Consider the following 104,056-nt stretch of genomic DNA (forward strand, 5'->3'; position numbering starts at 1 on the left):
TGATCAATTATAATCCCCTGGTCCTTTTCTGCAGTACTTACACCTAGCCAGTAGTTCCCCATTTTGTACTTGTGTGTGTAATTGTTGCATCCTAAGAGGCAGGACCCTGCATTCATACTTATTGAATCTCATTTGATTAATTTTAATCCATTTTTTCCAGTTTATCCAAGTCATTGTGAGCCCTGTCCTCCAAGGTAGATAAAAGTCCATCCAGCCTGGTGCCACCTGCAAGTTTGCTAACTGTGCACTCAAGCCTATCCTCAAAAGCATTAATGAAAATACTAAATGGTACCAGACCCAGAAGCTGATGGGGAACCCCCACTCAACACTTCCTCCCAACTAGACATTGAGCCATTAATGGCTAGTCTTTGAGTACGTATGTTATCGCAGTTATGTATCCATCTTACAGAGTTTCCTCTAATGTGGTGGTTCTCAACAGGGGTATCTGTGGTAATAAGCCCCTTCCAAGGATGTTGCAATGTAGGAGGCACATCAGAAAGTAGGTGCAGCTGGAACCCACTCTTTTCCTGCAGCCCTTCCTAGTCTGATTCCATATGCTCCTCCCAGGAATAAATGTGTTCCAGGCTGCCCTGCACATAGTTCCATGAGAAGCAGGCAGGGTTGAAGCAGAAAGAACTGTGGCTGTGGCAAGATCACAGGTTCTGGCTGCAGCCCTTTATGCTGCCTGTCTGGAGGAGCAGCCCTTTGCATGGCTTGCTTGGAGAATCTGGGGACACCCAGGGTTGATAAGACCACCCTCCTTCCCCTTGCCCTCCCCCCACCTGCCTAGGGAAGTTTTGCCCAGGGCACAAAACTCAGTTATGCTTCTGCTGTTTCCTGCTTTAGGCTTATCAGAAAACCCTAATGCATTGAAGCATGTGGCAGTAATTTGGTTGAGAACTACTGAGGTAAGCAGAGGCAGCACAACTGTGGTTCTCAACCAGGGATACTACCACATTTAAATAGAGCTGTGGAGGGTGTACTGCTTTTAAAAAGACTAAGCACCACTGCTCTAGCCTGTATTTCCTTAGCTGACTGATGAGAATGGCTTGGAAGACAAAGCCCCTTTCATTGTAGAAGAAAAATCAGGTTGGTTAGGTATAACTTATCTTGACAAGCTGACTTTATCTTGTCAGCTTTCCAAATATCCCTGCTAGCCTCTAACTTTTTAAAAAACCAATATCTTGATGCTCCATAATCCATCTGGATATCAAGGCCCATCCTCCTCCTTCACATTTTTGGTTTGTTTTTTAAGATGGGCACTATATTTGCGCTTTTCCAGTCTTCTGGGATCCCACCTGACCTCCATGAATCCACAAGGAAGATAGGACATGAGTAGACGAAGTGGGGGCCCTAAATTGAAGCAGTGAGTTTAAAAAAAAACACTGCTTCAATTTAGAGCTGATTAAACCCCAGTGTCATGCACACACCCCGCTGACTCATCTGCCTCTCCAGAAGGGAGGGGAGGGCGAGCTGCCAGCAGGCAGAGCAGTCCCTGGGCCGTGTGGCAGCTCTTCCCCACCAGGAGGCCCCCATCTGCAGGCACCCAGCTCAGGCGGTCCCAGGGGGCACTGCAGCCACAGAGAGAAGCACTGGACCTCTGCACAGTTCAGGCAGGCTCCGGAGAGGGGTGGAGAGGTGGGAAATGATCAGGCTCACTGCTTTTCTTGGGTGCAGCCTGCCTTCCTGGGCTGCTGCCAGGCTGCCTGCAGGGCTTCCTGCAGAGCCATGGAGCTGCACAGAGCCTGGTGCTTCACTCTACGGCTGTAGGGACAGCAAACTAAAACTCCTTGAAGGACTTCTAGTTTGCTGCGCCCCAAGTCATTTAAGACACATTACGCCACTGGATTTCCTACAGCAGCTGGAATTAATGCGCAACACGCCGCCAAGGTGTACAAACACTGACACCATTAAAGCAGTGCAAAAGCATTTAGCCCACTTTAAAGCATTGTACGCACGCACGCACCCCCCTCATTTTGTCTACACACAGCTATAGGCTATGGCTCTGCAATAGCCTATAGCTTACTTCAGCCAAATCCTTGAGTACTTATCCTGCCCTGCAGACTTAAAACCCCCTAAATAATCCTTAACTTCTTCTTTTCTTTCTCTAGACCAGGCTGCTTACATCCTCCCCCTATCCTTGCTGGCAACTCCTTGCTCACCGATTGCCAGGATCATGTCTAAATCTTGTTTTAGTGGTGTCTTATGTTAATTTTTTCTGACTTTAGCCATATGATAAGAAGAGTCCCTGTTTTATCACACTTCTACTGAAATGTTAACAATCGCAAAATAATGTGGAAGGTTGATTTTAGCATATTTTGTAAACTGTCTTGATTCGAGGTCACCATGGACCTGATTTATGAAACAACAGATCAACATGGGATGTCTTTGCCCAAGGCTGCTAGACAAGCACATCTGTTCTCACTTTGAAAAATGTTCTATTCTTTGTGGACATCCTATTTTCTTCATGGTCATTGACCCTCTATGGTAATTCCTTAAGTGCAAGGTTACCACTTACATGATACTTTAAACCTCTGGGGCACTTTACAAGCTTATTAATTAACTGAATTTCCAATTGTTTTGTATAAGTCCATCTGAATGAAAGAAGTATTATACACATATACATACATACATATTTATGAAAGGGGGGGAAAAGAAAACCAACTACAGGCTTGGGAAATTACTTTTTACCAATGATAACGCAGTCTGTGATGCAGATACTTCACACCACTGAAGATAATGCTCCCGAGAATAGTATATCAATTACAGTCTGTAAGTTGTTTGTTCAAGGTGCTCAATATGAATATTTTGTACATCATCTTGTACTCAGTACTCTTCATGTTGAAATTGGTTATTCTTATTTCTTCCATACTTTTTCATATTTTTGTTAGTGTGAATAGAATACAAAAATTTTCACTCTAACAAAGTGCTTCTATTTATCAATTAAAGTAGTTCTATAACTATTAACTTTGCTTCTGAGAAACATCTATTTATCAGTAGTATTTGTATTACCATCCATATTTAATGTTTCTGAAGATCTCAAGCATCCCCAGGAAGAACAAAGAGTCTTTCTACTATATACTATAAAAACACATGCAAGGAGTATTCAGATCTAGATTTATTCGGATCTAGATTTATTTCTTTTTTAGGATTACCTTGCACAGCCAGGTGACACAAAGGAATATTCATAATGGCATAGCTGGTCACAGGAGGGGTCATCTCAGTACAAACGTACTCTTGATACAATGCAAGTGCTCTTCTCACAGACTTCACATGGCGGGATACTGCGGTTGTGACCTGGGCTCCCCAGCATTCTGTCAAAGCCTGGCTACTGTTACCTCCCAGCAGCCACTTAGGTGTCATTATTTAAACCCAGTCTTATGCATACCCCTTGTGATTTATACTATGCATTGTTTGGCTGCAGCAAAGGGTCAGGCCCTCACTTCTCTATGGGGAAAGAGGAATTCTATCTTCCGAGTCACAGAAGTTCTTTTTGTTTTAATAGGCTATTAAAATTGATAACAATGGATAAGAAGACTGTAATTCTATTTCAGAGAGAAACATGAAACTTCAAAAGGAACTAGATGCATTCAGGTTTCAGTTCTCAAAACTGTGCACCCAGCACAGTGAAGTACAATATAACTGCTATTTCTCAAGTAATATCTTCTTTTGTTTCCCTTTGTTCTGTTTGAAATACTTAAAACACATTGGGATCTTTCCAACCATCACTCATATTTCTACTCATTCTGCAAGCTATGGTTGAGTGCCAGCTTCCCTTATTAGAATAATTCCATAAATTGTTCCTTTTCCCCCCTCTTTGTATGTATGCAGGAGATTGTAAAGTGCATTTCTACTCTGAAGAGTGATTCTAGAAAAACAGCCTGTTCATGTTTCAGAGTTACTCATCTTACAAATCAAAAGATATTTTTGCTAATTTTCAACCCTACTAATTCTCTCTGGCTGTCAGGGCCAAGGTGGGTTTTTCCTTCTTGTCTCTCACTGGCATTAATAAAGGTTCCACAGACCCAATTATGCTCTCAGTTACCTGCATGCAATTCCCACTGAAGTCTAACAAGGTTGCATAGGTGTAACTGAGAGCATAATTTAGTCTGGGAAATTTTTATAGCTAGGAATTACATGGCAGAAGCAAAGAATCTATTTTATACTAGAAACAACAACATTGAGGGAAACAAGGTGTTCAGCACTGATTGCTTTTTTGCATTCTATTTACCTTCTATTTCTTGAAGCACTATTTCTGAAATATGCTCTAGTTAATGAGACAGTAACTTTCCAAAGCTATAAAATATTAGCTCAAGTAACCAACAAAGAACCAAATTCAGCTGACAAAAGCAGGCAGAATTTCACAGGGGCCCTGGAGCTGTCTCTGCTTATGATGAAACTGAATTAGCCACTCAGCTGTAGGCAATGATCCATACCACTGGAAGAGAGGTAGCCCCCTGGGGAATGAAAATTGACTACTGGTTCATTTCTTTGATTGCCATACCAATGTGCCCACTCATCTCGTAACCTTCTTCTATTTGCTCACCATTTAAATGATTTAGCCATCTTACCTTGCAGTGCTCTGTATTTCCTGGTTGTCTCCCACCATACCAAGCAATGATGTCCTTTTTGGGTACATAGTCTCCACAAGCACAGGGGAAATGACATGGAGCTCATCAGAGAACGAACAAAAAGATGTCAAGGATGGAACTATCTAATTCCAAGCATAGTCAGCATGACTGACCTCTGTATTTTGTCAGGTGTCATGGAAACCAGGGGCTGTATCAATCAATCAATCAGTTTATGTTTATGACTATAAGGAAAAAGAAGCTGGAAAAAGATTAAGGCATTTTCAAGTATTACTACTGTCAAACTCTTAAATACAGGAAGATTAAGAGCAGGTCTGGCCAATGTCCATGTGACAGGGGGCCTCCTGGGGCCGAACTCTGTGGCCCACCCGCCTGTCACTGGGACAGCAGGCCTACTCAGGGCCGAGTTCTTCGTGGCCTGCCCACCTGCCTCTGGGCAACCGCCCACTTATCTCGCCCGCCACGCCTTTGATGATAATTGATCCATATGTTGATGTCAATTAAGCGGGAGGCTGCCCATTGTAATGCCCCGATGCCAAGGGGCGCTCTGCGGCTCCGACCTCCCCTAATACCGCAGCCCAAGCCTTGCAGATGTCATCATGGTGTTCTTCCTCACCAGCCCCACACTGGGCCCCAGAATCTTCTACGCAAGACCCCGCTATGGTCTTCTCCTCTCAGGCGGCCACTCCGCCGTCAACTGGGCTACCTCACCCCCCGAAGCTATCTTCCCCTCTCGGGTGTGGTTCCCCCGGAACCTTTGGCTACCTGGCCCTGGCCCACCTCAAGGCCAGTCGGGACCCCAGGCCCCCGGCTCTTGGGCATCCCTCGCGGTGGGCCCCCGGCCCTTTTGACTACTGTAGTCCTGGCCCCAGCTTGGGCCAGTCGAGGGTACTCTCCCCTTCGGGCTGGGTCTCTCTAGCCGCTCACTCTGTCACTGGGCCTCACCGTGCCACTACTCCCCGTCCTCTCGGGGGCAACCGCAGCAGTCCAGAATGAACAGGAAATCCAATATCAAATCTCTGTTATGAACCAAGTATGAAATACTTCAGGGACTCAAATGTCCTGTCCATTTCGTCAACACCGCTGTATTGCTGTATCACAGGTTTTAAAAATTTCACCCTTAGCTCCCCAACTCATTCTTCTTTGCCTTTGATATGGGGAAAATAATAATAATAATTATTATTATTATTCAACACAAACTCAGAGGAGTGTTTCCACATACAGAAAGGATATTGGGTCCTGACTCAGGACACCAAAAAAAAAGGGAAAAAATAATACTTGAGTCGAGAGACCATCTCAACAAATCAGACAACTAGAAAAGCAACCAAAGGAAAATCTAAAGGCATAAGGAATGAAGTAGAGTGAACTCAAGGTTTTGCTATATTTTCATTCCAATTACCAAAATATTTAAGTAGGACTAGGAATCAAATAAAATTTATTATGTCAGCACAAATGTGCCTATAGTTTAACAAGACACATTTAATTCATACAAGGGTTAGGTCCACTAACAGAAGAATATAAATCAAAAACTGTGTTGTCTTCATATACTTCGTTTAAAAATTACCTTAGGGTACACATGGGAGTTCTAGAAGGAAAACTTTGGAGTGCTGAAATGATTAATAGTTTAGTACACAATCCATACCATTACTCAAGTGTGCTTAGGGAGACAGCAATTTTGTACATATTCAATTTCTAAAAATCTTTTTTAGGCTTTTGCCTAATCAAGTGACCTTTAAGCTTCATCCTTCCAAAGCTAACGTGCAGAAAAATGAAAAACAGACTACAAGTCTGAAACGGCAGTTGAATGCCTCACTAAAATCACTCTCTAGCTGCTCGCTATGCCAAAGAACAATTCTATGTATTATCACACTTGCATAAAATGTTTTATATGGTGTGCCTATCCAGAAAAAGACGAGACAGAGGTGTGCATTCTCAGCCCAATAAGAAAGATGATTCATTGTTAGATCTGCAAGACAAAGTCCTACACATACAGATTTCCTCAATTCTTCACAAAAAGGCATACTAATTCCTCTCTTCCCTCTCAAGAGGGAAGAATTGCCTGTAGAGTCTGAAGGTGATGCAGGGAGAAAGGGGGAACGTTAACACAGACCAAAGTAAACAGGATACATCACACCATCTCTGTCACTATGAACATGGAGAGTTATGGAGCAAGCTGTGTAGGCTTTAATGCCAAACAAAGATTTTCATACAAAGAGGAAAGCTTTAGAGCAGCTACCCAGTCACTAACCCTTACCTGTTCAACAAAGCAGCTTTATACACAGCTGAAGAAGAAGTCCCAAATAGAGCATCTCAGATTAAAGCTAGAGAGAGACCCAACCATAAGAACTAGGAGTAGACCAAGGGTGTCAAACATGCAACTCACAGAACCATTCCTTCTGGTTGCTGAAAGTCTGGTGGGCTACCAAAAGTCAGGGACCCCCTGCAGAATTCAGGGGCTTTCAACCCAATGGACATGGCCATCTGCAGCTAGCTCTAAGACTCATGGCAGCACCCGCCCCCAGACCCATGGATCTGGTCCAGGAGCCCCCTGTGGTCTGGATCTGGCCCAAGGTAAGTTTGATACCCCTGGTATAGACAAATGTAAAAACTGTATAAATATCACAAGATACCAACACAAGATGGTAGGATTTCCACCCCCCCCTCCCTCCCCCATGCCGTGAATTGCTTTAACATTAAGGTATTAATGCAAATTGATCCATACTTTCTCTATACACAGCAGCTTCAGCTTTAAGAGCAACTGATAGCAGCTCTGGCCCACAATGTCACATCAATCTGTTCATGCAGCTCCTCAAGCTTGTATCACTATAGTTCTAGTCAACAGGTAAGTATATGAGAAGGGCCTGGAGACTAAGGAAAAGTGCACTGGCCTTCTGTTGTTTATTTGAACAACATAGGCTAGGGCAATGCATCCCTTCTGTATTGCTAATGTGAAAGGAACCCTTCAACCAACGTTAAAACTCCTACTGAACCGCCAGTGAGGCAGGTTAGTGACTTGGGCTGCTACTGATATACCATACAGCTGATATACCATTCAGGGCAATCTACCATTCAGTAGCAGCTCTTTGGAAGGATCCTTTCACAAGTTTTTTTCCTGCATGCCACACTACCCAGACCTCTAATGCAAGTTGGAAAGGTAAGCTGGCAGTGCTAAAAAAACCCACTGATTGGAATGCTTATAACATTAGATACATCAATATGTTTTGAAGACCCAAGGAAAAAGAGCATTACTGACAAGTAAATTGTACACGTACAAGTTAAACAGTCACATCTGAAGAGATGAGATACATCACAGATTAAACTTTTATTCATGATATTGCACATGCGAGTACTTAGAAGAATCTCTTACATAATGCAAACAGCAAAATTCTTCTTCCGGTTGTACATCATGGTCAGTACATTGCATGTTACCTTTTTCCCCGAAGTGACCCATAAAGAAACAGCACAGTCAGTTAACTAGTTAGTGCAGATTTATGTTATCCATTTTATCCACAGGGGTACTATGACGTAAAGATTTATAAACAGTTTTGTAAAAAAAAAAAAAAAAAAAAAAAAAAAAAAATCACAGAATTACCTGAGTGCTTGGCTGAGAACAGCACTACCTGGCACCATGTTTCCCACTGCAGAATTTATCTGATAGTGTTTTTGCAAAACATACAGGGGATGTTCATGAAGTAAAGACAGTGGGGTTTCTTTTTCTTATGGTTCAATTACTTGTTTTCTAAGGATGACAGAATTAAATAAAAAGTCTGATGGTAGTCTCTATACCAGTGGCAGAGACAGGGATGGCAGAGAGGAATTAACTAAGAACATTCTGCAGCTTATGTAGATCCACATACTATGTAAGTTAGACTCTACATATGCATATAAGCTTTACAGATATCACATCATCATCCCACTGACAGCATTCTCCACCATTTTATTCTTAATAAAAAGATATTTTAAATCCAACTAGTTATGAGTTCTTTGTGTATGAAAAACCAAAGCCATTTGAAATACTACTATAAGACAAACACAAGACTGTGGGTTAAAAAAAGGCACGTGCATGAACATACACACACACACAGTTTAGATGGTCATTTAAGGCTCAAGGTTTTATATGAAAGTCACATAAAGCCTAAAGCATTAAAAGAAGAAAGGTTACAAATTTCAGGCTGGTACATACATAATGTAAGTGTTCTTTAACACAAATCAGTACAGTAATCTTAAAAGTGATTCATTAGAGAATAAAATTGTTATACAAAAGAGAAAGACTACCTTTATTACTTTAAAAAGTTTAAATAAAATGGCAGTGTGAAGGAAAAAGTGTGCAGAAGAATAGTTTTGGTTTTCTGAAATAGTTGCATTTTAAAATTTTCTGTTGTCATCAGGCTCTTCTGTTATCAGAAATGCAGTGGGTTAAGATGGTTTCTGTTTTCCCCCCAGATCAGTCTCTCCCTTCATTACTTCTCAGGAAGGTTTACTCCGATGAGTAGAAACGATACATTAGGGCCACAATTATTGCTGCTATTGCTGGGATCACCCAGTTGGTCCACGAACTAGAAGAAATCATAAGAATTATTTCTGTGTCACATCCAACAGCTGATAAATTTTAAAATTTTGACAGACTGGAAGAATCTGCTTCTGTTGAATGAAGAAGAAAGATTACCAAGCAATATTGCAGAGCATTTGGGTTGGTCTAATATCAATGCGAGTGATATGCATGTGCCAGCCAATGTAAGATTCTTCAAAGCTAAACTCTGAAGTCTGCTGACTTGAAGACAAGATTCCAGTCAAGGTTAAAGCCATGGTATTGCCCAGAATGCCTATCAGCTGAAAAGCAGATAGACTGGGTAAGTCTTACCCAAAATAAGTTGCAGAAGGTTCCTTAACTAAAAAGATTCCCTTTTAGATTCTCCTACTATACATAAATGATATTCTTCTATAAATTTATGATTGTGCTGGAATACTAAAATATCTGTACAAACTAGTTATAATATATTAACTACTATAGCTCAGCATCCTCCATTTTATATCTGAGCTGCTGCATGTCAGTAAGCCAGACAAAACAGTTAGCTACCTCTTATTAGAGTAAAATCACTGAATATATTTTAAATTAGTAGTACTTCTTGTGGTAAGCAGTGACACCAGCTCCCCACCCCCTGCCCGCCTACTACAAAACCTCTCATACTGTGAAAGATTCAGACGCAAACATAGATTTTAATTATAAGCACAACAATAGTTTGTCACCTTCTCAGGTCCAACTTCTCAACAGTTGCACATAAAAATACCACCCGATTCACTGACTAGGCAAGGGCATCATGAAAAAGGATATTTTATTTTAATTACAACAGAAGCCATGAGCAGAGAGATGCAGTTAGCCATGTTAGTCTGATGTCAAGCAGAAGGCAGGATAGATTTGCATCTTATAGACTAATTAAATTAGAGAGATCTATACAGCACAACCTTTTGTGAACTAGAGCTGACTTCAGCAGATGCTGTAAAAACACGTGCACACAGCCATACCATACCTGGAATTAGACTGCACTGTAGTAATAAGTGTGTCCTGAAAAACAAAGTCATAACAGATACTTAATTCAAGATGCCACTTTTCCTTTGTTTCTCCCAGAAGCCTAGCTAATAAAATGGGTCTGACATAAGGGCTCAGCTTGCCCCTTTTTCCAATATGTAGCCAAGGGAAGAATATGTATTTAGCTCTCAGACTAGCAAAGTCAAATTTATGGTTACAAGTTTCTGTAGTCACTTTCCAATCAGATATTATTCCGAGTGCATGCTTCCCTGCTACAATTTGGACCATACTTGTAACACAGATATTACATTAAAAAGCTACTTGGCATTAGTTTCTTATTAGTCAGAGATTTCCTGTAGTCAAGGTTACATCAGACTCTTTATAAACTGTTTTTGATATGTGAAATATCTGTTGGTACTTAAATTTTTCCATGCTTCATTTCTAACTCAGATAAATTATTTTAAAAGTGTTTCAACTACTTGAAGTAGAAAACATCACACATTTTAAAGATCAGGATGCCTTGCCTGCCAATAATTCTATCTAGATATAATTTCAAACTTATATATACACATATTAATGGATAATCCAGGTGGAATAATTTAAGTCACTGATTTACATGAAGTTAAAGTTCTAAAAATAATTTGAAAGCTTCTGCTAATGCAACTTTAGAAAAACTTGTACTGTGAACTCAAATCAGACAGATTTTTAGATATAATCTATTGTTAGGGCTTCTTGTAACAAGCAAGAACTAGATCAATGATTCTTAACTAGGGTACTAGCTGGGGTTGGGATTCCCTTTCAGATCCATTCAAGGGAGCCATGGGGTGACCACACAATGTTTACACTGCTAGCTATGCAAGGATGATTCACAAGATGAACCCAGCGATTTTAAAAAGAAAACCATAGCTGTGATGAGTTCTTTGTAACAGAAAAATAGCTCTATTGTTTTTCTGTAGTCAAGAAAAGAGAGATGGTGAAAACCAAGATCTGGCATTTTCCAAGGGGTGACTCAAATCTATCCAAGGGTGCTCTGAGTCTAAAAGACACTGAAAATACCACTGACAGAAGATATGGCAGGACTGAGTCTCTAATTAACAAATACTTAAGAATATTATTTTTTCCATAGTTCATATTGTGGTTTCAAGCTAAGAATGTACATACGTATTTTAAAACATTGAGATTATGTATCATGTTTATAATACTATTATTTAAAATATATTGGATACTACAGCAATTTTGTTTGGACTTCCAAAACATGCAAATTACTGTGAAATGCCCCAGCCCTTAAATCAGTCTCTCAGGCCAAAGTTAGGAGTTCAAGGGCCTTGTCACATTACACTAAAGATGTTTTTTTATTTAGATTGTAGTATGCATTATTATGAGTTAGAAAGTTTTCTGAGAAGGGATACAGTAATGCTTACTACATTCTCAGCCCTCTGGACAGCACTGGAGCCACTTGTGCAGTTGACAAACAGCTAACTATTGGACCAAGAACCTCATCTCTTTCCCAATACCACACCTGAATCTTGAACAAGCGCCACTGAAGTTGGGGGGGGGGGAGGCTACATCTGATAAACAGCTATTTTTTGATGCCAGTCCCAACACCACACTGGTACCGGTGAAGACTAATAGTATTATCTCTGTGGAGCAGTCCCATGATAGCAAAGCATGTATTACTTAACACCACCTGGATATACGCCTCGCCCAAAAAATACTAACTTTAAGACCATACGATAGCTCTTGGAACACTTTTTCCTGAACACATGGATGCTTTTGGTTTAAGTGTAGTTAACACTTCCTAAGTGTAACATGAATCAAGGCCTAAGTGAGACAATTTTTACATACTATAAACTTGCAAGAAAAATCCATATCAAATTTGAAATTCTACTAATAAGCAGCAAGAGCAGAACTCCAACATGAATCTTAAGACTCAACAGGAAGAGCAAACTAACTCATAAAAACTATTTTAGAGATTTAAAAATAATACTGTAATTCTTACCAGTCTCACAGTAATCCCTCAAAGAGCACAGAGTCTGATTAGTGCAACAAGACGTGCATTATGTAACAAGTTTTTTAAAAACTAGGGTTTGTCTTACTGGAGAGGAGCACATCAAGGCCATGTACAAATGTCCAAATCTAGAGGTGGAAATTTTCCACTGCTAGAAATTATTCTGAGAGGAAACAGTCCAGATGTTCAGTCTGCAACCACTCGTTTTCTCCTGCTCCTTGTGCCTTCCCAAGGCTAGAGTGATTCCAGTCTGGGTACAGTGTGGGCTGCTCTAGTCCTCCCATTCTCCCCAGGGAGTTGAGCAGCAGGGCAAAGCCTCCTGCCTGATCCTCATACCAGGGACTCTGGTGTAAGAAACAGTTAACAACTAGCTGGCAACTGCTTCTTCCCTCACCTCCTAGTCTATATGACAGGTGGGAGCCATTACCTTCTCCACACCTTCTCCAGGCTGGGGTGACCCCCATCTCAGGAAAACAGGGGAGGCTTTTCCCTGGCTCTGCTTCTCCTGGATCCCTGGGGGAAGTTAAGCCAGGGAAAAGTATGCAGAGAGTTAGTTTCCCAGGAGTGATTTCTACCTTGCTGTAAACAAGTTATTTTTCTCCCGGAGCAGCCATTTTTGCTCCAAGACGAAAAAACTGGAATGTCTTGTGCTAGTGGTTTCTACCACAAGAGCAGCAATTCTCTGAACTCCTACCCATGGTCTATGATGCAATACCACACCATATAAACAATGGCTTCCTGATCATTTTAAGACAGCAACAGGACTATAGGTGTTGAAATTTAAACAAGTGGCACCAGTAATTCACTGCTTCCAACTTGCTGGTACCACATGAGCAACTCATTATAAACTTCTTTATAAACTAGCAGTACTTCCAAAGATTATGGGTGCATGTCCTACCATGGTAGATTTAAAACTTTAAAAGCAAAATCCAGGTAGGATGATGAATATAACAAATTCTTTATGAATAGTAACAGGTGAGTGGTACATGATCTCCCATCTGATGGTTTAGATTTAGACTCCAGGTACCCCTCAAAAAACCCCCAAAAGCTAGTTCCTAGTTTTCACTCCATTTTTGACTACAGAAAAATAACAGCAGTTCGTCTGTTCCAAAGAATTCAGAAAGATCACCGAAGGTTTTTACCACTACGGACTCCTATTTGAAATCCTCAGGTTTACTTTGTGAGTCATGCTTGCACACCTAACAGTGGCACCCTTGAAAGGAATTCAAGGCACTTGATCAAGAATCACTTGTTTAGACTATGATCTCGCATCTAATGGTTTAGACAGGGCTGTGCTTGCCTTGAGCTGGGAGCTTGAGCTTAATGACTGGAGATGCATTTCAGCCATTCTTTGATGATTCTATCCTAACTTCATTCCTACTCTATCCATACTACTTAAGTGTGCTAAACATTTCATGCTTGTTATAGTATTTGAGAAGTATTCCTAAGCACCACAATGCAGATGTCAAGGCACTTGGAAAACCTTTAGCTATGCTCAGCTCTTGACATCAACTTTAGCAAGAAATTTAAAATCACTTCTACCTGAAAAATTGTATTTGTATCCAAGACTTTGATTAAGTGACCACAAAACAGGTTAGTTTGTGTACTTGACAGCACTTTCTCCATAGCAAAACTAGGGCTGAAGTATCTTTTGGGCTGTCTGAGAAGCCCCAAAGAAGGCCAACCTGAAACACTGATCATAAAGCCACAAATACCGACATACCACATGTCCATGCTGCATATGAGTATCTACACGTGTCTCTCAAAAGCAGCTCCCTGTAAATGTGATTTAATAACTGGTACCCGCAGAGCCAGGACTCAGCATGGTGCCATCTTGACCAAAACAGAGGAAGTTAGGGGATCTTAAGACAAGTAAATGACCTAAAGTACTAAGTTTAAGTAGTATTAACCACTCCAGCCTGGTGGCAGGAGGTTTTTGGCACACTATGCAAAGACATGTTGGCATTCAGAAGAAATACTGGATTTGAAGGTTCAAAAGAAATAGCACTTACCGTTGGTTTCTGAACCTTGTCTCTGTCATCCTGAAAGAAAATAAATGACAGTTAGATAAAAACGTACAACAGAAAAGTCATAAGGTTATTCATTTCAGTTACGTGGTCCTCCCATACTGTACATATCTGTTTGATTCTGGGGGAGTGGGCCAGGAAGTTTGCTGCAAGAGTAGTTTAACTATAACTGAAGAGATCTGTACAACTAAGTTACTTTAATAGATGGGATCTATCAAGATTTACTTGCTTGCTTACAAAATTCCTATCATGTTTCTTTATTCAACGAAATGTAGCTCTCCAATGTAGGCCAAGGTTCCCTAAGCCAACATATTTGCATTCTCTTTGCCCCTAGAAGACACAGGCTCCTAGTCTATGCATAGAAATACATATGGGGCAGCATAAGAAAGAAGATCTAACACGCACGTTCATTCTAAGTGTGCATGGAAACTAGCAACATAGTCTGGACACAGGCATCAACATCTCAGTAGGAAGTGAGAATTATGTTAAGATGGAGAGAAGCCATACAGTGCCTTGAAACCAAAGCGAAATTCTCTTTTGTATCAAACATAGGGTAAGGGGAGCCACAAAACAGATGGGAAATGAAGAAAAACTGGTAAAAAAAAGCAGATTAGGAAAATTCTCTCTGCTGTGGCATTTTGGACAGCTAAAAGGTGCAAGATCATACGAGTTAACTCTTTGAATAAACAGAAAAGCTAATATCCACTGCCTTTGTAGCTAATATCCTAGATGCTACACAGAAAGGTTCAGAGAGATTTAGACGACCTGTGCTGGTAACACCCCAGTTACCAGCACAAAGGCAGTGATGTTTTCAACAATCCTTAAAAAGTGGTCAGGGAAAAAGTCACAAATAGCGTTTTTATCCACACTGCGGTTATTACAGGAATCCTTAATAACCACAATCCCAGAAACCTTTTAAGGAATGAAGCATAAATTCTCAAGTACATTTCTATTCCAAGGACTGAATGGCACAGATATAGAACCGTAGAATAGTAGGGCTAGAAGGGACCTCAGGAGGTCACCTAGTCCAACTCTTTGTTTGAGGAAGGAGCATTTGTCTAAAATATCCTAGACAACTTTGTCTAACTGCTCTTAAAAACTTCATGGATGGAGATTCTACAGTTTTCCTGATCCAGTGCTTGACCGCCCCCAAATGAAAAAGGTCTAATACCCCATCTAAATTTCCCTTGCTGCAATTTAAAACCATAGCTCCTTGCTCTGTCCTCTGAAGCCACAGAATACCCTATCTCCATCCTTTTTATAGCCACCATTCAGGTATTAGAGGGTTTTTATCAATTCCCCCTTATCCTTCGATTCTCCAGATTAAATAATCCTAGTTCTTTCAGCATTTCCTTGTAAATCGTGTTTCCCAGACTTCTAAATCATTTTTGTGACTTTGCTGGACTCTGACTTGTCCACATTCTTCCTGAAGTATGATGCTCAAAACTGGACACAGTACTCCAGTGAGGCCTGAGTGGCTGAATAGAGCAGAATCACTTCCCTTGTACTGTGACACGTCTATTAATATAGCCCAGTCTGTTGTTGACCTTTTTTTGCAACAAGAACACGCTGTTGTCTCATTTAGTTTAAGATTCACTGTAACAATCAGGTCCTTCTCTGCAGTGCTGCAGCAAAGCCAAAGATTCCCCAGCCTATATTTCTATAGGCAATTGCTCCATCCCAGGTGAAGGATTTTTTACCTGTCCTTGTTGAATTACATTGGATTGTTTTCAGACAATTTCTCTGGTTTATCCAGGTCATTCGGGAACCTAGCTCCATTCTTCTGAGTATCTGCAACTCCAACTAACTTGGTGTATAACATGCATTTATTCTCATCCTCTGAACCATTAATGAAAACACTAAATAATACCAAACCCAGGATAGGCCTCTGAGTAATTCCACTTGATTCCTCCTTCCAGCTAGATGTTGAGCCACTGATGACTATCTGAGAACAATGATCCAAATAGTTATATCCACCTTTTAGTAATTTTCATCAACTATATTTTCTTATCTTACTAAACTCCAGGTCTATCACTTTTACTGCTCTCCCTCCCCTTCCCCCGCCAATCCATGAACCTGTTACCTTTTCATACAAAGAAATCAAGTTGGGCAAGCACAGTTTGTTCTTGATAAACCCAGGCTAGCTGTTCTGATCACCTTGGTCTCTTCCACAATCTTTCCAGGTATTGAGTCAAACCCACTAGTGTGCAATACCCAGATCCTCCTCCTTCCCTTTAATTATGTTATAATTAGTTATCAAGGGTCTCACCTGACCACCTTAATTTCTCAAAGGGACTTGCCAATGGTTCTTAAGTTACCTTAGCAAATTCCTTCAGTACTGTAGCATGCATTCTGTAACCTCACTTCTCTTCATTAATTCTAACCTGTTTTTCTACTTACTTTAGGCTGGGTGTCTTCATCCCTATTCTTGCTGCCAACTGTGTCATCTCGTACTGTAGGTCCCCTTCATTGACTAAGGGCCCTACACATACCTTGGTCTTCCTCTTACTCCTGACCTACCTGGAGGGTCTCCTTCTATTGCCTTTTATGTCCTTGGCTAGTTACACATGAAATCATGCCTTAGTCTTCCTGACCTTCTCCCAGCAAGCCTGTACAGCACTCTAACCTAACATTATGGCCAAGTCTCCACTTTTTGTAGGATTCCATTTTTAATTTCAACCCACTGAAGAGCTCACTGTTTAACCCAGCCAGTCCCCTGCTGCACTTCCTTTTCTTTCTTCACATCAGGATAACTTGTCCCTGCATATCTAATAAGATCTTTTCAAAGCATAACCAGCTCTTCTAGATTCTTTTCTCACCGGACTTGCCTCCCAGGGGTCTTTCCCAGCTCCTTCAGTTTGTTAAAATCTGCTTTTCCAAAATGCAGTGTCTTTTTTTTCTGCAGCTCTTCTTCCTTCCTCTTTTCTTAGGATCTTGAACTGTATCATTTCGTGGTCATTGTCACCCAAGGTATTTTTCACCTTCACATTCTCATACTTCCCTGTTTGTGAGCAGCAAGTCAAGAAGAGTTTCCCTTGTGCCCCTTCCACACACCAAATTATCCCTAACACACTCCAAGAACTTACTGGACTTTCTCTGCACTGCTGTGTTTTCTTTCTGGCAGGTGTCACGGTAATTAGAGATACCCTGAAATTTGCTGTTTAAAGAAGAACTCATTCACCTCTTCCTCCAGGTCTGGTGGTTTAGAGAGGTGATAGCATGATGGGTATGTGCTCCTGTTCTCCCCTCTGACCTTAACCCAGAAACTCTGAACAGCTCTACCTCCCTCCTTGCATGGAACCTCAGAACAAACACATCTGTTATGAAGCAACACCGCCGTCCTTCACTCCCCTTCCTTGACCTTCCTAAGCAAGATACACCCATCCATGACAGTACTCCAGACAAGAGCAGGTCTCCCCCATCACCCAAAGAGCCATGAACCTGTATCATTCCAACTTTCCCAAGCCATACTCTAACCACCAGTCCACAGATTAGGCTTTTTTTCCTTGGATTATACAGGGTCCTTTCCAGTTTCATTGTGCAGAGAGGCTGATATCATGAACCAAACACAGGCATCACACTTTGAACAATGAAACTGGAAAGCACCCTGTACAGTTTGTATCCATAGCAATCCCTTCTCGGAATATGGACATACTTCAGAACATGTGCTTAATTATGAATAGATTTCTAGGACTGCCGTTGCTAAAGGTTACAACCAGAGTGCAGATAAGCAACTGCTGGTTAGCTGGTTTCTTCAAAACCTTACAGAAGATTTAGGTAAATTCACAAGTGTACTGGCTTCAAGGATCAGACATCATATTTATGCATCTCCTGTTACACAGACTGGGGAAAGCAAAACATCACATTCCTTATGAAATATGAGGAAAAGCGTCAACCCAAGGGTCTCCAATCTCTTCTTCTGCTGGACCAGGAAAGATTGTTCTAGTTTCATCTACAGGTGGCCAGTGCTGGGAAAAGATATGACTAGAACCAGCTACTTACCACTCACGCTATTTTTACGGACAATTACAGAAGTTTCTGAACCCCAGAAGGGATGATCTGTGTGTAGTGGTGAGCGTCTATACTCTGTTAAAATGATGTACTCACAGGATGAAGCTCCCCAATAATGAACGACTCTGACAGTGTTCTAGCATCTGTGGAATGACCAACATCCTCAAAGCTTTCACTGGCATCTCCTCCACCTTGTTCTCTTAGGACTTCCTCACCACCTGGATGCTGTAGGAAAAATGTTTAGAAGTCAGTTTTTGATCCTGGAAATCCAATCGCATGATTTTCTAAAAGTCAAATAAGATTGTGGGTGGGTTTGGTTTGTGCCTTTCAGAGGATATTCTATTATAAAAAACCCATAACTTACACATTCTCAAAAAATCAGAATGTGAGGGATGTTGTTTTAAATTCACCCTCACCTTTGATTTCTTTCCTATGTTTTAACTACAGTTTCTTCGAAGTCTCCAACTGGGTGACTATAGTTGCTACAAACAGCATCATATACTCTTGTCAGAACTATATGAGTCATGGCAAAGAAAATTAGTTTTTAAATAATGCAGGTATTACTAACATGTGGGCATTATTTATACTTCTGGCAACAGCCCAAACAAATCCTAATGCACTGGACAGTGGGGACTTTTACAACAGTTAGGACACATAAGGACTTTTACTTAATTTTATGAAAAGCTTTACATATCTAGAGTTTCCTTAGCATCTGTAATCTAAACCAAAAGGCCAACTATGTGAAAACTTGCAATGAATAGAATTTCAGTTCTTTTGCAAGTTTGTATTTTAACTCTTACTGCAACTCATTAAGGTAACTTAAAGGTACACTGAATATTTAATACCTACTTAATTTTTCCCATGCTGTAGTTTTCAACCACAATTTAACAAGTCCATTATAGCCGACTGAATGCCATACAATGATTTTAAAAAATTCAATAACATACTGTGCTTCAGTTATTTCTTCCAACTATAACAAGTAAAATAATCAAACAAGTAACATTTAAAGCTGCCAGCACCTATGAACAGCCAGGAGTTTGCTTGAAGCAAAGATTGGCTGCCTGTTCTTAAAGGAAAGGGAGCACTAGGTCACTGAGAATGACACCAGAGAAAAAAAACAATACCTTACCCCATACCCCCCTCCTCCGCCCAACATACATTTAAACTCTCTGGGGGCATGATCCGCAGAGGACAAGGAGGAGCGTTACCTTAAAAGGTATTTGCTACATAACTGCTTTGCAAAATGACATTGAATCTAGGTGGCCTCCTCTCCGCTCCGCTAACCCAGCCAAATGACTACTCCTTTTCCTCAAGACAAACTTGTAAGGATTTACCAAGTTTCTTCAAGCTTGGTACTTTCCAAGTAGTGGCAACGAGTCCCCACCATCCTGTAGAACATGTATGATGGAACTCAGCAACAGTGAAGCCGAAAGTATAAAGAGATCCAACATTTTCTAGTTCACAAGGATTATATTCTCTAGTACCAAGAAGTCACACATGGCAATACAAGTCAGACAGGAATATGCCAAAAAAGCCTCTCACTCTAGATTTGGAAATGGGATACCATACTTCTAATGGGATACCATACCAGACATTGGATCCTAATGCACTTTAATTATATTTGCTTAATGAATGCCTTGGGTCAGAGTTATGAAAACAAATATTGTCCAAAAAGGCAAGGTTTACCACATTCAATCACTGGAACAGAAACAAGATGTCATGTACCATGTGCATCAATATAACGTGCACTACATTCAAAGAACTAAAAATCAAGCACTCACAAATAAGAAATTTTTTAATACAGACTACCTTAGCAACATAAGGTAATGTTTCCTCACTTCCAAATTTTCCACTTTGCAACCTTAATGAGCTTTTAACATTTGGGAGAGAATTCTGCATTTGAGAGGGGGGAAAAACACTAGGTACTGAATCAATTATTAGAGAAAGCTTCCTGCTGTTAGCCAAATACAGCCAATGTTATGCAACATGGAACGCAAGGCCTTCTTTATGCTGTGTCTGAAACAGAGGAATCACTGCTTTCAGAAACATCAGCTACTTCTGTGAAGTTTAGAGAGTTCTCACTCCCACTTTCTCATAACTGTTTTACTGCCTATATCCCTTCCCAAACTATAAATCAAATATTCCTGGTCATGGAAATCAAAAGGAAGCCACTGTTGCAAGTTTCAAATGGTGTCTACAAAATAAAAAAAATGCCTAACAGCTGGACTCATTTCTTATTTTGTAAACAAGTGTTTACACATGCAATTTTAAAAGGTTGGGTTTTTTGGTCTTTTTTAAGTTACAGCTTCCCAGAACGAATAGCCCAGAGCATATCCACGGTGACTAAGCAAAAAGAGGGAGCTTTTTAAAAAGTGCAAGTACTAAAGATTAGACAGAGTAACTGTGCCAAAAAAAGTTGAGAGAGTGCGTGCAGGGGAGAGATTATGCAAACTGACGTGCAAGTATGGCACTTGTACCAAATCCTGCCCTTGAATCAGTTCTGATAACTATTCAGAGAAGAGACAGGACAAAGGTCTAGAAATGAGCAGCGCTAAACGTCACTGCCATGAGATTTATAGCATACTTAACTGACTGAACTTTGCTGTCCATGAGACTGTGCTAGTTGTGTGCATAACTCATGCTAAGAAAGGGTTAGTCCAGTTCAAAAAAGTTAATTTTTACTTGTATGTTTATATCACAACACACACATCAAATAGCCACAGTGGCTCCCAGAGCCACGAACAGTTTATCAGCTATTAACTGCAGTACTACACTGATAAATACCCTATTTACTGTCATATCATACCTACACACCTTGCCCCTCTCCCTCCTCCTCCCCCCCCCCCAAAAAAAAATCAGTCCTGCAAAAATAGGGGTATGTACCTTAAGTATGGAACCTTATTTTCTTCACCAGGGCAGAAGCATGGAGAACCAGCATTCGAGACACTATGCTTCAAAAAGGTTGCCAACTTCTCCCACCCTGCTAGCAAGCAAGAGGGGCACAGTAAAAAACTGCTTCCAATTTGAGAGAGGCAGTGAGCACCTCCCCTTCTTGCTAGGAGGAAAAGAGAAACAGATAGGCATTTTGAAGCAGGATGTCTTCATGAAAAGCCGGCTGTATGCTACGACTCCAGGAAACCAACAAAAAAACAAATTCTCTACATTCCACCTTCCAAAATCAAGCAGGTTTCTTATGTGGGAGTGTGTGGTATGCAAGCAAATAGGGTACTCCTTAAACCATTAGTCAGCAATGGTTTCTGGTGACAGGCTGACGCTAGGACCCCAACCACTGCCACTACTCTCTGCCCACTCACAGAGCAAGCAAAGCCCTCTCCTACCAAAGGATCCAGGTCCAGCCTGCAGATGATGAGGTGCTGACCCCCGATCTAGGCCATAACTTCCTAAGAAGGAAATGGAAACATTTTTTATGGAAGTGATTTTCTAATGAAAATTACATAAACAACAAAAGGGAAGTGAATTTATGCTGCTCTTCATTCACCTGACTAGACCACATGTTTATATGCACATACTAGGTAGGGCCTGGTCCAAAGTCCGCTCCAGTTAATGCAAAGACTGACAGTTATTTCGGCGTGCTGTCAGACCAGGTCCAAAACAGACACTCCCGGCCTAAAGCAAGTAAATTAGGTTTTGTGCACGCTTCACTGTTTGCCAAGACTGACAGTAAAAGTTACTATGGCAATCTATGTCTAACCACAAATACAGCTTATGCCTGCTTTTTTTGCTTCAAGCTAAACCCATTTCTCAAATGGAACAAATCTCAAGGGTTCTTCTAATGTAACTGTATGTCAAAGGAAACATTTTTTCTACCTATATGTTAGCAAAGCTACATGGCAGAACAAGCCTTAGACAACGACACTGACCTTCCAGCCAATCACTGGGCCATACAGCCAGGAGAGCATGCACGCACGCGCACAAACCCCCCCACCCACACCAGTTAAACATGTTTAAGTGTTCCAAATTTTTCCCTATTAGTAAGAGTATGTCATCAGCATCATTAACTAGAGAGAAAGGTAATGGCACCTTTGTCAAAGTGTTCAGGACCCTGTGAAAAATAATTAAACTAATCATAAAACTCTACCCCCATTCATGGAATAGAGAAGACTCAGGGGCGGGGCGGGGGCTTGGCAGCCAAGTACATAAGGGGCGAACATCAAGGACTAGGAGAACATCTGTTCACCAAGGCACCCCAGGTGAAGACTAGGAATAACGGTCACAAACCGATAGAAGATCGCTTCAGATTAGACATAAGGAAAAACTTCTTTACAGTTTGCGTGTTCGGAGTCTGGAACAGACTCCCCACAAAGGTGGTAGTCACCTTCCCTGGAGATCTTCAAAAGACGACTGGACGCATACCTTGCTGGGGTCATCTGACTTCAGCAGTCTTTCCTGCCTTAGAGCAGGGGGCTGGACCTGATTATCTTGTGCGGTCCCTTCTAGCCCCTAACTTCTATGAATCTATGAAATGAAAGAGACATCATTGCTGCCGCTAACCAAACGTTAAAAGTTACTTTTTCATTAGAAAGCATCAAAAATCAAGTTCCCAAGTTCTATTTTAAGCCCCTTTTCAAGTTCTGTATTTTGTTTAGATTATACCAGATATTTGTTTATACTTTGTTAGAACATTTTACTACCAAAACTTCCTCTCTAATGAAGATGTTAGTATCTCTTGATCCTAGGAATCTTTGACCAGGCCTACAGTAAAGTGAATAAACCCATCTACTTACACCAGGACACCTCAGCATGTAAACACAGCTTATACAAGCAAAAATGTGCTTTCTACACTTATAATGGCGTTAAGTAAAATAAGCTTTACTAGCAAAAACATCTTCACAATTATCTATTTTAGAACTTCTGCCACTACTAAAACACCAAACCCAAGATCACACACGTCACCAATTAACAGGGAAGTTTCTACTGTGGAATAAGCCTTAAGTTACAACAATTCACAATATTTCTAACAGGAGCGAACAGTCATTATAGCTTCAGATAAAATAACTGAGCACAAGTTTGAGAAACTTCAGAAACCATCGTTTTCAGCTTGGCTGAATGCCTACAGTTACTTATTTCTGAACCCCTCCAAAAGGTACAAGTCACTAATCTTTTTCTGTGTCAGAGTTCAATGCTCTATTCATTTAACCACCTTGATATGCCAAGTTTTTCTTACAGGGTAAAGTAAGGCAAAATCCATAAATCTGCATATCTAGGCTCAGAGATAGAAGTGGGCTTTCAGCCTTGAAAAATCTGGATCCAGCAGAAGGTCACTGCTACGGAACATTTTATTCACTAAGGGAATAAGAAATGGAAAACTTCAGGGGCAAAGAGCCAGAACATCTTGGGAGCTTTGATTTGTTGCAGGCTCTTTGGTTGGGATAATTTCAGCTTTATCTACTACTGCCTACCTCAGCCATAGGCTCCCAGAACTGCCTTTTTTATTCTGGGGAGTTTTCTGAAATAAAGTGTGTGATAGCAAAACCATGAGAAAAAGAGTTGTGCACTGAGCCAAGTTTGGAAAAGCATGTACAAAGAGAAACATAAACTAAAGAGCTGTGTTAGGGGAGTATATTTTAGAAATCCCTGATTAACTCTGTAAACTTGTATAAGTCACTTCCGCCTCAGGCCCATTTTCCATAATCAGGGGAGCAAAGAGAATAGCACTTGCTCTTATGTTTAAAGCTTTACCTAGTAAGTAAGATAGCTATCTATGTAGATAGATAGATCTCTCTCTAGAGTGAGCAAGCAAGCTATACATGTAATTACTGCCTTTCTCAAAACCTGAACAAGTTTGTCAGCCCCACTAACCACTACTTTAACGCTCCTCTACTACTGTTATTAGAAATGTTTCCAAACTCTCCCTAGACTTCATCAATATTTTAGTATAGCAGAGAATACTGTTCCTTATCTTAAAATGTAGAGGTTCTGAACTCAAACTTGTATGTCATGATGACAAACCTGAAGTTGAGTAAACACAATGTGCCCTAATGGACCACTGTTTGATCTTTCCTGCCCAGAAGAGGATTAAAACACAGAACTGTAGCCTGATGAAAATGTACATTACATGAATTCACTTTTTCTACCCAGAACAAATCAATGAAGTGACACATAGGACAGTGACACAACCATACAGTGATCTGATACCTAGATGTCATAAAGTCACATTCCTGCGCTCCACTAACATTTTTCTTCTGAAATTTTCTCTAAACTTTTGAGGCAGCTGTTCAGCCTCTGGTTCAGCTGCACTGGCCCCAAAGTATAACCTTACAGCAAGTGCAAAACCAAGTGGAATCAGCAGTCAGAGTCGCCATTTACTTTTGAAAACTGTATTTCTAAAACTAAGCTATTGCTGAATATTTTTTATTAAGCAGAAAAATCTCTCTAAAACAAGAGATTTAAATTAGACACACTTCATTAAAAATACTGTGTTAGTGTATTTCTTGAACAGATCATATCCAAAATCTTAGACATACATATTTATTTCTGCTCTGCAATTTCTCTACTAAATCTGACTGATCAGTGTCTGATCCAGTTCCTAGTGAAATCAACAGCAAAGCTCTGTTTTAAACTTCAAAGGGAGCTACATTAGGCTTTCTATAGGCAGGCTCAAGTACTTCCATTTATTTCACTGCTGCCATAAAAAAAACTGATCGTCTTTGGGCTCCGGTGACATGGGTCAGCAACAAAGCAAGAACACTTAACCTACCACTGATCGTTTACCATATCGATGGTGTTTATGCTGCTCCCTTTATTTGTGTATGGAGTCACTACAAATGTGTTAGCCACTTAAAAGGGCCTGAGTGACAACCACAACTCATGAGTTTCATCCTTCTCCTTACAGAAAGCAGGACCAAAATTGTTCAATTTCCTCCAATATGAGCAAATACAACATTATGCCAGACAAAAAGTTTATGTAGCTATCAAAGCGTGCAACATTAAATATTCCTAAAACTGCAGTCGTGGGGTCACCAGTCTTTCACCCCTCAAAAGAAATACAAATCCTGTAATCTACCCTAATACTAATATTAGCAGGAACTCTGAAGGATTTAACAGTGTACATGTAGATCCATGATCAAACTCTATTTTTAGTATATGGTCAAATGAGTTTACATCTAAAAAGGGTTGTAGCATCTTAGTAATAGACAATTTCTTTACGTGGGCTAGATACCTGATCTCTCTCATATTGATAACGATATAAATATATGGATATATCTATAAATATGAACTAATTACTTAAAAAATTAAAAGCATAAGAGAAATAGCAAAAAGCCTGATTTCTGTAGAGAAGATGTAATGGTATTAAAGCCAATATTTTTGCTGGTAAAAAAAATAATTCTTAAACACTTTCCTTTATTAAGATACAATGATGTGCTGTATTCAAGTTTGTCCATTTAAAAGGATATTCTTAAGGAATAAATGTATCAAACCTCCTTTTGTTCTAAGCATGTTATGTAGTAAGCCAAAATTAGCTCATTAACACCAGAGTTAAGATCACTATTTGACCAATACATACTAAACGACTTGAGGTCTTCTGCTAGTGCCTAACCAGTATTTGTAACTTATGTTAAAAAATGTTTACACAAAATGTATTTATTGCTTTTTATACAAGCTTCTTCTCTGAGACTTAGTCCTCAGTCATATAAAGATCAGAAACGATGCAATTTAACCACAAACTGAAAAGCTGATCTGTCTTGGGAATGGCTGCACACAAAGCTGTGCTCTTCAGTATTTACTAACTGCATTTCCCTCCTCCCACCCCACAAGCAAATCCTTTAAGCTTTTTGTTTCTGAGCAACCATTCCACTGGTAGCCACAAGTTCACTGGCTTTATCTGACAAGAATTTCTGACACTGTTGCATGTCAAATTGACCTAGTCTGAAACAACTGACACCGATTTCATGTTCTGCATGCAAAGCTCCTTCCACCCCCAGGATTTCAATATCAGTTAGCTGCATCTTGTTTGTAGGAGCATGAGTAAATATGCCACAGGTAGCACACAGCAAGAGCAGAAAGCACCATATAGAAGAAAGCACTTTGGATGTTAGCATTGCCACAACATCCAACCCTACTCAAGGGATTTACAAAATACCCCGATCCAGAACAAGGCAAAAACATCTGCAGTGTCAAAGCCCTGTTAACCTTTGAACCGTCCAGCTTAAAGGCCAATAAGTCATTTTCCTCCTTTTAATGTTTAGGTTTTAATAAGTTTTATGTAACTTATGTGGCAGGGTGATCACAAAGCAAAGACAAACATATTCACAATTTTACATCTAAATGTTGCAGCCAGCTGACTGCCTCAGGTGCAGTACTGGAACCTTGGAAGTTTTTCTCAACGACAGCAGGTGAAACTATTTTTTCAGGCAGAGCTCCTACACGGACCGTGTCCACCGGAGAGCACAGAGGCACGTGGAACTGCAACACTACATGCTTTTGACTTAAATGCCTCTGCAGCGTACACTCACCACTTTGACAGGTGGGCCTGTATGTCTGGAGAAGTGCAGCAGATGTAAGGACAAAGAAAGAGCCCATGGACACCCAAACAAGGTGTTTCAAATCACGGGTGACCAAAGCAGCCTATTCCATCTGCACCACCACACCAACTTTCAGGTGACGGGAGTCTGGCCAAAGCCCCTGTGCTGGGGATCTCGAAGGGAGCTCTTTCGGTCTGGAAGGGCTGCATCACGGCTGGATTAGCCACGCCACATTGTGCAGGACCCCACACGCCCCCTAGAGCAGTGGCTCTCAACCTTTTTTGTACCAGGACGCATTTGTTAACACCGATGGCCAGTCCTGAACCACTGCCCCTCACTCCCAACCCACTGCCCCCAGGCCTCCCAGTGTGTGGGGCAAAGGAGTACATGGAGGGTTCCAAGCAGCCCCCGCAGGCTGGAACTCTGCCAGCCTGAGAGGAAAAACCCATGGGTGCTGTTTCTCACCTTTAAAAACCCCGGCGAGATTTGCCTGCAAACCCCGCTTCCCTCGCAAGACGCCACTGAGGGTGCTACTACCCAAGTGCTGCCAGCCTGCAGCTGCCACTAGGGCAGCATTTTTCAACCCCATGGGCCGCGACCGAAAAGCAGGTGGCGAGAAAGTAGGAAAGGGTCGTGAACAAGCTTTAAAAATGGGGCAACAAACTTTAAAACTGGATTGTCTTTTAAAGGGAGATCACTTTCTTATAAAGTATATATAAATCAATACATATGATATATTAAATATTTATATAAAATAAATAAATAACCGCCTGAAAGCTGGGCTGGGCAGTGCCAGGTGCCTGGTGGCAGGGAGCAGTGCCGGACACAAGGGCGCGCGCAGCCCCCGTCACCTCACCTCCTCGAGGAACTTGGTGACGTCATAGATGCGGTGGTGCAGCAGGATCCAGGTGCTCTGGCTATGATTGTGCTGCTGCACCTCCTCCAGCCGGTAGTAGCGGCCCCGCCAGGCCTTGCACTGCTCCTCCGTCTCTTCCATCACTCCTACTCCCGCTTCCGCCGATCAGCCGGCCCGGGCAGATTCTTACCACCTCGCGCGCGCGCCCATTGGCTGCGAGCAGCCGCCGTCCCGCCCCTCTGTGCCGCAACAGCCTATCGACACCCGGCACCTCTTTCTTTTCCCCGCCTCTGCCGGCTCCTCATTGGTGGAGCGGGAGATCTCCCCACCCCACCCCTCCGCGTGGCCTTTAGTTCTAAGAATCTGGCGTCACGAGCCGCGTAGTGTTGCTGCGCGGGGTCTCGTGCTAGTCCCCCCCTCCCCCCGGCCCGGCGGCGCTCGGAGACGTCACCGTGCTCGAGCCCCGCCCCCAGCGCTCTCGCAGCCCCTCCCCCCTGTGGGGGTGGTCCCAGGTCAACAAGGGAGGGGGCAATGTGTACGGGCACCCAGCTGCAAACCTGAGCAGAGGGGGGGCAGTCACCTACATTAATCATAAATCAACATTAACATAAATTAACCTTATTTAATTACATGGTTTGTTTTTTTTAAAGCCCCTGAGCCCTTTATTTCTGGAGGTCATCTGTTCGCCCCCTGGGCGGAAAGGAGCCTGAGCCTTGGCCACAGCCCAGTACAATAATTACCGTATTTGTACAATAATTGCAACCCGTCTAGGATGTATGATCAATCATAGTAAAATGGTTCAACCTGTAGGGTCATTTCTGAGGCAGCTAATTGAGGCAGCATATGCAAAACCCAAATCACACTGGGGGAGTCTTGACTTTTTTCCTTTTTTTTGGAAAATGTTTCATATGCCAGGTCAAATCAGCCAAATCAGTTCCAAATCTTCTCAACTGAGCAAAACTCAATCATTCAAGCACCATATGTGATGCTAGAATGGGCAAGTATCCTCCACACAGGGCTTTTGAGCTTGGGGCTTCAGATGCTCCCAAATCAATTGGCAGGCATCCTTGTGAAGGCCCAAGCCCAGAGGTCTTGGGGTTCAGATGCCCCCGGGTCTCATTTGCCCTTAGGCAACCGTCACAGGCAGGGCCAACCCTGAAGGGGCAAATCAGGGTGACCGCCCCAGGCCCCATGCTTTCGGGGACCCTGTGGACAGTGCCATACAGGCCCCGCCACGGCCCCACCACTGCCGCCATCAGCTTGTGTGGATGGTTGTCACCCCCACCCCCCAGCCCTGCACAGGCTGATATGCCCTGAACCCCGCACACCCCTAGGGACAGCTCCAGTCACAGAAGCAAGCTAGGGAGGAGTCCCCCATTTCCATAAAGTCAGCATGTAGCGGAGATCCTCCCACTGGAAACTGACCACTGGGAAGCTAATTACAAGACACTCTAGGGTGTTGTGTCCGCAGTGCACCACATGGGTGCACCTTCTACTACACAGTGCTATTCAAATCCATCTCGGTCTGGGCAACAGACCAGCATGGCAACTACACTTGATCTTTGCCCACAAGAGGCCAACTTTTGGGCTTGCTGTCAGCACTTTCTTATGACTGTTTTTTCATAGACATAAGGGGTGGAAGGGGCCTTGTAAGATCATAGGGTCCAGCCCCCTAATTTGGGGTCCAGCCCCCTATTTGCTTGACTCGAAATAAATGCTTCAGCTTTGATGGCCCCGTTCTCACTCACTGGCTACTTAGAGTGAACAATATAAAGTAAATAAGAAGATGACTTACTTGCATACTTAGTTGCATGATTATTTCCATATTTTTTCAGCATACGATAGTTTTTCAGCAAATACGATAATTTTGAGCTTCCAATACGATCATTTAATATTTAAGGCCAGGCAATACTGCCATATCCTCTCCCTTTTTTCCTCATGCACTGACCAAGGGAGTTAGCCCTGGTCACCTGCCCTTTGGGTCCTCCTCAGTTAACGGTGCTTCAGAAACTGCCCTATGCTGTGCTCCAGGAGCAGATTCGGGCGGAGGGGTGTGCCGTGGCATATTTGCAATCCCTCTCCCCTTTTGATTCCTGCTCCACCCAGACTTCAAAACCAGCTGTCTGGCAGGGGCAGCTGCATTTCCAGTCACTCACCCACAGAGTCAGTTGACTTCATGGCAGTGGAAGAAGGAAATTGTAGTCCTGAAGGTCAAGAAAGTGCACCAGAGATGTTATGTGAGATAAATGATGCCAGAGAATTATACCTCTGGCATAACTGACTTCATGGCTCCTTATCAGCTTCCTGATTCCTGCTAATCTCTCTCCACTCCATCTGTGTTAGCTATCCTCTCTCCTTTTTAATGGTCTTGATGTTCCACCTCTTCAAACTAGCCCTTCTCCTGCAATGTTGCCCTTCCTGGGAACGTCTCTTCCATTTTGCAGCCTTGCTCACTTGGTTTCATCTCTAGCTCAAAACCTGAACTCGGGTCTGGTCATATGAACTCAGGCATCAAAATGAGTGATGCTGACATATTGGAGGCTCTGTCAAGACCTTCCAGAAGGCTAGGTTTGGGGGTTTGAATCCAAATGAGAGATGCACATTTAACTAAAATGACTCTAGCAGTAATAGCACAACATATTTTGGCTATTTTTTATCCAGTTTGTTGTGAATTTTTAGACTTTCTATAGCATCTAGCACATTAGTGCACATTCCCATAATTATGTTTGTTTTTATCCTTTGATCTAAAACAGAATAACGTAGTGCTCGCCCCCTACAGGATCCTCCTTTAAACCACCTCAACCCACCTCTGCTGTGGGTTGAGGCGGTGGGCAGGGAATCAAGGTGTATGCTCCTGCCAGCACATACATAGGGAGATTCCCAGCTTTCTGCCAGCTGCTGCAGGGCCTTCAGATTTTGTTGCCTTTGCCCCCTGATGGCACATCAGAGCTGCACATAGATATGAAGTTGCTGGGTTGGGACAACTGCTATCTCTCACCAAAACTTCTTGCAGCCAAGGCAGGCAAGTATGGACAAGGCCTCTGGCCTCGATCCTATGAATTGCAACACCAAAGTTTGATAGTTGCAGCTTCTTTGAAATCAAAGTGCTTCAGTTTCAACAAAGTCAGGGTAGAGATGTACCTTGCAGACTAACTAAATCAGAGATGCATAAGTTTTTGTGAGCTCGAGCTCACTTCATCAGATTCTGTGCGTCTAATAGATGCAGTGTATCTGGTAGAATGATTTGAATACAAAACCTGAAATTGCAGAACAAGAAATCATCCACGAACTGGATTGTGTTAAGTATGAACTACTGAATCTGAATGGGATAAGAATCTGTACAGAGACTACAGATTCTTATCCCATTACTTGGATTAGCTTCAGTGACCCTTTGGGCCCCATGGGTTTGTTACTGGTTTGTGTCTCCCCCTGTTTCCTGTCTTTTGTATTCAGAAAAGCAAGGATTTCTTAGGGTGATATCTTTTATTGAACTGACTAAGTAGTTGGGATAAAGTTAAGTTAGCTTTTGGATGCAAGACATCTTTGTGAGGTACAATAAAAGGTATCACCCTGAGAAATCCTTGCCTCATGCATAATTTCTGGACTGCCACAGCTACATCACTCTTACACTTTTGTATTCACATCACTCTCTTTAGTTAATAGACTGTTCTGTACATGCTGTTTCACAGCATCTGATGAAGGGAGCTGGGACTTAAGCATCTCTGATTTAGTGAATCTATAAGGCACATCTCTACCCTGCCTTCTCCCTGACTTTAGACTAACAGGGCTAACACCCTCTCTCTGTTCAAGTAACAGAAAACAAACCTTTCCAAGAGGAATACAATGGTATTCAACACATTTACAGTACCAGTGCAGACCAGGCCTTCAGTTGCAACACTTCAGTTTTCCAAAACGAGTGCACAGTCATTGTAGACCTTCAGATAGAATAACTGAGTGCAAGTTAAATGAAGTTCAAAAATTATTTAGCTGGACATCTTGTGGATATAGGTGAACTGGCTTTGTTCTTGCCCAGACGGAGCTTTTGTTTAATGAAAAAATGCAAGCTCTAACTCAGCCCCATGCATGCCCAGCCCTGAGGATGCAGGGCACTTGTTCCAGTCAATCTGTAACATCACCTTTATCTCCTCCTACTCCTCAGTGACTCACAGCAGCAGCAAGCAGCAACTTGGGGAGGCAGGAAGCCACTTCATTGGGCTTTCACAAGGTTTCTGCTAGGGCTTTAGCCTGACACCAAGGGACATGCCCCAGCATGTGCTCTGTATTGCATAGGCACAGCTAGCTCTAGTTCTCCTGCACCCAAGCACAATGAATTCTGGAGCTGCAGCAGCTTTTCCAACCTGCCACCTCCTTCACACCTATACCTTTGGCAGGTCTCAGGTCTCCCATTCAGGTAGAGAACTAAGCAGCACCTGCTTAGCTAATGCAAGCAGCTGAGCCCCCTGCACAGGTGTCACAGCCCTGCTGTGGGGCTAAGGGACGGTGGGGGCAGGGTGTCCAGGGGCTGAGGGCAGCAGCCACAGGCCGATGCTGTCCCCACAGGGTGGGTGCGTGTGTGGGTGGGGTGGGGTGGGGGGCGAGGTAGCCACCTCGTGGATGGCACCACCTGCTGAGGCGGCCTCTGGGCAGAGGGGGCACTGTGAATAAAACATCGGGGGCTTTCCTTTCTTCCAACTCTAAGCCAGACCCTCCTGGCTAGAGCACAGGTCTCTGAGGGAAATGTGCCCTTGAACTGTCCACTAGGGGGCTTCATGCTTTTGGGGTTGTTTTTTTTCTGTGGTGTTTGGTGCAAGACGGGGAACTAAGGGTGCGTAGACCAGAGTGTCCACCCATTCGGGCCTGTAGGCCGAATCCAGACAGCAGGGCGTCCCCAGGGCCAGGTAAGCTGCCAATGGAAGTGGTGTTCATCTCCATGGCTGTCTGGAGCAGCTGTGTCAGTGCAGGCCTGGCAAGAATTGCGAGTGTATTTGTATCAGGGAGGTGATGACTGCTCTCTGGCTCCTTTCTCCTCATTCCAGTCATGAGATCGCAATGCTGGTGCATTGGGAGGGGAGGGCAATGCGGGTACTGTCCACACTGCAACAGCCAACGAAGGAGTGCAAAGGTCACATTTCTGGGCCTTTCTAAGCTGTCTCTGAGGTCCCTGTGGTGTGCCATATCAGAGTATCCGAATTTTTGATGGCTGAGAAGGATTTAATTTACAGTTGAATACAGCTGTTTCTAGGCAGTTGTGTCAACCAGGGATTGCTGAACCTCCCTAAATCAGGGACAGTGCCCTTAGCACACTCTTCCTATGCAGGCTATATGTCATCTTTGCTTGGGAAAATCCCAACTGGCCACTGCGTACCACAACAAGCCTTATGAGAGCTGAGGATCTGGCCCTTTATTTTCTCTTATGTAGGATGATGATGCATCTTCCACTACTTGATGTTTTTCTTAAAGGCCATAGTTCTTGGTATCGTATGGTTAGGTAACTATCGCAGCTTTCATGTTTTAAGAATATTTCTTACCCTGATGCTTGCAAAGGGTTTACAATGTGAAGTGAATATATCTTACAGACACCAGTGATAAATAAAAAGAAGGCAAATTTTAACTCTCACAGCTTAAGATTGTCTTGTGGCTTCAGAGAAGGCGATTCAGGTAATGTGAACGCTTGGACGGGCTATGTACTTTGTTCTGGATTCTTGTGACTTGACTTCAGTTTTGTTTTATAACATTTGCAGGACCACATCTCATTCTGCTCTCATTTTACATAGGATTGCTTTTGGCCATGGATTCTCTTACTCTTAAAACTTAAATATATGTGCTCTTATTGTAAGCAAGACAAACCAAGACTGCTGTAGTAACATTCATCTTTGATGTTTGTTCCCTGGTAAATATTCGTCCAGATTTACCATCATTTACAAAATTGTCTTTTAAGATGAATGAGTAGTGCCTGCACATTTTGAGCAAGGATGCTGCATTATTTTGGTTACTATTTTCACTGCTCTGGTGAAAATGCCAGATTTCATATTATATCTATTCATGCGAGCGAGGAGAGGAGAGTGAGAATAAGCTTTTTTTTGTTAAGTAGTGTTTGGGCTTGGGGCTTAAATTCAAGCAGACTTTTTATTTCTGCTCTCTGGAATATTTATATTAAATGAGGATATGGAGTTTGTTATAAGACTGGAATAAGTTTTCTCGGAGCAGTAAAAAAGCTATTCATTAACTTTTTGTGCCATAAGTGGTCTAGTTTCAAGCAGGCTATACACTACCCTTCTCAATTAGCTGAGCTGCATTGGAAGAAATAAGGGCATAAGATTTTCTGCTTGTGTAAACTGTCATAGGTTTTTGTTATAATCTGTGGCTATATTGGAGCCATTATAACAAGTAAGATCAGCTGTGGACCTGGCCCTTAACTCTCTACTCCTGTGAGAAAACTAGCAGGAATAAGCTTAAAAAGAAAGAATTTTCATCATGAAACTCTTTGATTCGATGTGGCTTCCAGCACCTGGGAAACTCAAACTAGTACAGAATGCTACAATTTCTCCTCAGTAATGCAGCCTACAGTGAATTCATCGGTGCTGACCTCTACTTTCTATACTGACTTTCAATAGCATATCAAGTTCTATGTCTTAGTTGTTATCTTGATGGTGTTCAATGGCCTGACCCTAAGATATCCAAGTGAAGGCATAAAGCACCAGGATGAAAATGATGGTTAGTCATTTTGCTTCTCTATAAATGGGATTTTCTACAATAGGGGTAGAGACTGTGTGGGGGTGAGAGCTTTTTGGGTGGCCTGAAACCATCACAAAACTCATCCCACTCCAATTGCTAGTCATAGTTTGTTCAGTTTTGTGACAAGGCATGCGTCATAGCAAATATATTTTAAAAAATTCAGCCCCCTGCCCCCACACAAAATACACAGTTGCATAAACTTCTTGCTCTGAGGAGAGGATGATAGAACAAATTATATGTAATAGAAGTTAGGTATGTTGCTTAACTGCTGGAAAACACTCAGATAATAGGGCAATGAGGATGTCTGAGAACCTATATAGAATACAGTGTTCCATACAGGTTGAGACAAATCTGGTGAAGAGGACAGAAGTGTAGTACAGAAGGTATGCCACAGGGGTGCAGGATGGGGATCTAAGTGTTTTCCATGGCTTGTATTGTCCTCCACAATTTGCCCACTACCCTTGCCTCACTGGAGAAATTCCTACTGAGATTTTGGTGTAAGGAGAAGGGGCAATGCACAGGTAGCTAAATCTCATTTTCATATAGGAGGAGAGGATGATGCAAAATGTGGTTCCTAGTGGATTACATGATCAGACCCATTTTAAGCATAAGAGAATAATTTATGGAGAGTGTCATCCTTGACTTAAACCTGAATTTTCTTTTATTTGTTAATATAAGATGAGGCCCAGAACGTTACTTTAACATTGCTTTTGGAGATTTATGCATTGCAGTAGCTATAAATATGACAAATTATCTATAATAGCTGACCAAGCTATTAAAAGTTATAAAAGCCTACCTAACATTAACCAAAATACATTTGTATTGATTAATTTGGTTGCATACTTTCATATTTTTATGTAACACCCACCTTGTTTAGATAATTAAGAATATTTTTCTATTAAAGCCTAGGTTGCTGTGTTGGAATAATCAACAGAAGATGATGAATGACACTAGAGACCAGTCTCTGTTCTTTGTCAGTCTGCCTGATCTACAAAAACTCTATGCCATTAAAATTACACTGAGTTCTGCTGTGTCAGAAACTCAAATTAGAAATACACAGTTGAAGATTTGCAGGTAAAGGCAAATAATTTTGAGAGCTGCTATTTTCAGAAGTAATTGTTCTGATAAAAATAATTTATAAGTAGTAATGTTATTACAAATAAGAAGATCAATGAAATTCTTAATCACCTTGGGATACTATGTATTTTTTTCCTGGACCTTCTCTGTTGAGGTAGGCAATAGCTGCTTAAAAAACAGCAAAATGTTCCATTTGTTTTAAAAGTGTTCAGTAAATTGTCGTTAGGCTGGCCCTGATTGTGGATTTTGTTTTATTTCACAACAGCTATTTTTACTACGGATAGCAAGTAACTGCTTTTGACTCTGACCAATCTGGATGAAATATAAATTAGTAACCTGAGCTATCCAGCATTTACTACCAAAATACTAGAAACTTAATGTAAAATGTACTAACGCTTTAGTAGAAATAATTAAAATGAATGTAATGTAGTGCTGAGATAAGATCAATTTAAAGGAAATTCTTTTTATACTTAATTTTGAAAGTTTTATCTTCATAGGCAATTGCTGTTTCTGCATCAAGACGTCCTGTCCTCACCTGTACCTGGAACTCTGAATGAAGTTTTAGCTGTAATGGAGGTCAGTAGTAACATCACATATATAGAGAGTTAATATGTAGCTCTTTTTAGAGGCTTATTTATCAAAACTAATATCAGAAACTTCATATGTGATACAATTTAAGTATAAGTGTGCTCACATGAAACAAACAACTGAACACTAACAGTATATATGGCATATTATTCCTCTGTTGAAGAAATAGCTCTTTGAAAGGATAGTGATGATGACATAATGACATAGTTTCCACATGCACTTAAATACAAAATACAGGGACATTTCCCTTAAGTGATGAGATGGAGCAGAATTGTATTGAACGTACCTGTGGACATACCGAAATCAAAGAACTTAAGATTTCATGTAAAATGCTGGGGCAACCTTTGTCTGATATGGCTGATCTCTTAAATAGCTTTTACAGGGCATGTTTGCACATTCATTAATACTCCTTAGACACTGCACGTTTAGCTTAGTACTCGCTTAATAAAGTACCAAATGCGCAGTACCTAGAATTACTGCGCAGAAGTGCCAACGTATAGTTATTTAGTGATGCTTACTGTGCATTAGCCTAATAATAATAATAATAATAATAATAATAATAATAATAAGCACAGTAAGCTAATAGCACAGTTTGTGCTGTAACGTGCTACTATGCTATTATTAGACTAATCTGCAGTAACCATCTCGGGTAGACATGCCCATAGTAAACTAAATTTCCAGGTTATTTAATATAACATATAACTATACATTTTATACTCTGTGCATGTGTGTGGTATCAACTCACTGTGTCTCAAAGCAGGTAGGATATAACCTAGCACAATAATAAGCAGGGGCAGAGTGAAGAGGAGAATGGTTTGGACCATTTACAGATGAGAACCTACATTTCATACATTTTTTAAGACTGTACAAAACATAAAATAAGCTTGTCAATAAAATATTTCCATACAACTGCATTAATGATATATTTAGCTTTGGTGATTAGTTAAGGACATAGAATAAAATCATTCTTCCTGACTCACTTGAAAATGGACTTGTCAGCCCAGGTAACAGACTGACAGCAATTATCCTTTGTCCTCTGGGGTTTTTTTTGAGTACCATCTGTACTTTAGAACCAGCATGTCAATTGCCCATGCACCAGATCCAGCCTGCAGACCTGCTTTATCTGGCTTTCTGGGCTTCGGGTAGGGCAGTGAATTTTGAGGTTGGGCTGCCAGGGGGACATAGAATCCAGGGATATAGGTCCCCACTGGGCATGACCATCAGTGGCAGACAGGTAGGCTGATATAGCTCACATGACACACAGCTGCTTAATTTGTGGCCGCTTAGCACACCTCCATTTGCCCTCTGGCCACCACTGCGTGCTCTGCTGCAGCTGCTGGCCTCACCACCTCTGCCGCTTGCCCTGCAGATCTAGCTCGCAAGGAGCCTCATGTTCCAGATCTGGCCCAGGGCACAGGGTGAGTTTAACACCACTGCTTTAGGACATTTAGGTCCTGAGCAGTTTTATTTGATGCCTCTGCCACAAATGGCATCCTAGTCCATAATTAATGGACTTTTATAGCAATAAAAGTAAATAGTAATCATAAATTAAGACTGTTATCAAAGACTTTGCTCCAGAGGAGTGGTTAATACAGGATAGAAATGCAAGGTTATGCTATCAGGTGCTTCTTATATACTCCTTATATGTTCAGACGTTGAAAGAATTTTCTTTTCTTATTGATTTAGATATCTCTTTACAAAACAGGAAAATGTCAAGCTTATATAGAGAAACATGAAGCTACAGTAAGTGATTAAATATGTCATGATTTTTGATGCTGTTATACTTACATTTCTTGTTGTCAAAACTTGCAAGTTATAAAATTCATGTTTCTATGACTCCAGGCAGATGTTACACTTAAAACATGCTGCAGGGGTGTAGGTTGTAGCCGTGTTGGTTTAAGGACATAGGCAGACAAGGTTCCTTGGGTGAATTTGATATCTTTTATTAGACCAACCCAAATAGTTGGAGAATAGTTATTAAGCAAGCTTTTGGGTTCAAAAACCCTTCATCAGGCTAAGGAAGCTTCAGCAGTTGGTGTGTGCTCTTCTTGGATGGAATGAATTTAAGAAGAGCACACACCAATTGCTGAAGCTTCCTTAGCCTGACGAAGGGTTTTTGAACTCAAAAGCTTGCTTAATAACTATTCTACAACTATTTGGGTTGGTCTAATAAAAGATATTAAATTCACCCAAGGAACCTTGTCTACACTTAAAACATGTTTTGTTTTTTTTTCACATCCCTGGTGCATGAGGATCCTGGATTCTGGGAACCTGCCCCCAATCCTGGAGCCTCAGCAAGTGGCATAACAAGCAGAGCTGGTGTCCAGGGCAGATCCTGCAGGAGAGTGGGAGATGCACATTTCTGAGAGTGGGGGGACAAGCAAGTTCCAAGAGCGGAAGGAAGCAGGCTTATCCAGGCTGGGAACTCCTAAACAGTTCCTGGATGAGCAGCTGCTGCCACTCTGCCTGATCCAGCTGTTCCTCTTAAAGCAGCAGCAGCTGGGGACTGTTTTGGAGTTTCTGGCATGAGTATGCTGCTGCGATGCAGACTCTTCAGTGGAACAATTCTGGTGCCCCTCCTAACTTCATGCCTGGGGCAGGTGCTCCTCTTGCCTACCCCTACTGATGTGATTGGCCCCAGTGCATTGAGACTTGGATCTGGATTTGGGTGTCAGTAGCAGACTGGTTAAGTTCACAGATGACACCAAATTATGGGGAAGTGCAGTCACACTGGAGGATAGGCTGGCGATTCAAGCCAACCTGGACAGGCACACAAGGTGGGCAAATCAAAGCCTGATGACATTCAACATAGAGAAATTCAAGGTGCTCCACCTCAGGAGAAAGAACCTACATCATACTTATAGGCTCAGCAGTGCTACACTCACTGGCACCATAACCAAAAGAGACTTGGGGGGTCATGATTGATCACAAGATGAACATGAGCCACCAATGTGATGCTGCAGCTGGCAAAGCAAACAAAACTCTGGCTTACATCTACCGATGCATTTCAAACAAGACCCAGGAAGTCATCCTCCCGCTTTACTCGACCTTGGTGAAGCTGCAGGCAGAGTACTGCATCCAGTTCTGAGCTTCACACTTTAGAAAGGATGTGGAGAAGCTTGAGAGAGAGTCCAGAGAAGAGCCACACACATGATTAGAGGTCAAGAGAGCAGGCCTTATGAGGAGGGGCTGAGACATGGAGCCTAGACATTCAGCCTGGAGAAGAGAAGGCTCAGGGGGAACTTGGTGACAGCCTATAAGTATATAAGGGGTGTGCATCAGGAACTGGGAGAACATCTGTTCACCAGAACACCCCAAAGGAAGACAAGGTCTTATGATCACAAACTGCTGGACGACCGTTTTAGACTGGACATAAGGAAAAACTTTACCATCCGAGTCTCCAGTATCTGGAATAGACTCCCTCCAGAACTGGTGCAAGCACCTAGTCTGGATATGTTCAAGAAATGCCTGGATGCTCACCTTGCTGCAGTCATCTGACCCCAGCTGACTTCCTGCTCTTTGGGCAGGGGCTGGACCCAATGAGCTCACAAGGTCCCTTCCAGCCTTAATGTCTATGAAATCTATGACCTTTAAAAAATGTGTGTGCAACTGGTCTTCATACAAGATTTTCTGATTTCCCCTCTTTGTTCATATTAATTAGATGGAAGCTCCACAAAGAGTTAGTCCAAACATTCTTCAGCTCTGCCTCTCCTACACTCTTATAGCCAGACTTGCCCCAAGCTGGAATAAGGCTGGTCATCTTCTGGTACAAGGTATCTGACTCTACTAAATCAGAGACTGACCCTTTGATTTTCAGTGTTTTATCTATGTATGTGCTGTCTATTTTTTTATTATTCATATTCTTTTAATATGTTTGCATATCTCTGTTCCTTTATCCCCATTTAATGAATAATGTAAAAGGACTAGTAATTATTTTTTTCTATCTTCCTTCTACTTTGTGAATTGATTTAATATATAGTTAAATTGACCATCGCATACACTTTAATATGTAGTACAGTAAATATCTTCTTCAAACACTGGATCTTTTTCAAAATTGGAATTTCATAATGAACATATTTTTATACAGTAGTAGCACATTTCTGTCCTGGGTATAATGTTAAATTGCATCCAACAGTCCTGGGTATGACATAACACAGCATCCGGCAGTAGGACAGTTTGACTGTCAGGATAATAGTTGTTGGTTAGAATCAATGTAGGGGGCTTACTGTTTGGACAAAGTTTGGGACAAGATTCCACTTCCAGCCACTTATGTGATTTGGTGGGGTGGATTAATGACCTACATATAATGTACAGCATCTATCATCTGCACCCTATAGGTACTCTGAGTGGAGATCAGAGATAATTAAGTGATAAAAATCTCAACAAACTCAAGATAACAGTTAATGAATTAAACAGTTTATTAAAACAACTTCTAAATTCAGCAATTATAATTACTACAATGGCTATATAATTGCCTATACAACTATACTATACTTAGCCTACACTAATCCTAAGAGAACATACATATATACAAATTATAACAACAACACAAGACATACCTACGCACACAAAACACTTGCAAAGGGTGATATTTAACTCAGGCGTTGTGAACCAATACCATCAGAGGGAAAGTAAGTATATTCTGGGACTGGCTCAAACAGTATCCTGTTGCAGTATCTTCAATGAACTTCTCCTATTGTTAGATCTGACAGCGTCAGGTAAGTGGAATCCACAATTTAATTGGAATACTCATTCACTAACCAACAAACATTCCACTCTTCACCATTCAGCCAGACAACCAGGATTCCCATTACTCAATTAAGCATCAAACTCCTCAGATACCAGGGGCTGCGCACCGTGGCTACCCTCAAAAACCTCCACCCGAACACTCTTAAAAAAAAAAAAATCCCAGTCTCTCTCAGGAGCTGCATACAACCCACCATGACAAACTGACACTTCCCACGGTACCAAAATCTGCACACCACCCTCTCTGCATCTGAGCAGACTCAGCCTTAGAGAGCTAGATCTGGAACTTTTCCACTGTCTGCAAGCTGCAGGGTCACCAAGAGGTCACTGAATACAGTGGCCTACATAGTGAAACAAGTACTCTCTAGCTACTGCAGCCTCTGGGTTGCTCCTTAGGCAAGGCGTGCACCCATCACCCTCCTTTACCAGGGTTACAGTTGAAGCCACTGGGGGCGCAGGATGGTGGATCATTTCATCTGGTGGCTGCCTGGTACAACTGGGACAACAATAGAGGAGACTTGCTCAAGTTAGCTGAGCACTGAGAACTGCAACAAGAAGTGGCAAACTATTGAAGAAGGTGTGGCAGTCATTTACTCAGGAGGCCAGATGCACAAAAGAGGATTTGGGTTGATTTTGGATGAAGAAACCTCAAAATGTTTGCATGGTTTTTGGGCAATATCTGATAAAGTGATGCTTGTGAAAATAAAGGTTAAACCTTTCAATATTGCAGTAATACAAGTCTACACACCAACAACTGAAAGTGGGGAAGAGGACACTGATCATTTTTATGAAGACCTTGATAAAGTGAAAAACCAATGCAAACCTCAAGAAGTGGTCATAGTGATGTGAGTTCTAAATGCAAAAGTTGGTTGTGATTGAGCGGATAATGTTGTTGGACCTCACAGACATGGAGAGAAAACTGAAAGAGGAGTGAGATGGATTGATTGGTGTGTTGCAAATGATCAAGTCATTATGAACACATGGTTTGAACACCACCCAAGAAGAAGGTATACATGGAAAAGTCCTGGTGAGAATGATAGAAACCAAATTGATTACATCATCACCATCAACAAAAGATTCAGGAATGCAGTTCAACTATCAAAAACTTACCCAGGGACTGACTGTGGAAGTGATCACGTACCTGTAGTACAAGATAAGGTTGAGGAAACCTAAGAAACCAAAAGTGACAAAGAAGCTTGATTATTCAATTCTAATGGAAAAAGATCTGATTAAAGAACGGTACACAGTTGCAGTCAAAAACCATTTTCAAGAACTTGAAGGTGAATGAAATAGGTCACACTGGGACATTTTCCAAGAAACACTAATTGAAACAGCCAAGGAGGTTATTCAATCAAAGTAACAGAAATGGATGACTGAAGAAATCCTTGAACTTAAGCAAGAAAAAAGGAAGATGAAAACCTGTAGTTTGGCAGAGTATAAGAAACTGGATAAAAGAATTTAATCAACATGCAACAGAGAAAAGGCTTAATGAAAAATGTACAGAGATAGAAAAACAAAAGGATAAAGATGGTATGTTGATGTATAGGAATATCAAAGACATCACAGGCAAAGAAGGATGCACTGCTGGGAGATCTATAAGAGCCAAGAATGGTGATGTAATCATGGAACAAGAACAATTATTGGAAAGATGGACAAAGTATATTGAAGATTTGTTCCATGACAATTGAGAAGTGCCATCTATTAAGAAGAACATGAAAAGTTTGAAAATTCTTAAGTCAGAAGTACGAACAGTTATCAGCTGAATGAAAAACAATAAAGCTACAGGACCAGAGGAGATTACAGTAGAACAAATAAAATGTTTGGAAGAATTTGGTATAGAAAAGTTAACAAATGTTAGCAATGAGATTTACAAAAGTGGAGAAATACCTGAGGATCTCAGTAAATCAATCTTTATTGTGCTCCCCAAAAGACCTGGAGCCATTGAACGTGAACTCCATCAAGCCATCAGTTTAATGAGCGATGTGACAAAGATCCTATCACAGGTGCTGATGATGAGAGCTAGAAGTAGAATAGACTGGAGATTGCAAAAGTTCAATGTAGTTTTGTTGAAGATCAAGGTACAAGAAATGCTATCTTTATGGTATGAATGCTTTTGGAGAGGGCAATAGAAATGAAGAAAGACATTTTCTTATTCTTTATTGAGTATACCAAAGCTTCTGATAGAGTCAAGCATGAGGCGTTAATGAAAATGCTAGAAGAAGTGGATATTGATGATAAAGATTTGAGCATTTTAAGAAAACTTTATTGGGAGCAAACTGCAGCAGTGAAGATAGAAAATGAACTAAGTGATTTTGTCCAAATTTAGAGGCGTGAGGCAAGGCTGTGTCTTTTCACCTGACTTGTTCAACAAGTATAGTGAGTAAATACTGATGAAGATTGAGGATTTATCAGGGCTGATCACTGGTGGACAGAATTTGAACAACTTGCGTTATGCTAATGACACAGTTTTAATAGCTGATTCAGAAAAGAAGCTTCAAGAAATTTTAGATAAAATTGCTAGTAAAAGCAAGAAGAAGGGGCTAAGTATCAACTGCAGAAAAACAGAATGTACAGTAATAACAAAGAAGAAGATTGTCCCTGTGTGTAATATTAAATTAGATAAGGAACAGATAGGACAAGTCAATAAATTTAACTACTTGGAAAGCTGGATAACATCGGATGGTAAATGGGATCATGACATAAAATAGTGAATAGGGATTGAAAAAGATGCATTTCTGAAAATGAAAAAGATATTGACATTTCTGTGGGGACAAAGCTAAGAGTTCAGGATTGCTATGTTATACCAGTCCTCATGTATGCGTCAGAATGCTGGACAGTATTGTCAAGTATGGAAAAGAGAATTGAAGCAACTCCGATGTGGTTCTTAAGGTGCGTCTTGAAGGTATGTTGGACAAGTCACATCTCCAATGAAGATATTTTGTTAAGAGCAGGCTGTAGGAGAAAGCTGCTGATTAACCTTAGAAAGAGACAGTTGGAGTTTCTCAGACATGTTATTAGGAAAGAGGAAACTGAAAGTCTGGTTGCAACTGGAAAGACTGAAGGAAGGAGAAATCGTGGAAGACACAGGTTGACTTATATCAAGAGTCTATCTAAATAGATTAATGTATTGACACTGGAAATTTCGTATGCCTCAAAGAGAAGAGAACTGTGGAAGACCATGGTTGTGTGGAAGAACTCAAATTTCGCTTGTGGTTGTATCAGAATTGGCAGAGCCATCTTAGTTTATTTAAAGATATACAAGTGATCACAAGGAGGGTTCTCAAAGGAACTCTGACCTCTACAAGTTTACAAGCGTATTTATACTTTAGGCAGCGAGAAAAGATGCAGGATTCAGACAAAGCAACCTTGAGAGAAACAAAAAGATGTTGATCATTTGTGTTGTCATATGTAAGCAGTTTACTTATTCAGGAAAAAAACACTGTGTTTTGGGAACAGTTATCAGCTTCTGGTTTGGGGGAAAAGAGGAGGTTAACATCTGCACACAGAGCTTAATATATCAAGACAAAACAAGGCATGAAGGTTTTTTCTTATCTTAGAACATTTTGAAACACATAGCATCAACATGTTTTCTCTTCTCTTTGTCAAGTAAGAGGCCTGGTTAAACTTATTTCCACATTCCCCCTTTTTGGGCCCAACATATTAGATATTTATAGCCATGAGCCTTTTAACTTCTAATTTTTCTTCCTCTTTACCTTCCGTTAGTTTAACATACATATTATACACTTCATTTCTTTGCACAGAGGTTAACAAGCTATTTTGCATTTGCTTAGTGGCACAACTTAAGCAGCATCGTATTAGCATAAGTACTAGGCATACTCCAAAAAAAAATAACAAACAGTATTAACAGACCATGAATAATTGTAGAGCCCAAGGAGCTAAAGATGGAGCTGAACCAAGAACTTAAATTCCAACTGTCTGACTTGTGCAATTTAGCTGTTTCTTTCCGAATATGTGCAGTCAAATCCTGAATTTCTTCTGAGTTATTGGGAATATAAGTACAACATTTTACCTATTAAAGCACAGACTCCTCCTTTACTGGCTAAAGTGAAGTCTAGAGCCACGCGATTTTGCTAAACCATGGTTCGCAGCACTACCATCTCTCAGGACAGTTCAACAGTAATAGCAGCTGCAGCTACAACACAAAGACATGGAGGAAGTCTGGCTGCAATTGGGTCAAGAGCAAAGCTATAATAAGCAGTGGGACGGTGCTTGTCTCCATGTGCTTGAGCGAGCACAGCAAATGTAAATCCGTCTTTTTCATGACAAAAAAGAATAAAGGGTTTAGTATAATCTGGAAGGCCTAGGGCAGGAGCTTGCGACAGAGCTTGTTTAATAGAGGCAAAGTGGCTTCAGCTTCTGAAGTCCAGGGCAAAGGCTCAGGGGTGTTAACAAGAGTCAGGTTTTGCAGTGGCTTGACTATAGAGGCATAGCCAAGTATCTACTGGCAGCAGTAGCCTGGAAGAAGAAAGCAGTCGTTCTCCAGCGGAAATATCATGACCCAAATAGTGGACGCGAGGGAGACAAAAGTTGTAGCTTTTCTTTAGATGCCTTATGGCCTTTTAGGGCAAGAGAGGTGAGGAGAGTTAAAGAATCAGTTTTACAGGCTTTAAGGGAGGTAGATGCTAATTGCAGATCATCAATGTACTGTACAAGCACAGAACTTTCTTTAAATATTATGGCATCTAAATCCTTCTTCAGAATTTGAGAAAAGAGAAGGGGATTCAGTATAGCCTTGGGGCAATCGAGTCCAGGTATACTGAAGTCTTTGATAGGTGAATGCAAAGAGAAACTGGCTATTAGGGTGTATAGGGATAGAGAAAAATGCAGAACACAAGTCAACAACAGTAAAATAACAGGCATTGGGAGGAATACAGGACAAGATAGTGGCTGGATTTGATACAACAGGAAAAGTAGGTAAAACTGCAGAATTTACTGCACAGAGGTCTTGTACAAAGCGATAGGTATTCTTTCCAGGTTTCAAGGGCTCTTAGTTGGGACAATGATACCTTGCTTCAAAAGACCTGTTATAACAGGGCATATCCCTTCTTCGGCTTCTGGGTGTAAAGGGTATTGAACAACTTTAGGTAATGGCTTAGCTGGGTTTAATCTAATTTTTACAGGCTGGGCACTATGGATTTGCCCTACTTCATTAGCATGTTGGGACCAGAGAAACGGAGGGACAGTCTTTATGATTTCTTCTTGTAACACAGAAAGATTGGGGGACTCAGGCTCAGGAGGTGAGCTAGCTAGGGTAGCAAGTACAGCCATTTCATTAACACAGGGAACTTCTAAATAAACGCCATTAGGAGAACAATAAATAGTACAGCCAAGTTTACAAAGCAAATCTCTGCCTAACAAATTAACAGGAGAACAAGGACTAAGGAGAAAGACATGTTGATCAGAAACAGGGCCAAGAGAAACATATAAGGATTGGGAAACAGGATGAGGAACTATCTGATTTGAAATTCCTACAGTGTTTACAACAGCAGAGGAGAGGGGAGTTGTAGAAAATTCTTTAGCTCGGAGAGTAGAGCGACTTGTGCCAGTATCTACTAAACATTTTGTAGGAGTGCCACTTATTAAACAGGAAATGAAGGGATCCTCTTGATTAAGTGAGAGAAGCGGGGCTGTGATGATGTTATCATTCCTCAGGCTGTCCTAACAGGACGCTTCTTGATTCGGGACGGAAAACTGAGTGAGAGGAGGTGGTGCCTGATTAAACGTCATCCCTGGCTGGCCAGGCCGTTGAGGACATTGAGCCTTCCAATGTCCTGGTTGGCCATAATAATAACAACTGTCATTATTTTGGGACTGAAATTCTCCTCGTCCCATCCCACGACCACGTCCCTTGCCTCCGAATTGTCCTCAATAGAAACCTCGGCTTCTACCTCTTCCTAAAGTTTGTATTTGTAAAGACATTAGCTTAGTTTCCGTGGATTCCTTTTTCTGTTCTTGGCAGGCTGTACAGTGATTAGCAATGGTGACTAATTCTGTAAGTGTCTTAGTTTACCAACCTACAGCAATTGTACACAGCTGTTCCTGGACTTTAGAAAGAAGTCCTTGGACAAAAGCAGCAGCAACTGCTTCTGGGGCAGTTTCAGCTGCATCTTCAATGCCAGAATGTCTTTCAAATACGAGTTTCAAGCGATCCATGTAGTCTGCTGGGGATTCTCCTTTGCTTTGCTTACAGTTATTTATTTTGGCCCAGTCAGTTTTCTTGGGGTAGATTTTAAGCACGGCCTCAAGAAGGCGTTCTCGGGCACCTACCAAGTGACCTCCCATTCCGGGGTCTTGAGGAGGCCAATTAGCCTGTGCGATGAGGAGGTTACGGACCTCGGAGGGCAGAACACTTCTCATTAATTGGTTTAAATCTGCCCATGTCGGCTCATAGCAATTGATTACAGTTTCCAATTCATCTCTAAACTTCTGGGGTTCTTCCTTGATATTGGCGAACTGCTTAACAAGGTTTAGGAGATCTCCTGGGGTCCAGGGGGCATGTACTGTGACTGTAGTTTCCCCATTTGGACCCTGCCCTGGGAGTTGGCGTAAAGGCATAAGACAAGTCTTTTTCATTTTTAAAGGTGGGACTGGACCATATTGGGTGCCGGACCTTAAATAAGAGGAGGTTGAGGCTTCAGGAGACAGATGCCATGTCTCCGGTGGCTGCGGGCATGCCCCAGGGGCAGGTGATGGTTCTTGAGTGATGGTTTCCTGATGGGGTGGGCTGATTCCGCAAGAAGAATCTATTTGGTTACTTCGAGCTTCCTCGGGTTCAGATTGTGCCTGGAGTGGCACACTGAAAAAATTAATTAGGCCTTCTACAGATTCATTCTCAGTCAATTGTGGATAAAGTTGTGTTGGTGCTGATAATGCTGTTGATGGGGGATCCTCTATTGGTGCATTTTTCTGTTTTAATTCCTTTATCTGAGATTTTAGTTTTTCTTGGGAGTCCTTAAGGCTCCGAACTTGAGATTCTTGACATCTTTTGGAAGCTTCTGCATGCCAATGAAAAAATGTGTTCCACTGAGTCTGTGGTGTTTTACTGCCTCTTGACTCAAGGGCTCCGTGGAGATGAAGGATTTTACTGAAATCAAATGTTCCCTCCAGGGGAAACTGCAAGCTAGAATCACCTCTGGTATACCAATTCCATGTGTCTAGAAACTTACTTTTGTGGCCATAGTGTGTGTACATGTACAATGCTGGAGTCCCTTTTGGTGGTGCTGGTACGTCTTTAGACCCTCCGCTCCCCATGTCTTTAAGCTCAATTCACACAGGTCTTTCACGCAGGAGAGGCTTATTGAGAGTGTCCAGTCAGGTCGTGAGATTTGCTAGTGGCACAGGAATGTTGTGGCTAATGTCCAAAGACAAGATGCCGTAGCACCGGCACACAATGCAGTTACTCACTGTTACACACGGCTCATTCATGAGAGTGGGGGTAGGGAAAATTCGTCACACAACCCTGATCTCCTTCAGTCTAAGAGTTTCCACCTTGCACCCTTGCTTTCGAAAAGCATGCAGAACAAGTCTGGCGTCCTTGGGGCGGCTGCACAAGGTTTCCACTCCTAGCTTCAGAAAGACCTCATAGTTCTTTACAGAACTTAATTCACATGGGGAAACACATTCACTGACAACAGCAACACAGTGTCAAACTCTTTTCTACTCACAGTTCCTACTTACATAGTGGGTCTGACAATTCTGGCAGCAAAAGGGTCGGATAGGGTAAGCCTCAAGCAGCAAACAGGAAGACACACAGGCAGTCTCTCACCGAAAAGCCCCAATAGAGATTTCAAAAGGTCTCTTACCTTAGTTTGGCACCGGGGTGTCAGTGAGGAGACGGTTTGTATCTCAACCAATCACTCTGGGCGTCTCTATCCGAGTCATGGCACCAAATTGTGGAAGAAATCAAACTTCATGTTGTGGTTGTATCAGAATTGGCAGAGCCATCTTAGTTTATTTAAAGCTATACAAGTGATCACAAGGAGGGTTCTCAAAGGAACTCTGACCTCTACAAGTTTACAAGCGTATTTATACTTTAGCGAGAAAAGATGCAGGGTTCAGACAAAGCAACCTTGAGAGAAACAGAAAGTTGTTGATCATTCGTTTGTCATATGTAAGCAGTTTACTTATTCAGGAAAAAAACACTGTGTTTTGGGAACAGTTATCAGCTTCTGGTTCGGGGGAAAGGAAGAGGTTAACATCTGCACACACAGCTTAATATATCAAGACAAAACAAGGCATGAAGGTTTTTTCTTATCTTAGAACATTTTGAAACACATAGCATCAGCATCTTTTTCTCTTCTCTTTCTCTCTCTTTGTCTCGCCTCTTAGTCAAGTAAGAGGCCTGGTTAAACTTATTTCCACTAAGAACACGTTTCTCTTATCCAAACTGAAAGGGACATGCTTTATAATAATCTCATTCCACTAAGTTTCATCAAGGTAATTGGTAGTATTCTAGTCATCTACCATAGTAGCAAAGTACAGTCAGATTCAGTTGGTTAATGTTTCTAACACAGCTGCACACTGTTCACATTCTCACTGAAGAAATGTATAGAATATTATACCGTTTAAACTGAGATAAAACTGGTGTTTTATATTTTAAGGTACAATATTATCAGAATCTTTAATATGAATCACTTTTTCTTTATTTTTATTTTTTTAGTTCCAGATTTAAAACCCAGCAAGAAAAACTGTAAAAGAAAGAACTAGTTTCATTTAAGCAAACATTTAACACTAACAAACGGCTATAGATATACATCTACAGAAGGTCTTTTACAATTTAAGGGCTAAATTGTAGCTTGTTCTGTCCTTCCACTAACTGCACTGCACATGCCCCACACATGGTATTAGCAAAAAATCTTGTGGACCCAAAGAGAAATATTACACACTAGCCTAATTAGCTCCGCAGTAAAGTCTCAGTGTCTACACATGTGGCTGTATTAGACCACAGGAAACTAATTAACTTTGCCATAGGTTAGTACTTGTAAACACAAGTACAGTCCTACAGCAGCTTTCTTTCATGCTCTGCAACACATGTGGAAACTCTGACAGGGCTGGCTGGGACACAAGGGTGCTTCAGTGAGGGGCTGCCTCCCAGCTAGCCCCGCAATGGAGCACCCTTGTGCCCCAGCCAGCCCCTCTGCAGCTCGTTGAACTGGGTTGAAGCAGCCCCAGGCTGGCAGGCTGACCCCCACAAGGCCTCCTGCCAGCCAGGGCTCCTCCAACCCAGCTCAACATGCTTCAGTCCAAGCACACGTGTAAACACAGTGTCCAGGAGCAATAAACTCCAGCGAGATATGTACTGGAGTTTATTGTGTTCCATTCGTTTCACAGGTAGATGTGCCCACTGTGGAGCATTTTGCTCCAAAGACATGGTGTTTTCTTATGTATTCTGCATGTTTCTGCTTTGTGCTCCCTTATGCAAATAAAGTAACAAATTTGTTCTTAATTCTCATAGTATCATCTAAAATCAAATTTATTCTTAAAATTTTGTTTCTACCAGTGGGTTTATATGGATGATTGAATCTAGAGTAATATTTCATTCCAACTCCTCTTTTGGGCTTGAGGAATTTGTTAAGGGTTATAAAATAAAAATAATTCCATATACAAATTTCTCATTGCAAAAACCATTCATGTAAACAGTAGTCCATAATATGTTTTCATACATATTTCAGTGTTTGTTTATATGCTATTTTATTTGTAGTTCAATGAAAAATTAATTGATACGCATTTTTTCTTTTTATATAACGAATAAAAAATCTGACACGCAAAACAAACTATGCACTCTCTCCTTCCCTACTACATAAAGACATTTTTAAATAAAGGCTTTGGACATATATTTTATAAAAATAATGTACATTTCTTTTATTTATGAAGGGAGAGATTTCCTGTCTCATAAGGGAAAACAAAATGCTGTTGGTAAGTACAATATTTTGTTAAAATATTAAGTATGCTTGCATTTAAGCAAAAATACATTATTTCTAGAGGTGCTATGATTTTATTTTGAAATATGAGAATAGCTTCAATCACATAATCCCTATGTTGTATGTCTCTGTGGCCCCCTCTACTCATTATAGCTATAGTGCAATTAACTGATTAACTGGGACATAACCAGTTAATTAACTGATTGACTAATTACCTTAAGACCAGCTACACATGCAAAGTACTTATCACACAATAGAAAACTCCAACCAGCTGTAAAGTCAGATCTCAAAAACATGTACTAACTCTATAACTGGTTGCTATTGAGCTTTCATTTGCAGGTGTAGTAGGGTCTTCCCTGGGCTGAGAATCCCAACCTCAGGGGTGCACTATGTCCAGCATGAAACCCCTGGGCCCTGGGGACTGAGACAGCTACAATCCCTAGAGTTCAGGAGTGTGTGAAACCCCTGGGCCCCGAGGCAGCCACAATCCCCAGGGTGTGGGGGTTTCATGCACCCCCAAGCACCGTGGCTACCACAGCTGGGAGCCCCCTCAGCTTGCCCAGCTTGCTTCCTGCCAGTGCAGGGTGAGCCCATGATCAGGCTCCCTCTGCACTGGCAGTAAGGAATGACGGGATCTAATGTGTGATCCCACAATCACGCCTCCTGCCATGCATATGTGGCAGGGCAGAAAGTGCAATTGGGTGGATCGTGTATTAGATACCATTGTGCCTTTATCTGCACATGTAGGGGGGGAGTTTTCATATCAAGAGGGAAACAGAGGGGAGCCTTTTTACTGTTCACCTTTACCTGTATCCCTACTTTGGAACCCATTCATTTAAATTTACAGTACTCAAAACATCAGGCCATATGGGGCTCTTAATTAACCTGTTATGAAGATATATATAGGAATAAAATATTTTATAGCAAAACCTCCCATATATTTCAAAACTTCACTAAAGACTACATTTGCAAATGCTGCCACCTAAATTTGCAAGTGGGAATTATGTTCAGAAGTGGAAGTTGCTTGTACAAGTAGACGTTTGTATCCAAGCACCAACATGTACACAAAACCAAGTTACTGACAGTATTTGTGTGTGTGTACATAATTTTATGGATGCAGTTTAGTCATTGATATTAGAAAATAGAGACCAAAGTTTGTTTTAATTTTTAAGAATTGAAATGCAATTAGTTGTTTTTTCAGTGTTAAGGAATTCTTACCTTGTAGATTTTCAAACCACTCCAATGAGCAGAATCACAAGCGGTTCCTTTAATATAAGCACATTGGCTTTGCATTTGAGAAAATTACTTTTTATACAGTTTACTTTACTTTTAATACAGTTATGGACCTCAGTGTAACAGAAACCCAAGTTTGCATCAGTTTGGAGGCTTTTACAATTCGACTACCACCACCTGAGGTACAGAACTTTTATCAATCATTTCATTCATCCTGCAAGCTTCTTTATGGTCTTATTTTATCTACAATGCTTTATTTAAGAATAACCAACAGGGAAAATGTGTTTATTCCCTGTTGCTTTTGGACATTATTCAAACTAGTTTCTTATCATAGGAAAGTAGGGCTGGAAGGGACCTCAGGAGGTCATTTAGTCTTCTAGGGCTCCCTGCTTAAGTTAGGAGCACCCCTGACTAGACCATCCCAGCAAAGTGTCTGTCTAACATGCTGTTCAAAGTTTCCAAGGATAGAGATTCCACAACTTCTAGGTAGTCTGTTCCAATGTCTGACCATCTTCATAGTCAGAAAGTTCCTCCTAATCTCCAAACTAAATTTCCCATGCTGAAGCTTGAGGCCGTTGCTCCTAGTCTTGTCCCAAATGGTCACGTTATTCTCATCTTCTACTAAATAAATATACCATGTATTAGTATGATGGAAGTGCTACAGTCATGCCAATCAGATCTTTCTGGGAGGAAGATTCCCTTCGAGCTATTGTTTAAAGAAGCCTTCAGAAAAAAATAGTCTGACCATGATTATCAGGCACAGGTATTTTTACACGACTATTTCCCAGGAGATAATCTCTCCTTCACTTTCATCCATTAACAGCATGAAGTAACATCTTATCCTCAGTTATTAAGAACAACCAAAGAGGTCCTGTTTTCCCCAAAATGGGAGCAGTGTGGGCTGTGCTCTGAATATGGTTAACAACAATCTTGCTTCAGAATAAAAAAAATAGTATTGGTTCTGACAAAGATATCACCTTTGCTGAATGCATCTTGGCATACTTAATCATCTGGTGCACTGATTAGTAGACTGCAATTGAAACTTCTGTCTTCTCAAATAGTCTTGGTTCTCAGAAGAAAGGGGTTCCACTTTTTTTTCTTGTTGAGCAACATACAATTTGACCTTGAAAATGACAGAAGCAATAATGATGGAAATTGTCTGGGTATGGTTTCATCATTAACTATGGATGCAGTACAAAAGTGTGGGAAAATATTTCAGTGCTTGGGACAGAGTTAGGGAGACAGGGAATTATGCTGACCACTGGGGAGCCCAGGCAGTGAGCTTAGACTGTTGCAGCTGAGAAATGGGCTCACAGCATGCTGGTGTAGCATCCTGGCTAGCACAGACTTCATGGGACCACTCCTGGTACCCCATTTGTTGCCCCTCTCTGCCTGAATATACCTCTGGTGCAGGGCTGCCTCTCATGGCAAAGTCTTACTTGGGGGAGAGGGAGGTTGCATTCCACTCATCTTGTTCTCTCCCCTATCCCATAGATACACTACAAAGCATGGGAATGTGCCTGCCTGGCTCCTATGGCTGTGCTGCCCCTGCCGTGGAAAAGATATCTGAGGAGTCTTGGTGCCCCCTCCAAGTCACTGACCAGGGCTAGTGTCCTGCTTATCCCACCCTACTTACACTACTAGCTCAGTACAATCCTAGCATGGGACGTTTTTTTTTCCTTACAGACTGAAGATACCATGCTCATAGCAAGGGCTTCCTTGTTCCTGGATGGCTACAAGCCATGACAGGCAGTGCAGTGACTCTCAATGACTCTCCTTATTTAAAAAAGTGTTTAACTTTAGCTTGACCTTTAGCAAGACTTTTGGGTGTTGATTTTCCTGAGGAGCAAAGCCGCATAGTTGCTGGGTACTTTTGCTTGGCTTTTACGCTTATCTGTTTCAGTCTCTAGGTAGCCTAAGGCTAGAACATGTTATTTTCTGAGTTGCATTTAAAAGAACTGATGAAATAATGGGGGATTGCTCTTTATCTGGGGAACTTTATACAGAGTCCCATATCTTTACATATTAATTTCTATAAGACTTGCCCCTCAACTTTTAACATTTAGAATTCCTGGAAGTGTAAGTATTAAGTGAGCAGTAAATGAATAACAATATATTCATATTTATACGCATTTAAGTTTGCCCTTTGCATAAATTTAGCAGAATTTTTAAAAATAATTAATTATTTTCTTTTTAAAGCTGGAAGACTTTGATATTTCAACACATGTCATAAAGATATTCGACAATAATGAAAATTCAGTCATTCAGAGACATTCCATTTTAAGTAATTGGTGCTATGTCTTACCAAGGTAAGATTTTATTTAAATTTTAACAGAATCAAACAGCTACCTGCATTGTTTGCAACAAAAACTGTGAAGTTAGGATTAGTGACTAGAACCTGGGAAATGGCTTTAAACAAAAGTGAAACTGACCAATCTATTTCCCTTACTTAGATTTTTAAAAATACAGAATATAAATGAAGTATATAAACAATGATTCAGTTAGTGTTAAAAGTAATATTGTATGTATGTATTCAATATATAGAGAGTGAATGGTAAATTGGATTTTTTTAGCCTTTTAACTTTAGTAATGCATGGTTATGATGTAGAAAAAATGTTTTCTCCTCTGTTTTACCAGAATGTACTACTTAAAAGAAAAATATTTCCACTTCTTTTTTCAAGCTATTCTTGTTTTCACATGTCCCTTTCATTATATCACTGTAAAAAAAAAGGGGGGGGGGGTGCAATTTAATTTTTTGTTTTATTTATTCTGCACACACCATAATTGTGCTGCAAATAATAATACAAAACTGTAGGTCACACTTTTACCCAGCTTTTGTTTTATATTCTAAGAAAAAAAAATGGTCTATATTAAAACTGATATTGTTGTTTCATAAGTGAACTTCTGTCATCATGACATTCTGAGCACAAATGTCGTAGTTCCATAGTTTGTACAGGCAGTGGATTAAACAGGTTCTAACCAAAAAAAAAAGTTGTATACAAGCTGAATAAAATTGCTTCCCCTATCAGACTCCAATCCTGCAGACAAGCATGTTCATAGGTCTTTGCAGGATCAGAACTAGTGTCAGGTTGATTTGATCTCTATAATTCCCATTAAGTTATAAATAAAATCAGTGAGTGCATCTCTACATTCATTAATGTACCTTAGATACTGTGCATGTAGTTTAGTATTCAGTTAATAAAGTACTAAGTAAATGCGCAATAACTAGAGTTATTACTAGATATAATGTGCAATAACTGGAGTTTCTGCACAGTAATTCCAGTGCACGGTTATTTTGTGATGCTTACTGTATATTAGTCTAACACTGCACAGTAGACTATGAACACTGTTTTAACCGCCACACTACGATGCAGTGTTATTAGGATAATACGCAGTAAGCGCCTTGTGTAGACTCACCCACTATATAGTTTCCATACCAAACCAAGTGACATTTCTGCACTTTGCTTTTAAAACATTCTAAGTGTTATTAAATATGTTGTAAGTCATATTAGTGATATATGGCACTTTTTTTATCCTCATGCATACAGCTTGAAAATGGGTCAGATCATTAGTATCAGCCACATAAGTCCACCAGAGTCTCCTTTTCATTCATATAAAGACTTCCAGATGCACTGGAAGAGTCTGGTAAGAAAAAACACAAGGGATTTTCTTAATCTTGTTTCACTTTTGAGACATGTGTCACGGCAGGGTCCTCACGGAGGGCCGTGATCTCCTTGAGGTCCCTCGCTCCGTGTACAGGCCGGCCCAAGGCACCCTCTAATTCTCACCCGCCATGTCTTGCTGGAAATATATTAGGGAGGCTGCCTATGACTCCCTGGGCACGGCTACTCGGGACCTCTGTCCCCGCGGTTCTTCCGGACCCCCTGGGGGTCTCCCGATACGGTGGGTGTTCCTCGGACACCCTAGCCTTATGGGCTATGCGTGGCTCCTACCAGCCCCTAATACCACGCCCCAAGCCTCGCAGATGTAATGGACGTTGTTTGGTCTATACGCCCGCTTCCCGGGCCTCTTCTCTCATGCCCAGCCTCTTGCTGGGACTCTCGTCTAGCCCCCTCTGGGCCTCCCCTGCCGGTGTGGTTCCGCTCCGGGACTCTCTAGCAGGCCTCCGGTCCTATGGGCCAACCGCATGGATACCCTCCCTGACTCTGGCTCCCCGCGCTGCTACTCCCCGTCTTCTCAGGGGCAACCGCAGCGCCCTGCCTTGGTCTGAGGGGTATTGCCGCACTAGCCTGCGGCCGGGCTCGCTATGCCCGTGCGCCCACACTGGGCTACTCAACAAAGCACAATGGCGTTCCCCCCTCTCTGGGGCTCACCGCGCCCACACTGGGCTACTCAGTAATACATAATGGCGTTCCCCCCTCTCCGGGGCTCGCCACACCCACACTGGGCTACTCAATACTGTACAAGGGCGTTCCCCCCTCTCTGGGGCTCGCCGTGCCCACACTGGGCTACTCAGTAATACCGCCCCTTTCCTGGGGCCGGGGGCTATGCTCCTCCACACGCAATCCGGGGTCTAGGTCCCCGTCCACAACCTACGGGTTGCGCCCGCTACCCACTGGCCGCACTCCTCGCCGCCAGCTGCTCGCGCAGTGGCGTGCAAGCTGCGCCTTCGGGGTCTATGTTCCCCCACACGCAATCCGGGGTCTAGGTCCCCGTCTGCAACCTACGGGTTGCGCCCGCGACCCACTGGCCGTGCTCCTCGCCGCCAGTTGCTCATACACTGGCGTGCGAGCTGCGCCTTCCCTGGCGCTATGAACAATAATGCGCCCTCCTGGCGCTAGGGCACCCCACACTCTCTGGGGTCCCTGTGATTGAGGCCTCCTCCAACCCCTACAGCCTCACCCAAGCCTCCGGGTGTAATAACACAAACACAAAGCAAAACCACAAGCCCCTAGGCTGTAACATAACCACAAGCCGCATGGCCATAACTCATTATCATAGCTCGAGCCTCCAGGGCTATCATGAGCTGTACTTGCAACTCAGGCTCCTTTCCATATCTCAGCTGAGGGAGCTCCTGCCTCTCCAGCTGCTGGCAGAGAACTGCCAGCCTGGCTTCGGCCCTGGGCTTTATAAGGGCCAGGCCCTGCCCCCTACAGGCAGCTGGCTCCCCTTAGTTGCTCCGGCAACCCGCAGCTGTGCTCACTTGGTTCTGCCAGGGCTCTCTCCCTGGCAGTTTCTCCTCTCTCTAGGAGCAGGCACTAAGGTGCCCTGCGACAACATGTTTTTATATTTGCCAAACTGTTTATACAATATGCCATTTTATATGCATTTTCTTTTTAGTATGGGTATAGTCTTCCAGAGGATCATGGAGAAACAAAAACATATTGCAACGTTTACTTCAAATTGATAGGAGAACAGCTCTTTACATATCCTTTTAATACCATTTTCTTATGTTACATTTCCTTTTCCTTTATCATGCTGGAGAAGATACAAACTTTAATCTATATTAAGCATCAAATGTTTTGCTGGTGTAATTTCATTGAAGTCAGTGGAATTATGTCAATAGAGGATCTAGTCCAAAATATTTACTCTGAGCCCTGTTTTATTCTGAACCTGGTTTTATTAATGAGTGATATCAGATCTGACCTAATCTGCATTGCTGGAGATCTTTCTTGAGTAGCATTGATACATAAATAAGAGTTCTTACTGGGTCACGAAAACTGAAATAGATTTTCTTTTACATTGTACAAGCACTGGATTAAATCAGTTTTAACAAAACAGAGTTGTACGCAGTCTTTAAAAAATTACTTCTCTCAGGTATCGATCCTGCAAACATTTAAACATGTTCATATGTTTAAAGATAAGCACATTCATAAGTATTTGCAAGATCAGAAATGGAGTCCGATTTCTCTCCATAATATCCATGAAGTTATAAACCTACATGTTCCTCAGTCTTCAATAATATTCCATGAAAACAAGATAGACAACATCATAATTAATCTGAAAAAGAAATCACAAAAATTCCCTTTAAAAAAATTAATCATTTCAGACCTATGAAAAAAATAAATAGCATTGACTGAATTCTTTTCTTTCCAGGCCACTCTTTAAAGAGGGCACTCTCATCTAAGATAAGATCTCATTTTTTATTTGCCTTGCAATCTTTGCAATCTGATAAAAAGAATCCTCCATACTCTGTATATCATTTTTTTAAATCCCCCAATCAATCATTCAGATACTGCAAAATATATACTATAAATCATGGATCAGCAACCCCCAGCACACATGCCAGAGCAAGGCATGCAAGGTCATTTTGCTCAGCATACCACAGCCAGCCTGGGCTGTGAACACCTGCTGCCAGCCACTGAGTCTGGGACTGCTTGCAGTAGGTGGCTAGGAGGCTGCAAGCCCTGTTGCAACCAACCCGAGCTCCACAGCTGGCAACAGTTGCCCAGCACCTGGGCCAGCAGCAACCAGGAGGCTGCAAACAGCTGCACTGGGCTCTGGAGCCCCAGCACTGGCTCAGTGGCAGCAGCGGCTGCACACACACCTCCAGGCAGACAGTGGGAGAGGGTTCTGGGGCAGTGCAACCCCGACCCCTCCCCCACCATCTACCCAAAGATATGCATGCAGCCACCACCACCACGGAGCTGGTGCCAGAGCTCTAGAGCCCAGTGCAGCTGTTTGCAGCCTGCCGGCCACCTGCTAAGACTGCCCAGTACCCAGGCTGGCTGTGGCAGGTAGTCAGGAGGCTGCAAACACCTGCACTGAGCTCCAGAGCATTTGGCTGGATTCTATGGTGGCAGCAGCTGCACATGTGCCTCTAGGCCGGCCCATCGCCCGCCATTCACCTGGAAGTATGCGTGCGTGCAGCTGCCACCAGCAGTAAGGATCAGGCCCCTGTGGTCTGTCCCTGGCATGCCAAGTCAAGGCATGGGTTAGGGTTGGGGTGTTTTTGGCACTGGCCAAAAGTATTTATAGCAGGGATCAGCAATGTTTAATTCAGATATTTTATTTTGTCTGAAGTGGTTACCAGCAGAGGGTAGTCAGGACAATAAGGAAACCCTTGAGAAACATGTTGGCCTAATTGATGATGCTTAAGGAAGTGTGAATAATAAAAAAAAAATTTAAAGGAAGATACATATTTGGATTAGGGCTGTGTGAAGCTTCAGGTGCTGATTTGCTTCAGAGGAGATTCGGCCCTATTTGGTGGCCAAATCTCCAAATCCAAATCGAATCAGGAGACCAATGAAAAGATCCGAATTGATTCGAAGCTCTCTGAATCGATTTGGACAAGATTCAGAGAGCTTCGAAGATTCGGACAGCCTGGGCTCGCTGCTGCAGGGAACTAAACCAGGACTCCATCCTGATAAGTAGGGGGCGGGGGAGTGGGAGCTTGAGGAGGGATGGAGCGGACCATGGGGGGACCCCTGCCAGGCCCCATCCCCTGCCTGCTCCCTCAGCCTCCCTCAGTACCCCCCCGACCCCCGTCTGCTCTCCCAGACCGTCCCATGGCTGCCCTGCCCGGCCCCAGCTCCTGGCTCTTTAAAAAAAGCTCCTAGTCACCAGCTGCTGTCAGGCAGGTGGTGGTCTCCAAAGCCCCCCACTGCCCCGTGCTACATGGGGACTCTGCCACTAGCCCTCCAAGCCCCGCCCACTCTTCCAGCCTCCCCATGGCTGCCCCACCCGCCCCAGCTCCGAGCTCTTGAAGGGAAACAAAAACAAAAAGCCTGCACTCACCAGCAGCTGTAGCAGCCTCAGGGCCCACATGTAGCATGGGGCAGTGGGAGGCAGCAGGGATCGCCCCCCCACTTGGCAGCAGCCGGTGAGTGTCAAGTTTTTTTTTTAAATGTCTTAGAGAGGTGGGAGCTGGGGCAGGCGGGGCAGCCATAGTGGTGGTGGGGAAGCTGGGAGAGTGGGCAGAGGTTGGGGTTCAGCAGCCGGTGAGTGCTGGGATTTTTTTTTTTCAAAGAGCTGGGAGAGCGGGCAGGGATGGGGCCGATTTGGAGATTTTGGCTGATTCAGTGGAAGCCAAATCTCCAAATCAGATTTAGCCAAATTGATTTGGCACAGTGATTCGAATCACCGAATTGAATCACTGTCCCCCGAATCAGCTGAATCCGAATCCGAAGCAAATACTAGTCACTTCGCACAGGCCTAATTTGGATATCCTCTAGAGAGAGAATTAAAAAAAATAAATAAATAACCAAAAATTGAACACAGCCTGAAAGAGAATATAAATATTGAAGCTTTTACCTAGTTATAGCAAAAAAAAAAAAAAAAAAGCCAGTTTCATTGCTTGTATTTATACCAAGTATGTCATCTTTATTTTTCAAGAATTCTTGTTGATTTCAGGGGGGGCTGCCCAAGGGATAAAGTATTACTCAGAGGGAGTGAAGGTGAATATTGTCTAAGTAGAGTAAAAATTTCAAATCTTTAAAATATTTTTTTTAAATAGCAAAAATAGGCATGTTTATTTGTTTTGCTATTGAAGACTTCTTAATGAGTAAATAGGGTCATCCTTTAAATAACAGGATTAATAATTTCATTATACAAAATACAAAAGGTCTTGTTATGTTGTCCTTAACACTTATTCAGGTACCCTATAAATTGCATCAGAAGCCAACCAGTACAGTATTTTCCTAGAGTACATTTAGAAGGTATATTAAATACCTTTCTTTCTGACCTGAAGTCTAATCTTCCTCACCTATGTGGATTTCCAGTACAGATGACAAGTAAAGCACTATATGCTACACAGGAACTTGCTAAGCCTCTAATGCATGTAAGAAATTTGCATCTTAATATGCATGGGACCCTGGAGAGGGAGGGCTTTTGGGTGCTTCTGGGGCTTCAGGGCATCTTGTGGGAAGGGGTTTCTCCCCAATGGGGGTTTGAGCTCTCCCTGCAGTGATGCAGGGGGTGGGGTATTACCTGGTTCTTACAGCACTTATGGGACCCTGGGGTGTTTCTTGGGGTCATTGGACTTGAGGCGGTCTCATGGGAGGGGTTCCTCCCTCTGAGGGTTTGAGCTCTCCCTGCTTCTCTGAGCTGCTGGGGGCTGCCTCTGGCTATGCAAGGCACACAAGGGAGAGAAGAGGCAATGTAGAGGAGCTGAGCTGTAAGCCTTGGCACCAGCCTGAGCAAGCCTCGGTTCTGTCATCTGGAGCAACAGCGGCAGCAGCAACATCACTGGCAATGCGTAGGCAGTGCATGCAGGTGCATTTGCACCCCCTGAGATTAGCAGTGCACCCCCTGTGCAATGTGCGGCTGATAGTGCCGGCTGTGCGTGCGAGTGGTCACCACTCACCACCCCCACCCCCCACCCCGCCGCTGCCACTGCCACTGCCGGTAGCATCTGCAGAGGGTTGCAGACCGCTGGTCAGCACTCACCACCCCCACCCCCATGCCTCCAATACCACAGCCACCTGCAGGAGCTCCCCACTCAGCCTGCTGCTGACACCACCATGGCTGCCTGTGGGAGCTCCCTGCTGCCATACCACTGACACTGCCACCACCTGCAGGTGGTCGCCATGCCCCCCCAGCCTCCAGGGGCACGTGGCATTTATGAGCGACATGGAGCACACCACTGTGCTAGCAGACCAGGTGGCATGCCTCTCCTATTTGTCACCCATGCTGCCCAGAGTCTGTGGGAACTGTAGGGGGTCTTATGGGGGGAGGTGTGCAGGGGGTCTGAAAGTGATTAAGGCGGGAGGGTTTCAGGGACCCAACCGAAGGCTTCCCTTGCCGGCTGTAGTACATGGGTGGGAATCGGCCTTCCAGTATCCCCTTCTGTACCCTCTTTCCTCAGAAAGGAAAAGAATGATCATGATTCCTTCCTCATGAAGGAAGAAGAATGATTTGAACCATGCTGATACTGGGCTGACTGTAGAGCTAGCTACACCTGGTGGTAGCAATTAGTACTTACCACTTAGAAAGCCCTGGTTAAATACACATGCCATAAAGGGAAATGAGGTGTTCTGACACCACTACCCCATTTCACCTTGCATTTAAAACACATGCAACAGCTTTAATTAAGGTGACTCCTGCCATTTTAAAAGTACTCTAAAGTCACCCATATATATTAAGTGACAGCTTCAGTCCCCTTTAAATGGTGAAAATCATTACATATATATTAAATAGCCTGTTGTTCATGGTAAGACATGTACCTTCTCATGGAGTTTTTCAGAACATTGTGAAAACATAAAAATGTATGTCCTACAATGAACAACTGTTAATACTTTAGCTTCATATAGTACAGTTTGAGCTTGATACATATGTTTTCTGCCACAAATATATAACTAAATAGGAAAGTAAATTGATGTGCTATGGAGCCAAGTTAATAATTCTTTGGGAACCCGAGTTTTCTATTTTCAGAAACATATCTCAGCATCATAATGTTACAGCAATATTTTTATTTAATTTCTTTCTTTTTAAAAAGAAAAATCAGAGAAAAATAAATGGCTTGGGATTTTAAGCCTTTAAATAGTTCCAATCAAGTTTTAAAGGTCACACTTTAGAGTTGATGGGACTTGGGCAAGGCAAAATTCATAGCTAGTTTAGATAAATGGGTTGTAGAAAATTTGAGTTTTACACATTGAGAATTCTACTGGATGTGGCAGGGGAGAAACAAATTTAAATATGAAAGCTGAAATTATGTAGAATTCAACAAAGATTTGAGAGATTCTAAAAATTTTATATTCTGAACATGGCTTCCATACGTGTCTTCTGTTTGTTTATTTTTTACTGAGGAAAGTTAGGCTGGTTTCCTGGTCCTGCAGTTTCTACAGCTATCTAGGCTGTAATGTATAATGATGTCTGTAGAAGTCACCACAGACAAGGAGGACAATCTGCCAACTTCTTATAAGTCTAAATTTTGAAAGCACTAAACTAAGATAATACAAGGGCAGATCCTAACAAGCCTCTAATGTGCCTCCTCTTATGCATCCCAGTGCCTAAAATGTAAGCAACTTGCTCCAGGAGGATAATTCAGATTTACAAATTAGATGGTTAAACTTCCTATAAGGTGAATGGGGAGACCTAGGTACTTTCTGAAAGCAATCCAGATTGCTTGGTCACCTAGCAAGGAAGTGTTTATGGGTAGCCAGTAGGAAACAGGCAAAGGGAACGTCTGAATTTCCACTTCTCCTTGGAGTTTAGATATCTGACTTTGGGCTACATGGAAAGCGCTTCTTTTTTCTTGGGTTCCAGATCACTCAAAGGGAAGATAGCTACATGAAGCATTAAACCAGGGGCAGGCAATTATTTTGGGCAGAGGGCTGCTTACTGAGTTTTGGCAAGCCATCGAGGGCCACATGACAGGCAACCAGGGGCAGATAAATATTAATTTTCTAAATTTTGGGGGGTCCCATGGGGCAGATAGAATGGCCTGGCAGGCCGCATCTGGCCCCCGGGCCACATTTTGCCCACCTCTGCATTAAACCCTAACTCAGTGGACTGTGAGGTGGTATCATCCATCCTATGGATCTCTCCACAGGCAGTGTGCAGCAGTGACTGTATTAATTGCTGTGGTTTCCAGAGCTGCAGCAAATAACACTGCTACCACTCTGCCTCCAGCAACTTTCCAGTCTTGTAGGGATCCTAACAGGCCAGATGAAAGTCCCATGTACCAGTGCATGAGGCAAGCAGATGGCTACATCTGACACATGGGACTGTACCCACATACAGTCCCTGTACACAGATCCAATGTTGGATTTGGCCAGGGGGCTGGAAGGTTAAGCACCACTGTATTAACTGACAGTAGTACTGAGTTCAATATAAAAGCACAGCACCACCTGTTCACTTTTACCTAGGAAGTCAGAAAGTAGAGTTCTAGATACAGTTTACTATGAGGAGATCTTCTACTTCTGATAAAGAGTTCCCCAAGCACCATGCTGTGGGGTAGGCTGGGTAAGAGTCCCACATTTAGGTTTTCATCTACCCTTCTCTTGAAGCAGACCCTGGGAAGTCACAAAAGCAAGATTCATGAGGCCACAAGGAAAGCAAGCAAGAGGAAGTATGACTCCTACTTCAGTGGTAGTGGCATTTCTCTGGAAGCAGAGGGGAGTGCTGGATTCTGACTCCTTTATGCCAGGATTATTTCTGTTTTGTTCCTGGAAAATGTATAAAACTGTTCAGAGGCAGAAACTAGGTATGTGATTCTGTGGTGCAGCGAAGAATGCCATGCATAAAGAGGGGAGTTCTGGGTTCTGGTCCCTACTGCCAGGCCTGACTATGTATTTTTCATTTATGGGGTGTGTGAAGTAATCCTATATATATATTGTAGTGAGCTTTGTGATTTGCTTGTAAGGCATTCTTTCTCTGGTAAACATGTGTTGCAGGGAGCAAAACCCAAGCTTGCAAATCTGACTGGCAAAAGCATTTGCAAGGCCTCTCTGACTCAGGCCCCTTCAAGAAGAGAGACTCTGCATCTGAGTTCTTCATCATGCAGTACAGAAATCAACCACAGGATGGAGCTTTTGCTCAATCACCCAAAAACTTGTATCTTCTCAAATCTCAGTCAATGTACAGAGGAGCCTATTGCTGAGGCCATGACGAAAACAATCCATAGAAGGCAACCACAACAGACTCCTGGACCATCAGAGCTGCCAGTTCGCTTGGCTGAGTCTTTAAAACTGTCAAAAAATTCAGCCGTGGAGTCTCAAAGGAAAGGTGCCACCAGACTTATACCAATTTTTAAAGGAAAGTTGCTGCAAATGAATATAAATGCCACAAAAGCCGTTGATGGAAATAAAAAGCAGACTGTTTTACAACGTTCCCCAAAGGTTGTAAGGGATGCAAAAGCCTCTAAAATACCTGTAGACAAACCCAGTGTACCTCAGGTATATAAACCTGTCCAAAATATGTCAATCAATCTTACTAATAGCAATGTTCCTCAGAGAGTGGCTGCAAATGCCAAAGTAAAGCATGGTGGATCTTTGTGTGACCATAAAACAGAACCTGGAAGGCAGCTGATGAATTCTCTTCTTTCTAGTGGCTCAGCATCAGATAGCAATTCAAGTGAAGTTGAACTCAGAAAGCAAAACTGTTTGTTATCTGGTAGTGTCAAATTGGGACTTCAAACAGGAAGTGCCAATCTAGGATTGAACATACCTGTAGGCCTTGACCCCTGTACAAAAAGAGGAAGAAAGTTTGCAAACCAGAAGACCACACAAATTCTTGGTGAAAGGCCTGGGTCAAAGAAAACACATCTGCAGTTCTGCAAGTCAGACAAAGAAATTACAAATTCCAGGATATTGCAGCATCAAACAAAATGCCAAACTAAAGGAGTAGAGTCAAATAGTCACAGATTGGATTTAAATAGTACAATGTATGCTGTCAAAAGGGAAGAGCATCAAGAATCATTGCAACCATCAAAGAAATATAATGCTAAGACAACCAGTCATCACTCACAATTAAACTGTGAGCAGGTACAGTAAATAATACTTACTAGTACTTCCCAATTGTATATACACTGAGGTTATTTGAGTTTTATTTTCTTTAAAGCTGTACTGGGTAGATTGTGTATTTCTCACATATGCCATAAAGATCTAATTCATCTATAAGGATCAGTTTGGTAGACTGTAAGATTTTATAGCTTGACATTTGTCTTCTCCACAGGTCTTCATTCGTTTCTATTGTCTTTTAAAATGTCAAAGCCTGTAGAAATGTGGGACTCTGGCTTATTAGTACCGTCCCATGCACGGGTTAGCTGCTAGTGTCGGGAGGGGCAGCAATAAAATAAGATTCCAACAGATAGTGGTATGTTCTTTGGACAGCAAGTGATAGATTTAACTGCATAATTCATGGTGGTGTTAATGGCCAATAAAAGTTACACATTAGGATGGATTATAATGGTGAGATCCAGCAAAAAAACCCATTAATCAGAAGTTGAGCTGTTCTAACAATTGCAGTAGTTGTATATTTTACTTAATGAAGGAACAAATCTTCTATTTTAAGATGTTTACAGAGACAGACTCCAAAGGAGAGATTCGCTTTAAGAAAGTTTCAAAGAAAGGATGTGGCAAAAGACAACAGGTGAAAAGTTTAATAACATCCACAGGGATTTGAACTAAGCAATATGAAGGAAAGCATGTACTTTCTGAATTCAGCATACTATCTAATTTTACAAAACAGGAAATGTAAAATCCAACTCCTGACCTTTTGAGGAAGTTACATTTTTTTAATTGCATTTCTGCATGGTTCAGAAATTTATTTTTGCCAACTAACATTTTGAAACACTCGTTCAGAAATTCAATACTAGTATCTACACATATTAACTAAAAAGGTTAACAGTTCTCTTTAATTTATGTATATGTTGCTTTTTCTCATTCCACACTTAAACAAAAAAGAAGTGTAGAAAAATACATTCATAGGAATATAAACTTAATTGTGATTCATTAAACTTCCTGGTAATGATAGTATATCATATTTACTCAAACCCAAGGCAACATTTTTTCCCTATTTAACATGTCTTGTGGGGGAAGAGGAGGTGGGAGGAGAAAGGCACCTGCTGTGATTCTGACTTCGGCCCTCCCTGGACTTGGGGTTGCAGTCAGAGCCACTGTCCCCACCTCCCCTCCATGAAAGGATCACAAACAAATTAAGAATGGATTCTCCTTTAAAGGAGAAAAACCATGGGAATCTGTGGCTTTTCCCTTGCTGGCTGGCAGAGGTGCAGCCTGCAAGGGGCTGGTTGGGATCCCTCATACCCCACACGTACCCACTTGGGGGGCTGGGGCCTGGGCACAGGGGGCAACAGGTTGGGAGTGAGAGGCACTGGGTTGGGACTGGCCATCTAAGTTTACAAATGGGTCGTGGTACAAAGAAAGGTTGAAAACCACTGATTAGGATTTAGAAATACATAGAGTAATTCAAATTGTTCCTTTCAGCTTTTGTTTTTAACAGTAAGTTTCATCTGCCATCTCATTGCCCATTAATCTTGTTATGAGATCCCTCTTAAATTTCCTTTTGTCATTTATACTTTTCATCGTTCAAAATAATTTGCATCATTAGCATGTTGTCACCTTGATACCTTTTCCTTTTTCCAAACTATTAATATATTAAATAACTGGGATCCTATTATTTATCATTGTTTGTATTTATTCTGGGACCAGCATTCTGTTTTAGGAAGAGAGTCATTGCCCTGCTCTTCACACCCTGCCTCTCCCCCTTCTCCCTCCCCTCCAAATGCACTGTCAAGTTAAATGCGCATATTTTGAAAATTAGGCTCCATTTAGGGATCTCTGCTAGGGCATCCAAATATTGAGGGTTCCAAACATGACCAATTGTTTTTGGAAATCTTAGCTACTAGCTTGTCCAACAGTTAAAAATTCATCTTCCTTTTTACCATTGTATTATATTATTCCTACACTTTGAATATTGTTTACACAGATCCATCAAAAGTAATTTGTCATATATTTAAAGTGTTTTAACTTTTCATTTTTTACCAGACAATAAAAATTGCTATAATTAAAGGTATAGTTTATTCTTCCTTGGTGCAGTGGGGATGGACTATATCAGTGGACCAACCTTTTTGGCAGGTATGCCACCCATTAAGACCCATGCCCTCATAGAATCATAGGAAATGAGGGTTGGGAAGGACCTGAGGAGGTCATCAAGCCTAATTCCCTACTCAGAGTAGGACCATCTCTCAATTACATCATTCCAGCCAGAGCTGTGTCAAGCCGGGCCTTAAAAAACCTCCAAGGATGGATATTCTATCACCTCTCTAGGTAACCTGTTCCAGTGTTTCACCACCCTCCTAGTGAGAAAATTCTTCCTAATATCTAACCTAAACTTCCCTTGTTGCAACTTGAGACTATTGCTCCTTGTTCTGTCATCTGCCACCACTGAGAACAGTCTAGCCCCATCTTTTTTGGAACCTCCCTTCAGGTAGTTGAAAGCTGCTATCAAATCCCCGCTCAGTCCTCTCTTCTGTAGACTAGAGGAACTTCCTTCCTTCCCCTGATCTGCTGTTCTGCTTCCTACTCCCTGCCCCTCCCCTATCCCCTGTGTGCTACAAACACAGTGACACGCATGCCACAGATTGGCCACCCCTGAACTAGGCCTCGAGGTCCCTTGTAGCCATATTTTCTGTTTCTCTAGCATTGCCTTCTTAGCTGTTGATGAAGCATGATTCAACACAAATCTTGTTTTCCTGCTTTAATTTGTTAGCAGGAAGAAGGAGGTTGTACAAAATCAAAGAAATCTAAGATAAGGAAGGCTGCTATCTAAGCTGTGGATGTAGAAGAATGCAGAAAGAAAATATAAGGTATTTCTATTACAAATCAGAAAGATTTCCTTAATAATAATACTACTGTACAACTAATTGCTCCCATCCTTAAGGTTCAGGACTACTTTATAAAGGAGTCTTCTCACTAGACAAAGAAGTGTCTTCTGAGATAAAATACTAACACAATAACAAGCTTGTTTTTGGTTTATTGGTACACTTGCAAATAAAAGCTGCCTTTCCATTTTCCTTCCTTTCCTAGCATGGCCTTTCCTGCAGGTAAGCAACCTATTAAACTAGAGAAGAATCCTGACCTTGCAAGTACTTAGACTTTTTGTTTTAAACACAGGTATGACTGGACAATTTTTTATTTCCATTCTTTTTCCTTCAAACCAAGAACACCTAGATTCTCTGAGGGCAGTCTTAATCTAAGCTATAGTTTACTTCACCTGAATAGAGTCCTATGTAAGTTTTAGTATGGTGACTGGACATCTGAGTTGTGGCCATATCCAGACATGCATGGATGTTACGTTCCCTGGGGACAACTAGCAGCAGCATACCTTGTGCTGCTGCTAGTTGGCACAGGCATTTCCCCAAGACATGTGCCCTCTGGTGCGTGGCAAGTTACCCCAGGTGGGGTAGGGGAGGCTGGGGCCAGCACTGGGCTGGCTCCAGGAACCTTACCTGGGGTCCTGAGGACCTCCCAGGGTTGCAGCAGTGACAATCCTGCTGTTTGAAGCCTGGCTGGCAACGGAGTGCAGCTTCGGCCAGCCAGGCTCTGGCTTTGGGTGGCACACGCTGCCACCATGTACACTATGCTTTTTTTTCCCTGTGGGTTTTTTAGCCTCCTGAATATCCAGGGGTCAAAAAAGTGCTCTGCACTGTTCTCTTGCAGCATAGAGAACTGAACATGAGGTACATGGTGCCGCAGACATGTTTGAGGTGCCACATACTGCATGGCACTATTCATCTAGACACAGCCTATGAGTTCAAAAGAAAATACCAAGTGATTTAAAGAATAGAATTGTATGAATCATATCTGAAGGAAGTGTGCATCCTGCATCATGCACAACAAATGGAAGAGTAAAGGATATTAATAATGAGAAAAGTGTTTAAAGAATGTTTGCTTAAAGAAAAATGCTTAAATAACATGTCAATCTAGCTTCTGGCTTCAACATAAATGATGATGGGTTGGCATGCATTCCCTCTCTTTCAAGCAGTTTATTTCATATCCCTCTGTGTTTCTTAAGATTGTTCATCTCAGGAAATGAATCCATCTCGTTCTATTTTGTTCTGCTAGAAACATGCCTAGTCCCTTAATCATTGATCCATGTAGTGCCATCACACCTAGGCCCTGACCAAATCCAGTGCCTGTATCAAACATTTGATTATCTGTCCTTGAGATGCAATGCAATAATTCCACTTCAGTTTCAAAAACAAGGCAGTTTAGGCATGGCCATACCTCACAAGAAGTCTCTACTACAACATGCAGCATCTGTGTTTGTGGCTATGTGCGACTGTGAGGACCTGGCACCAAAGACATTAATTCCGAGATGCAGTAGCGCAATAAAGGGGGTGGGGAAACTGGAGCACCAGCCTCAGCTACGGACCCTGCTTGGGGGCAGGGTGGCACAAAAAGAGCAGTAGCTGTGCTTCCAATGACAACACCAGTGCAGCCAGGGAACTGGCCCCATGTATGGCTACCACCCACGGTGCTCAAAATCCCATTTTCACTTTTGCTAAGATGTGAGCCTTAGCATTATCAAAATGTTTATACTTAATCTAATTTCAATGTTACATGACAATAGTGCCCAGATGCTGCAAGCAGGATCAAGAGTGCATTTCACAATATATCATCTGTTCCAACACATGATAGAAGGAAAACTATCCTGAAGATTTCAAAATATAAGGCTTCTAAAGGTTTAGCTGGTGCTGGAGATGGCCTAAAGTCTAGTACTGTACTAAACTGAAAATGGCAGGCCTGGTTGAAGTTAGTTTACCCGAGCAGGTTTAACCCAATTCAACAAATGTCTGCACATATTTACAGGGCAACCCTTGGGCTGAGAAAGCCCGGACATTCACTCCAGCCCTGGCGCTATGTTATTCTTATTCACCACCCCCCCCACCCTAAAGGCTGACTGGTCTATTTTTAGCCCCCTCGAGCCCCTACACACTAATATAAACAACCCCCCGGTGGACTCACCAGCCCCTGTCAATTCCTCCCACCACGCTGCATTTCTTACATTGGGTTTCCCACACAGCTCTTGGCACCAGCAAAAGCTTATACATGATGTTCCAATCTATCCTAATGCAGCTTAAAGTTGCATGACTATAGACGCAGTGAAGAGAACATTAGTATGCACCCCGAGACTCTGGCCCCAAGGGGCCTTGCTCTGGTACAATGTAGTTCTCTTGCTTGCTAGCTTTTCTTTTATATCTTACTCTCCTCCTGTTGTGCTGGTGGAACACTCAAATGCAGTGTTTGCAAATGCTTATTTGCTTTTCAATACATTCTCTCCTTAAAGTTTTATTCCTGAACCTTTATCAGTTACTGTGAGGCAGCATATATCTTTTAAATGAATTCATAATCATTATGTGTAGGAGGGATTTGACTTATGACTGTATAAACTCACAAGTGATTATAGCAAAGGGTCGGTTTTTACAATGAATAGGAGCTAAGATCCGCAACCTCCAGTAACTGGTACTGGAAATAAAAAGTCCCAGTATTCTTAATTGTTCTGGCATGAATCAGGAGTATTTCCATTGAAGTCAAGAACATCTCATATAAAAACAGCACAAGAGGAGCCCAGGCCCAAAATTTAATATATATATTTTTTGTATATAAAATCTTTTGGAAGAGGATGTGGGCCTTTCCTTTTACAAATAGCAATGTATTTTAAGATTAAGGACAAATTCAAAAGAGGTACTACCTTGGTCCCTCCTGAATCAGATATAGACGTGGCTTTTTTCATGGAATGAGGGTGGGGAGCAGGGTTGGGTTGGTTTATTTTAATTGGAGCATTCTCATGGAAGAAGAGTTTAGTTCTAAGATGGGCCTGATATCTAGCTGTCCCACTTCCTGGGAGAGCATTGTAATCAGTAGGCTGTTTTACAGGAGGTAGGTGGCAGCACCTACCTTGGCCAGCCCAACTGCTGCAATTTCTGCTGGGCTTAGTTGGTGTGCATCATGCATGCTTTGAGCAGCCCAGCATAAGTAGGCTGCTCTAGGAGTGTTCGTAGGGTTTAGGTGTCACTCCAAATCACATCTGATCACAACAGAGCTTACATGGGAACTAGAGCTAGCAATAGACATGCGTGTTTGCATTTGTGGAAAAGACTTACCGGACGAGGAGTGGAGGCAACAGGACACCACACCAGAAGATGAACGTGGCGAAAGTGAAACCACGGTGTGCAGAGCTGCGGGTAAAAGCCAAAAGGAAAAAAAAGTCCAAGCCCAAAGGAGCCGGAACCAGCTCCCTCGTCTGTGTGGGCATGCTTCATAATAGTGTGCCGGGACTGATTGGTTGGCCAGACCCCCGGGTCTGGGATAAAAGACCCAGCAGAAGACAAGCGGAGGGGACCATAAGTGGAGTCTCCAACCGGCCCAGAGGGGCCAGAGCCATCAGGCAGTCCCAGTGAGGGGACCTGGTTGTTACCCCAGGAAGGGGTCTCCACGAGAGCACGGGGCCAGAGAGGGCCTAAGGATTTACTTACAGGGTTGTTGTGGACAGAGAAAGCCTGCAGTGAAGACTGGAGTGTGGCAGGACCCAGCAGTACCAGAATCCAGACACGGCTGACTGACGGCAAGTACCAAACCCGGGAAAGAGCCGATGCTTCAGGGGATGGAATGGTACCAAAGCTGGACAAGGTAAAAATGGAGGAAAAGGGGGCTGTAGGAAGCGCTCGGGATAGAAACACTGCCCCTATCCTGCGGCCATAAAATTCCAAGCCAGAGCACCAAAAAGGTACAGGACATCAACTCCAACAATACAGGTGATGACATTGTGTTTGGCCCTAGGTGGGGTGTAGGGGAGGCGAAGCCCCAAACAGGAGGAACAATGGGAACGACCAAGGGGAGGCACCAGGGGAGACGGGACCAAACATCTCCCTCCCAATCAGAAATTATTTATCATCAAAGATGTGACAGGAAAGGCCCCCTGGGGAACCAACCCGAAGTCACCCCAATGACCAAATTGATCATTCCTAAGAACAATGACGAGATTTGAGAGGAACCCCCATTCGCAACGCCCAGGGGAGAGACACAGGAGGCTACAGCATTCTAATAAGAATGCCTAGAGGAGAGATGCAGGAGACATAGCATCACCTCTCTGTCATGCATTTCAAAATGACCACAGGGGTGCTTTAACTAACCCTTGTTAAATCAGCTTTAGTTAAAGCACCCCCATGGCCATTTTGGAACATGGTGGGGGGGAACCTTAATACACATGACAGTGAGGTGCTTTAGAGTAACTGTCCGAAAACTGCTGTAATTAAAACGCACTCCCACCCACCCCCTACCCTCCCCACACACCACTTCTGAATACATGTATAGGCAACCTAGATGCTTAGCTATTCAGCCCATATTTAGGTCCTGGTGAACTTTGTAGTCCAAAACATAAGTACCAAATGAATGTAGGTCTCTGATTTTTTTTTTTTTTTTATGGCTAGTGGAATAGATTTTTTTTTGGTCTTAGGTGCCATAAAACTCAGACTTAGCTAATCCTACACACCCATTACAGCTTAATAATGCCAGGTATGATTAATGTTTTCAGCAGTAGCTTACAAATCTGTTTGTCTACTTTTGATTTGCTTTAGAGTGTAAATTAAAAAAAAACCAAAACCAATCTGAAGATGTTTGATATCCTACACTTACTCTATAATAAAGTTATTAAAATTGCTTTTTCTGTCAGAAGTTGCAGCTAAAAGGAAAGCTGAGCTTCTAGGGTTAGACCAGAAGAGGGAGCTGCAGAAGAAAGGAGTGAAACTGTGCTAGAGGACCTTTAAAAATGAGAGGGAAATGTTACAGAACTAAAAATTGTTCTATAGTTCAGTCTTGATTCATAGAACACCTCTTGATGGTCCACAGAGCTCTGCCTTGTCAAATAGTCCAGCACAGCACAGTGAGGAAACCAAAATTCCTGTTTTCTTTATTAAAAATAACTTATCATAGGGGATGGGTGCATTCATTCTTTTTTTAAAAATCTCTTTAATAAGTTTTCTTAATTTGAAGTGTATAGAAATCAAATAAATTGTAAATTCTGTATTATGTGAATGTAGTAGCTATTGGGAGCCAGTTTTTAATAAAAAGTTTTTAAATTGAACATAAAATGTTTATACAAAAATATTTTTGATGAAAATGTTTGGGTTTTTATTAGGACATTTTCACTAGAAATAGAACATTTCTATGTTGTTCAATGAAAACTCAGTTCTTCCATAAAAAAAAAATACATTTCTTAAAGTTCTCCAGCCATACCAATAATCCATTTGATTGTGTCCATAGTAGACTATTGGTAACTTTTTTCAAGTGGAATAAACACCAGTCATGGACCAAGAAAACACTTTATTATTATTTATTTCTATGATCCTGGCTACCTGTTTGTTCTAAAATTAAACAATGTGCATATAGCTCCTGAAATACATAATTTGCTCCCCTTGATGTCATTTTGCAGTTGCTTCTGGATGCAGTAAAGTGTCAGGGAGCTGACCATTACAAGATGGTGAAACTTGATTTCTTCACATCCTATCTATTCCTCCCCTTTTGAACCAAGTATGCTAGTATCCCGCCTCATCAACATTGGTACAACCAACGAACCAACCATTGGTTCCACGACTAATGATCTTCCATGCTAAAACACAACTGGTTTTAGTCTTTATACTGGACTGTTCATAAGTTATCATAATAATATGCAACTGAAGCAGTTCTTCAGAGAAAATAAGATTGAGTGTAGGTATCCATGACCGTTTATGAGAGCACAGAAATTCTCATTTTTACTTAAAAGAGAATATATATATATAATTAATTAATATGATATGGTATGCACTTCAACCTGGTAAATGGAATCCAGAATTGTACTAAATCATAAATAGGATGGTATTTATTTGAGAAAGCTACCTGGTTCTCCTTCTTTTGTAAATTAAACTTTCGTTTTCTCTTCTTCCGAGTTTGAATCCTAAATAGGGAACTGAAATGAATCTGCAGTGAGTTTAGTGATATTTGCTCTGTTTTAGCATCACTGATACCTACGACAAGAGGACCATTAAATACTTCAGTAGAGTTGAGTTTTTGTACAAGTTGAAGGCCGAGAGGGGAAATTTAACGAAACTGAAAATGGATCGTTTAGTTGGGAGGGAATCTTTTTATTTTTGTCTAATACTTGTCATTTCAATGATTAAGTATTAAAACACTTGTTACCAAACTTAAGATTTCTCCCAAATTGTTTGTCAGTTTAAAGTCACAATCCCTTGAGATAGTATAGTTCACACTTGGTCCAAACCCCAGGCTTTTTTCATTCTTTAGTACGCCTTACAAAGTGTTAAACAAATGTTTAGAAAATAAATAATGCCAACTTTCTTGGAAGATTTATCTGCATGCTGGGTTTGTAACACCAGAATCCTTAACAGTCGGTATGATTTCTAATGAGAGCTGGTTCTTTGGGATGAATTCATTATGTAAAAGATTCATCAAAGTCCAGTTGGTAACACCCTTCAACAAGTCACAAAATATATTGCTAGCTGCCTGATACTTTTGAAAAGCTTTATCAGAATACAACTAAGATTACACTCCGTATACATCTTTATTTGCAATTATTACATGCCCGCTCCACAAGTTTGCTTTTTAATAAGTAACTTTTTGTATATGAAATAGAAATGACATAACCAGTGTCACAGTGCTAGTTTCTTTTACTGCTTGGAGTACTATATTTTAATATATTCTTTGGGTGGATATTTAATACATCAGGCCTCTTGGTTTTGAAGCCTAATACATAATATGAATGCTCTCTGGTATGCATCACTGCAGTATATGCTTGCCAAGGTTTTTTTTCCCTTCAGTGCAAGATAACTGTTATCGTTCGAGAATTCCATTTAATCATAATTTAATTTGGTTTTGCCACAAGACGGAACACAGAAGGCATTGTTTGTATTTGCTTCGTCTTGTAGAAACTTTTCTGCCAGAACTATGAGGAGTTTTGGCTTGTTTTCTGCCATGAAATATTTTTCTTCTTTAATGGAAGTCCATTCCCCTATTAATTGATAACATTTTATTAATTGAGGCTGGTGTTTGACAGCAACTGGGCACTTGAACAGAATAGAACTCATCTGCAAATACAAAAAAATGAGGTCAGCACCAGTGTGGGTTTTCAGAGTAACAATAAAGATCACACTTCTGTTTCCCTGAAAATTAAAATGCAAAGCTGCTTTTCAGATGGTGCAGAACAGTTATCTTTTCACAGTTTTGATTATATTTGACTACATGTTAGGTAGTACGTATTTCCTGTTATTGAAACAGTTAGAAAAGATGTGCTTCAGAATAGCTGCATGTTATTTCTGCAGTAAGTTATTGTGATGTCGGAGCTACTCTCTAGGAAGCTGTCACCAGGCAAATGTTTTGTTGCAATGCACTTGCATTCCATTTTACTGATACAGGTTATTTTGAATTGCATTTATATATTTAAAAGTGGATATTATATTATTTTGTATTCTTTGCTGCTTCAAATGCAGAATGATAAAATAATTGTAAATCTACGTTATCTGTTTAAAATAAATCATAGAATAATTCACCCTTGCTAAGTTGTCAGAAATATTTATCAGCTGAGCAGCAGACAAATTACTGCCACACCTCCTAACTAAATGTAGGTTTGAGTGTGATGAGGAAAAAAAAACCTGCTGTTGCTTTGGGGATGGCATGAATACCGTCAACTGGGATTGGGGAGCATAAGCAGAACTGTCCTGCTAATGGTCTAAGCGGGCTTAAAGAAGCTCAAAGGAGTGTCACTGCCTTCTCACTCTTTCCTGATTATAGGGAGGAGCTGTAAGGGCACTTGCACATGTGCCCAATGCCTGCTCCAATGCATGCTAATTAGCACACACCAGCAGCCTCAGCACTTTGTGGTGTCCTGCACTTCAAAATGGGAGGGGGGTGCTTTAAATAATGCCTAATGAGTTTTAGTTCAAGTGCCCCCATGCTATTTTGAAGCATGGGATCCTGACTATGAGAATAGTGAAGGGGCACTTCCTCACTTGCACTGGGTCATTAGGGTCCAGGACAGTTCTTAAAGAACTTTCAAGACTGGTGAAGAGAAGTGTAACTTCTAGAGATCTAATTTTTTAATATTTCTTTTTATATTAAAACATAATATATTAAAACACACTGTGTATTAAAGGTTGTTCACAATGTAAGAAGCATCAAGATTAAACAGCTCCTGAAATCAAAGTGTTAACTTCAAAAATAAGTTGTGTTTTATTTCAAGTAGGTATCAGTCCACATATCTATACCCTGTATTTTATGACAGATACTTTAAAAAATGTGCAGATTGTATCACGTAAGTACAGTGTTGCTTTTAGTTTAGGCACTTCACACTGGCCAGCAACTTTTAGTCACTCCTTATTGCCAGATTATACCAGCATTGATGTATGGAGGAATAATTTCCATTTCGTAGCCTAGGTTCCCATGTCAGAATCAATGGCCCATAACTCCATTTACATTCAAGGAGACAGGCTGCCAGAACTTAATTGGTTTTAATTGTGCTGCCTTAATTAATGAATATAGTCTACTTTTTAAATAAATGAACTACTTTAAACATTCCCAAGCAGTCCTGCCTTGCAAACTAACTATGTTGCTAGAGTATTAAATCAGAGGGAGTTATGCTAATTTAGCAATTTAGCTAAAAATATGTTAACTCCTTTCACTGAAAGGTCTGATCTCTCAAGCACTTGAGCATGTGAATTACTTTATTTGAATTGGTCTATTGAGTTCACCGAGATTATGCACATGAGTCAAGGCAGTCACACAATTAAAGGTTTGCAGAATTAGGCTTCATCACAGTAATGCACAGATGCACTAGTGCAAACCCAGTATGTTTTCTCTAACATTTACAGCTTATAGCACAAGATTTAGCAATCATAGACCCTAGTCCTGTAAAGTGGTAAACCACATGGGTAATCTTAACTACTGTACTGAATACAACTGAGACTGTGCAAGCTTCTGTTCATTATGGGATCAGAAAATGCTTGCCTGTTAAAGGGCTACTCTCCAATGGCACCTGAAATTTCAGAGGCCCAAAGCAGCAATCTGTTTAAATTCTTATGCTACCTTTACCACAGTATCGTGTAGTAATTTTTACTGCGTTAGAACCTCCCCAAATCCAAGATGACCTTGAATTTAAGACCCGCCCCCCCAATAAATAGATTCCTCATATTGAAAAAAAAAAAAGTATATTTCATATTATAAACTGCCCTTTTGGCAAAAATTAACCACTTGGCCACCATCTTGCATCAATACCTTCTGCCTTCAAAGAAAGAGCAGCATCTGGAGCTGCTACTAATGCCAGCTAGTTCTATTCAAGCATGGGCATGAATCAACTCAAAATAGCCCCCTTGTTGCATCAGCAGTTTCTCCTTTCTGCTTGTCATCTCAAGCACAGACAGAGCTTGAATGCTTTCAGGATACAAAGGAGTCAGCCAGCTTTCCACCAAAAGGAACAGTTTTGCTTAAAAATCCCACAACCTTTCAGCTAGTGATCATCAAGAAAGGAAACTGGACTAGTAAAGCAGAGAACAGAGAGTGGTTCTACCTAGACTGTAAGATCTTTAATCTATTTAAAGCACTTACATTACGGGGGTGGCAAACAAATAAACCAAAAACAAAAAAAACCCCAAAAAACCCACGGGGGGTTAGATGAAGGCCTCTGGTCTAGGTTCGCAATTTCTGGTCCTACGACAAATGTCCTGTGACCAGACACCACAGCTCAAAACCTGCACTTTGTAACTGTGGGAGGCATCCATGCAGCCACTAGTGACATGCTAGTGTTCAGGTTCTCCAGATTCTGAATGCCACATGGACTGGCTGATGCAGGTTATTGCCCCTTCTTCTGCTCATGTAACAGTCACACCTAGGAACCCCATGCAAGATGTAGAGCATCCTTCCTCCTTGCCCCTGCAACCGGTTGAGAGCAAGCCCTGCCGCCTCTATCCCTGGGTAACTCACGTTCCCTGCACAGCTGCTCCCTGCAGTGAAGGGAAGGAGCAGCACTGGGGCTCCACCTGTACCTACATCAACCAGGAACAGAAGCAGAGGCAGGGGTTGGGTCCTTCTTTCAGTGCCTGCTTCTGGCCCATGGGGGAGATAGGCTTAGGGAAGGCAGCTGGGCAGGGAGCAGGCACTAGAAGAATGAACATGTGTGCTGCTATTACCAGCTGATGAACTGCTCTTGCGCCACGCTATAGGGAGCAGCTCCATGGGGAGCCTGACTCAGCCAGGGACAACAGTGGTGGCGTGCAATTTCTTCCTCCCAGTGCCTGTTCCTTGCTTGGCTCCCTCTCTCCTGGCTGGAAGCAAGTAGTGGATGAAGGAATCTGTGTGCGCCCACCACAGCTGCCCCTGGCCAGATCAGGCCCCCTGCACAGCTCCTCCCCACAGCTCCTGGCTGAAGCAGTCTGATACTTGATTCCAAGACCAGGCCTTGTTTCTGCCCCTCCTCCCCCAATATTGAAGGGGGGGGGGAGGGTGAGACTTGTCCTGGAATCAAGTAAAGATGGTAATATATTTTAAAGCTGTTATAGTGACAATTTGAAAAAAACAAACAAAAAACACAAAGCAAAATTAGAAGGGGGGGGTGGAAAGGATGATAAATCATGATACCATCTTATCTGAAACCATGTAATTTTTACTTCCCTCTTCCCAAGCATGTTAAAGTGATTTTAGTGCAAATGTGTTTGTTTGTTTAAAAAAAGGCATAGAGAAGGAAGAAAAGGAATAAGGTCAAAGGCTGCCTCCTAGCAATATAATTTAAAGCAAGGGTGTAAAACTCTCCCTGGCCTGATCTGGACCATGGAGCTCCTCTCAGCTGGATCCGTGGGGCCAGCAGCACCTGCAGCGAGGGTCTGGGGTCAGTGGCAGGGTCCAGCGGGCACAGGGTATGTATCTGCACAGCCCTCTTATCCACCTGCTGCCAATGGCCGTGTCCATCAGAGCTGGGGGCGGGGGAGGGAAGGAGGGAGGAGGGCTGAATCCTGCAGTAGGCCCTGGCCCCCTCAGGGCTTTATGTTTGATATAAAGGTTTCTATTTGTCTTATTGGGTATAGAACCAATAATGCAAAATGCAAGATATGTGAATGCACTGAATTTGCACATTTGAATCTTAAGGTACTTTCTGTTAAATCTGCTAATGCCAATGTATATATAGTTTTACTTTATGTTTACAGTATATTCTGGGCTAGGATTACCATATTTCCAGGATCAAAAAAGAAGATACCTGTAGGGGGTCAGTGATATGCCTGTGCCTTGCAGAATCTTCTGGTTCCAAGATAGCACAACCCCTTGCTGAAAGGACTACTTCTGGGGGCAAGGGTGTAAGGTTTGACCTAGAAACTACTATGCAAAGCCTAAGCAAAAGTGAATGTTGTGTGTCGAATGCCCATCTGCAATGATAAGGGGCAGACAGTCTTAGATAGAGGAAGCTTGAAAACAAAAAACAGAATCAGAGGTACTGGAGCAAAGAGCTCATTAAAATACTAAAAATCACACCCCGAGGCGGGGAAGATATATGCTAATGGAACATATATGTACGTTAATGAGATACATAGCTAAAACACAGGTATAGAGACATGCTCAGTAAAGAACTCCTTGCGTCACTCCTTTATAACCAATTAGCAAACAAGGATGCTTATGAAGATTCAACCTCTGGTATATAAGGGGCTCAGTATTGAATGTGCGTGTGCTTGTCTTGGGAGATTATTCCGCTTGCACCTTTTATTGCTAGCAATAAATCATTTTTATACTTTCACCCCTGGTATCTTTATTGGCCTTTGCATACCGGGCACGAACCCAGACTTGGGCTGGGGCCTAACAAGGGGACGGACTTCTGGTGGCAAAGATCAGGGGGTAGGGGACAGGATTTCCAGTAACGAGATGGTAACTGGGGAGTGGGGAACCTGCCAAGGGGTAGAGCAACCCATGTGGCCTTCGACAGCTTGCCAAAACTGGGTAAGTGGCCCTCTGCCCAAAAGAATTGCCTGCCCCTGGTTTACATGGCTGGCCCCAAAGGGTGAGTGGTGGGGGGCATGTAAGCGGTCCTTGAAACAATCCATCAGTCATGATGGGCAACTGGCTAGTTGACATATACAGATTGAATTTAAGTTAGAGGAGACTATAGCTGAAGGACCATATTTCTTCGATTCCTGCACTGGGCCACTATTGCCAAAGTGTTAACCTTTACGTTGTGTCACACTTCTTATCTATTTTCCCATGCTTTTTCTCCACTGGAAGGAAGCAGTTGGATGGAAGTGTATAGTAAGAAAGTTTTTTTAAGTGTGGAGAGGGCTTTTCATTTTGAATTTACAGGGTGAAAGTATAGATTTTAGTGTATAGAAGGATACATTTTAAATAAAATTACTACAAATATGTATGCCACAAATTCCCACGACATATCAAATACTGAAAAGCTGATGATTCTTTGTCAACAGTTACATTCAGAATTTTAATGCTGAATAGTTTGCATACTATATCATATCAGTATCGGGTAGTGTTTAGCTGATGGATTCCCCCCCCCCCCATATTAAAACAACAAAAGAGATGCTAGAGCAGAAAAAAAAAGAAAAGAAGTTCTTTGTAGTCTAAAAATACTTGGCCTTTCTTCCCATTTATTTTTTTTAAATTTTTTTAATTTTTAATTTAATTTTTTGTTTTGTTTTTTTGTTTTGTTTTGTTTTTTTACAAAAAAAGTCTGCTGTGATCAGAAGTTTTACACACAGTTTTAACCCCAAATTAATTTTTACAACAGACTTACGTTCTCCTCAGCAGTCTGAAAGTCAGGAAGACTCTGACTCAAGTAACAGTAGAATACTTTAAGTATAGTTGAATGCAAGAAAGATGTGTTCCTGTCAACCTGGGTTTACTCCACTATAGACAAGGAACACATTCATCCACATGTTAGGTCTCTTTCTACTCAGCAGTGCTTAGCACTGTACCAGGAATGAGATAAAAATTAATGATGCATATTTTTAATGCTAAAGCAGACAATGTAAAAGGAAAATTATTGGATTTGTGCAGGGTAAAAGACCTGTCACTGCTACATTAAGAGCACAACATTTTTATTTTCAAGTCTCTGAAGAGTCAGTATCTGTTTAAGTCACAGCAATACTTACTTATACTGCTGTTTCACACAGTACCCAAGGGAAATCTGAGGCAAAGCCTAACTTGCTCGAATCAGCTGTCCATACTTAATACTGCAAAATCAGGAAGAGAACTCTCAGAACAGCAACATATCCCTCTTAATGTGGGTGCTCGAGGGGGAAAAAAAAATGTTCATTGCAAAACAAAAAGTTACTGTTTCCCTTATATAAATATTTTATCCCATTTTCTACAATTAGCTATACTTTTATGAATTATTAACCTTTATTGTTTTAAAATTATAATGACTAGCTGGGTCTGTAAAAGTCAGAAAACCAGGTAATGCCATTGAATATATACAAATAAACTAACTGGGGGACTCAGACTGGTAAAGTGATCTATCCAAGAATAAAGGGCAGGGCACATTTAGCAAGACCTCCCAATTCCCAGTAGAATGCCCTACAGGGTAGATCCAGGCTGTAGTGTCCAACTCTCATCAGCCAGGAGCTGCAGCCACACAGGTCATACGTCTCCCCAGGCTCCACAACACATGCCTTCTCCCATGTGCTCCCCCTGCCACTGGTCTCCCCTGCAAAGGTTTCCCTGCACCCTCCTCCCCACTGCATTGTCTCCCCTATGCTCTCCTGCTCCATGAAACATCTGGAGCTTTGCTGCACGAGCTCCCCCACTTCACGGTGGCTCTGGGATCTAGCCTTGGGCTTCCTGGGACAGGATGCAGAAACCAGAGGAGGAGGGAAAAGGGGAAGCCTGGAAACTCCAGAAGTAGCAGCAGTCAGAGCAGTGGAAACAGCAGCACCCAGATAGGAGTCTGGGGGCTGCAGTTGAACACTTTACGGACCACCAGTTGGACAAGGCCTAGGGTAGACCACAGTGCCCCATACAATTGCCATTAGTGTCCCTACTATAACTAGGGAATCACTACTGGTTATTACACTGATATTTCGCCAGTTCTTTTGCCCCACACTTATATATGCTCCACCCATCTTTCATCAGCTACAGTATACTATGAATTTCATCCTGAACTAGATGCTTGGTGAAATATACTGTAGACACTAGTTTTTGAAGTTAGTTTTCATTTCAAGGTGTGAGGTTTGACCTAGAAACTACTATGCAAAGCCTAAGCAAAAGTGAATGTTATGAGACGAATGCCCATCTGCAATGATAAGGAGCAGACAGTCTTAGATAGAGGAGGCTTGAAAACAAAAGCAGAATCAGAAATACTGGGACAAAGAGCTCATTAAAATACTAAAAATCACACCCCTAGGTAGGGAAGAAATATGCTAATGAAATATATATGTATGTTAATGAGATACATAGCTAAAACACAGGTATAGAGACATGCTCAGTAAAGAACTCCTTGCATCACTCCTTTATAGCCAATTAGCAAACAAGGATGCTTATGAAGGTTCAAACCCCTGTATATAAGGGGCTTAGTATTGCATATCTGGTGTGCTTGTTCTGTGAGATTATTCCGCTTGCACCTTTTATTGCTAGCAATAAATCTTCTTTATACTTTCACCCCTGGTATCTTTATTGGCCTTTGCATACCGGGCACGAACCCAGACTTGAGCTGGGGCCTAACAGTTTTTGGCACCCCAGATGGGACCGCCATAGATAAGCTTTGCCCGAACTAGCCGACGACCAGCTGATTTGCTCTTCCTTATCAAATGTCAGGCGCGCCCCGGGATCTCTTTTCCCGGTGAGACTTTTGCTTCAGGAGGAGCTGGATCGCTGAGGCGGCAGTAGCCTAACGGTGCAACGCCACAGAGTGAAAGCATCAGTAACAGGCACCTGGGTGAGAGGGTAGAAAGGGCATAAGGCCTACCGTCAGTATGTCTGCCTGGGATTATTTCTGTAAGTATTCTGTCTGGCCTGAGTCCAAGACCAGTGATTTTTCCCCTGTGAGGATGAGGACTAAGAACAGATCCCTGGATCCCAGGGAAGTCGGATGGTCAGAACCGGGAAGGCAGCCCTGAGATGGGTACTATTAACAGTAAGGTTAGGAAATGTACCCCCCTCTCTTGTGTATTGGGACATTGGGCAGAGTTTGGTGGGGATCCTATGACTAAGAAGAAAGCTAAATTCTTCTGTGAAACTGCGTGGCCACGCTATCAGCTAGATGAACAAGAATATTGGCCTCGGGAGGGAAGTGTTAATTATAATACCATCTTACAATTGATTTTGTTCTGCCGGCAGAATGGTAAATGGGAGCAATTGTTGTATGCGCAAGCGTTTATGTCTCTTTGTAGAGATAAGAGAGTTTTGGAGGAATGTGGATTGGGGGAGGGAGTTGGGATCTGTGAGATGGCTGTGGCTCAACCAACTGCAAATCCTGTCCTGGACTGTCCGGAGCCGGAGGCTCCCCCCCATCTGCTGCCTTTACCTTATTCTCTTCCTCTTCCCCCTCCTCCTCCTCCTCTTGATTCATCTGATTCCTTGTTGGTATCCGCTCTTCCTGCTTCTTCCCCCCCCCGAGGCAGAAGTTGGGAATACTCCCCGACCCAGGGATCTGGAACAGCGCCAACCATGGCCATCAGGTGCTTGGCAATCTCCAGACTCCCCGACTTCTCCTGATATAAGCCCGGGAGGAGGGTGGACAGTACAGTTAGAAGCAGACTCCGGGGTTAAGGGAAAACATCACAGGGAATCTGATCCTGGCCATGGGAAGGGAAATGAGGTATTTCCCCTAAGAGAACAAGTGGTACCCGGGCCTCTCGAAGATGACGGTGAGCCAACCTACCGTCGAACCTTTGTGCACGTTCCTTTCAATACATCAGATTTGTATAATTGGAAGAACAATAACCCCAGCTTGAGAGAGAATCCTGAAAAGGTACAAAACCAGTTTAAAACGATTTTCAAAACCCATAACCCAACCTGGGCAGATGTTCAGTGTCTTTTAGATATCCTGTTGACACCAGAGGAAAGGAGAATGGTAGTGAACAAAGCTCGTGAGTACGTGGAAAAGGAAATCACTGCAGGGAACCTGCAAGGAAATAGAGACAATCATGTCCCCATCCAGGAGCCAGATTGGAAACCAGACCAAGATATGACCTCCATCCGTGCCTATCGAGAATATATCCTCCAAGGATTGAGAGATGCTGTGAAAAAACCTCAAAATCTCAGTAAGGTGTATGAGGTTCGACAGGAGACTAATGAGACCCCGAGTGCTTTTTTGGAAAGAATTTACACTACTTTCAGGCAATACACTCGTGAGGATCCGGAGGATGCATCGAACACTCGCATGGTAAATATGATCTTTATAGGTCAGAGTGCACCAGACATTAGAAAGAAATTGCAGAAGGCAGACGGAGCAACAGGTATGCCTATTTCCCAACTAGTAGACATTGCTTACCAAGTATTTACTAACCGAGAAAGTGTTCAGGAAAAGAAACAGGACAAGAAAGAGGAGAGAAAGATGAAAATGCAGGCAGCCCTAGTGGCAGCTGCAATCACGGGAAAACCTAGAGATGAGGGATCCTGGAGACAGCCACAGAGACGGGGTCCATTAGAGAGAGATGAATGTGCCTTTTGCAAACGAAAAGGACATTGGAAGCGGGAATGCCCTTATTGAAAAGTTGGGGAAGGTGAAAAGAAAAAAGAGGACAGCAGTGGATTGTTCGCTTTTGGAAGGGATTCAGATTGAAGGGGACCAGAGGCCTCCTCTGTAAACTGCAAGCTACGTTGTCGTTCCAAGATGGGCAAATGTTTTTAACAGTGCCTCCTGAAAAGGGGTGGCATTTGCAGGCTTGCCTTCTCGGCCTTCTCCAAGAGGAGAGTACACCGGATATTCCTCAACCCCTGCTCGATGCTGTTGTTCCATGGGTATGGGCAGGTCACCGACCCGGGAAGGCTAAAAATGCTGACCCTGTGAAGATTCAACTTTTGCCAGGGGCCCAGCCTCCATGTGTGAAACAATATCCAATGCGGATGGAAGCCAGGAAAGGACTGAAGCCGTTAGTTGAACGGTTCCTGGGGTATGGCCTTCTCCGTAAATGTACATCAGCTTTTAACACACCCATCTTGCCTGTGAAGAAGCCTAAGAGTAATGAATATCGTTTTGTCCAAGACTTGAGAGCTGTAAATAAAGTGATTGTGAGTATATACCCGGCCGTGCCTAATCCGTACACCTTGCTATCTGCTTTGAACCCAGATCATAACTGGTTTACGGTTATTGATTTAAAAGATGCTTTCTTCTGTATACCAGTAGAGAGGGGATCTCAGGAAATATTTGCATTTGAATGGGAAGACCCAGATACTAGCATTAAGACTCAGTTGTGCTGGACTGTTTTACCCCAAGGATTTAAAAACAGCCCAACCCTATTTGGCAATGCATTAAGCAAGGATTTACGCAGGCTAAAATTGCCACTGTCCTGTGCTCTTTTGCAATATGTGGATGACTTGCTTTTAACAGCCACCACTGAAGCAAGCTGCCTGGAAGAAACAATTTGCTTCCTTAATTTTCTGGGTCAACAAGGATACCGGGTATCCAGAAATAAAATGCAGCCCATATCCCAGAAAGTAACATACTTGGGATTTGAATTACAGCCTGGTCAGAGAGCCCTGTTGCCTGAAAGAAAAGAAGCTATATGCTGGCTGGCACCCCCAATAACAAAGAAACAACTACGCGGATTTTTAGGTACAGTAGGTTTTTGCAGGATTTGGATTCCAAATTTTGGGGTTATTGCAAAACCTCTGTATGAAGCAACACACGGAGATGAAAAGGTGCTCGAATGGACTGAAGAGTGTGAGCAAGCATTCTGCCAGTTAAAGCAGGCTGTCGTTGAAGCACCCGCCTTAGGACTACCGGACATGAGTAAGCCTTTTTCCCTTTTTGTGCATGACCGAGGTGGGGTAGCCGTGGGAGTCTTAACACAGAAATTGGGTAGCTGGCAACGACCAGTGGCATATTTTTCAAAAAAATTAGACTTTGTGTCATGTGGATGGCCTGCTTGTCTCCGGGCTGTTGCTGCTACCTGTCTGCTAATACAAGAAGCTGAAAAATTAACCCTAGGCCATGAAATGACTGTATACGTGCCTCACGCAGTACTTACAGTCCTGGAACAGAAAGGAGGGAACTGGTTAACCCCCGGACGAATGGCTCGATATCAGGCCATCCTCCTAGATAAGCCTGAAATAAAATTGGCCATTTCTCGCAATGTAAATCCAGCAACACTGTTGCCATCTATGGGTGACACACCAGAACTTGTGCATGATTGTTTGCAAACATTGGAAACTGTTTATTCTTCAAGACTAAATTTGAGAGACAGACCTCTTGAAAAAGCTGACCTGGAGTTCTACACTGATGGCAGCTCGAGTATGGAGAATGGAATTCAAAAATCCGGATACGCTATCGTGACTACACAGAATGTGATAGAAGCAGGACCTTTAAACCCATCTGTTTCAGCTCAAAAGGCTGAACTCATTGCTGTGACTCGGGCTTTGCAATTGGCGGCCAACAAAACTGTCAATATTTATACTGACTCTAAATATGTTTTCCTTGTTTTACACGCTCACGGAGCGCTATGGAGAGAGCGAGGTCTACTTGATTCAAAAGGAACAGGCATTAAGCATAGCAAGCAGATAAAAGCCCTCCTCAAGGCAGTCTGGGAACCAAAAGAGGTAGCGGTAATGCATTGCAAAGCACATCAAAAAAAAAAATGATCCCTCCACAAAAGGTAATCGATTTGCTGATGCTACAGCAAAGAAAGCAGCTAAAAGACCTCAGACAGACTTGCTGCCCGAAGTAAGTAATCTGTTACCTCTCCTCCCAGACTTATACCAGCCTGTGACACCACAGTACGGGGAAAGAGACAAACAATTGATAAGAGAGTTTCAAGCAAAGGAGGGGGAGCACGGGTGGCTAGTAGCAAAGGATGGCCGCATTATCATCCCAGCTGCCTGGGTTCATGTGGTAGTGAAGAGAGCTCATCATGGCACCCACTATGGACCCAGGGCCCTGATAAGGTGGATCAGTCACTATGTAACTGGAGTGGGATTAAGAGAGGCTGCCAAGAAGGTATCAGAGACATGTGAGGTCTGCCAGAGAAATAACCCAAAAGGAGGGAGAAAAGAAACTTCAGGACATCAGAGAATAGGCAATGGGCCAGGAGAAGAATGGCAGGTGGATTTTACTGAGTTACCCTGGCAACAGGGGATGAGATATCTCCTCGTCTTTGTGGACACTTTCTCTAATTGGGTTGAGTGCTTCCCATGTCGGACTGCCCAAGCCTGAGAGGTGGTCAAGGCACTCCTACGAGAAATCATACCTCGCTTCAGACTTCCAAAAGGAATAGGGTCAGACAATGGCCCACATTTCATTGCACAAATTACTCAGAAGGTTTCTGAGTTCCTGGGAATCAGCTGGCATTTACACACCCCTTGGAGACCCCAGTCCAGTGGAAAGGTGGAACGTATGAATCAGACCTTAAAAAGACACCTTGCAAAGATTTGCCAAGAAGCTCGACTCAAATGGCCAGAGGCCCTACCCTTGGCCCTGTTGCAAGTAAGGGTCGCACCACATTCTAAATTGGAATTAAGCCCATTTGAGATAATGTATGGTAAGCCTTACCCTCTGAGTCTGCCCATGGGTACTGAACAACAGTTACATGTTTTAGGGGAGGGAATGATTAGAGAATATATATGGTCTTTGGTTTCTGTTTTGTCTTCCATCCATCAGCAGGTACGGGATGTGCTGCAGACACAGGACCAGTCTCCTGCCCCGGAAAATCGATTATTACCTGGGAGTTACGCTCTTGTGAAAGATTGGAACGAGGAACCACTTCGAGCCAGATGGAAGGGCCCATATAGAGTACTTTTAACGACCCCGACGGCAGCAAAGCTCGAAGGAATCAAGACTTGGATACATTCCAGTCGCCTAAAGCCGGTGGCTGGACCGGAACAAGAAGAAACTCCTGCAAACTCCGGGACCGGAGGCAGAGAACAGTGGAAGGTGGAGCCAATAAGAGACTTAAAATTCCTATTCAAAAGAAAGGAACTTTGAATAATTTGTCAATCTTTGATCAAGTTTTACAAGCCTTATTATGAAATTGTTCAAGGTTTTAGTGTGGGGCACCCTGATCTGTCCACTCCTACTTACAGGAGGGGAAAATCTTTTACCACAAGAATTTGACCCTCAGGAAAATGTCTGGATTTATCTGGCCCGGGAAATATTAAATAGAACAGACTTCTGCTTGGCAGGAGGGATCAATGCTCATCTGGTTTTTACCTCATGCTTAATTGCACTACCTACCCCTTTGAAAATTTTACAGAATTATACTATGCTGAAAGATGTAGAGAAGGAAAATACATATCAGGATATATATAAGTGGGGGACTATTGTAAAAGAGGAAAGCAGAGACATGTTTTCTGTATGGGTTCAGGCAACAGTTAATGCTTCTGAATGTTTCTTAATAGTTAATTGTACCAATAATTGCTTTGAATTGAACCAAGGTAGAAAAATCTTCTGTAATGAGACCAGTCAAATATCCTATGTATACACACATACCATCCTTCCTCGAGGATGGTTTCTGGCCTGCGGGAGAATGATATATTCATACCTTCCAGCGAATGCTACTGGGGGACCATGCACCATTGCCCGGGTAACTGCAGCTCTTCCAAGGAAATCTGACCTAATGCACACTGAACAAACCCCTCTCGGTGGGAGGTTTAAACGAGCATACACTACTCTCACTGCTGATTGTGACGAGAATGATTCCCCTGGACTATTATCTAAGGCAGAATACATAGCATTAGCTGCATCTATGGTGGGAGTTCCGGGTCTTGCTGTAAGTAATAGCAGAAATCTTAATGCAGTGGCCCGTGTTTTAGCAAAAGGACTAAATGCTACATCTCGAGCGCTCTCAGCCCTGAATGCTGAACAAAGCAACTAAGGGACGCTGTCTTAGAGAATAGAGCCGCTATTGATTATCTCTTGTTACGACACAATCTGGGGTGTGAAACCGTAAAAGGAATGTGCTGCTTCAACCTCACTGATAATTCTGTGCTAACTGAAGACAAAATTGGTGCCTTACAACGATTGACACAGACGTTGAAAGAATCATCTGGTTTAGACTTTTCCTGGTTAACTTCCTGGCTTCCCAATTTTGGATGGTTGAAACAGTTATTTTGTATGGTTGTTCTGTTTTGTTTTATAGGGATTATGGTTTGTTTCTGTATCCAATGTATACCTGTTTGTATTGCATCTATCTTCAGGCCTAAGGTAAATCAAATGATTTTGCAAACAAAGAAAGCTGAGAATACTAGATTTGTGTTAAGTCAAATTGAATGGAGCAATTATAATTAATAATAATTAAAAATGCTCCAGAGGAGGGAATGTGAGGTTTGACCTAGAAACTACTATGCAAAGCCTAAGCAAAAGTGAATGTTATGTGACAAATGCCCATCTGCAATGATAAGAAGCAGACAGTCTTAGATAGAGGAGGCTTGAAAACAAAAGCAGAATCAGAAGTACTGGGACAAAGAGCTCATTATAATACTAAAACTCACACCCCTAGGTGGGGAAGAAATATGCTAATGAAACATATATGTATGTTAATGAGATACATAGCTAAAACACAGGTATAGAGACATGCTCAGTAAAGAACTCCTTGCATCACTCCTTTATAGCCAATTAGCAAACAAGGATGCTTATGAAGGTTCAAACCCCTGTATATAAGGGGCTTAGTATTGCATATCTGGTGTGCTTGTTCTGTGAGATTATTCCGCTTGCACCTTTTATTGCTAGCAATAAATCTTCTTTATACTTTCACCCCTGGTATCTTTATTGGCCTTTGCATACCGGGCACGAACCCAGACTTGAGCTGAGGCCTAACAAAGGGAGTCCAGTTTGGGTCAGGACCCATCTTCGTAGTGTTTGGATTAAGGCAGCCATAGCAACAAGCACTCAAATGTTATAGCTTGGTATAGTCTAAAAGATCTTAGAAATTAAAGTTACTGCTCTTCCGCCACCCTCCTCTACCCCCGCACAAGACAACCATGGTCTTCTCTGATCAAAGTATTTACTCATAGTCATACTAGTGGGATTTTTTTTAGTTTACTTAATTTTGTAAAAAGATTTTTTTAGCTATGCTATTCTAGGTTAATCTGCATGGACATGCTCCTAACACTTTTGCCCTTGTCCTGCCTCTGTCACCTCCTCATATCGATTACATGAACTTGCAATGTGCCATCTTATTAAAATTAAACTGAATCATCTTCATGCTGGGACACCTCAGATCTGATCCTATAATTCTTTGTTTAGGAAATTGGAATTAATACAAAGCCTACAAGATTAGACCTTCAAAGTTTTGCCCTCTTTCATTGTGACTGGAGTCCAAGATGAAACAGGGAAATGGGTTCTCATGCTCCTTTGTCTCCCACTTATCAAAATGTCTACATTCAACCCAAAATAAATAACCTCAGACAGAAGAATTGTGTGTTGCGAAAACACTCCCACAGCCTATATAGAAGTCATATTCCTTAGATGCAAGCTAAACAAAACCCAGATGACTCAAAGAAGATGATGTAACATTATTTTTCCTTTAGTCTGCCAAAAAAAGAATTTAAGTCTGCTACAGAAAATCCATAGAAACAGCATTTTCTGCCAGTGTATCCAGCGCAGAAGGTACAGCACATTAATCTTTTGAAACTTTTGTTCTACTTCAGTCGCATGAAAAGGCACAATAGAAAAAAAATGCACCCACCAAGGGTGAGGAAGGAGTTTAGGGGGGATGCTGATACCTACATGCAAGATGCTGATACCTTTTTAAGTGAGACCTGTGACTTAGGTACTCAACATTCAGCTAATGCAGAGGCCGATAGGCCCTGCCATCTTGGCTGAAGTGAGTGTGTAGGTACACTCGTGGAGGGTTGAGTGAGTGGGGTAAGGGGAATAGAGTCCCATAAGAAGCAGCTGCTGCTGGCAGCTATGTGATTGACTTTTCAATGGTGACAGCAACCAGGAGTTGCTGCCGTCCCTGTGCACTGGACACTCAAACATGTCCATATGCCACTATACCCAATGACCAATACAAAATGCATAAGAAGTGCCTGGAGAAAAAATGTCCAGGACCCAGGTCTTCCTCCCTACTGGACTCCTCCTTGCCCTAGATCTCTTGTATTCCTTTCTGTTTAGTGGCCCAGCAACAAGAAGGGCAGAGAGTGCCTTCAGCCCAGCCTAGCAGTGGAGCACTCCCCCAGGAGGCAGGAGATGAAAGTTTGCTCCCCGCAGACTGAGTAAGGCTTCAAATACATTTCTCCTACTTCCTGAGTAACTGCTCTGGTTATTAGGCTATAATGCATATACATCCCAACCTGCTGTAAGGAACCAGATTGGAGGTAGTCTGATCTCATAGTTAAACTATTGCAGGAAGAGGCCAGGGGCTGCATCAGAGTTTGGGAACAAAATTACCAGATCTAAAGGGAAGCCCAGGGACAGAACCCAAAACACAGGCCATAACCAGGGTCCAGGAACCAGATACCACATTACCAGATCTAAAAAAGAATCCATAGGTTGAAATCCAAGAGCAGAGCCAAGCGGGGTTACAAAGTAGACCCAAATGGAAAGCCAAAGACCAGGGACAGAAACAAGCCAGGGTGAGAAACCAGGACACTTATCACAACAGACTCTGGTCAAACTGCTGACTGACCTGGGACTCTGCTACCACAGCTAGGGCTAAATGGATAGGCACCAGCTGTGCTTCCAGCAGCTAATGAGGAAGCTAGCCAGTTAATAAGCTGGGGCAGAGTTTGTCAGCCAGAGACTCAAAGCAGGTGTAGCTGCCTAGGCACTTAACCCTGGCTGGGCTTCCACTTAACTCTGGCTGGGCTTCCTGAATACCTGTACTTGAATTAGGCACCTAAGTATAGCTGAGATTTTGGATGGGAACTCTTCTATCACATTGACACTAACTACTACCTATCCCCAGGAAAGAGGTATTACTGGGGACATAACCTATTCCCCAGCATACCATATTGACTGATTTAGGTGTATTCCCCCTACATTCATTCTGCTGTGCTGCGTATGCCACTCCACAGCCCATACCTGTAAGTCTTCCAGTGTAAAACTTAAGGGACTTTGGGGACTGACCTGACCTCAGCTTGTGAATTCTACTCCCAGAGCTGGGCCCCTAACTTTTAGGTGCAGGGCCTCTAGACACTCCCCTGCCTAAACCCCTTTGTGAATCTCACCCCAAGTCTTTAATTATCTAAATCAAATCATTCATAATCATGCAGCTGAGGCTGAGGAAGTAGAGGGATTGTGGGTTAGGCTACATGGGGGGCAAGGAGAAAGGGATTTGGTGGTAGGGGTCTGTTACAGACCCCCACACCAAGGGGAAGAAATAGATGCGGGGCTCCTGAGGCAACTCTCGGAGACCATAAAAGCTAAAGAGGCGGTAGTCATGGGGGACCTAAACTACCCGGACATCTGCTGGGAGACGCAGACAGCAAGGTCCCATCGCTCACGCAGGTTTCTAACCTGTGTACAGGACCTCCACCTGACACAGGAGGTGCATGGTCCCACTAGGGGGAATGCCATACTGGATCTGGTATTGGCAACGGGAGATGACATGATAGGGGACCTCCAGATCGGTAGCTATCTGGGAGACAGTGATCACCTTATAATAGAATTCAACATAAGACGGCGAGTGGGTATGGTAACTAGTAGGGTAAAAGTGCTAGACTTTAGGAAAGCTGATCTCATTGCACTCAGGCGATTAGTCAAGGAAGCACTGCAGAGTAGGAGTTTTGATGGGATGGGTGCCCAAGAAGGGTGGCTGTGCCTAAAGGAAACGATCCTTTGGGCACAAAGCAAGACAATCCCCGAGCGAGGCAAAAGGGGGAAAGGGGCCAGGAGGCTTCCATGGCTGACCAGAGAAATCCAGGGCAGCCTAAGGGCCAAAAGGGGAGCACATAAAAAGTGGAAACAGGGTGAGATCACTAAAGATGAATATACCTCCTCTGCTCGTGCTTGTAGGGAGGCAGTTAGGCGGGCCAAAGCTACCATGGAGCTGAGGATGGCAACCCAAGTAAAGGACAACAAGAAATTGTTTTTTAGATATATAGGGAGTAAAAGGAAGGCCCAGGGAGGAATAGGACCCCTGCTAAATGGGCAGAAGCAATTGGTGACAGACAGGGGGGACAAGGCTGAACTCCTCAACGAGTTCTTTGCCTCAGTGTTCCTAAGCGAGGGGCACGACAAGTCTCTCACTGGGGTTGTAGAGAGGCAGCAGCAAGGCGCCAGACTTCCATACGTAGATCCTGAGGTGGTGCAGAGTCATTTGGAAGAACTGGATGCCTTTAAGTCAGCAGGCCCGGATGGGCTCCATCCGAGGGTGCTGAAGGCACTGGCCGACATCATTGCAGAGCCACTGGCGGGAATATTCGAATGCTCGTGGCGCACGGGCCAAGTCCCGGAGGACTGGAAAAGGGCTAACGTGGTCCCCATTTTCAAAAAGGGGAGGAAGGAGGACCCAGGCAACTATAGGCCGGTCAGTCTCACCTCCATCCTTGGTAAAGTCTTTGAAAAAATTATCAAGGCTCACATTTGTGAGAGCCCGGCAGGGCAAATTATGCTGAGGGGAAACCAGCATGGGTTTGTGGCGGGCAGATCGTGCCTGACCAACCTAGTCTCTTTCTATGACCAGGTTACGAAACGCCTGGACACAGGAGGAGGGGTGGATGTCGTATACTTGGACTTCAGGAAGGCCTTCGATACGGTATCCCACCCCATACTGGTGAACAAGTTAAGAGGCTGTGATGTGGATGACTGCACAGTCCGGTGGGTGGCGAATTGGCTAGAGGGTCGCACCCAAAGAGTCGTGGTAGATGGGTCGGTCTCGACCTGGAAGGGTGTGGGCAGTGGGGTCCCGCAGGGTTCGGTCCTTGGACCGATACTCTTTAATGTCTTCATCAGCGACTTGGACGTGGGAGTGAAATGTACTCTGTCCAAGTTTGCAGATGACGCAAAGCTATGGGGAGAAGTGGACACGCCGGAGGGCAGGGAACAGCTGCAGGCAGACCTGGATAGGCTGGACAAGTGGGCAGAAAACAACAGGTTGCAGTTCAACAAGGAGAAATGCAAAGTGCTGCACCTAGGGAGGAAAAATGTCCAGCACACCTACAGCCTAGGGAATGACCTGCTGGGTGGCACAGAGGTGGAAAGGGATCTTGGAGTCCTAGTGGACTCCAAGTTGAACATGAGCCGGCAGTGTGACGAAGCCATCAGAAAAGCCAATGGCACTTTATCGTGCATCAGCAGATGCATGACAAATAGCTCCAGGGAGGTGATACTTCCGCTCTATAGGGCGTTGGTCAAACCGCAGTTGGAGTACTGCGTGCAATTCTGGGCGCCACACTTCAAGAAGGATGCGGATAACCTGGAGAGGGTACAGCGAAGGGCAACTCGTATGGTCAAGGGCCTGCAGACCAAGCCCTACGAGGAGAGACTAGAGAAACTGGACCTTTTCAGCCTCCGCAAGAGAAGGTTGAGAGGCGACCTTGTAGCTGCCTATAAGTTCATCACGGGGGCACAGAAGGGAATTGGTGAGGATTTATTCACCAAGGCGCCCCCGGGGGTTACAAGAAACAATGGCCACAAGCTAGTAGAGAGCAGATTTAGACTGGACATAAGGAAGAACTTCTTCACAGTTCGAGTGGCCAAGGTCTGGAACGGGCTCCCAAGGGAGGTGGTGCTCTCCCCTACCCTGGGGGTCTTCAAGAGGAGGTTAGACGAGTATCTAGCTGGGGTCATCTAGACCCAGCACTCTTTCCTGCTTATGCAGGGGGTCGGACTTGATGATCTATTGAGGTCCCTTCCGACCCTAACATCTATGAATCTATGAAAGCTCTATCCATGTGCTACCGTTATTCTGAAAAATAATTTAAAAAGCAGCAGCTGGAGAATTATTTTGAAATTTTTTAAAGAAACATTGACTTTTAGGTCACTGTAGTTCATTTTGCACCATTCAGTTGAGGAATTCATGTCACAAAAAAGACTTTTTTTCCCCTAAAGTTGTAATCAAAGCCAGCTGTGGAGATGATCTTGCTGCTTTTAATTGTTTTGGAGGTTTTGTCACTGCTGCATGTCCATGGGTTCTCCATCAGTCTTTATGTTGCTTCATATTTAATTAATCTCAAAACTGTAGCTACTAAAAGCTCATCTGCACTGTCATATTGCTAATATGTATTTAAAGGGGCATTTTTAGGGACGGGTGTGCAAGCACTTATGGATGGAACTACCACAATGAGGTAAGCCTAACTGGTGACCAGCCCAGACCAGTATGTAGTCAGAAATATACTGCAGAATTCTTTCAGTTTTCTGTGGGACTGATCATGTGCCCACTATATCAACTACCTAGAGTTTTGTTCACTGCAATAGGTGTGGAATCAGGTCTCAGATATTGTTTTCTTCCTCTATTGGTTTCTGTTCATTTTTGAGTAATTTCTGTTTCATCTGGGTGTTTAAGGCCTGATCCTCAGTTTCTATTCCTCTGTGATGGCAGAGAAAAGGTGGCTTTAAGAAAAAGCAAAACATGCATAATACTTTAAGGCTTTGGAAGATGTTGATTTTTTTTTTTTAATTAAGTTTGGAAAGTAGAGGCATGCATATTGATCCTTAGATCTTTGACTATGTGGGTTGACTAGAGCTCCCCATTCCTGAGAAACACTACTGTAAACTTCCCAGTACTGTCCTGCACAATCATGACTTGGAGAGACCAAAGGAAAGTGTGATCAATTTTGGTTTCACTAGAGTTTTCACTGAGACTGCTAGCAAAAACACCAATTAGTATCTATCGGGTTTAGAGATAACAGCATTTGCCATTATGAATGGGACTGAAACAATCTAATCTTTATGCAAATACAATATGAAAACAAAGAATTTGTCACTACCACCATCATCAAAACTTGAAACAATAAATAGTGGTGAAAAAATTTAGTACGTTCTTTCATTCCCTTGAACCAATCAGCCTCTATGCAGGTCTTCAGCCTGAAGTTCCACTATAATTGTGACTGAAGCTTTGGCAAGTGGATTTGAAATGTCATTAAAGTTCGTATCCAGCAGTTTGAAATAAAAAATAATACTGATATTCATAATCCAAAACAACGTACAAACAAGATCAATAGACCTGTAATGTTGTAATCTCTGTTGATGCTGGCACAAAGTAATAAAAACCTATGTTTGCTTAATGCTTTCTGGCTTAAAATACTGTGCAAATATTGTATAAATGTTGGCAAATAATAGCAAATTAATCCTCACAAGCATCCCTAGGAGTAGAGAAATAGTTTTCACACACAGGGAGGTTAACTGATTTGCTCATGACTACACACAAGCTCAGGGAAAGCCAATATAAGAGTAGTCCTTGATCCCAGTCAAAACAAGGTGGGCCGTAACCTAGTCCACCCAAGTGGCATTTAAGTCAATTTAGGCACCAAAGTGCAGTTCTATTCCACCCTGTTCCTGAAAATCCAGTAATGCATCTACTTCTGTAACAAACAATTATTTGGCACTTAAGACTGAGTCACAAAAAAGCAGCAATGAAGGAGGACCCACCCACTAACTGTACTGACAGTATTTCAGGGCCTTGAGCAAAGTATGAAGAGGAGCACAGTTAGGTGCCTAAATCTACTTGCACACCTAATAGTGAAATAGAATCTGACCCTATAGTTTGCCTTCACATATAGTATATGTTTTAATCCCAGGTGAAATACATTTGAAATAGGATGCCTAAACCCTTTGGTTCTAGGGGTTTCCGCTGTGTCTTACTGACCTGCTGTAAAAGCCTCTCATATATAAGACAGAGAGATGTGTTTCTGAATGTGCTAACTAGCCAGGTTAAAGCTTAAGTTCCCCTGCGTTCGACTGAAGAGGTCTCTGGCCTGTTGTTACTTTCTAATACATCTTGGACTACCAGGGAAATTGCTGGTAGGGCTGTGCGAAATGTCAACAGGTGTTTCGTTTCGAAGCTGTTTCAATGTGTTTTGAGATAGAAACAGTGAAATTGAAATGAAACAAAAGGCTTTGAAATAGGTTTGAAATGAAACAAGGGCACTTGAAACGTTTCAAAGCTTTCAAAATGTTTGAGTTTCGAAGCTGGGCTTGCTTGCAGCTAAACAGAAACTAAGGATAGGGAGGGGAGGACTGCTCTGATATTGACATCTAGCTCTCTGATTGCTTCCCCCAGCTCTATGATCACTTACCCCAGCTCTTCCCAGGGGGCACAGGTCCCTGATCTGCACACAGGGTTTCAGCAGGCTGCTGCTGCAGGCTGGGGACAACGGCAGCCACTTGGCACAGCCCACACCAAGTCCCAGGAAGACTGCAGCGCTGCCGTTGGCCCCAGCCTGCAGCAGCAGCCTGTTTAAACCCAGTGCACAGATCTGGGGTCCCACACCCACAAGGAAGAGCTGGTGGAATGAACAGAGAGCTGGGGAATCAAACCAGTGGCTGGGGAATCAAACTGGGGGCTGGGGGAAAGTTCAGGTCCCTGAACATTCCCTCAGTTCCCTGTTTGATTCCCCAGCTCCCTAATCTTTCCCCCAGCACTCTGATTGCTTCCCCCAGCTCTTCCTGGGGGTGCAGGCCCCCAGATGATGCAGGATGACAGCAGGCTGCTGTCATGACCCAATGATTGTGTGTGTGCTTTGGCACTGCAGAATTATTTCCTGCCACATGGAGCTTTCTTTGCACGGTGCAATTCTCAGCTGCAGAGAGAAAAACCCAGGTGCAAAGGAGTTCCCGCCACCCGTATGTAAATTGTTCCCCATTATTGGCTGTTTCTAAATTATTCCCACGTGGCGGCTAGCGATTGGCTTGCTAGCCGTATAAGAGGCTTGAGCAGTTTCCGCCCAAGTCGGAGATCTCCAAGAATCTCAGGAGGATCCTGAGAACCCCGATTCCAAGAATTCCGGGAGAAATCTGAGAGAATTCCGGCAAGGAGTCCACGATTATCTCGTGGATTTCTATGTATATCTCAGACCGAATGATGGTTTGATCAGCCATTAAGAATCTCTCCCCGTCACCGGACGATCCCTGACGTACCCCTGCCCTGCGCGCTTGTTGAGAGTCACAGCACAGACTCTCGTATCGGTTTAGAGGGCTCTCATCGTTCGAGTTTTCTTCTTTTCTTCTTTTCTTCTATCTACAACTGTAACCAAGCAAGTTTTCCTGCCTGCACCGCGACCATCTATGGTGTAAGTAAAATAATCTTTAATCAACCTCTACATGTCAGTGCCTAATTCTAGTCCACCGTGCCGACTTCCCTGGCCCACGTGCCCGGGCTGCTGGCCACAGCCCCTCGGCCCCGACATGGCGACGAGGATGGGATATGGGGAAAGCACGATAGAACTAGAATTAGTTGAGAACTGCCCTTGGCGAAGTGGGAAATGCGACGTAGCAAGCGTCGTGGAACTGGAGGCGCATATCGCTTACCACCAGGCGGGCGGAACGGGTGAAAGGTTTATCAGCGGATGCCTTTCGCTGAAGGGAGAAGAGGGAGCTTCCGAAGACGGAGCCCCAAGAGAGAGGGAAGTGTATCTTCACCCCGCAGCGTTCGGGTGTATAATGAATAATGAACGGGTCCTGTTTAGGCCCCTCGACACTGTGTCCCTCGCCAGAGTCAACTCGGCAGGCACGGTAAACCCAACCCTCACCCAGGAGTGTGCCCGTTGCCTAAGATGTGCTCGGGAGAATGAAGAACCGGTGCCGATCGACTGGTTGGCCCCCTTTATAGTGGTGTCTAAATTGAGGGGTTGCGAGCGTCTATCCGAGCTCCGCGAAGATCTGGAGATGGAGGGACACGCCGCAGATGAGAGGGTAGCCCCGAGGTACGACAAGGGGAGAATGTTAACTGCAACATTTCGTACTATAACTGATTTGATGCAGAAGAATGCAAGTTTGAGAGCCCAGTTGCATATGGCCGTTCAAGCGGTCAAAGTGGCGGCTGCGAAAGAAAATCTTGAGACGCCACGCCAAGATGGCGCTGAGCAAGAGGGAGACTGCGTGGAAGAACTGGAAGAGAAGGGTGGAGCTTCGGAGGAACTCGCGAGAGTTCACCCAGTGACCCACCGACGCAGCATCGCTTCCGGCGACCACGCCTTCTTGCCGACGGAAGGGAGAATCGAGCGGAGGAGTGCATCTGCCCCTCCTGCCAGAAGCAATAACAGCAATGACTCCCACAGCAGCAACGCCTCAACCTGTAGCAACAACCAGTCGAGTCATCAATCCGCAGGGTACAATTCATGCTACTACCTATTACGCTCGCACTAGAACTGAACTACAGGAGTTGTGTAGAGAATCAAGAATCCAACCTGAAGAAACTCTAGCTGTATGGTTGGGATGTCTGGTTGTGGAACTTGGGTCCGACCTGCTGAACCAGGAAGAAGCAAGCTTCTTGGTCAGACAAGCTTCGTGGAGTAGAGGACATGTCACTGACATCGACATGGTGACGTTTAACGCTCACTGGCCCATCCCACTCCCGGCGCTTGTTGCAGGACAGATAAACCAGAAATCCCACGCATGGCATGACGGACGGCCAGAACATACCGGCGCAGAGCAACTTATGCTAGAGATCATTGGAGTATCATACTGTGCCTGGAACCCCAGAACATGTACGTTGGGACTGACACCACTTCAGCAAATAAGACCATGGCCTCACCGTCATCTACGAAACCCTGGAACCGTTCCAGTGACCATCCACAGCATAGATAGTTGTCTTGAGGTTTATGGACAAAAGAACATCGTTGTCCTCCGGATTCTGCTTAACCCAATGGTGAACCAACCAATGAGTAATCTTCTTCGTCAGTTGTCACGACTGTGTATCCTGATGGAGCCAAGAATATCCAGCGATCGGGAACATCGACACCCGACCGAGGCTCAAGGCGCAAGACATCGCGAATCCGATCTTCCACCATTACCACAGAGAACGCCAGAGGAGCGATTCATGTTTGGATTCGTCCTATAGCGTTCTGGACTCAATAAACAGCAACTTCGGATTTTGGGAGACGCAGGCCAATGGCGATTGGCATGAGTTGGGTTTTCATTATTTGGAAGAGCTAGACGACGGCTCCTAGACGATTTCATCTAGTTAATCGTGCAAAAGAGAGGTGGCTCCACTCTAGCTGTGTTCAAACACCTGTATTATATATTTTGGGGAAGTGGTAGTGCATTTAACTAACCGCCCTATTGTGTGCGGGTTTTTGTAAATATTTTGATATACGTTAATTTATTTTCTGAGAGTTTTGTTTACAGGTTCAGGACTCAGAGTGCGTGGCGGTGAGAAACCCTGAGAGACAGAGGGACAACATCATCGGCAAAAGTGAGGGCTTGGCGTGCGCCTTCTCCATGACACCCACTGAAGCCCTAATCATGCAGTTTTTTGTTATGAATCTGGTTATGTGTGTATGTGCCGGCTATTATTTAATTCGATCCCTGGAGAACGAACTTTTTATGTTAGCTAATTTTGTGTTTACCAGATTAGTTCAACAACCAGTTGTGAGAGCTTTCGACGACCTGAGTAACGAGCATGTGGTATAATTCAGCTGTGCCTTCAGCAAGCGGGGATGTCATGACCCAATGATTGTGTGTGTGCTTCGGCACTGCAGAATTATTTCCTACCACATGGAGCTTTCTTTGCACGGTGCAATTCTCAGCTGCAGAGAGAAAAACCCAGGTGCAAAGGAGTTCCCGCCACCCGTATGTAAATTGTTCCCCATTATTGGCTGTTTCTAAATTATTCCCATGTGGCGGCTAGCGATTGGCTTGCTAGCCGTATAAGAGGCTTGAGCAGTTTCCGCCCAAGTCGGAGATCTCCAAGAATCTCAGGAGGATCCTGAGAACCCCGATTCCGAGAATTCCGGGAGAAATCTGAGAGAATTCCGGCAAGGAGTCCACGATTATCTCGTGGATTTCTATGTATATCTCGGACCGAATGATGGTTTGATCAGCCATCAAGAATCTCTCCCCATCACTGGATGATCCCTGACGTACCCCTGCCCTGCGCGCTCGTTAAGAGTCACAGCACGGACTCTCGTATCGGTTTAGAGAGCTCTCATCGTTCGAGTTTTCTTCTTTTCTTCTTTTCTTCTATCTACAACTGTAACCAAGCAAGTTTTCCTGCCTGCACCGCGACCATCTATGGTGTAAGTAAAATAATCTTTAATCAACCTCTACATGTCAGTGCCTAATTCTAGTCCACCGTGCCGACTTCCCCGGCCCACGTGCCCGGGCTGCTGGCCACAGCCCCTTGGCCCCGACAGCTGCCACTACCAGCAGGGGATGGTGTTGGCTCTGGGCTATTTCCCCAGATGGCATCAGCACCCTCCTGAAACCCTGTGCACAGATCTGGGGGGCCGCGTCCCCTGGGAAGAGCTGGGGGAATGATCAGAGAGCTGGGGAATCAAGCTCCGGCTGACAGATGGATCTGCCCCAGCTCCCAGACAGTGCGCAGCACTCTGCCAAGCTGCGCTGCACCCATGCCACGGTGTGGGTGCCAAGCAGGGCGGGGCCTGATCCCTACTGCCCCACGCTCCGTGGGGGGGCTCTGCCATGAGCCCTCAGGGGCCCCAGTTGCTGCTGCCAGAGCTGGTGAGTGTGGGACTTTTTTTTTTTTGAACTCCTCACTCACTGGCTGTGGAGCATGTGGATGACAGCATGCTGCAGCTGCTGGCTCAGGCCAGTACCAGTATCCGAGTCTGCCTGCGGAGCCCACGCCAAGCGCTAGGAAGAACCCCGTGCTGGCACCAGCCCCAGCTGATAGCGGCAGCCTGCTGTCATCCTGCACCCAGATCAGGGGGCCTGTTCCCCCTGGGACAGCTGTGGGTCTGTGCCCGACTCCTCCCAGGAGGCGCAGCCCCCAGATCTGCGTTCAGGATGACAGCAGGCTGCTGTTGCTGGCAAGTAATACTAGTTTTGCTTTGAACAGTTTGAGGTGCAGTTTCACAACCCCTACACCTATCTCCTTGAAACTTGGCAAACTTCATGCCCTCAGAAGGGGCTACCATCCCTGCCATTTTCATCTCAATCAGGCAAGAAATGACAAAGTTATAGGCATTTTTGTGATTCCCCATTATCTGACCACTATGGGCGAAATGTCGAAATGCGTCGAAACAGCGAAACAGTTTTGACTAAATGAAATTGAACAGTGCTTCAAAACAGCAAAATGAAACACTTTCCCTTTGAAATGGCAAAACAGAAGTCAAAACAAAATGGTGCTGGTTCACATAGCCCTAATTGCCGGAGATTAGAAAAAAGTTAATATTATGACAGAATTCAAAAGGACAAAGTAGAGTGACCCAGGTAATGATAAGCCAAATCATCTGACACCAATTCCAGGCTAAATGATAGAAAAGTTGATACAAAATTCAACTGATAAAGTAAAAGAGAGGTCTAATTATGTTAGCCCTGCAGGGGGGAGTCCTGGGTTCTGGCCTCTGCTCCCAAGGTTATTTCAGGTTCTTAATCCATGACTGTCTCCTGTAAAGTATATAAAAATGCATGAACGTGCTCAGGGGGTGCCCACATCACTGGGCTACAGAGGCATGTTCCCCTTTGTTTGTTTCCCTTCTGACATCATAACTCTTGCATCCCAATCCTACAGGAGAGCTGGAGGATGCCCCACAAAACTATCCAATACTTGCTGGTTATGGCACTCACTTGGGAACTGAGTGATGCATGCCTGAACCCCTTCGAACTGAGAACTCTTAACTAAAGTCATCCTCATCCTGGTAAGTGATCTAAAAACTAGGCCATAGGGCAAAAGGTGGGTACTGCCATCTGAAAAAAGCCTAGGAGCTCTGGTTCCTGAGGGAACACCCCCATATAATGGGCAGCCCTGGCACAGCCACCTGGGTTGTATTCTGAATCACTCTTTGGAGGTGCCTGCTTCTCCCCATTCTCTGTAGGAGACCTCAGGTGCCTAACTCCTTCCACTCATACTTTTGGCTTAACCTGTCTATTTGGATTGCCTTCTTGGAGCCAGAGGCCTAAGGTTTTAGGCACTGCACCACTTGTCCACCTGCCCAGTCTGGATTTTATGCAAGCATTCTTGGGCTGGTGTTTCCCACAGATGTCCTCTATGTAGGTATTAATCCTGTCCTGTCACTAACTTATTAAGTCTGGTAGAAGCTCTGTTCACACCAAAGGAAAGTCAAAAGAGCTGTTGGAGAGAAGAGTTAGGCTCCATGAGGAATGTTGAAACAATATGTGTTCTCAGCTATGGTGGTGTCTCTCTGAAGTAATTCTTTCAGCTTATACTTGCTTTAAATGTACATTGGAGCACATGACACCAGGATTTGGCAGTCCATATTCTTTCCATCTTTGTACTCACATGCACAGGCATTATAAGAAATCCCCATGGAACCAGGAGAAAAGTTCATTAAAAAGGGTGTTTGCTGTTATAATCAATTTTCTGTATCAACATAACGGGAAAAAAAACCCAGATCTGCTGCTGGGATTATTAAAAGTGGGGCTTTGTTATAAACAGGGCTTGTTACAATGCGATTGTTCTGTAGCAGAAGATGAACAAAGCAAACTGTCCTTTTAAATAGGTGGCGACCAAGTCTTCCAAAACATTCAGCCTCCAATCATTTGTTCCCATGGTTCCATTTTAATGTGCTGTACAAACTGAATTGTAAGTACAACATTAAAAAAAATAAGAAAATACTATTATGGGAAAAAACAACCAAGAAAATGATGTATTGCTCCAG

The 104,056-nt window shown here is 42.9% G+C and overlaps 2 protein-coding genes across 2 annotated transcripts; one reads left to right on the forward strand and one right to left on the reverse strand.

Annotated features, from left to right (window-relative positions):
* Positions 1 to 7,892: 7,892 nt before the first annotated feature.
* Positions 7,893 to 27,667, reverse strand: LOC102558800 (cytochrome b5). The gene is made up of 5 exons (XM_006273187.4): positions 27,502 to 27,667; positions 18,259 to 18,387; positions 14,137 to 14,166; positions 10,118 to 10,152; positions 7,893 to 9,145 (listed from the first exon to the last, which is right to left on the reverse strand). The coding sequence occupies exons 1-5, from the start codon at positions 27,640 to 27,642 to the stop codon at positions 9,067 to 9,069; spliced, it is 414 nt and encodes a 137-aa protein (XP_006273249.2). The 5' UTR covers positions 27,643 to 27,667; the 3' UTR covers positions 7,893 to 9,066.
* Positions 27,668 to 35,146: 7,479 nt separating this feature from the next.
* On the forward strand, positions 35,147 to 75,776 carry C3H18orf63 (chromosome 3 C18orf63 homolog). The gene is made up of 14 exons (XM_059724279.1): positions 35,147 to 35,310; positions 35,811 to 35,889; positions 37,588 to 37,644; positions 39,563 to 39,674; positions 50,542 to 50,583; positions 51,927 to 52,003; positions 54,021 to 54,130; positions 55,370 to 55,466; positions 57,123 to 57,216; positions 60,386 to 60,561; positions 64,118 to 65,206; positions 65,736 to 65,813; positions 67,953 to 68,049; positions 73,677 to 75,776. Exons 1-13 carry the CDS (start codon positions 35,174 to 35,176, stop codon positions 68,010 to 68,012), a joined length of 2,208 nt encoding a protein of 735 aa, XP_059580262.1. The 5' UTR covers positions 35,147 to 35,173; the 3' UTR covers positions 68,013 to 68,049; positions 73,677 to 75,776.
* The last annotated feature ends 28,280 nt before the right edge of the window (positions 75,777 to 104,056 follow it).

Source organism: Alligator mississippiensis, chromosome 3, assembly GCF_030867095.1.
Source record: "Alligator mississippiensis isolate rAllMis1 chromosome 3, rAllMis1, whole genome shotgun sequence".
NCBI lineage: Eukaryota > Metazoa > Chordata > Crocodylia > Alligatoridae > Alligator > Alligator mississippiensis.

Coding starts and splice junctions, on each gene's coding strand:
- C3H18orf63 (XM_059724279.1), top strand. CDS start 35,174: ATGATGAATGACACTAGAGACCAGTCTCTGTTCTTTGTCAGTCTGCCT. Junction 50,584..51,926: donor GGGAAAACAAAATGCTGTTG/GTAAGTACAATA, acceptor CTTTTAATACAG/TTATGGACCTCAGTGTAACA. Junction 57,217..60,385: donor ACAGCTCTTTACATATCCTT/TTAATACCATTT, acceptor TCAGGTACCCTA/TAAATTGCATCAGAAGCCAA.
- LOC102558800 (XM_006273187.4), bottom strand. CDS start 27,642: ATGGAAGAGACGGAGGAGCAGTGCAAGGCCTGGCGGGGCCGCTACTAC. Junction 14,167..18,258: donor TTATTGGGGAGCTTCATCCT/GTGAGTACATCA, acceptor ATTTTCTTTCAG/GATGACAGAGACAAGGTTCA. Junction 10,153..14,136: donor ACAAGGTTCAGAAACCAACG/GTAAGTGCTATT, acceptor TTTGTTTTTCAG/GACACACTTATTACTACAGT.